Source organism: Oryza sativa, chromosome 2 (genome assembly GCF_034140825.1).
Source record: "Oryza sativa Japonica Group chromosome 2, ASM3414082v1".
NCBI classification, from domain to species: Eukaryota; Viridiplantae; Streptophyta; class Magnoliopsida; order Poales; family Poaceae; genus Oryza; species Oryza sativa.
Genome location: NC_089036.1, coordinates 4,797,289 through 4,935,173, shown reverse-complemented (window position 1 = coordinate 4,935,173; position 137,885 = coordinate 4,797,289). Strand labels below are relative to the sequence as shown.

The 137,885-nt window shown below is 45.1% G+C and overlaps 18 protein-coding genes, 1 long non-coding RNA gene and 2 pseudogenes across 24 annotated transcripts; 11 read left to right on the top strand and 10 right to left on the bottom strand.

Annotated features, from left to right (window-relative positions):
- The first annotated feature begins 12,038 nt into the window (after positions 1-12,038).
- On the top strand, positions 12,039-12,811 carry LOC112937966 (uncharacterized). The gene has a single exon (XM_026023453.2). The coding sequence runs from the start codon at positions 12,243-12,245 to the stop codon at positions 12,576-12,578; it is 336 nt and encodes a 111-aa protein (XP_025879238.1). The 5' UTR covers positions 12,039-12,242; the 3' UTR covers positions 12,579-12,811.
- A 1,468-nt stretch (positions 12,812-14,279) lies between these two features.
- On the top strand, positions 14,280-16,660 carry LOC4328555 (uncharacterized). Of its 2 annotated transcripts, none has more exons than XM_015768537.3 (6): positions 14,280-14,435; positions 14,537-14,913; positions 15,015-15,117; positions 15,341-15,440; positions 16,069-16,130; positions 16,250-16,660. In XM_015768537.3, coding segments are annotated over exons 1-6 (975 nt in total). In that variant the 5' UTR covers positions 14,280-14,433; the 3' UTR covers positions 16,581-16,660. The 2 variants fall into 2 exon arrangements, with proteins under 2 accessions (XP_015624023.1, XP_015624022.1); XM_015768536.3 differs by having other exon boundaries at positions 14,531-14,913.
- An 18,681-nt stretch (positions 16,661-35,341) lies between these two features.
- LOC4328553 (gallate 1-beta-glucosyltransferase 84A24) lies at positions 35,342-37,104 on the top strand. Its single transcript, XM_015772097.3, has one exon. It carries the CDS (start codon positions 35,455-35,457, stop codon positions 36,886-36,888), a length of 1,434 nt encoding a protein of 477 aa, XP_015627583.1. The 5' UTR covers positions 35,342-35,454; the 3' UTR covers positions 36,889-37,104.
- Positions 37,105-51,571: 14,467 nt separating this feature from the next.
- On the top strand, positions 51,572-55,472 carry LOC4328552 (cinnamyl alcohol dehydrogenase 2-like). The gene is made up of 4 exons (NM_001409368.1): positions 51,572-51,798; positions 52,624-52,737; positions 53,366-53,593; positions 54,636-55,472. The coding sequence occupies exons 1-4, from the start codon at positions 51,710-51,712 to the stop codon at positions 55,294-55,296; spliced, it is 1,092 nt and encodes a 363-aa protein (NP_001396297.1). The 5' UTR covers positions 51,572-51,709; the 3' UTR covers positions 55,297-55,472.
- A 761-nt stretch (positions 55,473-56,233) lies between these two features.
- On the bottom strand, positions 56,234-57,938 carry LOC4328551 (transcription factor MYB44). Its single transcript, NM_001409370.1, has one exon. The coding sequence runs from the start codon at positions 57,872-57,874 to the stop codon at positions 56,969-56,971; it is 906 nt and encodes a 301-aa protein (NP_001396299.1). The 5' UTR covers positions 57,875-57,938; the 3' UTR covers positions 56,234-56,968.
- Positions 57,939-62,843: 4,905 nt separating this feature from the next.
- Positions 62,844-65,868, bottom strand: LOC4328550 (protein TIC 21, chloroplastic). Its single transcript, XM_015767999.3, has 4 exons — positions 65,593-65,868; positions 64,448-64,705; positions 64,012-64,215; positions 62,844-63,106 (listed from the first exon to the last, which is right to left on the bottom strand). The coding sequence occupies exons 1-4, from the start codon at positions 65,845-65,847 to the stop codon at positions 63,005-63,007; spliced, it is 819 nt and encodes a 272-aa protein (XP_015623485.1). The 5' UTR covers positions 65,848-65,868; the 3' UTR covers positions 62,844-63,004.
- A 662-nt stretch (positions 65,869-66,530) lies between these two features.
- Positions 66,531-69,648, top strand: LOC112936001 (uncharacterized). Of its 2 annotated transcripts, XM_026023317.2 has the most exons (7): positions 66,531-66,751; positions 66,829-66,889; positions 67,526-67,620; positions 67,709-67,742; positions 67,948-68,002; positions 68,103-68,145; positions 69,341-69,648. In XM_026023317.2, the coding sequence occupies exons 1-7, from the start codon at positions 66,677-66,679 to the stop codon at positions 69,410-69,412; spliced, it is 435 nt and encodes a 144-aa protein (XP_025879102.1). In that variant the 5' UTR covers positions 66,531-66,676; the 3' UTR covers positions 69,413-69,648. The 2 variants fall into 2 exon arrangements, with proteins under 2 accessions (XP_025879102.1, XP_066163294.1); XM_066307197.1 differs by lacking the exon at positions 67,709-67,742 and having other exon boundaries at positions 67,526-67,624; positions 67,915-68,002.
- A 3,368-nt stretch (positions 69,649-73,016) lies between these two features.
- Positions 73,017-77,862, top strand: LOC4328548 (glycerophosphodiester phosphodiesterase GDPDL7). Its single transcript, XM_026023315.2, has 10 exons — positions 73,017-73,159; positions 73,467-73,584; positions 73,693-73,989; positions 74,283-74,392; positions 74,503-75,004; positions 75,104-75,151; positions 75,250-75,537; positions 75,654-75,793; positions 75,916-76,402; positions 77,415-77,862. The coding sequence occupies exons 2-10, from the start codon at positions 73,485-73,487 to the stop codon at positions 77,744-77,746; spliced, it is 2,304 nt and encodes a 767-aa protein (XP_025879100.1). The 5' UTR covers positions 73,017-73,159; positions 73,467-73,484; the 3' UTR covers positions 77,747-77,862.
- Positions 77,863-78,399: 537 nt separating this feature from the next.
- LOC112936071 (uncharacterized) lies at positions 78,400-81,741 on the top strand. 3 transcript variants are annotated; one of them, XR_003240835.2, is made up of 10 exons: positions 78,400-78,610; positions 78,702-79,100; positions 79,580-79,652; positions 79,787-79,899; positions 79,987-80,071; positions 80,197-80,311; positions 80,441-80,496; positions 80,583-80,648; positions 81,111-81,176; positions 81,263-81,741. XR_003240835.2 is itself a non-coding variant. In XM_026023316.2 (10 exons), exons 1-10 carry the CDS (start codon positions 78,492-78,494, stop codon positions 81,344-81,346), a joined length of 1,077 nt encoding a protein of 358 aa, XP_025879101.1. In that variant the 5' UTR covers positions 78,400-78,491; the 3' UTR covers positions 81,347-81,741. The 3 variants fall into 3 exon arrangements, 2 of the variants coding, with proteins under 2 accessions (XP_025879101.1, XP_066163293.1); XM_026023316.2 differs by having other exon boundaries at positions 78,759-79,100; positions 80,197-80,269; XM_066307196.1 differs by having other exon boundaries at positions 80,197-80,269.
- Positions 81,742-83,739: 1,998 nt separating this feature from the next.
- Positions 83,740-87,121, top strand: LOC4328546 (probable glycosyltransferase At5g03795). The gene is made up of 5 exons (XM_015771342.2): positions 83,740-84,218; positions 84,978-85,264; positions 85,714-85,946; positions 86,081-86,238; positions 86,531-87,121. The coding sequence occupies exons 1-5, from the start codon at positions 83,790-83,792 to the stop codon at positions 86,630-86,632; spliced, it is 1,209 nt and encodes a 402-aa protein (XP_015626828.1). The 5' UTR covers positions 83,740-83,789; the 3' UTR covers positions 86,633-87,121.
- A 3,335-nt stretch (positions 87,122-90,456) lies between these two features.
- LOC4328545 (cyclase-like protein 1) lies at positions 90,457-94,469 on the bottom strand. Its single transcript, XM_015771343.3, has 6 exons — positions 93,985-94,469; positions 92,205-92,249; positions 91,921-91,993; positions 91,631-91,728; positions 91,375-91,445; positions 90,457-90,775 (listed from the first exon to the last, which is right to left on the bottom strand). The coding sequence occupies exons 1-6, from the start codon at positions 94,394-94,396 to the stop codon at positions 90,650-90,652; spliced, it is 825 nt and encodes a 274-aa protein (XP_015626829.1). The 5' UTR covers positions 94,397-94,469; the 3' UTR covers positions 90,457-90,649.
- A 561-nt stretch (positions 94,470-95,030) lies between these two features.
- LOC4328544 (zealexin A1 synthase) lies at positions 95,031-97,169 on the bottom strand. Its single transcript, XM_015767318.3, has 2 exons — positions 96,020-97,169; positions 95,031-95,928 (listed from the first exon to the last, which is right to left on the bottom strand). The coding sequence occupies exons 1-2, from the start codon at positions 96,935-96,937 to the stop codon at positions 95,275-95,277; spliced, it is 1,572 nt and encodes a 523-aa protein (XP_015622804.1). The 5' UTR covers positions 96,938-97,169; the 3' UTR covers positions 95,031-95,274.
- A 225-nt stretch (positions 97,170-97,394) lies between these two features.
- LOC4328543 (desmethyl-deoxy-podophyllotoxin synthase) lies at positions 97,395-99,237 on the bottom strand. The gene is made up of 2 exons (XM_015767317.3): positions 98,262-99,237; positions 97,395-98,168 (listed from the first exon to the last, which is right to left on the bottom strand). Exons 1-2 carry the CDS (start codon positions 99,207-99,209, stop codon positions 97,545-97,547), a joined length of 1,572 nt encoding a protein of 523 aa, XP_015622803.1. The 5' UTR covers positions 99,210-99,237; the 3' UTR covers positions 97,395-97,544.
- Positions 99,238-99,576: 339 nt separating this feature from the next.
- On the bottom strand, positions 99,577-101,538 carry LOC4328542 (desmethyl-deoxy-podophyllotoxin synthase). Its single transcript, XM_015770444.3, has 2 exons — positions 100,466-101,538; positions 99,577-100,385 (listed from the first exon to the last, which is right to left on the bottom strand). The coding sequence occupies exons 1-2, from the start codon at positions 101,360-101,362 to the stop codon at positions 99,753-99,755; spliced, it is 1,530 nt and encodes a 509-aa protein (XP_015625930.1). The 5' UTR covers positions 101,363-101,538; the 3' UTR covers positions 99,577-99,752.
- Positions 101,539-103,038: 1,500 nt separating this feature from the next.
- LOC4328541 (protein pxr1) lies at positions 103,039-105,028 on the bottom strand. Its single transcript, XM_015770447.3, has 5 exons — positions 104,869-105,028; positions 104,519-104,571; positions 103,729-103,935; positions 103,550-103,630; positions 103,039-103,468 (listed from the first exon to the last, which is right to left on the bottom strand). The coding sequence occupies exons 1-5, from the start codon at positions 104,962-104,964 to the stop codon at positions 103,303-103,305; spliced, it is 603 nt and encodes a 200-aa protein (XP_015625933.2). The 5' UTR covers positions 104,965-105,028; the 3' UTR covers positions 103,039-103,302.
- Positions 105,029-108,513: 3,485 nt separating this feature from the next.
- On the top strand, positions 108,514-117,361 carry LOC4328540 (PTI1-like tyrosine-protein kinase At3g15890). Its single transcript, XM_015770446.3, has 4 exons — positions 108,514-108,778; positions 109,460-109,619; positions 116,054-116,316; positions 116,426-117,361. Exons 1-4 carry the CDS (start codon positions 108,744-108,746, stop codon positions 117,099-117,101), a joined length of 1,134 nt encoding a protein of 377 aa, XP_015625932.1. The 5' UTR covers positions 108,514-108,743; the 3' UTR covers positions 117,102-117,361.
- A 1,785-nt stretch (positions 117,362-119,146) lies between these two features.
- Positions 119,147-122,319, top strand: LOC4328539 (uncharacterized). Of its 2 annotated transcripts, none has more exons than XM_015772265.3 (2): positions 119,147-119,375; positions 119,941-122,319. In XM_015772265.3, exons 1-2 carry the CDS (start codon positions 119,286-119,288, stop codon positions 122,140-122,142), a joined length of 2,292 nt encoding a protein of 763 aa, XP_015627751.1. In that variant the 5' UTR covers positions 119,147-119,285; the 3' UTR covers positions 122,143-122,319. The 2 variants fall into 2 exon arrangements, with proteins under 2 accessions (XP_015627751.1, XP_066163292.1); XM_066307195.1 differs by having other exon boundaries at positions 119,861-122,319.
- A 733-nt stretch (positions 122,320-123,052) lies between these two features.
- LOC9272522 (ent-cassadiene hydroxylase-like) lies at positions 123,053-125,334 on the bottom strand (annotated as a pseudogene).
- A 2,277-nt stretch (positions 125,335-127,611) lies between these two features.
- On the bottom strand, positions 127,612-129,591 carry LOC107276444 (desmethyl-deoxy-podophyllotoxin synthase). Its single transcript, XM_015768741.3, has 2 exons — positions 128,574-129,591; positions 127,612-128,337 (listed from the first exon to the last, which is right to left on the bottom strand). Exons 1-2 carry the CDS (start codon positions 129,525-129,527, stop codon positions 127,672-127,674), a joined length of 1,620 nt encoding a protein of 539 aa, XP_015624227.1. The 5' UTR covers positions 129,528-129,591; the 3' UTR covers positions 127,612-127,671.
- Positions 129,592-132,249: 2,658 nt separating this feature from the next.
- Positions 132,250-134,199, bottom strand: LOC9270087 (desmethyl-deoxy-podophyllotoxin synthase-like; annotated as a pseudogene).
- Positions 134,200-135,215: 1,016 nt separating this feature from the next.
- LOC136355054 (uncharacterized) lies at positions 135,216-135,826 on the top strand. The gene is made up of 2 exons (XR_010739105.1): positions 135,216-135,346; positions 135,453-135,826. It is a non-coding gene; the product is annotated as an uncharacterized lncRNA (long non-coding RNA).
- The last annotated feature ends 2,059 nt before the right edge of the window (positions 135,827-137,885 follow it).

Sequence of the window (137,885 nt, the reverse complement as noted above, 5' to 3'; positions counted from 1 at the left end):
CGTTACATTACTTGAGTAGCGCGCGAATTGGGACGAGCCGGTTCGTTTCGCCTGGAGATGTGATGATGGTGCATCGGTCGGCGAGCGTAGTTAACGCGCGCACGATATGTCCCATCTCGACTGCCACGGCCGCACATCCGCCTTGTGCGCCGCAAACGGGCGAGCGGGATTAGTGGAGGAGTGGGCGCGAGAAACGAGGGGGCGAGATAGTGGGCGCGGGAAGCGAGGAGCCGGGCATAGCGTTTGGCAAGGGTATAAAGACGCCGAGGAAGAGATTCGTTTCCTTCCTCTCGCCATTATTCCCCTTGCCTTCGCCGCTTGCGCTCTAACTTCTCGTTTCCTGTGCCCTACCCTCGCCGCACTCACTCGCTCTCAAACCCCTCCTCCGCCGGCGTTATGGCACGGGGCTCCGCACCGCTCGACGGTAGCGTGCTGCCGCCTTCTCGCATCGTGAGCGAGAGGCAGGCCGGGCTGCCGCGCCGATTTATGCCGGAATCTGCCACCGGCCGGGAGGTGGTAGAGCTGGGCGAGGGACGCCCGGCGCCACACTACCCGGGGCGGTCCGTCTTCTTCCTTCCCTTCGCAATGGCAGGGCTGGTCCCGCCATTCTCTTCTTTCTTCATGGATGTTTTGGAGCTTTATGATCTCCAGATGGCGCACCTCACCCCCAACGCAGTAATGACGTTGGCCATCTTCGCGCACCTGTGTGAGATGTTCATCGGGGTGCGCCCATCTCTCCGGTTGTTCCGGTGGTTCTTCACCGTACAGCCGGTGTCGCCACCGTCGGTAGTCGGTGGCTGCTATTTCCAGCCGCGGGGGCCGGTGTTGAACCGCTACATTCCCTGCGTCCTTCGCAAGAAGTGGGATGAGTGGAAGAGCGACTGGTTCTACACCCCTCTCGCCGACGAAACGCGCCTCCGACTTCCGAGCCAGCCCCCGGCGCAGGCCTCCAGCTGGCGGGCGCCGGTAGATCTGGGAGACGGCTACGACGCTGTTCTTGACCGCCTGGCTGGTTTGCGATCCCAGGGGCTCACGGGGGCCATGGTGTTCGGCGACTACCTTCGTCGCCGGATCGCGCCGCTCCAGCGGCACGCCCGGGGCGCCTGGGAGTACACCGGGCCCGAGGACATCATGAGGACCCACCAGGGGCGCAAATGGGACTGGGACCCTGAGGACTTCAGGATAGTGGTCCAACGGGTGCTGAATCTCAGCTCCGTGGAGGCATCCCTCATCCCTCAAGGGGTCCTTCCCCTCTGCTGCGATCCAGAGCGCGCCAACATCCTGACCATCATGCAGGAGGTCGGGGCGTCGGGGGAGCGGGCCCCCCGAGGCCACGATGGCGCGGGCGGGAGCCGCAGGGGGGAACAATCTACCCCGGGAGGGGGTCGTGCTTCTGGGCCCCGTGACGGGGGCCCGGGGGGCAGCCGCCCTACCGACGCCCGGGGGAAGAGGAAACAGGAGGATACCCCCTCCCCATCTCCTCCCCGAGGGGGCGGGGCGGTGCGTGCCAGCAGCAGGCGCCTGGAGGGTGCTGTGCCGACGTCGCAGCCCGAGGGGGAGCGAAAAAAGAAGCGACTCCGCAAGATGGGGGGGACCGAACCATGCCGGGGAAACCTCATCTCCCCCCCAAGGTGGTCGTTTAGCCGACCTCCTCGCAGGTTCGTCCCTGCGCCCACTGCGGCCGTATTCATTCTCCTATCTCCCAAGGCAAGTTTTCACTCACCCGTTTTTCGTCTTCTGGTTTTTCTTCTGCATCAGCGAGATCCCGTCGCGCCCTTCCCGCCATTCCAAGTTCAGCCGGTCTGAGGCCGAGGAGACGGCGACCGCGGAGGCCCGGAGGCGGGAAGCTGACCGGCGAGAAGCCGCAAACCGTCTCCGGGAAGCCGAGGAAGCTGCCCAGGAGGTTGTCCGGGCTCGCCAGGCTGAGGAAACCGCTTGGGAGGAGGCCAGACTCCACCGGGCCGAGGAGTCCGTCCGGGAGACAGAGGCGGCGCGCGCACGCCGGGCGGGCTGCCAAGCCCCCGATCCGACTCCGCCCGAGGCGACGACGACTTCCGAAGCCACCCACGACGAGGCCGCGGGCGCACCGCTCGGGCCCGACCCCTCGGGCGACGCTCAGGACGAGCCAGCTTCGGGGGACGTCCCTGAGTCCGGCACGTCGATCGGCGGGCCGAGCAGTGCGGCATCCTTACCGAGGCGGCTCTTCCCCATGCCTTCCGCTGCACCACTGAGCGCAGAGCCCCTTCTGCAGGCCTTGGCCACCGCGAACACCACGGTGTTGGACGGGTTAAGTGCCCAGATGGAGATCCTGCAGGCAGAGCGGGCGGAGCTCGACGCGGCGTGGGCGCGTGTCGAAGAGGGGCGACGCTCGGTGGAGGCCATGGTGGAGGCGGGCCGCAAGGCACACCGCCGGCACGCCTCAGAGCTCGAGGCCCGTCGTAGGGACCTGGCGGAGATCGCCAGGGAGGTGGAGGAGGAGCGGGAGACTGCCCTCATTGCCACCGCCGTGTTTAACGCGACGCGGGACGACCTCTGCCTCCAATACGGGAGCCGGGGGGCGGAGCTAGAGAAGAAGCTCGACGCGTCCCGGCAGCGCGAAGAGGCCCTTGAGGCTCGCGCCACGGTGCTGGAGGAGCGCGCCTGCGCCCTGGACACGAAGGAGAGGGAACTGGCGGGTCGCGAGGCCGCCGTCGCCATCCGGGAGGCAACGCTGGCGGCGCACGAGGCCGCCTGCGCCGAAGAGGAGTCCGCACTCCGCCTCCGCGAGGACGCGCTCACTGAGCGGGAGCGAGCTCTCGAGGAGGCCGAGGCCGCGGCGCAGCGGCTGGCGGACAGCCTGTCCCTCCGCGAGGCAGCGCGGGAGGAGCAGGCGCGCCGTAATCTGGAAGGCGCCCGCGCCGAGAGGGCCGCACTGGATCAGCGGGCCGCTGAGCTCGAGGCGCGGGCGACGGCGATCTAGCCGCCCGCCTCGCAGCTGCCGAACACACCATCGCCGATCTGCAGGGCGCGCTGGACTCGTCCGCCGGGGAGGTCGAGGCCCTCCGCTTGGCGGGCGAGGTAGGGCCCGGCATGCTTCGGGACGCCGTCTCCCGTCTAGACCGCGCCGGGCGGCAAGCGGGCCTCTGGGGCGAGCGGACCGCGAAGTACGCCGCCAACCAGGGGGGCCTCGCCCAGCGCCTCTCAGAGATGGCCGGGACTCTCCAGCGGCTCCCCGAGGAGCTCGAGGAGACGATCAAGTCATCCTCGAGAGACCTCGCCCGGGGGGCAGTGGAGCTTGTTCTGGCAAGCTACCAGGCCAGGGACCCGGACTTCTCCCCGTGGGCAGCGCTGGACGAGTTCCCTCCCGGAACCGAGGACGACGCGCGCGCGCAGGTCCGGGACGCCGCCGACCACATCGTCCACTGCTTCGAGGGTACGGCCCCTCGGCTCGCGTTCGTCCTCGACTCCGACGAGGAGGGCGGCGACGGTGGTATGGACGACAGCGACGACGAGGCCGGCGACCCGGGAGCCTCGAAGTGAGCCCCCAGGCCCCCGCCAATCTTAAATAGTTTTTCCTTTCTTCTTCCGAGGCCTTCGGGCCCCCTTCTTGTATAAACTAATTCAATCTGCAATCAAATAAAGAGGAAATTTTTGTGTCAGCTCTGTTTGTTGTGTGTATGAGACGAGGATGGTTTGTGCCGCGGTCCTTCTGTGTCTTGGCTTGAACGAGGGCTCGTGCCCAGGTCCCAGCCTCAAATGGCGCGGGTCGGGGCTAGTGCCTGGGGAGATCCGCGTGTCGAGACTGGCCAAGCCGGGAACGTGGTGACCGAGGGTTATGGATTACCCGATTGTGGGCCTTTGCCGATTCCCCCCCCCAGAGTTCACCACGCCCCGGGGCACGGCTCGGTTCTGGGCCCCGTTTGGCGATTTTAGCCGGCCCGGGCCACCGAGGGCAGGATCGAGCACGAGCGTGCTAATTCAAGCCAAGATTCTTCGAAAGGAAACAATGACACAGACACAGTCCTTAGGAAATCGAAAATGCTTTTATTGAAATACGGAAGAGAAAAAATATAAGCTTATGCATGTGGTAGCCCCCGGCCAACCCTGCACACCCGGGGGGGTGCGGGGTTGGCCCGAGCCCGAGACCTGACACCCGACCCCTACTAGGGGTAGAAGCGACGAAGGTGTTCGATGTTCCACGGGTTAGGCAGCTCTGTGCCGTCGCCCGTGGCCAGCCGAACGGAGCCCGGCCGGGGGACGCCGATCACTCGATACGGACCCTCCCACATTGGTGAGAGCTTGCTCAGTCCAGCACGCGTTTGGACGCGGCGTAGGACGAGGTCGTCGACGCAGAGTGATCGGGCCCGGACGTGGCGCTGATGGTAGCGCCGCAGGTTCTGCTGGTAGCGCGCGGCTCGGAGGGCCGCGCGCCGCCTTCGCTCTTCAAAGTAGTCGAGGTCATCTCTGCGAAGCTGATCTTGATCAGCCTCACAGTACATGGTGGCCCGAGGGGACCTCAGGGTGAGCTCGGATGGGAGAACCGCCTCCGCGCCGTAGACGAGGAAGAAAGGCGTTTCCCCGGTTGCTCGGCTTGGCGTGGTTCGGTTCGCCCAGAGTACCGCTGGCAACTCCTCGATCCACGAGTCGCCGTGCTTCTTGAGGATATTGAAGGTTTTGGTTTTGAGGCCCTTGAGGATTTCCGCGTTGGCGCGCTCCACTTGGCCATTGCTTCTGGGGTGGGCGGGGGAGGCGAAGCAGAGCTTGATGCCCATGTCTTCGCAGTAGTCACCGAAGAGTTCACTAGTGAACTGGGTGCCGTTATCCGTAATGATACGGTTAGGCACCCCAAACCGAGCAGTAATGCCCCTGATGAATTTAAGTGCGGAGTGCTTATCGATCTTGATGACCGGATAAGCCTCGGGCCACTTAGTGAACTTGTCGATAGCGACATACAGATACTCGAACCCGCCCGGGGCCCGTCTAAACGGACCCAGGATATCGAGCCCCTAGACAGCAAACGGCCATGAAAGAGGTATGGTCTGCAGGGCCTGGGCCGGCTGATGGGTTTGCTTGGCGTGGAACTGGCACGCCCTGCACCGCCGGACCAGGTCGACCGCATCGTTGAGAGCCGTCGGCCAATAGAAACCCTGGCGAAAGGCCTTGCCAACCAAGGTGCGTGAGGCAGAGTGGGCTCCGCACTCGCCTTCATGGATATCGGCAAGAAGCTCGACGCCTTGTTCCCGAGGAATGCACTTCAGGAGGACTCCGTTAGTCGCGCGCCGATAGAGGGTCCCTTCCACCAGCACGTAGCGCTTGGAGATGCGCTGGACGCGTTCACTCCCTTCGCGGTCCTCGGGTAGAGTCTTATCTGCGAGGTACGCCTGGATCTCAGCGATCCAAGCAATCAATCTAAGGGAGCTGTGAGCGCTTACCTCGGGTCCCGAGGCCTGGACTCCGACGGGCCTCGGGGGCCGTTCAGGCGCGTCCGTCTCCCCTAGGGGGTCGGGTCGCGCCGATGGCTGGGCAAGCCTTTCTTCAAAGGCGCCCGGTGGGGTCTGGGCTCGCGAGGAAGTGAGCCTTGAGAGTTCGTCGGCGACCGCGTTATCCCGTCTGGGCACGTGCCGAAGCTCTATCCCGTCAAAATGGCGCTCCATACGCCGCACCTGGCGCACGTAAGCATCCATCTGCGGGTCAGAGCACTGGTACTCCTTGGAGACCTGGTTAACGACCAACTGAGAGTCGCCTAACACCAGGAGGCGGCGGATCCCCAGTCCAGTCGCCACTCTGAGTCCCGCAAGGAGTCCCTCGTACTCTGCCATATTGTTGGTTGCCCGAAAGTCGAGGCGGACCAGGTATTTGAGGACATCTCCGCTCGGCGAGGTCAACGTGACCCCCGCACCGGCGCCATGAAGAGACAGGGAGCCGTCGAACTGCATCACCCAATAGGCGGTGTGAGGCAGCTGCGAGGGGCCCGAGCTGGCCTCGGGGACGGAGATGGGCTCAGGGGCCGGGGTCCACTCTGCCACAAAGTCGGCGAGGGCCTGGCTCTTGACTGCGTGGCGTGGTTCAAAGTGCAAATCGAACTCAGAGAGTTCGATTGCCCATTTCACCACCCGTCCAGTACCCTCTCGGTTATGCAAGATTTGGCCGAGGGGGTAAGACGTAACCACCGTGACCCGATGCGCCTGAAAATAATGGCGCAACTTCCTCGAAGCCATCAGAATAGCGTAAAGCATCTTCTGGGCCTGAGGGTATCGGGTCTTAGCGTCCCGGAGGGCCTCGCTAACGAAGTAGACGGGCCGCTGCACCTTTCGGTGGGGCCGATCTTCTTCACTAGGGGCCGCATCTCCAGGGCGCTCTTCGTCCGAGAGGCCGCGCGGGGCGCACTCGGCTTCTGTGCCGACGACCTCGGGGTCGGAGGGCGACAGGCGCGGCCTTCCCGCAGTGGCCCCGGGGCCATCCTGGGGGTCGGGGGCGCCTGGCACCGTCGGACAAGCGGGCGGAGGGCCAGCTCCGGCCGTCGGGGGCCTTAGGCCACCGTTCGGCTCGGGGGCCTCTCCTCCCTGCTCTCTCCCGGGTCGAGTCGACACAGGGTGGGGATGCGCGGAGCGAGGGTCGTCCTCGTCGCGCTCCACGACCAACGCCGTGCTGACCACCTGCGGGGTTGCCGCCAGGTAGAGTAGCAACGGCTCATCTGGCTCCGGGGCGACCAGGACTGGGGGAAAACTGAGGTACGCCTTCACCTGAGTGAGGGCCCGTTCAGCCTCCTTCGTCCAGATAAACGGCACGGAGCGTTTGAGGAGCTTAAATAGGGGTAGCGCCTTCTCTCCCAGCCTCGATATGAACCGACTTAGGGCGGCCATACAACCAATGACGCATTGCACATCCCTAAGCTTGCTGGGGGGGCGCATCCGCTCTATAGCTCGTATCTTCTCGGGGTTGGCCTCAATGCCTCGGGCAGAGACCAAGAACCCGAGAAGCTTGCCCGCAGGCACGCCGAACACGCACTTGTCGGGGTTCAGCTTTATGCGGGCGGTGCGGAGACTTTCGAAAGTTTCCGCTAGATCCGAGAGTAAGGTCTCCTGGTTGCGTGTTTTCACAACCAAGTCATCAACATAGGCCTCAACATTACGTCCTATTTGGCTAACCAAAGAAATTCGAGTAGTACGTTGAAAAGTAGGACCTGCATTCTTTAACCCGAAAGGCATTGTCGTATAACAATAAGTTCCTATGGGGGTAATGAATGCAGTTTTTTCCTTATCCTCCCTAGCCATGCGAATCTGATGATAACCAGAGTATGCATCTAGAAAACACAAAAGGTCGCACCCCGCGGTGGAGTCGACAATCTGATCTATGCGTGGTAGGGGGTAAGGGTCCTTAGGACATGCCTTGTTAAGGTCGGTGTAGTCGATGCACATCCGAAGCTTGCCGTTCGCCTTGGGAACGATGACCGGGTTCGCCAGCCACTCCGGATGGATGACCTCTCGGATGAATCCGGCCTCCAGAAGTCGCGCCACCTCCTCGCGGATGAAGGCTTGACGTTCCGGGGCCTGCCGCCGCACTTTCTGCCGGACCGGCCTTGCGCCAGGCCGTACGGCGAGACGGTGCTCAATCACCTCCCTGGGGACCCCGGGCATGTCCGCCGGTCTCCAGGCGAAGACGTCGGCGTTTGCCCGCAGGAAGGAGACGAGCGTGTCTTCCTATTTGTCGTCCAGAAGACCACCGATTCGTGTGGTCTTGGACGGGCCGTCGCCCAGGGCAACCTGCTTGATCGGGACCTCGTCGCACGTGATCATCCGCTGCCTCGGGGCGGCTGGGACGGAGGTGCTGAGCCTCTCGTCGCCACCCGCGGGCTTGGATGCCGCGGCGAGGTGGTCCGCGTGCTGCTCCATGCAAGCAAGCGCGACTTTGAGGTCGCCATGGACGGTGATGGGGCCACCGGGGCCCAGCATCTTCATCTGGAGATAGGCGTAGTGGACCGCCACCATGAACTTCACCAACGCGGGCCTCCCCAGGACCGCGTTGTAGGGCAGACTGAGGTCCGCCACATCGAAGTTCACCCGCTCCGTGCGGAAGTTGGCGGAACCGCCGAAGGTGACCGGGAGGTCGATATGACCTAGCGGCCAAGTGTGCCCCGGCGTCACACCGATGATCGGCTGGGACGGCCGGAGCACCATCCCCGGGGCCTTGATGGCATCAAAGGCTACGGGGGAAAGGATGTTGAGGGCTGCACCCCCATCTATGAGGACACGCCCCAACTTCACGTTGCAAACGGTGCGGGAAACCACCATCGCGATCTGTCCTCCCCGGGCAACGCACGGCGGGTGGTCGGTCTGGTCGAAGGTGAGGGCAACCTCCGACCACCGCGCCCGCCGCATCGCCTCATGGGTAGGGGCCGCGGCCAGAAGCTCTCGCTTCATGGCCTTGAGGCTCCGACGAGAAGCGTGAGCGCATGCTCCCCCATCGACGGTGGCGATGGTGGCCCCAGGCTCCTGGAACCCTAGGTCATCGTCGCCATCGTCAATATCCTCGGCGGGGGCCTTCTGCTTGGCCTCACTTCGCCGGTTGCCGGAGGGAGCCGCCGGGGCCTTGCTCTCACGGCGCTCCTGCCTCCTCTCCTCCTCCCACTTCCTTGTCCGCTCAGCCAAACTTTTGACCGCACGGCAGTCCGCGAGGTCGTGGAGGGAGGTGTTGTGCACGGTGCACCACTTGCCGGTCGGGCGCTCCCTACTGGGAGCGCCGGCCTCCTTCTTTTTGTCGCTCGCAGGCCTCCCCTTTCGGGTGGCCCGCGAAGCGCCCTCGACGGCGAGGACGTGACCCTCGTCGTCGGAATGGGCCGATCTCTTCTTCCTCCTCCTGTCCCGTCGCCCTGACCGAGCAGCGGGCCCGGGGGCGGCCGGAGCTTCCACACCGGAACCGGAGGAGTTCCAGGTCCATGCCTCCTCCTTGCGAGCCACACGGTCCGCGAGCTGAAAAAGCTCCGCAGTGGTCTGGGGCTCCTTGGAGGCGATCTTCTCGAGCATGCGGTTGTGTCGCACGCCCCCCCTGAACGCGTAGATCACCGCGTGTGCAGGGATGCACGGTATGGTGTTGCGGACTTGACAAAACCGCTGAATGTACGAGCGAAGAGACTCATCGTCCCCTCGCTGTACCGCGTGTAAGTCCGCTTCTTTACCTGGGCGCGGATATGTGCCCTGGAAGTTCATGGTGAACTGCTGGCACAAATCCTCGCAAGAGTGGACCGACGCGGGTGGCAAGTTCATTAGCCAACCCCGCGCCTGTCCTTTCAGGGCTATGGGGAAGAAATTCGCCATGACCCTGTCGTCACCCCCGGCGGCCTCGATCCCAGTCGTGTAGATCTGGAGAAACTCGGCGGGGTTGACGCTTCCGTCGTATTTTTCGGTGATGGTGGGCCGGAACCTTGGGGGCCAACGGACGTTCCGAAGGCTCGCCACAAAGGCTCGACAGCCGGCACCGCCAACCGGGGACACGGGGGGCTGGCCCCCGCGCCCGGACCGAAGTGGCGCTCCGGACGAGGAAGCGCCCTCCGATGCGTGGGCAGCACGGCGATCATTGCGCCGGCGCTCGATATTGAGGCGGGCATCCGGCCCCTCACGCACATCTTCTTGGGTCGGAGGCATTGACAAGGGAATGGCGGACGAACGGTGGGTAACGGCCGCCGCTCGCCGCGCCCTCCGCCTCGACGACACGGAGCCGGCAGTAGCAGCGCTAGTGGCCTTGGTGGCGGAGGACCGCCCGCCGGCGCCTAGGCGCTGCTGCGCCGTCATGACCAAGTTGGCCACATCATCTAGCCAACGTCGGGTTGGAGTCTCTGGATCAGGGACGACGGGCGGGTGACGTAGGAGCGCGCCCGCAGCCTGGAGCGCGCCCTGGGGCGTGCTGCCATCGCCGTAGACGAGGAGGCGACGCTCCCCGTCTCGCCGTCCTTCTCCATCGCTCGTGGGCGGCGAAGTCGCGGATCTTTCGTCCCCCTCGAGCGCCTCCTCCCGCCTAAGACTTCGGCGAGAGGGGGGCGGTGGAGTACGAGCTCGACGACGCGGGTTCTGCTCGCTGTCGTCACCGCTAGCGCTCGGAGAGAGGTTGTGCGCCACTGCCCGTTCGGCCATTGGGCTGAGCGGGAGAAGCTTGGCGCACACGAAAGAGAACGAGGGCTTAGAAAAACACACGCGCCCCCTACCTGGCGCGCCAGATGACGGAGCGTGGGGCTCCTCACCGGGAGACCGCGCGGGCCCCCCTTTGCCGGTTCGGCCAGGGGCGCTGGGTGAGGTTCTAAGCCCTTGATCTGTGGAATGGTTCGCGAGAGAGCAAATGCGCAAGACACGGGCGATATAGACAGGTTCGGGCCGCTGAGAAACGTAATACCCTACTCCTGTGTTCTGGTGGATCTGTGTATGAAGGAGTTACAAAGAGCTGGAGAGCAAGAGAGTTCAAACTCTAGAGACCCTCTCCCTACTCTTTTTCCCCAGTCCCCTCTACGAGCTCAGGTCTTCTCCAGTCTTTTTTTCCGTCCCCTCTCTTGGTAGGCATGGTCCTCCTTTTATCTCTCAAGGGGATACCACATACACCATTTCTACCTACCCTTCTTTTGGGTGGGGACCCATCCTACTTTGACCAAAACTTGGCTCGTACTTTTGCCTGACACCGGGATAACCCTGTCCTCCCTCATTAATGGGCGGAGATTTGCAATGGCTGCTGTCCGAATGACCCTCCGATGGGATGGGTCATACCAACCTCCACTCCGCCGGAAGCAGGTACAACGTGGAAGCACGGTTGTTTGCCGATGACGCGACCGGCATCAGACCAGTCACAGACCGGTCATTCTTGTCCACCACGTGTCAGTTTAGCATGCTACACGTCTGCCCTTCTTCATACAATGATTTCCTTACAATGGTTGCGATGAAGCCTGGAATGTATCTGGCCGGGGCTGACGTGCCAACTCCAGGAGTTCCCACGCCGGCTCCGGCTAGGGACGAGTGCCTGGAGGCTCTCATCATTCCGATGGGACGGGGCGAGGCGTGTGTCAGGCCGCCTGTTGCCCCCTAACCCGCGATCTGACCGGTCTGTGACCGGTCACACACTGCGACCGATCACGGACCGGATGAGTGTGCTGCGCTACATTAAATGCGGTGTGGGGCGCTCGTCCAACCCGCAATAAACGCGGTTAGGTGAGCGCCGCTGTGCTCACCTAACCCACACACGTGGCGCCAAACCCTCAGGGGGTCGGGGCGCCCCAGCCCTCGGGGACGAAACGGGAGCGGCCCGACCCCTCAGGGAGATAGAGGGAGGGGCGGCCTCATCACCCTCGGGCCCGACCCCCCCGAGGGGGTCAGGCCACGTGGGTGACCGCGGCTGCCCCAAACCTCTAGTCAAGATATCCCCGGTCCCATGTCACCGACAAAGATGTTTTGACTTTGGTCAAAGTCAAACTACTTTAAATTTGACAAAGTTTATAAACAAATATATTAATATTTATAATACCAAATTAGTTTCATTAAATCAATAATTGAATATATTTTAATAATAAATTTATCTTGGATTGAAAATGTTATTATTTTTTCTACAAACTTAGTCAAACTGACTTAGTCAAATTTGAAGCAGTTTGACTTTGACAAAAGTCAAAAACATCTTATAACCTGAAACGGATGTAGCAGTTTATACTCCCCCATCTCAAAAAAAAAAAGACAAATCCTAACTATATATCTTGACATGATGAATGTCCAAATACATAGGAGTATGAATCTATTTGAGATAGCTAAACAGACGACATGTTCTGAGAATTTTCTTTTTCGCGAACGCATATTATGTGAATTGTCTAGGTATGAAGTGTGCCCTGTAAACTACTGTACTTAACTCTATACCTCCCTTGTATTTTTGACACAAGATTATTGAGCAATGAGTAAATCCTAGAGATTTTCACTATAGCAGAATCATTTGCTCATAATTATTTATTTTGAGAGGACATTATTGTTCTTGATTAACAATGTAAAGTATATATTCTCCTCAACACCCGGTCCCAATGTAACCGTGAAGACGGAGCTCAGCCACACACGCATGGCGCAACTGCCGCGACACCGACCAACCCTTCGCCATGCCTAAATCCGGCACCTCCATCGCCGCCTTTTATATCCTCCTCTCCCTCTCGCCGTCGTCGTCGTCGTCGTGCCGTGTTCGATCGCGCCGCGCATCGCATTGACATCTCCGAGGAAAGCTTTGGTATATATTGTTGCGAAGCTAGGGCCGCCATGGCAGCGTCGACGCGCGTGTGGGTGCTCGCCGCGGTGCTCGTGGCGTGCGCGATCGCCGTCCGCTCTGCCCGCGCCGGCCACGCCAGCGGCCACGCCGCCGCCGCCGACGAGGAGGACGCCGCCGCCGCGGCGCCGGCGCCGTCGAAGGGGCACGGGTGCAACCCGCTCAAGGACAAGACGTGCCGGCACGACGACCGCCACGATCCGGAGAACCAGGAGGAGGAAGGGGGGTTCGGCGTCCGGCTGCCGTCCTTCCCGTCCCTCACCGGAGACGACGGCGACGACGACGAGCTGCCGTCGTTCGACACCCACATGACCATCCTCGGCCACTGAAAACAAGGCTGCCATGGCTGCACCATCTTCATCGTCATCATCATCATCTTCTTAACTGACTACGTAGCTCTGTTGATTGGTTCTTGCATTTTGCATTGCTTGCTCTGTATCGAGAAGAGGGGAAAAAAAGGTTGAAAACAAGATGGAAAATGTCATGTAGAATTGTTGCTAGAGTGTGATTCTCCTAGCTGATATCTCCAAAATGTTGTTGTTAATATATCGGTATTGTTCAATCTTCAGTGTTCATCGATCTCCTTCATGAAAGCAGAGGATGCCTCTTCCTCTGTTCAGTTCATCTTCGATCACAAGCAAATCTATAGAAAATCTTTAACATACTTATATATTAACCACGTCATTCAAAATGGAACAAATTTCTACAAACATAATCGCCTGCCTTTCTGTGCCCGCGTCTCTCACAATTCAGCCATTGAAATCGCGATGCATATCCATGCTGGATTGAGCCCTTCCCGTTCTCATCCGATCTCGATCTCTGTATTTCCGGCGGCGGAGCGCCACGAATTCGCCGGAGGCCGTCGTCGGAGATGAACGTTGAAGGATCGGGCATAGACGTCGAAGCGTCTGTAATTCGAATCCTATGGAAGGCCGATTCGGCCATAAGCGGCGGCGGAGCAGCGCGAACGGCGAGAGGGGGGACGTGCGGCGGCGGCGCCGTTCGATTAAGATTGTGTGGATAAGATAAAACGAGGCGAAACAGTAGCCTCAGGCCATCGGCCCAGTCAATGTGAACAGCTACTAGCCCAACCTATGAAGGCCCACAAAACGTGGGCCGCTACCATTATTGGGAAAAAAGTCCACCGTTTTTTTTATTAACGAACAAGACAACCCCGATTTCATTGAATATAGCATGAGAAAAATCTAGGCAACATATACGGAATATTTAAAAAAAGAGAGAAAAAGCTCGAGTCATTAGGGACCAGGCCACAAAGGCTCTTTGCTCCCGTCAGGGTCTAAGTTCTTGCCTCCTCTTTGATCTCAACGACCAAATTTGTTAAAAAAAACGAGTAGGACAACTCCTCAAACTAACTTTCTTAAGTTCACTTTAACTTCCTTAAGCAGGCAGAATCTAATTTTTACCCATTGAGTTAAATAGACCGGGTAGGGCGACTGTTCGAACAATTGAAATAAGTGTAATTTGACCCCCCCCCCCGGCAGAGGTTTTAGAGGACAGTTTCGCTGACATGGTGCTTACGTGATTATGTTGACCTAGATTTTATTCCACACGGTGCTTATGTGACTTTAGAATTAAAAAAAATATGTGAGGTCTATTTATTGTTTACACACAAAAAAAATAATGGAACCCCTAACATGTAGGGCCCACATGTCATCCTCCCTCCAACCCTTATTCTTCTCTCCCTCCCTTATCTCTATCTTTCTCTCCTTAGCCCGTCTACAAGGAGCGGGGTCGGGAGGACGGACGCTCGAGCGACGGTGTGGGCGGCCGAGAGCTGAAGCGGTGGCAGCAGCAACCCAAATCCAGCCCACCAAGTTTGGACTGCCCAATCAGGCCCATATGGGAGCCCATACAACTGGGCCTCGGCCCATCACAACCAGAGCCAGGAGCCCAGAAACGGCCCAAAATCTCTCTCTCTCTCTCTCTCTCTCTCCGTGTCGTCGGGCCAGCTCACGCAACCCCAGAAACGGCACGACATTCATCCCCCTCCAACGGCTACCGCTGCTTCCAACGCAGCGCCGCCGCACGCGGCCTCCTCCTTCCCCTCCCCCCTCAACAACCCAACCGCCTCCTCCTCCAAACAAATCCACGGGGAACCATCTCTCTCTCCTCGCCCCCGCCGCCGCCGCTGCTCCTCCTCCGATCGGTGGAGCAGCAGCCTTCATGTACATACCATTTCTTTCTTTCTTTTTTATTCTTGTTTTTTTCAATTTCTTGATTTCTTGATCGGTGGATTTATTATTTGTTTGTGTTCTTGGAGGAGCAGGAAGGGCGAGGCGGGTCTCGATCGGTGGAGGGGGAAAGATTTCTCCTCCAGTTTTCCTCTAGTTTTGATCCTGGAGGAGGTGGCTGCTGCATCTTCTTCTTCACCGAAGATTGGAGGAGTGGATTTCGTGTGGTTGTTGCGGCCGACCGCTTTCTTGCTCTCTTGGCTCGTCGGCCTCCGCCGCCGATGCTGCGGGATGCCGTCCCCCGACGCCGCCGCCGGCGATATTGAGAGCGCCCTCGACGACTTCGCCCGCGCCGACGCCGACTGCATCGCCGCCGCCCTCGCCTGCGGCCGCACCAGCTTCTCCTACCGCCGCCTCCCCGAGCCGCGCCGCCTCCGCCTCACCGTCCGCAAGCTCGACGACTCCTACTTCGGTATACCAAATCGGCTCTCTTCCTTCTTGCCATGGAATCCCCTCCCATTGGATTTGGGGTGACGCGTTGCTGTGTTCGTTCGTTTCTTGCTGCTTGGGTAGATGTGCAAATCGCGAGGTCAGCCGCGGTGTGGGAGCTCAAGGCGGCCATCGAGGACGTGTTCGCCGCGCTCTACGATGAAACGGACAACAAGGCCATCTCTTGGTACGGCTGCATGCACATCAATCTTGATTTGCAAATGTACCAACAAATGCGGCGAAAAAAAAAAGTTTCCCCTCTTTGCATTACATTGTGAATTTCTAATATTCATTATAGTTTCCTATCTTGGTTTGTGAAAATGATTTCGGTGGTTCCTGAGATTTTTTTTAGTTTAGTCTGTGTGTTGGGTTGATATATTGGTAACTAAGCATTGTTTTGCTTGTTTTAGGCAGCACGTGTGGAGCCACTTTTGCTTATGTTTCAAGGACGAGAAATTGACAGATGACAAGGCAACATTGCGTGCATTTGGTATAAGAGATGGTGATGAGGTATATGCATGATCTCTATTTGTGATTGGCTCATGGATGAATCTTTAGTGCCGACTAATTCTCCTATTTTTCTTGAGTATGTGTCATGTTTATGCAATTGTGACACATTAGTACACGATAGATTGCTGTATTTGCAAATAAAAATAGGCATAATTTCTTTGTTCATGCACAAGATATGCCTATGATATTAGGCAATTTTCAGAATAGACACTATTGCGTGTGGGTAAGCTCTCTAGTCAAGTACTACCATTGATTTGTCTGAATTCCTGTTGACTTTTCATGATGCCATTTGTGGTCCTCTCACATCAAATTATTGTTTCAGTTTTCAGAAATAGGGTAAGAGCAAATCTAATTCAGCAAAATCTTGCACTACTTTTGATCTCTTCTATTTCTTGGTCTTAGAGATTTAGGTGGTTACCGAGATCTTGCATGGTCTGTTTTGTGTAAAGAACGACTAAACTAAGAAAAGGATCCACTCTTACAGCTCACATGGGTTTGACTGGATAAGCACATTCAAGCATGCATGTCCACTAATTACATCTGTTCGAGTCTTAAGAAATCCTTTGTAAATTGAGTCATGATTCTAAATAACTCTCCTTGTGTTTACCGCCTTCAATCTTTTGTGCAGGTTCATTTTGCCCAGCATCTTTCTGTTGAATACAGACCCTGCAAGTCCCTTTCCCTCAGAAGGTACCCTGAGCTTCAAACGCCCCTGAGGGCTTTTCGTCTATTTGATCTACATCTTCCATTTTGTACAACTTTATTGGATGTTCAGAATTGATGACATTCCTAATGATTTCTTATGTTAGGTCAAGGACTTCATTGGATGATTTCAGTGCTAGGTCAAGGAGTTTGTTGGACGATCTCGGCGAAGATGATGGTGATAAGTTTATCGACACGAGGCATTCTACTAGTGTTTTGGAGGAAGGGCTATATGTTTATCAGCACGATGAGGAGCGCATGGAAGAGAGTCGCAAGAAGGGAGGCTTCTTTAGCGGTTGGTTCTCCTATTCTAGATTGAGGGGCAACAGTAGGACACATTCAGAGGATGCCATCCAATCCTCCTGCGAAAAGAGAGATACTCGAACTCGGCCAAAGCTGGGGAGATGGTTGTCTTCCAAAAAAACTAAAGGCACATAGCAATCTAGATTGCCAACTGTATCTCACACGTGTTGCTTTGTTCTTCTGAAATGAAAATCAAAATTACATTCTTGTCAGCATGATATGAATGCTTCTTACTTCAACACGATGAGAAGTGGCTCCTGGCATAACTTGGAATATATACCTTTAACTTAGTCAATATCAGAGTTTTCTCTGTATGTATATATACGTATGTGTACTGTCTGACTCTTGTGCAGCTATGCTTGGTTGAAGAAAAACAATGACAAGTCCTACTATGTGGTGCAACCGTGCAATGAAATATTTCTCCTCTCTACTGAATCTTTCGTTGCATAAGAGATAAGAGACATGCTTGATGCCTAACAGATTTTCACGGAACATTTAGTGAGCCAACTCTCTCAAATTTTGATGCTTTACAACTTACAATTTATTGTCATCCTACACATAGAATGAACCCAAGACAACTTGGGCCAAAAAAAAAAAACTATCCATACTAAAATGAACAAATTAAACATTTAAACAGCAGCAGCAGTAGAAGATCAAAGTGTAGAAGCTAACTGAGAAGAAAGTGTAGAAGCTAACTGAGAAGATCTTGATTATCACACAGAGCTTGAGATCCCCAGGGCTATGTCTCCAGTTCTCCACAACACAAGACTACTAATGCCCAGGGCCTCGTGGACTCGGTCCGGCCCTGGCGACGGCGAACACCGGCAGCCTCCCCACCGAGAACCCGCCGCCGCCGCCAACGTGATCACGCAGAGGCCTCGAGCACTCCACCGCCGTGCAAAGCAGCAACACCACCACCACAAGAACAGCCAGCTGCATCAGCGACAACGACGACGACGACCGAAACCCCATCCCCAACTCCGCCGCGCTGCCAAGAACACTCGAACAAGCTAGCTATCTTGAAGATGAAGAAGATCGCGGTCGTAGGAGCAGGAGTAGTAAGGGTGTTTGATTGGCAGAGGTTGGCCATGGCTGGGAGGAAGAAGAAGATGTGTATATAAATGGAGGAGGCATAGCAGAAGTGCAGGACAAGAGACGTGCGTTGAATTGAACGCGCGGACTTTGGATGGATGAAAAGCGGAGAGGAGTTGACAAAATGGATGGAGGAAAAGTGGTGAAGTAGGCTTGATCCCGTTAACCTTCTTCGGATTCTGAACAAAATCTTCTTCCTTCCCCTCTCCTTTTCATCATCGTCTTTTTCTTTTTCTTGCTGACGTTGCATTTACACCTCCTGTTTGACCACCAGTGCAGTGCAGTGCAAATGCATGGCTAGTTTGGAGGTCTGGTGTTTTAATTTGATTTATTTAACATGATGCAAATCTGCATGCAGTTGGTGCTGGTCTGAATGTTTTGTGCTGGAATGACACATTCAGAGCTTTTGCTTGGTGCTTTGATAATTTAATAGAGGAATTCTAAATGTAGGGGAAACTGGTGTTGCGGTATGTTCAAAGTTTCTTTTTTGAGTCATTGTTACGGTACAGCGGTCGGTACCAGTACCGCCCGGTACCAAAATCCTAGCCGTTGGATCTGGCCCGATCCAACGGCTAGTAGAGTTTGGTACCAGGCGGTACCAATTCTATCCCTATCCAGTACCACACGAAGAACTGAGGTAGAAGGGCAAAAACGTAACTTCGTGTGCAATAACCAGATCGGGAGGGATGGACGGGCAGCTCGAACCCTAGAAGCGGCGGGATTCTCGATCGCCGCTGCCGCCTCGTGGATCGACGCCGCTGACTCCTGGAGGTGAACTCAGCCATCGCTGTCGCCGCCGCCGGGAAGGACGACATCGACGCCGCCGCCTCCGGGAAGGACGACATCGACGCTGCCGCCGTCGGGAAGGATGACATCGACGCCGCCGCCGCCGGGAAGGACGACATCGACGCCGCTGCCTCCGGGAAGGACGACATCGACGCCGCCACCGCCGGGAACGACGAGTTCGCTGTTGCCGCCGACGGGAAGGACGACTTGGACGCCGACGCCGCCGCGCGGGAAGGACGACATCGACGCCGCCGCCGCCGAGAACGACGAGTTCGCTACCGCCGCCGCTTGCTTCAACGCCGCCGCCATTGGGAAGGACGAGTTCGATGCCGCCGCCGTGACCTGCTTCAACACATGCCAAAATCCGCCGCTCGCCGCCACTTGATTGCTTCAACGCATGCCGGTGTCACTCTCTTCCGATCCTACCCATACCGGAACAAACGGCAGATTTGTACTGGTACTGAGCGGTACTAGTACCAAGCGGTATAATTTGCTGGACCATAAAAAAATCTCTTCTTTTTTTTCCCTACCTAATGTTATGCAGTCAATGGAATTCTGAGTGTTGCGTTGCTTCTAAATTGCGAAGGTAAATTAAATTGGAGTACCTCCTACTCAAAGTAAATTCAGCAGTGGTGTTTTCTTTGCCAGTTAGCAAAGCACGCACTAAATTCGTCGTCGGTAATAATCACCGGGAGGTGCACTTTCAAACGCTTTCTGTTACATATTTGAATGGAATCCAGTCCATTCATTCAAACTGTTGAATGCTGAATCTTTTACCAAAGGCGTCCATACTGGTTGTTGCTATCCCCGTTCGGTCATTTATACTACATATTTTTTTCAGCTCCTTTTCTTTTCCTATCCCTCCCGACAGATTTATCTTAGATCTCGTCACTCGTCAGACGATCAACTGTCATGCAACCTTTTGGAAAATTTTCCCGCATTGTTGTTCGTTTCTTGTGCCATGCAACCTTGTGTCGGTCGGGTGTGGCAGAAGCCATGTGTCGCCGATGTTTAGTTGGTGGTTTCGGATTAAGCGACAGACCATAGCGGTAGGCGGTTCCGAGCGAAAGCTTAGCCCAATCTTTAGGCCAACAGTGACTATGCTTTCGGGCGTGAGGGCATTGTTGAGGTACCCCTCCTCCCTCGGTAAGGAGCTCTGGGTGAAAACCTTGTCCCGTTTTTGGGACGGATGACGACGGCGTCTCTTGGAGTCGCGACCCTCGTGAGGGCGTCATTTTAGAGTCTTTACGCCGTTGTGGTGTTGTTGGCCCGGTGGCGATCGGTCTCACATAGCGACGGCCAGTTCGGTACTCGGCTTCCCTCTCTGTAGCGTGTGTTTGGGCGGTTGGTACATGGTTCGGGGTGTGTGCCTTGGTGCACTTCCTTCCTCGACAGCCAGCTGTCGATGTAAAACTTTTCTTCTAATCTTAATTATATTGAATGACCTCCTTCGGTCATTCCGGCAAAAAAAAAAAGTTGCCGCTGTTCAACAAAACCCCTCACAATGTGAGTCCTAAAAAAAATGTAAGTCTGATAATTTATCCTGTCAAACAAATTGATACCAGTGCCCCTATTCCTTGCATTTTGTTTGGAAGTTCCTACTATATTGGTCCCTTCGAACCTTAGTCAGATCAAGATTAAATAAGAGCATGTAAAATGAGAAAACCATTAACGTATGATAAATTGTGTTTTAATTATTATAAATTTAAAAATATATTTATTTGATATCTTAGAACAACTTATATATACAAAGTTTTCATATGAACTGTATCATTTAGCAATTAAAAAAAACATACTAATGAAAACTAAAATAAAGTCGATATCTTAATTAGAAGGATAATTTTACCATACCTAGAGGTACCATATTTTTTTATGTAGAATTTAACGAAACGAAAGAGGCATGTGTGTGGCAAAGCAGCTGGACGGCTCAGGTGCATGCTGGTGAAGAAAGCCTTGGAGCTAAGGTGGCGGCCGACCACCACCCGTCTGCGCTGCTTTGCAGGACTCCGCGGCGCGTATGCACTGTTTGCAGCTACGAAATGAGGGTGTTGCATTCGCACGCGGCGGGCGACGTACGACGACACCGACACGGCGACACCCGTGCACGACCGACCAATGCACCGGGAGGGAGAGCCAAATCTGCCAAAGAATATCGATCAGTAGAGATCAGATCACTGTGTGTGTTGACAGGGAAACAAATCTGTTCAGAGAGGTTTCATCCCGAAAAAAACAAATCTAGAACTGGATATTATATATTCTAGTACAATAAATCTGAACATAGGTATATCCAAATTCGTATTACTAGAATATGTTACATTTAGCATAGGTTAGTTTTTTATGGGACAAATGGATTACGAGTTACAACCGGACCGGGGATGTTGTCGTCTTGATGAAAGCATCTGTGCACTTTGCCGATGGAAAAAGAACGGGAAGAAAAGGCTCCTGTGGATTTTCTTTTCTTCTTTTTTTCATTTTTCTTGCATACCGCGCGCGCAGGTTAGGCAGGTTACAGCTTACAGCGCGTGGTTGTGCCGCTGGTGAGGAGGCGACGATTGTGCGTGTCGTCGCCGTGTCGCAAAAATTCCTTGCTTCGGCGTGTGCATGGCGTTTGACCCCCGGGGCGTCTTGACACCGCCGGCGACGTGGCTGACTTCCTCAATTCTCATGTTGCTTTCGTCCTTTCTCCTTGTGGGTTCGGTAGGTTTTACATCACTCCGATTTTTTTTCTTTTAACATTTTGATATTTTTAAAATTTGTTTTACAAATAAACACTTGAAAAAAATTATTTCAGAAATAAACATTTTTCGTGGCTAGAGTTATTGGCGTTATTCATGTTAAGTCATTAGCGTGAAGAGGGTCGACACCAAAGACCAATTTATTTTTTCCTGTTTGAAAATAACTTATTTGTAATAAAAATATATTTATAAATAGATTCTAGACATCAGTTTCATTGGCCGATAACCTATTTTAAAAAAAGATATATTTACATGTTTGTCCTTTTTATATTTTTTTACAAATATGTCATTTGCGCAGATCCCCTTCACATTGATGGCTTAGCTTTCTGGGGGATAAGGGGAACGGCGCTGGCGTTGTCATGTTAGGGTAAGACAAACTATAGAGATGTTCCACAAACATCTTACTTGAAGCTCTGTTTCGAGTGCACTAAGCGAAGAGGCAAGTGATGAGTACAAATCATGGAAAGGTCAGTATAGCTTGAATGAACTACGTAGTAAAGGTTTAGTACAGAGCATGATTAAGTCACGGTAACTAAGTACCCGTAACGTTTAATAGATAGAAGTAAGTAACAAGATCATGGCACCAATGATCTAATAAGTTTTTAAGAGTGTATTTGTAAAATAAGTTTTTAAAAAGGTATAAAATGTAAAAGTAATCAGTTTTACATCACCTCTTCATCTCTTCCTGGCCTGCGCCAGCGTGAGTGCGCGCCAAGAAGAGGAAGATCGTATGATTTGTGCCACGAAGGGAGGGGGACCTAGATTGATTTTACATATTCAGAAATTCTATTTCACTAACCTGAGCCTAACCTTTTCCAGGTTGTTTGCCTTCAGAATTCAGAAAAAGGTTGTCGATTTGCAATTTCACAGACAATCTTCAGCTAAATTTTCCGGTGATTATGAGTTTCTGGCTGCGTCTCTGAAACTTCTAGTGTATCTGATTTGAACAAGGTGAATACGGATGCACAGTCATCCTTCAGAATTTTATCATCTGAAGTTATCTTCAGGTTCTGGTCTTCTGAATAACTCTTGAGCTTGGCACTTCTGCACCTCTCATATATTCAGTTCTTCCTCCTCTTGTAAATGAGCACAAAACGTTGTTTATCTTCATCCGTGTAAGCGCACGCCGCGTCTTCATCAACATCTTCAATCTTCATCCGCATGAACAAATATGTTTTAGATTTTTTTTAGAACGAAATAAGTTTTAGATAAGTCTACTTCAAAATTCTGCCTCCAAACTGTGAAACGAGATTATAACAAGGAAAAACGAACTACTACTGAAGTACTGATTAACTCGATTTCGGGTGTGTTCTTTCCCGACTCACCGCTCTCATTTTGCACGCGCACGTTTTCCAAACTATTAAACGATGTTTTTTTCGAAAAAGTTTTCTATAGAAAAATTACTTTAGAAAATCATATTAATCTATTTTATTTTAAAAAATAACTAATATTTAATTAATCATATGCTAATGAGTTGTTTTGTTTCACGTGCGTAGAGATAGCTCCCAACAGCACAAAACGAAAGCAGCCTTCGGATTGGTCTAAGGCCCATTCTCCATGTTGTGAATGGGCTCTTGTATATCGTAGCCCACCTAAAACAAATCGCATGTAGGGATTTGGAGGATTTTACTAATTACTTATCGTAAATTCGCTAAGAAAATTAACTATCCGAACTATCCTGAAAAATCATGTATTTTAAATGAGCTACATACTATAACCCTATATACTATCGGATGAGATACAGCATTTTCTGCTTGAACAATATGTTTTTCTACTCTTTTTAATTTCTGGGTGGGCCTTCAACACCGGTTTCACCTTTCGTTGATAAATAAATAATGTTTTGTCTTCCTCGCTTGGTGCCCAAAGTGCCCAAGCCGAAAATCTTTCCTCGCCAATGGGCCAAAATAATACTGCAGTATGAAATGGACTATTAATATTAGCCGTGCTCTATGTATTACTACTAGCTATTAATATTTCAAAATTAGTATTAGCTCCCCCTACCCTAAAAAAACGAATACATCCACAATTATATATACATCTAGAACATCCAATAAAACCAGATCTAGCATTGAATATATTTTGATAATATATTTGTTTTGTATTGAAAATACTATTATATTTTTTAATAAACTCAATTAAACTTAAGTAAATTTGACTATGAAAAAGTCAAAACGATATATAATACGAAACATAGGTAGTATTATTTTTTTTCGAACGGCCAATCAGGTGATTGGCATTATATTAATAGAGAGGAGTTTAAATATAGTATTAATATTTCAAAATTAGTATTATCTCCTCCTACCCTAAAAAGGCCTTACACATATATCCACAATTATATCCTATGTTCCTCGTTTCTTCAAAATTCATTGTATTGTTTCGTGATGAAAAAAATTACATAGGATACAATGAAGGGATCACCTATACATTTGTTAAAAAATTTTCTCCTAAAAATTTGACAGATATAATTATAATACAATCGTGATGCAATTACACTGTAACTTACTCCCTCCGTCCCATAATATAAGGGATTTTGAGTTTTTACTTGCAACGTTTGACCACTCGTCTTATTCAAATTTTTTTAAAAATATTATTATTTTTATTTGTGACTTACTTTATTATCTACAGTACTTTAAGCACAACTTTTCGTTTTTTATATTTGTAAAAAAAATTGAATAAGACAAGTGGTCAAACGTTGCAAGCAAAAATTCAAAATCCCTTATATTGTGGGATGGAGGGAGTACATGCTACTTATATGTAACTTTTAAAAATCTCTCTATAACAGTCTATTTCGATGAAACGAAGGTCGTGGGAATGGATCCTCTCACATATGTGCACGCAGCGACTTTTTTCCTTCTTCACTTGTACAAATCTTGAAACAAATCTAACGGTTTAAAATTATGTGAAAGTTACATACAAGTTATAGTGTAATTACATACAAGTTAATTACACTACGATTGTATTGTAATTATATCTGTCAAATTTTCAGGAGAAAATTTGTCGACAGATATATAGCAAAAATGAATTGCTATGATGGGTACAGTTAACACTTTGTGGGAATACATCTATCCAACGAACGACCCAAGTCATCACGGCATAGCCGCATAGTAAAGCTCTGCCAGCTCTTGAATCCACGCAAGCATATACCAGATCAAACGAATGTAAAAGCAAAAGACAATCGAAATGGCGTAATCACAAGAGCAACAAAAATAAAAACTGGCCAGAATATATATAGTGTCTACGTCGACGCAGAAACTTCTTGCGTACTTGGTGTGTGTTCTTTCCTCTCTACCTCTCTCTCCATGGTCTCCAACAAATCGCGTGCCTTCTTCCCGAACATGGGAAAGCCAACAACGATTTGCCGTCCACACCGCCGCTGCCGTCGTCGTCGAATTCTCCTCCCACAAGTTGGCTGCAGGCCGCAGCAGCAACAAGTAATACTACTAGTATATATATCTCCATATTTTAATGTATAACACCGTAAACCTTTTTACCTAACTTTTGACCATTCGTCTTATTAAAAAAAATATATAATTATCATTTATTTTATTATAACTTGATTCATCATCAAATGTTCTTTAAGTATGATATAAATATTTTCATATCTGCACAAAAAATTTAAATAAAACGAATGATCAAACATTGGTTAAAAAGTTAACGGCGTCATACATTAAAATACGGAGGGAGTATTATTTAGAATTCGAGCATATTCCGTCAAATTTCATCTGCTACATACGCAACCGAAGAAGCAGGCGGTATATGTTTGTCGCGATCCAGATCAAAGTCTCCATTTGACGGAGTATAGTAGTAAAATTAATTAATCCAGATGGAGACCCAGGGATCCAATACAAGCCGTGTTTAGATTAATTTTTTTTTAACTTTCACATTTTCCGTCACATCAAATGTTTGAACATATGCATGGAGTATTAAATATGGAAAAAAAAAACCAATTGCACAGTTTGCATGTAAATCGCGAGACGAATCTTTTAAACCTAATTACACTATGATTTGACAATGTGATGCTATAATAAACATTTGCTAATAACGGATTAATTAGACTTAATAAATTCGTCTCGCAGTTTATAGACGGAATCTATAATTTGTTTTACTATTAGTCTATATTTAATATTTCAAACATGCATACGGACGCAAAAGAAATTTTGACCAAACAACTAAACACGGCCAAAAATACCAGAAGCCAAGCTAATTTAAGCTAAGCTAGTGAGGAGACAGTGAGACAGCGAGCTAGTAGGAGTAGATTGCTAGGCAATTGCTAGTCGTTGTCGTGGGCGGAACGGACGTGATGCGCGTGTCGCTACGCGGGTGTGCGTGGTGAAGAGGACGAGAGGTACTACGTACATGGTCGCATCGGTATCACCTTGGCGAGGTAGGAGGGGGAACAATGGCCGGGTTTACAAAGCCCACGACGCCAACCGGTTTTTCGGTAAACACAAATCACTCAAAAACTTTTTTATCAAGTTAGAAAAAAATTCAAGTTAAACTTTAATTTTTTTATTGGATTTTATCGATTTCTGTTAGTCTGTTGACGGTTTCCATAAAACCTAAAACGTTAACGGCGTTAACGATGGTGTATTTATTTGGAAAGACTCATCAAAATTAAGCTATTGACTTCCTAATATTTACTACTTTACTTCATTTAAGGAAGTAAGTTCTCTTTTTATACTCCCTCCGTGCTATAATACAAGAGATTTTAGGTGGATGTGACACATTATAATACAATAAATCTGAACTACATCTAATTAAAATTCTATATATTATTAAACGCAGGGATTATAACGCACTAGCCGTCCTAGCCGAGCTAGAGGAGTCGTGGAGTGGGGCAAGGAACGGCAGGGTTTTGGCGTCAAGTGCAGGCGGCGTCACGGCTGGGGTCACACACGTACTCACGCGCCGTGAAGACTGGTAAAACCCAGCTTCCAGCCGCAAGACGGATGGACGGACGGACGGAGGTTGACAGCGACTACCTAGTACGACGAGTGGTAGGGGCATAGGCATTGCTGGGTTCGATCCCTAAACATCACTGAGATCCGCAGCAGGGGATCACGAGTGCGCGCGAGCCAGGAAGAGACCATCATATATACGGGAGTAATTCCATTCTTTTTATTTAAAAATAAGGGGAATGCCACCAGACGATAAACGATGTCTCTTCTAAGGTATTGCCTGATACCTGATATCATCCCGGCTAATATCTACCAGGTATCACGTGATACCTCAAAGGTATCATCCCGTCCAAACAGGTATCAACCGATACCTACCTACCAGATATTAGGGGATACCTTAAAGATATCGTCCCGTCCGAATAGAATATCATTTTGTAGTATTTTACTTTCAATAATAGAATCATTAATTTATTTATAAAAGTTTTCAGATTATTTAAAACTTTTATGTAAACATTAAAAAATAAATCATGCTTAAAAGTATTTCATAATAAATAAATCCATAATAAATTAAATTAAATTTATTTTTTAAAAAAATATGACAAATGATTAAGCATATAAAAGGTCAACAATGTCTGATATACTACTTTCTTTTTTTAATATGTGATGTTTTAACTTTTTACATCATGTTTGATCATTTGTTTTATTAAAAAATGGAAGTACACATTTTTCTTTTGTTGTAGCTTGATTTATTATTAAATGAACTTAAAGCATATTTTTAAGATTTCCTCAAAATTTTAAATGAAACACACGATCAAAGCTTGTAATAAAATTTTATGGTGCTATATATATTAGAAATCTAAGGTGCATTTTGTCTACGTTTGATGTCGCGATTCCGGTATTTGCATGGTATGGGGATTATTGGTACTAGGATATATGCGAGATTGAGGTAAAAGAGATGGGAACGAGGATTTTTATACAGGTTCGGGCCCCTGAATTGTCAGGTAATAACCCTACTCCTGTTGACCGAAGCTGGTCATTGCTCTTATTCATCATAATCACACCAGTACAATATTTGGGGTAGCCTATCTAACTGTTGTCGACTTGGCGATCTGAAGTGCTGACTCGTAGTCGACAACAGGGTAGCCTTCCTCCTCGAATCCACATCCGGCGAGATCAATGACAGCGCTATGTCTCTCCTGACAGTATCCGTAGACACCGTAGGGGACTAGCTATGCTTGTCTCTGAAGTCGATATCCGGCGTCTTGTCTTGGCGTATGTTGGCTTGTATGTTGATCTTGTGTCTTGATCTATTGTTCCCTCTCCCCTCTCCTCCTAGGGGGTCTTGTATTTATACCCATAGGTGTCCTCTTGTCCAAGTAGAACTAAGGAGACCAATATGAATAAAATCCGAGTAGTCCTTTATCGTTTTCATGTAGAACTCTATTCATCATTCCTTATGCGGAACTCCTCCTATATCCGAAGGTTGTTTCCGTATGAGACATGGTATATGGTGGGTCCTGCCGAGATTTAGTCAACTACTATTAGGTATGTGGTATCCATAACCCTGACACATTTAAAAAATGAAAGAAAATAATCATGGAAAGGTATCATCTGACTATTAGCCCATGTTTAGATGGGACTAAAACTTTTAAGTCCCTATCATATCGGATGTTTGGACACTAATTATAAGTATTAAACGTAGACTATTAATAAAACACATCCATAATCTTGGACTAATTCGCGAGACGAATCTATTAAGCCTAATTAATCCATGATTAGCCTATATGATGCAACAGTAAACATTCTCTAATTATAAATTAATTAGGCTTAAAAAATTTATCTCGCAAATTAGCTTACATTTATATAATTAGTTTTGTAAATAGTTTATATTTAATACTCTAAATTGGTGTCTAAATATAAAGATTAAAGTTAAGTCAGAATCCAAACACCACACGACTAGTATGGAAGTAATGAGACACATATGTCAGTGATATGTGCGGTTACAGTGGCCAGGACCAATGGCCGGATTTGACATGGGCACCCCATCGACTGACAGTCACTAGAAACCACGTGACTTTGGATATGATTAAGTTTGGGAGACCAAGATGGTTTGACTTGGTTGCACATCATTATCCTGAAATAAAATAAGCTCACCCCGAGAACCTGTCGGTATACCATGAAATTAATTGAGTGTATACACTCTTAATTAACCTACTCCCCGAAAATATTATTCAGAAGTCTTGGCCATTGTTGCGTGGACGAGTAATGGCCTGTTTATTCCTAAACAAAAATTTTCACGTTGTTATATTAAATGTTTGGATACATGTATGTATATAGTATCAAATATAGAAAAAACTAATTATACAGTTCGCCAAAAAATTACAAGATAAATCTTTTAAATCTAATTGTGCCATGATTTAATAATGTGTTGCTATAGTAAACATTTGCTTATGATGGATTAATTAGGCTTAATAAATTCGTCTCACAGTTTCTTGGAGAAATCTGTAATTTATTTTGTTACTAGACTACATTTAATACTTCAAATGTGTGTTCGTATATCCGATGTGACATGCAGGGGCAAAATTTTTTGCCAACTAAACAAGCCCTAAAGATACAAATGTAGTACTCTATGTGTCCAAAATAAGTTAACCTAATACATGCTTATGTCCAGTTTCATAAATCATATCTCATACTAGATTAATTTGTTTTGGAATAGATGAAGTGTTACATAACCAGGCATATATCTAAGTGAAATTTTCATATTTACAAGCCACGTAGTCGTGCGTTGCGCGACTTTTTATTTTGTATAAGAACTATTTATTGGATATGATCTATTAGTTACAGAAGGTTTTAGCATGAGTTAATTTATTTACAAAGTATCTATTGGTCTAGCTAACTATAGATTTAACTAAACCATACTATATGAGAAATCACTAGAAGCTTCGTGGTTTTTGTTTTCTTCATTATCTTTGCCCCTCTCTCTCTTTGTACCATGTGTCTAAAAGGAGACACTAGAAACCTCCGAAAATTTCCATACATTAATCCAATTGTTGTTTTTTCAGTGCATATGTAACTTTTTTATCCAATGGCTATTATTTATCTAAACTCTTTATTTAACGGCTGATAAGTTTTCGATGATGTGACGTGTTCTCGTGTAAGAAATATGGTTGCTTTCACTATATAAGATAAGATTTCATGTTAATTATACTTGTACCACTATAAACATTTTGGTTTTAAAATATATCATTGTAACTTGCATATTTACAACTTTATATGTATTGGAGGCATGTAACTACTTACCATTTTAATGTATTATATTAAAATGTTGGACCAAATTGTCCTCCTCCTTATTTCTTCCTCTCCTGTCCTGTCCTACTAGATGCTGCCAAACAGATCAAGAGGAGCTCAGAGCATTCCTTCCCTTCCTCCTCTAGAGAGGAAAGTGGCCGTCGACGGTGATTGCTCGGAGTCGGAGAAGAGGAGCTTGGTGTCAGCTCGGAGCTGGGAGAATGTTTGTGTAGCATCGATTACACCGGCAGTGACCAGAGAGACTAGCAAGCGGGAGCAGCCATGGCGGCAGTGTTGGGGATGGCAGACTTTTTTTTTATGCTTATACTTATAAGTCAATTATTTGAATTTTCAATCTAAATAATTTTAAGGTTTTTTCATCGAAGTTTATTTTTCAGCATTTACTTTTAGATCAATAATAACACATATATAAAAATTCAGAATTGCTAAAAATATGTCGACAGTTTTTTGGGCTGATTTTAGTCGGTGTCGCTGGCCGTACGATTGCTCCACGAGTATTCGCTGGTCGTTGGATGTTTTCACGCCGGGCGACATTGCTGCCCAAATCTTCTTGGTTGATTAGCGTTAAAGTTTAACATTGCACTGGTACACCACACTTACACACCACTTACATATATAATTAGTATGTAATTTTAGTACATACTTGTAGATATACTAAAATTACATATGTAATTTAGGGACTTACAATGTAAATACATACCGACTATTTTTTTTTGAAAAATATAGCGCCATAAATATAACTACTCCCTAAAATTTTTATTCACAAATTAATTTTCTTTCGTAAATATGCCGTTTCGTGGCTCCGGGTGTTGTGGAGCCACCGGTCTAGTGGCCCCACTGTCCTCAATCACTGGACGGTGTAGCCTCTGCTCCATTACGAGCTTGATCTGGATCGATCGGAGATATCCTCCTCCGTCAGACTCTTCCTCGGTCCGCTTCCACCGGGGTGTGTTGGACTCGTCTCTTATCCTCTCGTCACACCAGAGTGGTGTTTCGATCAAGGACTTAAAATTAGTCTCTATATTTAGATACTAATTTAGAGTATTAAATATAGACTATTTATAAAACTAACTACATAAATAAAAGATAATTTGCGAGACAAATTTTTTAAGTCTAATTAATCTATAATTAGAGAATGTTTACTATAGCATCACATAGACTAATTATGGATTAATTAGGTTCAATAGATTCGTCTCGTGAATTAGTTTAAGATTATGGATGGGTTTTATTAATAGTCTTTAAAAGAAGTTTTAGTCCCATCTAACTAATCTGCCTCGCGCTGCATGCATAGCGACATTATCCATCACCGAAGAAGAGGTGGGCTGTTGATCGAGGAGGACGACGATCGACAAGATAGGGAGGTGAGGGTGCATTGCCAGGAGGTCTACCGGCGCGATCGATGATGGCGCCGCTGTCACCATATCCTCACCTCGCTCTGTTGTCCTGGAGCAGGGGCGTTGCTTTGCTTGGTAGCCGCCGGTTGCCGTTTGGGTTTGGAAGTGAGGACATCGTGACGTTGGGCGGCTGGGAAATTTTTCTCTTTTTTCGGTTCCTGAGGCGGTTGCGCTGGAGGAACATATCCAACGAAGAGGAAGAAGGAATAAAGAGGGTAGTTTGTTAAAAAAAAGTATTATAATGCTTTGAAGGGTATAAGTAGTGACATATCTAAAATTATGATAGCATCCTTTAAGTAATACTCTCTCTGTCCCTAAATATTTGACGCCGTCGATTTTTTAAAACATGTTTGACCATTCATCTTATAAAAAAAATTTAAGTAACTATTAATTCTTTTCCTATCATTTGATTCATTGTTAAATATATTTTTATGTATATATATATATATATAGTTTTATATTTTTTATAAAAGTTTTTGAATAAGACGAACGATCATATATATTTAAAAAAATCAACGGCATCAAATATTTAGGGACGGAGGGAGTATTTAAAACCATAGAATTTATAGTGACATGGATCGGGTTGATCCTTTATTGTGCTTAGCTGGACACATACAAGTCACATATTATTATGTTGTTGGCTATCAATGCTATTTTATACTCCCTCCGTACTCGTAAAGGAAGTCGTTTAGGACAATATTTAAGTCAAACCTTGGGAATATAAATCATGAATAACTCTCAAGTTGTTGAGTTTGAAAATATAAAAACTATATGAATAGATTTGTCTTGAAAAATAATTTCGTAAAAATATACATATATTACTTTTCAAATAATATTTTTATAGAAACAAGTCAAAGTTGTATTTTGGAGACCGTGTCGCTGTCCAAAACGACTTCCTTTACGAGTTCATGAATAACTCTCAAGTTGTTGAGTTTGAAAATATAAAAACTATATGAATAGATTTGTCTTGAAAAATAATTTCGTAAAAATATACATATATTACTTTTCAAATAATATTTTTATAGAAACAAGTCAAAGTTGTATTTTGGAGACCGTGTCGCTGTCCAAAACGACTTCCTTTACGAGTACGGAGGGAGTACACGATAGATGCACACTTAGACAGTATAGTACGAACAGATGATTACTAAAGCTAAACCGCATGATATGTCTCTACACAAAAATATACTCCCTCCGTTTAATAAAAAACCAAACCTAGTACCGGATATGATACATCCTATTACTACTAATCTTAACATACATATGTCCAGATTCGTAATACTAAAATATGTCACATCCGATCGTAGATTCGTTTTTTATAAGACGAAAGGAGTATCCCACAAACGCGAAGCGGAACACGCTCTTCATTACATGGTTTTAACAAAGTTGTACTAAGTTGACCATCTAGCAATATATTTCTTTTGTTCCAATAAAATTTAAATCTTAGCTACAAATTAGTTTGATCACATGTTTAAATTTATAGCTAAGATTTACTACCACCATTTTAAAATATAAGGATCTACAATCGGATGGAACATTTATGTCCAAATTCGAAGTCCTACGAAATATCTCATTTATGTCCAGACTTTTTATACTTTGAAATGGATGAAGTAATTTTTTTTAGAAAAATGCTATACACAAGACTACTTTGTCCGACTCTTGTACGACTGTAACGCACGCAAGTGCATGGCGTCGATGTCCGTATGACCAACCCATGCTCTTGCCTCACGCCATCACGCGCCGAGCTGTTCCGTTTAGTCGTACACTGGTCGAACAAATAAATCGGACGTATAGCAAGGTTCTTTTTTTAAGGTCTAGGGTGTACTCCCTGTGTACAGGAAAAAAAATAAAAAGAAGAGTAAATTTCACTTCGAGCCACCTTTTGTTACCTATGTTTCACTTTGGACTACCCTTTAAGCAATATTTTCACTTTGTACTGGATAAACTTACCTTTGTTTCACTTTGGACCACCCAACTCTCTTCTCAAGCATATGAACGATCTCGATTACGCCGTCTTCTACTCGTCAATGAACTACCACAGCTATATGTAAGACTATTTCTTCGACATATTACAAGTTGGATGTAGATGGATAAAAGAGTGAGGGTGGTCCAATGTGAAACAAAGGTAAAAATACCCGGTCCAAAATAAAAACATTAGTCCTAAGATGATCTAAAGCGAAACATCGGTAATAAAAGGTGGCCCAAACTAAAATTAACTCTAAAAAGAACACAAAAGAGGGCGTCTCGCATCCACGTATCCTTTATCCTCTTCCACAGCCAATCGAGTCGGCCCAAATTTTCAGTCAGCTCGTGAGGTCGCTCTTCATGCCGAAACTAGTGGATCCAATAGCAACTTTGCTAGCTTCTCCATCGCCCTTCTAGAAACCGGTTCCCCAAAGGATTCCCTCACACATGCCTGCAGTCTGCATGTAAAAAAAGGGTTATATTTACTTCTGACAGTTACTTAATTTTTAAAGCAATTAATACGTACTAGTAAGTTTGAAATAGTAGGGGATAAATATAAAAATATTAGAGTTTAAGAAAGTGTGTGACAAATCTATTGGAAATTTGGAATCTAACAGTGTGATGAGTAATTTTTTTTTTGTTTTTATTTGGTATGCGTCAGATGTGAAGAAAAAATCAAGTCTTTTTTGAACGAGATTTTTTTTTAACAGAAGGATAGGTTTCTATATCCAACTATATATATACAGCCTTTTGAATTGATAATTTAGCTATCAAACAATCTAATCAGCTGACATTCGTTTCTATAAGGATTTAAACTTAGGATTTAGGATTTAAAGGAGTTACTCAGGTCAATCTAACTATGTGCCCTTTCGCTTGACCGAGATAGCATGACCGCCGAAGTACCACTTGATTTGAATTTAATGAGGTCCTTCAAGTTGGGAAACAAGCACATGCTTCTTTCCGCTGTACTTAGGCCTGTTTAGATCCCATCTCGAAATTTTTCACCCTGTTACATCGAACGTTTGAACACCTGCATGAAGTATTAAATATAGACTAAAAAATAACTAATTGCATAGATTACGACTAATTTGCGAGATGAATCTTTTAAGTCTAATTGCTCTATGATTTGATAATGATGTGCTACAGTAAACATTTGCTAATGATAGATTAATTAGGCTTAATAATTTTGTCTCGCAGGTTACAAGTGAAATCTATAATTTATTTTGTTATTAGACCATATTTAATACTTCAAATATGTGTTCGTATATCTGATGTGACATGGTAAAACTTTTCGCCCCTGCATGTAAACACCCCCTTATACTCCAATAGTCTGCAGTCTCCTTCGAGTGAAAAGAAGAACGGCTTGCATTTACTTCTGACAGTTACTTAATTATAGAGTAGTACTTCCTTGGTCCCTAAAAAAAAACTTTATTTTTTTCTGTCCTCCATTTGTTCTATGAAGATCTTTTTTTAAAAGCAATTAATACATTAAGTTTGAGATAGTAGGAGATAATATTTTGGAGGTTGATCTGAGAAGGTAGAGGACAAATGTATTGGAGTTTAAGAAAGTTGAAGATATATTTTTTATTTTTATTAATATGTATAAGATATATATATATATATATATATATATATATATATATAGAGTATTTTTTACATAGGGAATAGTTAGGACGGTTATTAAAACTAAATTCAGTTTTTGTGAAGAAAGCAGATGCGTGTATCTGGCAGTATATTTATTTTGGATGGTGAAAATGTTTTTCTATTAAACAAATTAATTTTAAAACCCGATAAAATTTTAAGGATCCATTCTAAAATGTCTATCATAAACACCCAGCTCAATGTGACAGTAATATCAGCAAAACAGCATGGATGTCCTGACAGTTGCTGCAGTTGTGCATCTAATTAATTAGGGCCCGTTTGAATCAAAGGAATTATGAAGACATTTCATAGGATTGAAATTCTAAAGAAAATTTTCCTATATAGCTCTTTGATTTAAAGGATTGAAGTTTTCCAAATCCTACAAAATTCCTATGGAATGGCTTGTTGCATATAGGTTTTGGAGGAAACTTAGCAAGAGGTCCAACCTCTTGGTAAAAATCCTTTGAGTCTATCTCTCTTATCCGATTCCTGTGTTTTTCCTGTGGTCCAATCAAACGATCATTCCTGTGTTTTGCAATCCTCTGTTTTACACTTACATTCCTATCATAATCCTATATTTTTCTTATTCCTCCGTTTTTTCATTCCTACGATTCAAATGGGCCCTTAGCTATAGTAGTAGATTATTTTTTTGGTGCCATGTCCCTTTACCAAAACAATGAGACAGTGACTAGCCACTCGTAGTCTATTCCTGCAACTACAATAATCTAACATTGCACACATTAATGACAAATTGATACACAACCAAAAAAAAAAACCCACAATATCTTCTTTAATTTGAACTATTTGTTTTTAATAGGGTCATGACTATTGATACACAAAATGGCCTAAGCTTTAATTGTATGATAATTAACAATTATCTTTTTTTCCCCTACACTCACGTTTATCTTTGGATACAGCGGGACCAGATAGTATTCAATTTTAAATGTAAAGAAAATAAAATAGGTAGCCCATAAACCGCTGCCTTGTATTTACATGTGTGACGCCACGTCAGACGTCATCGTGTTCATCTGCAAGTCACAAATTTTTGGTATAAATTTGGTTGCCTCATCTCACTTGCCACAGTATCAAAGACCAAAGCTATCGAGAGATCGATCACTGCACGCCAGCTGCTCGGAGAAAAGGCGAGAAGAAAATAGTGAGCTCGCAGCTAGCTAAGTTAGCTTGCTTAGCCATGGGCGAGGAAGCCGCGGCGGCCACGGTGACGGCGGCGGCGGCGGCGGCGGCGAGCGGCGGCGCGCCGCACCTGCTCCTCATCTGCTTCCCCGGGCAGGGCCACGTCAACCCGATGCTCCGGCTCGCCAAGCGCATCGCGGCGAAGGGCCTCGTCGTGACGTTCTCGTCGACGTCCGCCATCGGCGCCAAGCTCGTGGAGTCGTCCGGCGTGTCGGTCGGCGGCGACGGCGTGCCGCTCGGCGGCGGCCGGATCAGGTTCGAGTTCTTGGAGGATGGCTTCGACGGGAGCGACCTCGACGAGCTGATGCGGCACCTCGGGACGGCCGGGCCGGCGGCGTTCGCCGAGCTGCTCGCGCGGCAGGAGGCGGCGGGGCGGCCGGTGGCGTGCGTCGTCGGGAACCCGTTCATCCCGTGGGCGGTCGACGTCGCCGCCGCCGCCGGCATCCTGTCGGCCGTGCTGTGGGTGCAGTCGTGCGCCGTGTTCTCGCTCTACTACCACCGCGTCCACGGCCTCGTCGAGTTCCCCCCCGAGGACGACCTCGACGCGCGGCTCACGCTGCCGGGGCTCCCGGCGATGTCGGTCGCCGACGTGCCGTCCTTCCTCCTCCCGTCGAACCCCTACATGAGCCTCACGGAGGCGATACAGCAGCAGATCCGCACCATCGACAAGGCGACGTGGGTGTTCGTCAACTCCTTCACCGAGCTGGAGCGCGACGTGGTGGACGCGCTCCGCGGCGTCGCGACGTCGCCGCCGCCGCCGCCGCTCATCCCCGTCGGCCCGCTGATCGAGCTGGAGGGCGACGCCGCGGTGCGCGGCGACATGATCAGGGCAGCGGACGACTGCGTCGGGTGGCTGGACGAACACCCTCCGCGCTCCGTCGTGTACGCGTCGCTCGGCAGCGTCGTGGTGCTGTCCGCCGGCGAGGTGGCGGAGATGGCGCACGGGCTCGCCTCCACCGGCCGGCCGTTCCTCTGGGTGGTGCGGCCGGACAGCCGCGCGCTGCTGCCGGAGGGGTTCCTCGACGCCGTCGCCGGCCGCGGCATGGTGGTGCCATGGAGCCCCCAGGAGCAAGTGCTCGTCCACCCCGCCGTGGCGTGCTTCCTCACGCACTGCGGCTGGAACTCGACGCTGGAGACGGTCGCCGCCGGCGTGCCGGTGGTGGCGTTCCCGCAGTGGGGGGACCAGTGCACCGACGCCATGTTCCTCGTCGACGAGCTCGGGATGGGCGTCCGCCTCCGCGCGCCGCTGCGGCGCGGCGCCGTGCGCGACGCCGTCGACGCCGCCGTGGCGGGGCCCGACGCCGGCGCGATGCGGTCCAGCGCCGCAGCGTGGAGCGCCGCCGCGCGGGCGGCCGTGGCGGCCGGCGGCTCGTCGGACCGCCACGTGGAGGCGTTCGTGGAGGAGGTGAAGGCGCGAGCGGCTAAGGCGTGACGTCACGCATGGAATCATAAATCGCAGCGTTTAGTTATTAAGTAAGCGGCAGGGACAGATTTAATTAATTGCTACTTCGTACAAGTATTTTGCCACCGGTTTGATTTTACCCAAGCGTCGTGGTAAATAAAAATAGTGGCGCTGTCATTTTCGTCAAAATTTTGTTTGATTTGTGTAGCTGTTTTGGCAAAATAAAATTTAACGTATACGGACACACATTTAAAGTATTAAACGTAAACTAATAACAAAACAAATTACAGATTTCGCCTGTAAACTGCGAGATAAATCTATTAGACCTAATTAATCCGTTATTAGCAAATGGTTACTGTAGCATCTTATTGTCAAATAATGACGTAATTAGGCTCAAAAGATTCGTCTCGCAATTTATATGCAAACTGTGCCATTGGCGTAATTAATTGCTACAAGTATTTTGCCACCGGTTTGATTTTACCTAAGCGTCGTAGTAAATAAAAATAGTGGCGCTGTCATTTTCGTCCAAATTTTGTTTGATTTAATTCGTCGTTTTGTAGTTAGGCATACACAATGCACGCTGACACGTAAGCAAAATGGTAAAAGAGAAAAAGATTGATGGTGTCCGCCGTGGTTTGCAAATTTCAACCACGAGTTAAAAATATATACGTGTTACCATTTTCATTGCATACTAGACGTACGGGCCACGAAGGTTTGATGGCTACGTGCTACGTGTATAGACAATTCAGTCCATTTCAAAACCTACCCAGCACACAAGAATTCAGTTTTGGAAGAAACACGGAAATGTGAGACTAGATTCAAACCGCATGAATTTTGGGATGCGTGTCCTCAAGATCATGTACATGAACTTTTCTTTTTGCAAATTCAAAATTAATAACCTTTTTTTCTTAACTATTTGATTCATGCAAATTCTTCTATATTAACGGACCTAGCGTCAATTCCGACGAAAACCGGTCGAATTCCGTGAAATTTCAACGTTTCGACACGGCTCGGAATTAACTTTCGATTGGAATTTCGAAGGTTAAACAGTAGATTCAGTTGAAATTTATCGAAAACCGATCGAAATTTATTGAAAACCGTGATACTAATGGGGCTCGAAATTTAGTGATCAACCGGTAATGTAAACCCTACCTGGCGACGCCGCCGAGCAAGCACAATAAGTAGCACTCCCTCCGTTTCATATTGTAATTTATAAGATTTTCTAGCATTGTCTATATTCATATAGATGTTAATGAATCTGGGCAATGCTATAAAGTATTACATCGTGAATCGGAGGAATTATTTCTTATTCATTAGCCATGTTTTACATACACTTTCGCCATAAATACCGGTAATGACATCGTGGTCTGATGGTGGGGAACTACAAGGTGCTCCAGTTGGCCAATCTTCTATTTCCTTTAGCACTAATTTTCTCACCATTTTTCCTCTTTTAATAATTGATATTAAATTCCTTCCTAAGTGTATATCTTTTTTTTAATATAAACGACACTAAATTCCTTCCCGAGTATATATCCTATCTTTTTAGGTTTAGAAATAGAGATACCAACAATAAAGCCTGAACGATTAACCTTTTTTCTCTTTACATAATTAATACTAAATTCCTTAGTAAGGCTGTGTTCGGCTCAAGGGGTTACCAACCCATGTCCTCGTTTTCCGCGCGCATGTTTTTTAAACGGCTAAACGATGCGTTTTTTATAAAAAGTTTCTATACGAAAGTTGCTTAAAAAATTATATTAATCCATTTTTGAAAATAAATTAACAAATACTTAATTAATCACGTGCTAATGAACTGCTCCGTTTTTCGTGCTTGGGGGTAATGTTCCCAACCCAATGTAAGGAACGCAGCCTAAGTATATATCCTATCTTTTTAGGAATAGAGATACCAATAATAAAGCCTGAACGATCAATTAACCGATCAGTCCGAGAGCTATCTTCACCATCGTTGTTCCACAGATATCTTTCTCACTTTTTTTTTCTGATATAAGACGAATAAATTAATTTTCCTGATGGCTGCCTACCGTATTGTTCATCACCATCTCTTCTTCTTGTCCACATGATTAAATTTGTCTGCTTGACAACAAGACAACGCTGATTGGATTGCTATTTTGCTAAAGGGACAATCTTCAGGACAACGGGACATCAACTTTGCCTCGACCTTCACAGTACTCAACTGCTGCACTTCGTAAGACACACGAGGAAGAAATGGTCTTTTTATATATCAAAGGCATGCACTCTCTCTATAGCTACAGATTAGTACATAGTTTGAAAATAAATATCTATACTGTTTTAGAAGAAGGTAGTAGTGTTATTAGTGAATTTGTCAACTCGATCACTCCTGTTATAGTTTTATAAATTATTCCTTTAAACTTCTTATTATTAAAGCAATTAAATTAGTGGCATATAAAATCAAATTAATGTGAACATTCACTACGATAAACTTATACAAACTTATAGACAATACATTTCATAAAAATATGTTTTATTTATTTTATATAATATTATAATATTTATTTTATCCATAGCAAAATACAATCATTCAATTAGTCCTCAATAATAACTATAACTGGGTGAAAATGTGCCAGGCAGCCGGCGAGTTTTGTGCACGCATTCACGACAAGAGGATCGAACAAGTGGCTTTTGTTTTTTATTACGTAAAACAAGTGGCTTATTGAACGGTTATAGGTCCACGCTAACATATGGAAATTTTATATAATCACGAGTTGTCCTATCTAGCTATCTAGCTATCAAGCTTAGCTCACAGATAATTAGAGAAAAGATTCACAACCATCTTATCGGTGCTGCTCAAATTTTTTTAGTGGAAACAGCGAGACCAAGTTGATACGAGTTGTAAAGTTGTAATATACATGTTCAATATAAACATTAATTATAAGTTAGTTAAATAACCTATAAATTGGTATTACATGTCAATCAATCACAAGGTAGCGGTCGCTAGCTTGGACGACCTCATGTATATATTAATTTTACTTCCTCCGTCCTATTTTAATTAAGTACAGTTATGATTTTCCGTACACAACTTTAACCGTCTGTCTTAATTAAAATTTTCTAAAAAAAATTAAAAACATAAGTCATGTATAAATTACTATTCATATTTTATCATCTCATAATAACAAAAATACTAATTATAAAAAAATTAAATAAAATAAACGATTAAAATTGAACACGGTAACTTATAATTACATTTAAAATAGGACGGAGAGAGCGGTAAACAGCTAGCCAAGCCAACCAAGAAAAAGAGCGATTATTTCCAAGAAACAATCAGGTCGTTGTTTCATCGTACGTTATTAAATACTAATTAGGAAGCTGTCGAATACTCTAATGTCAATGTATGGGTAGTTGCTGCTGGGTCCTACGGCGTGCTGCTACTCTCAAATGCATACTATATAGTAGTATATGACCCTGCTTGGGAGTTTAAGTTTGAATTGTTAGTTGGTAGTCTAAAAATCCAAAGAACTTGAGATTTTTAGCTTTTGATTCTAGTTTATTTTCTAAATTTTACAACCACAAATTCTTAAAATCTGAGTGATGATTTGTAGGAGTTAAAGATTTTGTGAGAAGTTGTAGTTGCTAGAAGCTAATCCAAACAAGCCCTACATACTGTTAGGAAAGTTTATCTCTCGGCATGGAAATCGAGAGGAAATCTCGGATGGCCGTTTTCCACCCAGTGCCTACGGGATTAATGCGATTCAATTTCCATAATTACGTGATTACGCGCATTGATCGGTAGCGCCAAATCTTTTCATATTTTGGATTGCCCCCGATCTCCCTCAGTGCCATACTAATAGGGGAGGCCGATGTCGTGGTGAGATGACGATCTCTTCACGACCTTCTTCTCCCCGAAAATCCCAAAAAAAACCCTATCCGATCAATTGAGCGCTGGAGGGAGAACGTGTGGTGGTTCAGGGACAGTGTAGGTGGCGACCGGAAGGCCACCACTACCTCGCAAGTGATCGCCGGCGACCCCTTCGGGATCAAGCCAGTGCTCACGCTGCTACTGCTACCACTACTACCTCTACACCGACAAGAACAGGGAGAACCGCATCAATGGCTTCAAACAACGGTCAGTAACCTAAGAATTCCGCATTAGGGTGATCATGTTAGGCTTAGCACTCATGTCAATAGATCGCATAATCTACATATACTACTCCCTCCTTCCTAGAATATAAACATTTTTAGAGTTAGACACGGTTATTAAGAAAGTAGGTAGAAGTGAATGGTGGAGGATTGTGATTGGTTGAGTAGTGGAGGTAGGTTGGAAAAGTGAATGGTGGAGAGTTGTATTGATTGGGAAGAAAATGTTGGTGGAGAAGATGTTATATTTTGAGACAAATCTTGAGGGCTAAAAATTGTTATATTTTGGGATGGAGGGAGTAGTATATACATATACATGTACTCTAGGTTTAAGCTGTACAAAGGGTGGTCCATTTTATGAGTACTATTGCTCAAGACGGCACTAGCCATTTTATTTTTTTGTCTTGAGAAAATGACACAATTAATCAGGGGCGGATTTAACGTACAAACCAATTGGGGCCTTAGACCCCAGTAAAAAGTTACACTCATTAGATATGTCCCTAATTGTATGACCTATGGGCCCCACTCTAATTGGAAAGAAGGACCCCACTCCCTTTTTTTCGCTCCTTCCGTGACGCAAATGTGTGCGCGTTTAAGCTTCGAACGTCCGTTCCCCTTCTATCGATCCCCCAACTAGCAAATCCACAAACTAGGGATTAGAAAACAGGAAGACAAGGGAGCCCATCATCTCGCCCCACCTGTAGTGCTTCCACAGGCCGCACTTCACCTTCGCCACTTCCTTGATCGCTCATCATCGTCGTTGTTGCGCACAGCGCACTCCATCCCATGAAGAAGTTGTGGCACGTCGGGCCTGCTGCTCTCTATCTCCCTCGGTACATAATGATATCTCCCTCTCGTGTAGTCAATAAGTGATGAGGATGACTCTCTAGGTTCAATGCTCTATCTAATCATCCTTGTCATGATCTGATAGGGGAGTTAGTGGACGATTTTTATCATGTAATATCTCAAAGTTTTTATAAGTTGTTATGAGGTGAAGTTTCACTTAGCTTTCTAGCTAACTTGTTATATGAGTTATGCATGCCTGTGAGTTTCACTTAGCTTTCTAATTAACTTGTAATATGAGTTATGCATGCCCCCAGTCAATTTTTATTCTATGTCCGACCCTGCAATTAATCACATTGATTGCAAAATGTACTTAAAAAGTGAGTCCCCACTATAATTATGAACATGTAAAATACAATGAACATAGTCGAACGCTGGGCTAGGGGTGGAGATCGGATCCCTGGATATTTCCATGCAAATCATTATTCTGCACATGAAAATTTGGCACATCCGCTTTATAAAAATTCCCTTGGTTCTCTCCATATTTTATTAAAGGGGGGCATTGGTGAATCAGTGATGTTGTAGAGTTCTGAGTAGAAGATTTCACCCATCAAGGTTTGTTTAAAATGCACTCCGAACTCTGAAACCGGATATCTAATATCATGCAACTTTCTACCGTTGAATTGACAAATTAACCCCCCCCCCCTCCACCCAACCCTAGCACCACGTTGGTTTTAACCTAGTTTTGGTATATTGGGTCACTTGTACAAAGATGTCACATAAGCGGGGGAGAGATAGAGAAGAATCTCATGTCATTACAACAAATTTGTTGTTCGTGGCAACAAAAAATAGTGAAACGTAACTTCACAACAATGTATTATGCAAATTGTCACAAAAATTAAAATTGTGGCGATAGAACATACCTTTGCAACAGTAATGTTATTTGTGGCGATAGCTCTTTTCTATTGCAACAAAAATATTGAATAAAACAATGAATGTAAATCGTTGCAATAAAATATAGTTATTTGCCACTGAAAAATTATCATTGCAATAGTATAATATATTGCCATGAATTATTTTTCGTTGTAATAATTTGGTGACGTTAGGTCAATTATCTTGTAGTGCACTTTAGCTATTTTCTCTTCCTATTCCTCTCTCACCTTACTCCCTCTAATCTACATGGTGTGGCCCCATGATCTCAGTGGAGGTGAGCTTGAGCTATAGCTCCTCCACTATTGTTGATCACCTCTCCTTCTCATCCACCTCTGCAATAGATTATCTTCTTCTAGATCTAGTGCTCAAGGCAGTGCGAGTAGGCAACGATGGAAGGAGGCGATGAACTGCCTCCATGTTGACTCTTCCAAGCCCCTCGAGCACTCCAGTCCATCAAGCTCTGCCTCCCTTGAGATCAAACTCTGCTACAGCGAGCTTATGAAGAACGAAGGTGGTAGAGCTCAAGCTTGAGCAATCATTGCACCGAGCTTGTGTGACAACGAGTCGGTGGAGCTCATTGAGATGGCGTCGATGTGGATTGCGGTGCGACATAGCTTGAGGAGGAGGCAGCGTGTGGAGAATAGGTGCACATAGGCAATGTGAAAGGAAGCTTGGAGAGAGGCGGTAGGGAGTAGGAGCTTGAAATGACGTCGGTGCAATCTAATGGAGATGTAGGCGCCTAGGAATGGAGAGCTTAAGCTCGAGCTCACTATCATGATCTTATGGAGGATCGAGAAGGCTCTTGAGGAGACAGAGTTGGAGGTTAAGCTTGCCAGTACTCAACGCGCCGAGAAGGGGGGTGGAGCTCAAGCTCATTGGTGCCAATCTCATTTGCTCGGGGAGGAGACAAGAAAGAAAGAGAGGGAGAAGAGAGATGAGGTGGTACCTAACATGCAGGGCCAACCTTTTTTATCTTATGTTTTGGCTTATTGAACCACCATATCAACAAAAAATATGCAACTTATTTGGACCAAAGAGGGTCGATTGAATAATTTTGAAAGTTGGAGGGTGTCAAATACCTGGCTTTTGAATTCGGATGTGTTTCAAACAAAGTGAAGAGTTCAAGGGTTGTCAAATGAACATGTTCATATTATATGGCTTATTGAATTGTTTGATGCATATGGTACTCCCTCTATTTTAAAATATTTGACAGTGTGGATTACTACACGTGTTTTGACTGCTAATTACAACATCTTTTCATCTATTTATAACTCTCTTGAAAAAAGGATGAGAATACAATGTTTGATGGTGAAGGGTTCCGGTGTCATTTATTTAAAAATGGCATACTCGACTACTCATTAACTCATACATGTATCTTTCTACCCACATGAATATTCACTCATCATAGTTGAGTTGATATTAACATTGGCACTGACGAGCTACATATAGATCGGATTCATATCAGGTGCAGTTATAATTGGAACATCTCGATTGAATCCATATCAAGTGCAGTTATAGTTGGAACTGCAAGTTAACCACCGCATATAATTTTGGCCGTTCGTTTTTCCTATCAACGGTCAAGATTCCACGTTACAGTAATGGTGCAAACAGTAGTTTTGCTTCAGTGTTATGAACAGTACAATGTGTAATGTAGACCTTCCGATTTACATCCAATGATGTGCACTGCTATCGCTTACTCCCTCCATAAAAAAATACAAATTCTGAATGTGATGTATCATAAAACAACGAATGTGGACAGTCACCTATCTAGATTTGTCATATTAGGATATATCACATTCAGTCCTACATTTGTTTTTTTTTATCGGAGAGAATAAGTTGTAGTCACAGTAGCGACTGTAGCGGATCCGGATCCATATAGATGATGCTGGCCTTATGGGCGCCACTGATTACATGTGCCTCACAAATAAACCCATACCTTACTCTGTCGCTAGGTGATCAGTATTGAACCACTAGCTGGAGTATTCCAGTTCAGTAACAGTAGAATTGGACCCATGTGTGTGTTAGTACGGACTACTACGGAGTACTCGTAACCAAACACATGTACTATTGTCTCTCCTACTCTACTACTACTACTGTTGCATCAGTGACCAGATCTTGGTTGCTCGTGGAGGGCCATGCTGCCTTCGTTTCGCCCGGCCATGTATGGGCCCGATCAGAGTTCATAATTTCGTTCGGATTTTGCTCTGTTTTCATTGGATTGCAATGTCCAAATTCTACACGCTGCTACAGGTGTTAGACTGCATTCGATATGGAGTTTATGATGAGCTTATGTTTTGCATGCAAAATAAGAAAAATGATTATGATATGATTAATCGAATATTAATTATTATAAAGTTAAGAGGGGGTTAGTTTGAATTTTCAAAGAAACTTTGATATAAAAGGTTTTCACGGTAGACAAACCGCCAAAAAAAACAACACGTCAGAACGCAACATTTAGTATAGTGGTAGTACTTGCTGTACTCTCATTTTAGTTTGGACATGTTTGTAGTTATATATATGGTCTAAATTTGGAATTTTGTATATAAATGATGCAACAGAATATGACTACTATGATTCAATGCATATATGGAGTGACACTGCTAGACTTTCTTTTTTTAAAAAAAAAAGAGAACAAAATGGCATTACCATGAAGGTCGTCAAAATAAAGGTTTTTCGCAATTAAGACGCATAAGCGAACACCACACATCGTAATCGTTAATTAGGACCGTACGTTTACTTGCGAAACAAAAGACAGGCGTGATTGTTGTCTTGACTGGGGAATGGAAGAGAGTTAGAGAGAGGGAAAAAAATATCGTGCGCATATGCAAAACGTTGACAATACATGCAGCCCATATATCGAAGATTGTGGGCTACATGAACCGAATCAGCACAGGTGCAAAGCTATTTCCATGGACCTAGAAATGCTGTAACTGGGCTTCTCTTTGTATGGTTCTAAATGGGCCTTGCTTATGGGCATTTGTATGGTTTAGGGTTTAGGGTTTAGCCTGGTTTGGCAGCGAATGGACCTTAAATCATGCGCTCTCGAACGAGGCGTTTATGGGTTGTTATTAGGAATAAGTTCACTTTAGGTCTCTCAATTTGTCGCGGAGTCTGAAATTCATACCTGAACCGAAATAGCAGGTATAATCCGTCTCCCAACTTAATACCGTGTTAACTTTGGTCTCTCGGCAGCATAGTGGTCGGTTTTAGTTGACACGGTGACTTGAGTCAAGCATGAGGCCCACATGACAGGACAACTCGGTCTAAATAAAAATATAAATATTGGGGGACCTCACCTGTGAGTGACAGGTCATCTCCTTCCCCTCTCTCTTTTTCTCTCAATCTTTTTTTCTTGGTAGCACAGATGGGAGCAAGGCGCTGGTGTGGCGACTGGGCGTCAATGGCACGGTCATGCCATGTGGTACCAAGTAGCCGTAGCAGTAGTAAGGGAGAAGGGAGACGGCGGAGGCAGCCACGCACTCGTTGGCAATGATGTTGGAGACGGCGAAGAAGTTCAAGGAGATCTTCTCAGAGACCACAACCAACTCACAGGAGATCACAGCGGAGGCCAACAAGCAGGCTGACCTCCTAGTCAACCAAATCAAGCACCTCACTACCGACCTCCCCGTCCCCTCCATCCCTGCGATCCCACATATCCCCTCCGCCGTCACGCCGAAGCCAGACGCCGCAAAGCTCGAGCACTATGGCATCATCGAAGACCTCCGCGAGTTCGTCAAGGGCATGACTACGCTACCGACACCCTCCTCCCGCGTCAACGCCGACAACCTTCTCCATGCTACCGCCAGTCGCCACCGCTTGCACTCTGTGGCCTCACGCGCCGTGGACACCCAATTGTCGTGATGACACCCTCCTCCCGCGTAGTTGGCGCAAAAGTAGGAGAGATTCTGCCACACCCATGCCTTGGCCTCGCCGTAGCTCTCCAGGCGCAAGAACATTGTCGCATCGAGCAACTCCCTCCATGCCCTCGGCCGCCCCCGCCCGTGCTCACGCGCACCTTCGCCTCACCGGCCCTGCCACTAATGTTGTCACCGACGATGAGGAGGAAAGGGAGAGAATAGGGGAAAAGGAGGGAGTGATGGCATGAGTCCATTGCAATTTTTGTTATTTTTAACCAAACACTCATTAACATGTGAATCTCTTTTTTTTCTGTTTTAAGTGCCACATCAACACCATGTATGTGCCACGTCAGTCGAGACCGTTGTCCAAACCGTCTTGGGATTTTATTTTCACTAGTTTTAGGAGTTGTTGGGATTTTATTTTCACTAGTTTTAGGAGTTGAGAGACACATCATATATGGTATTGCAATTCAGGGATGAATATCGGACTAGGCGACAAATTGAGGGATCTGAAGTGAACTTAATCCTTGTTATTATGATCTAAATTTGCTATTGAGCTATTGGCCTGCGATCCGACGCACTTGTCATTCTGAAAAAAAAAAGAAAATAAAAGAGACTATAATACATATGGATATCGTAATGTTAATGGATGGAGTCATATATACCTAGCATTCAATAACCGTACCAAGGTAAGACAAACTTTTTTTCTTCCGTGCTTACCAAGTGAATACTTTTTTATATGGTAAAAGAGGTTCCATAACTTCGTTAACTTTTGCCCTAGTCCAATTGATGCCCCACAAATGAAAGACAAAAACATTTTATATACGGAAACTCTTCAAACCGGATGAATTTACCCTAGTCCCTCCCCACTCAAACCTATCTTAAGGCGGTATCAGTCCTATATACGCACATTTGACGGTGGTTTGGCCTCATGCTAATCCAGTTAACAAGTTGAGAAAATAAATTTTCAAAAAACATACATGCTTCTTACTTGTCATGCTTCATTTACCATCTCCTCCCTCCCCAGCATGCGACCTGCCATGTGGCACTGCTTAAGAGAAGGGATGGACCTCCACGACCATGAGTGCTCAAGGCCATTATCAAGCTCTCCAACAAGCTCGCCGATCCACTAGTGTCCTTCGTGGGCTCGTCAACTACTCCGTCCGCTAAAAAAAATACTTAATTCTAAAATTAAACCTGGACACATATACACATGTATATCCAGATTTAAATCTAGGATTGGTTTTTTTTGAATGTATGGAGTACATCCTTTGTAGATGAGGACGCAGGGATTGGGGGATGGAGTCATGAAAGTTTTTGTTCATCACAACTCGAACTGATGCTAGAGCTCGATCGAGGAGGTGGCACAACGATGCCAATAATGATAGGTTATGTGATGAGGGTATAGTTGGGAGGAGGCTCACGCTGCCGTTGTCCTTTTTCACGAACGCGTAAAAGAATTGCACGCTACTATATTAGAAGAAGAAAAAATTGATTTTTACAACGCAACAGCCGAAGGCCATTGCCGGGGATAGGGAACAAAGAAAAAGGAAAAACAAAAGTAAAAAATGATTGCTATGAAAAAAACTCTCCTAAACCGAGGGAGGGGGAGAAGCCCCACTAAACTCCCAATAGGCTTTTATTGTTATCCTTTGGCTCGCCCTCTCTCTATTTGCGCCTAGGCCACCGTCCATCGGCATCTCCTACCCCTTCTCATTATTAGCAATGTCGAGTTGGTGGCATATATGGGCTCGGAGGTATAATTAGAGCGGATTTCTTAATATATTTATCGTTACTCCTACTTGATATGATTATGATAGTGATCACATCCTTGACTTAGCTAGCAACAAATCTCCATGAACCATGAACTACCTAAGATAAGCATCTTCTTCCATATCTACTTGGATAAGAGCGAAATGGCTCGTATGCAGCTAGCTGTGCGACTCAAATTGATCGATTAAACTAGCTGTGGTGTGCAAAGAATGGCCGAATTAGTTGGCGATATGATATATGTTACGATCTGAAATTGACCTTTCACCAGAACAGAGTTGTATGTTGCATCCAACGATCCCAAGCATCGACAATTAATCCATACCGGCACATATGTGTAGCTATCAGTTTTGGGTGCTTATGATTCTTTATTTTTTGAGATTTTGGTGTGGTTGCAACTTGCAAATTTGTAAGTCTAAATTTTTTTCTTGTAAGTACACAAGTAGCAACCACAAGCATACAAACAACGTGTCACCACTGAAAACCAGAAACCGAAATTGATGTTTTAATATCAAATGTGGAACACTATATGAAGTTGAAATCATATCGTATTTGCTGTCACAACTGATAGTCCCTCACAAAAGGCAACTTTTGTATGATTGTATCACTACGAAAACTGCTATACACGCGGCAACAAATTAAAACAAAAATGCTTGGTTTAGTAAATTGTTTCGTCACCAAGTGCCACAATTTGTGCCTATAAACCAATTCACTCGCCTCGTTTCAAAATATTTTTAAAAAAATCACTCGTCATTCATATGAAAATTTAGGGCATATTTACTTTGATGCCATTTTCAACCATACTATTTTTTAGCAAAGTTGTCAAAAAAAAACATACGTTTAAATTGTTGTCAAATTTGGTTAATACATAAGAAATCATGCCAAAATTTTAGCAATATTATCATCTGAACAACCCCTTAGCATTCATTCAAGAGGAAATTTTAACATTTATTTTTTGGGAACATACGCAAATGATAAGTACTAGTACTATAATAATAAAAATCAAAGCTTAATTTTATCCTCTCTTTTTCTATCATCCTCAGTTGACCATGAACCACTCGTGCTGTTGAAGGTTGGCATGTCCCAGTCTCTCTCTTCACAGACAGCCGTTCAGATGACGTATCCGTGACGTCACCAGACATGGCAAGTGGGCCCCACCCACCTACCGCGATGGGCCCGGCCACCAACCCCGGAGTCGTTCTCTGCAACTTTTCTCCCCTCCCGGTTAGTCCACTCAGCCACTGGCACAGTGCCACGTCACCTCGCTTCGCATGCGAAGCACGCGTGCCTTGCGTGCCTCCTCCTTTTCTCCAAACGAGATCTTCTACAAGGACATGATGGCTACTGTTTGTGAGGTAAAATTAATCACTGCAAAATCATCCATAAATCCACGACTAATCCACGATAGGTGTGACAGTTTAGAGGGGAAGTAGTCAAGCTACTAACTAAAGTCGCTTTTTCATGGTTATGTTTGTTCTGACTTTCGAGCATTTTGAATTTTCGATTTGTAGGTGTGAGCAAGAGAGAGATTTGTGACTCAATCTGTATTTTATTTTTGTCCTGTAGCTCACTATATAAGGTTGAGACTAATAGCACGGAGATAATATCAGGAGTAATAGTCAAGCATACAAATGGTGTAGGGCGACTTATTTGGTTACACCCTATTAATAAATATGATATTGTTTTTATTTTATAGGAGTTTACCCTATGGTAACAAGGTTATGTTCTTTTCTGCTTATTAATCAGATTATTAAATCGAATTATTTGCTCCGTGTTCTGAAAAATATGCTTTGTATACAACTTGTTTAAGCTATTTGTAAAGTTACTTTTACAAAATATAGTTTATTTTGTAGTCAAATTGATAATCTGCTCAAAAAATCTAAATTAAATTGCACCTCTATATAGAGTATATCCATGCTTTTGTATAAAGGGAATCTGTTAGGGTTATGGATACCACATACCTAATAGTAGTTGACTAAATCTCGGCATGACCCACCACATACCATGTCTTATACGGGAACTGACTTCGGATATGAAGGGAGTTCCGGATAAGAAAAAACAACCAAAGTTCTACATGGAAACGACAAGAACTACTCGGATTGTATCCATATTGGTTTCCCTAGTTCTACTTGGACAAGGGGACACCTATGGGTATAAATACAAGGCCTCCTAGGAGGAGAGGGGACACGGAACAATAGATCAAGACAGAAGATCAACATACAAGCCAATATACGCCAAGACAAGATGCCAGATATCGACTTCAGAGATAGGCATAGCTAGTCCCCTAGGTACCTATGGCTACTGTTAGGAGAGATATAGCGCTGTCTCTGATCTCGTTGGATGCGGATTCGAGGAGGAAGGCTACCCTGTTGTCGACTATGAGTAAGAACTTCAGACCGCCATGTCGACAACAGTTAGATAGGCTACCCCAATATTTGTACTGGTGTGATTATGGTGAATAAGAGCAACGACCGGCTTCGGCCAACAGGTTGTAGGGCTATTACCTGACAATTCAGGGGCCCGAACCTGTATAAAAATCTGTTTCCGTCTCTTTTACCTAAGTCTCGCGTATATCCTAGTATCAAAGATCCCCATACTATGCAAATACCGGAATCGCGACATCAAATGTCGACAGAATCCAAATATGAAAAGGATAGTGAACGTAATAACCGAGTACTCGATTAAATCTTATTCAGTACTACGAATCTAGATAAAGTCAATTAGACACCACTTAATAGACTACGAACCAGGACATGTTTCAGTACTACGAATTACGAATTTATGGTACTAAATGGTATCTAACCCAGTATGATAGCTTACTATATTTTGATACGGATAAAGTAGTTGAATAGGTAATTAATCATTTTAACATTAATAATGAGGGAATAAAACATTATGAAGGAGCTGATATAGCTACTCCATCCATACTCGTACGCACCAGCTAATTAACCACTTCCCAACCTTGGTAGGAAAACCTACGCGACCAAACATTTCCACTACTTGTCCTACTACTAACATTTTTGTTCCCATTTCGATACCCACTTTGGCACTTTCCCCTTCAATTTAAAAACTGTCTTGCACGAAAACAAAAAAAAAAACAAAAACGAATCAAATTGAGGCCGTGTGGCCACAGAAGATCCTGGCACGATCTCCGAGGCAGCCAGCCTTCACCAACCCCTCTTCCCCCTCTCAGTCACGACCCGTCCAACGCGATGTTTTCCTTTAATTATATATACTCGCTGCGGGACGCACCACCCCCTCTCCAGAATTCAGCGAGAGAGAGCGAATCAGCCACTGCACTTCTTGTTCTTGTTCTCTTCCTCCTCCCGAATCCGATCCATCCATTGGCCGCCGCCGCCGCCGCCGCCTCGTGCGTCGCGTGTTCGTGTCCAGAGACGATGGGCAGCCTCGCCGCCGAGAAGACCGTCACCGGGTGGGCCGCCAGGGACGCCTCCGGCCACCTCACCCCCTACAACTACACCCTCAGGTATGATATGATATGATCGATCACCCTCTCCTTCTCGATCTTGTTCTTGCAAGTTTTGCTTAAGGTCGGTAGAAACGGAGGGATTAGGTTTTAGTTTCTCTTTTGTCTCAATTCTGAAACTCTGGTACATGCGTTCTACTACAGTTTAGTTGTTCAGATGGTTCGTTTCTGAATTTCTGAAAACTGATGGCGTTCCAGTGCTTTAGTTGTTTAGATGCCCCCGTGTTTTAATTTGTTTGTGTTCATGTCATCTGCCTCGAGTACAACTCAGATTGTTTCTGCCTCTTGGCCAAAGTGTGAAGAGGTGAAGAGAGCAATTGGATTTCTTTTTTCTTTTTTGGGCTCCTCCATTCGATCCATTCCACACTTCCCACGTGAGTTTGACTCTATTTTGTATTCCTGCTCCTCTCCTAGTATAAGTCCAACATGAAGAGTATAGTGGTGTAGTACTAGTGTACTACCAAAACTGCTTCACCTACCGCCAATTGGCTATTGCAATCATCGTCACGTCTTGGTTTTGTTGGGTGAAAGGAACAGAATCCCTGAATCCGGAGCAGTTGTGGCAAACAGACAGAATGCATGGAGTTCTTTTTGGCTAGTTGCCTGGCTCCACATATATATATTTTCAGAAGCATTCTTTATAATTTTCTAATATATATATTTGCTATGCAATTCTCGTGCCATGCCTCCTTAAAGAAAAGGAGGATTATATATATATCAATAATTTCCTTGAGTTGTCTTCTTGTAGAATGGAATAACTGAAGAAGCATCTTATGCAACAGATCAACTAATGTTCTTTTTTTTTCCTGTATGTGGTGGTACCAGGAAGACTGGGCCTGAAGATGTGGTGGTGAAGGTTTTGTATTGTGGTATCTGCCATACTGACATCCACCAGGCCAAGAACCACCTTGGTGCTTCCAAGTACCCCATGGTCCCTGGGTAAGATTATTCACAGTTATCTAGATGGATCATGGCTCATGTCAATGGAGATCTTCTACTAGCAATTGATTTGATGGTGTATTCTATAGTAGACTGAAGATAAACTTATTAACTGATTGGGATAACAAACATATCAGAAAAGAGTAGGCACTAGTAACTAGCAAATCTGGTCAGTGCTTTTTTCAGATTTACAAAAGGCATAGATGCACATGCACCACTATATCACACTCCTTTGGAACAGAAAGATAAGTTAGTGCATCGCTTTTAGCATTTTTCTTTTTTGATCAACACCTTTCATGACAGGTATAGTACAGATTAGATGCACCATCAGTTTCAGAGACACGTGTAAAGAAAACCTCAGCGAGAACCTTCCCTGATCTGATGGGCTTTAAATAAGCACACGATAGATCCCCAACACCAGGCTGAAAAATGATGCCTAATTAGTAGTAATTTAGTACTACTACACCATCTGCATGTCGTACTAAGTATGCAACAATAATTGGTTGGATTAATTAGTTGGTGACCAAGAATTCCTTTTTCCAGTACACTTCCATTGTCGTACCAATATTCAGTCATGTGTTGGATTTTGTCGGTGACCAAGAAAATTCTCTCCTCTTCTCGTCTGCAGCCATGAGGTGGTCGGCGAGGTGGTGGAGGTCGGGCCGGAGGTGACCAAGTACAGCGCCGGCGACGTCGTCGGCGTCGGCGTCATCGTCGGCTGCTGCCGCGAGTGCCATCCGTGCAAGGCCAATGTGGAGCAGTACTGCAACAAGAGGATTTGGTCCTACAACGACGTCTACACCGACGGCCGGCCAACCCAGGGCGGCTTCGCCTCCGCCATGGTCGTCGACCAGAAGTGAGTGCTAAACACAGCTTTACTCCAACAAGTAATCACCAACCAACTGATCACGATATCATTATCATATTATCATATTGTCAGTGTTCTAGGTAGAGAAAACTAGACTGGACTTTTCCGAACATCCAAAGTAAAGTCCAGTCTGTTAGAAAATTTTGTGGAGAAAATGTCATCTGAGACTGAAAGAGATGTCGAGAAGTCGGTACTGTGTTGAGTGTAAAGTGAGAAGTCACCAAAGTTAGGTATAAAGTGTTGATTAACTGATAAGTCCTCACCTACCCCGGTCCATTAGTCCATTTGTTGTTGGAAGAATTGCTTCTTGAACAGAGCAAAAGTTGGATTGTTGCATAGCGTCGTTGTAGTCAGTTGGTAAACTAGCAGAGACAGTGAAATGTTGGGCTCATTTTGTTTGGTGCGCTACCAAATCATTGGTAGCGTCAAATCATGGTCAAGATTTGGCACTACCAATATTTTAGTATAGTTGGTTTATAAGAGCAAGTTCAATAGTAAAGTTAACTGCCGGCTCCAAAATTCACCACATTATTTAAGAGATAACTAAACAATGGTAGATACAGTAATTGGCTACACCCATGCTTTAACCAAGGCATCCTGTCAGGTGTTGGTAACTTCTGCATGTTCAAGTTCTAATTTTCGATTGGTTGTCCCGAGCTGCAGGGGGCCAGAGCGCCTAGGCGCTCGTGCTTGAGCCGGTGACTGGATTGTCGTCCGCTTTGCTCTCTCTGCTTTCCCTCTCTCTATCATATATGTTAAAATATTAGGTAAGCAGGCTATTAGCCTGCTATTGTACCTGCTCTAAGAGTTGTATTACCTTTGGTAAATTTTGACATCATTACAAACATATACATGGTACTATTTAAAGTGCCAACTATTTGATAGGGCAAATTCTGGCATCAAACCAAAACATCCCGTGATTTTTGATCCACCTGCCTAATCTGAAAGTTGTCACGTCTTAAAAAGATTAAAATATTTGGTTAGTGAGATGGTAAGAAACTAGTAAAAAAAGTAATGAATTTGTGTGCAGGTTTGTGGTGAAGATCCCGGCGGGGCTAGCGCCGGAGCAGGCGGCGCCGCTGCTGTGCGCCGGGCTGACGGTGTACAGCCCACTGAAGCACTTCGGGCTGATGTCGCCAGGTCTCCGCGGCGGCGTCCTGGGGCTCGGCGGCGTGGGGCACATGGGCGTGAAGGTGGCCAAGTCGATGGGGCACCACGTGACGGTGATCAGCTCGTCGGCGAGGAAGCGCGGCGAGGCCATGGACGACCTGGGCGCCGACGCCTACCTCGTCAGCTCCGACGCGGCGGCGATGGCGGCCGCCGGCGACTCGCTGGACTACATCATCGACACCGTGCCGGTGCACCACCCGCTGGAGCCGTACCTGGCGCTGCTGAAGCTGGACGGGAAGCTGATCCTGATGGGGGTGATCAACCAGCCGCTGAGCTTCATCTCGCCCATGGTGATGCTCGGCCGGAAGGCCATCACCGGCAGCTTCATCGGGAGCATGGCCGAGACGGAGGAGGTGCTCAACTTCTGCGTCGACAAGGGGCTCACCTCCCAGATCGAGGTCGTCAAGATGGACTACGTCAACCAGGCCCTCGAGCGCCTCGAGCGCAACGACGTCCGCTACCGCTTCGTCGTCGACGTCGCCGGCAGCAACATCGACGACGCCGACGCGCCGCCCGCCTGATCGCCGCCGTGCACCCTCATGGCAGCATCCGTATGATCCGTTCTTGAACTTGTTTGTGTGAGACTCTGACGACTTGTCCATGTAACGTCCGTGTGCCTTTCCGGTATAAATTCGGCCTCGCAATATATGGACCATTTTGCATTTCCGATCAAAATCATGCTTGCGTTTCACTTGCATTGGGCTTAAGATCAGTGGGCTCATCTGGCCAATTTGGGCCGGGCCTGAACTGTCGATGGGTGAGAATTACCGAGGCCTATGTTGCCTCCTGCAGAGACACCAGACTACCAACCATCACCGGCAAAAACGGCCTCAACAAACAAGCATCTGCTTTCAAGCTGCTGAACAAATTGCAGATTTGCAATTAACTTGCTAGTAGTACTACTACTAGTAGTGCTGCTGCTGCTGCTGCAGCAACAGTGTCAGGAATCCTTTAAGCTACTGTTCTGCACAGGAAAGGGATGTTTGGGGGGAGCAGCTGGTCAGGTCAGCTGTGTACAGCTAGCTTCATCACTTGCTGGTATAAATACCGCCAACCGTGAACTGTCACAGCTCACTCCTACTACTACTCGTCCTGCACTCGATTTACTACGAGCCAGCTCATATTGGCTCCCTGCTCCTCTGGCCGCTGCGGCCGAATTACTTCGTTGTACCGTGCGCTGCACCAACGATCGATTCGAATGGTCAACAGTACACAACCGTTTTGCTGGACAGTACAGCTCACTACAGTAGAAATCAATTTCCTTTGGGCATTGAATTGTCTCGTATTACTATGAGACTCATACGCCCATTTTCTTTGGGAATAGGAATGAATTAGCTTAGCAAAAGAGTTCTACTCGGAGTATAAATCAATTCATCATTCTCTACACACGTGACACATAGACTGATGGAAAGAGACAATGAGATCGGAATCCATCCATTCTATACGCACATAGAGTTGATAGAGACAAATGCCCAACGGTTAAACGACGCAAAGCGGCCAATAAGAAACAAGTTCTTACGGTTCTGAGGAATATAAGTACTTTCAGATTCTCAGAAAATTCCTATACATTCGAAACAAAGGCTTTTTTTTTTCCAAAAAGAAAAGATCATCGGTTATTTACAGCTCGAGTACGGCCATATAGCTCCAAAATAAAAATATTTAACTATTTAAAGTGGCAATTAAAGATTACCCATATGTTATAGATTGTGGTTGGTAAATCCTTAATTGCCACATTTAAAAGTTAGATGCTCTGAAATGTCCAATATGCGTACTGCTAGTACAGCATGCTGCTACTACTATCACTTTCAACTCGCACATCTGATCGATGCCCAAGTAGTCTTCGACTCTTCGTTGCACGGACGGTTCAAAGGGAAGGAGAAACCTGTCGCTACATCTCACCATCACCTCGTTCCTGTACAGAAAACGGCCAACCTGTCCGTGATGCTGCTGCTGTGCTGGTAGTAGCAATGCACTAGCATTTCGCTTCTGATTTTTTTTTTACCTCCCCTTCACCGCTGCTCTGTTTCAGAGCAGCAGAAGAATTTTACTCAAAGTAAAATACAAAGATGAACCAGGAAAATTCTAGTGCTAATAATACTACACAGATCTCATAATTAACAGGTGGTTTTTCACCGTGCATTTGTGGTGAATTTGAACCGGGATGGTTGATTTTTTTTTTATTTTTGGGGGGTTTTATTGGCGGGTCACGACGCCGACCCTCTCGGCGGCGGCGCGCATGACGCCGTCGACGAGCTGCGGCATGAAGGACTCGGCCACGGCGCCCGGGCCGCAGCCGGCGCGGAGCCCGACGCCGGCCATGTAGTTGCGGACTTCCGTGCGGATCATCTCCTGCATCGCGGAGACGAGATCGGCGTTGAACGGGTATGCGGATGGAGATGCTGCCGGCGGCGACGGCGGCGGCGAAGGGGAGCGGGAGGGGGAGGGGAGCTCCTGGAAGTGGCTCCGCGCGCTGTCGTGGTGGAACCCCGGGAGGGAGAGGGAGAGGGACAGCGAGGTGAGCGGGTCGTCGTCGCCGTCGTCGTCGTTGTCGTCCCGCCGCCGCGGCGGCCGCACGACGTCCGCCGCGCTGATGGCGTCGAAGCCGCCGGGGCGCGGCACGGGGCGGAACACCTGCCCGCCGCCGCTTCCGCTTCCGCAGCCGCCGTGGCTGAGCTCGCTGCGCTCCGATCCCGTCGGGCTCCCCGGCCCGGGGCTCACGCGCTTACACGGCCGGTCGATCTCGCCGCCGTCCGTGGCGGTGGCGAGCTTGCGCTTGAGGGAGGAGTTCCAGTGGTTCTTGACGGCGTTGTCGGTGCGGCCGGGGAGGAGGCGCGCGATGGCGGCCCAGCGGTTGCCGAGGCGGGCGTGCGCCCGGAGTATCGCGGCGTCCTCCTCCGCCGTGAACGGGCGGCGCTCCACCTGCGGCGACAGCTGGTTGCACCACCGCAGCCTGCACGACTTCCCCGACCTCCCCGGGATCCCCCTCCCGATCGCCGTCCAGTTCCTCGCCCCGTGCCGCTCCACCAGCCGCCGCAGCGCCTCGTCCTCCTCAGGGCTCCATGGCCCCTTTATCCTATCGCACTCCGCCTCCATCCCCATCGAATCAACCTCCTCCTCCTCCTTCCTCGAGCTGCTCTAATGGCGATGTGGACGTGTCGGACTCGATGGCGAGAGGAAGAGGGAGAGGGGATTATATAGGCGGTGGGGGGAAGGAGACGGTGGCATACAGCTGGCGAGGCGCGTCATTTTCGGTACCTGGATGGCGGGTGGGGACAAGAGGTTTGGTGGGTCCCACGTGTCAGGGAGCTCCACGCGGTCCTCCTCGAGCTGGAGTAGTGTGGACGAAGGCCGTTTTGGTTTGGTTTGTTACACGGGGGCCGGCGGGTCCCTGTGCCGTTTGAAATTTGAATAATCCTTCTCATTCCGTACAGTCAAACACACACAGAGAGGAAAAAAAATAAAATCCGTTGAAAACTCAATTATGAAAGTGTTGGAGCGGTTAACCCAAGACGAGAACGGTGTCTCCATCCATTTTATTTTTCAGTTTATAGTGCCAAAATAATTTTACTACTCATGAGCTGCCAACAAAATCTATTATATTATTAAAGTAATAGAAAAAGTAGCTCCCACGTTCGTTCTCATGGCCTAGAAATTCTTACATTAATCGGAGAAAAAGAAAAAACAGAGTCCATATAGAAATACAATTTAGAAATAGTTAAAATTCGGAATTAAAAAATAAGTAACATTAGAAGAGAAAACTAGAGTCCATATAGAAATACAATTTAGAAATAGCTCAAATTCGGAATTAAAAAAAATAAGGAATATTAGAAGAGGAGACTAAGTCCATATAGAAATATAATTAGGAAATAACTGAAATTCGGAATTAAAAATAAGGAATATTAGAAGTAGAGTATAGAGTCCATATAGAAATACAATTAGAAAATAACTGAAATTCGGAATTAAAAATAAGGAATATTAGAAATAGAGTATAGAGTACGTATAGGAATTTAAAACTAACTAAAATTTGGAATGAACATAATAAAATTAAAAGTAGAGTTTAGAGTCCGTATAAAAATACAATTTACAAATAACTAAAATTCGAAATTAAGAAAAACATGGGAAGAAGAGTTTAAAGTCAATATAGGAATACAATTTAGAAGTAACTGAAATTCGAAACTAAAAATTAAAGAATATTGAAAGATGAGTTTAGAGTCCACATATAAATACAATTAGAAATAATAAAAATTCAGAAATAAAATTAAATAATACTGGAAGAAAAGCATAGAGTCTATATAGAAATACAATTTACAGAAAATGCGAAATTAAAAAAATGAAATATTAAAAGACGAGTCTAAAGTCTATATAGGAATATATAATTTACAAATAACTAAAATTTGATATTAAAAATAATTAATAACTAACAGGTATATAAAATATAATATGAATATTACACATTAGTAGTTTTGTAAAGTTATTGCAAAAATTAAAATTATGTTATCATTTTAATATATTTGAATAATATAATGAGAAAACATATATGCTATTATATGAGAGAAAATATAATGATGCTAGCCGCGCAATCTGCGCGGGCCATCATACTAGTTTACATTTTAAAACCGGATTTCGTACATACTTCCTCCGTTTCATATTATAAGACTTTCTAACATTGATAACATTCACAGAAAGTGAATGTTATCAATGTTAGAAAGTCTTATAATCTGAAACGGAGAAAGTACTTCATATTTATATTTTCGTTATGCTAATTTTCTTTTTCATCACTGTCTTTAGATTCACAGCACTAAATGTATTACATCTCATACTAAATTATTGTATTTTAAAATAAAAACAGTATAGATATTTTGCAAAGAGAATGTGAAAAGAGAGCGGCGGTGGCGACAACGACGACGAGCTTATCCATCCGCTAGGTTGGGAAGGAGAAAACTCGGGTGGATGATAGATCGACCTATCATCCATCTATCCAGCCATGCATGCAAGCGTGCATGAGTGCATCCATCCATCCATCCATCCCCCTTGGTGTTGGAAGTGGGCATTTGGGAAGGCGACGGGGGTTGGGGTTTGTTTGGTTGCAATCGCGAAAGCCGAAGGCGTAGCCCGCGCCGGAGCCCATCCCCCCATCACCCCGCCGAATTCAATCGCAACCGTCCAACCCGCCGCCGGGCCCCGCCCGTACCGTGTGTGTACAAGCCGGACTGTACGACCGGCAGTTTGCTCGCCCACACACCCCCCGCGCCGACGGGAAGACCCAACGCCACTGACGCGTGGGCCCCAGCACGACACCGACCCCACCTGGCAGCGATAGGAGAAGGGTGTATCGTTAGCCCGTGCGGAAAACGACAGGGGCGCCAGGCTGGAGCGCAAAATCGTGGCTGGTAGATAAAAACCGGCGCGATTTCGTGGGGAGGGGAGGGACGCATGGCGCGGCAGTTTATGGGCACAGCTCAGCACTACCCGCAGCGCAGGTGTCTCCCCGTCGATCTATACGTTCTCTATTGCTCCTTCCCAAAATAAATTTATTTATAATCGTCTGTATTCAATATTTAATTATCGATATTATGTAAAACTTTTATATGATTAGTACCAGATGATAAAACATAAATAGTAATTATCGATATTAATGATCGAGCCCACAAATAAACCTACGTATTTTGGAAGAGAGGGTGTAGTGTACTGCTATCGTACACAACCACCTGTGGGCCCCACACCCAGGCACTCATACTGCTACTGCTGCTGTGCGTCGACGCGTATGCGGGGAGAGGAAAACGACGAAGGCGCAAGGAAAGCGAGAGTGTGTGAGTGTGGAGAAAGGAAGTCAGAGGAGGAGGGGGAATCATGGCAGGGCGAAAGGGGACGTGGATCTGGGAGGCAGGGACAGGCTGGCGATGGCTTTAACGGCCTCCCACCGCACCGACACCGGGCCGGTACTGTACTGCGCTGTACCCCCCATCCAATCCAACTCCACGCAAGAGAAGAAAAAAAACGAAATTAGTGTTTGATTGAGTTATACTGTAGCTTACCGATCTCGGTTGTGTATGGCTGTGTTTAGTTCCACGCTAAAATTGAAAGTTTGAAGAAATTGAAACGATGTGACGGAAAAATTAAAAGTTTATGTGTGTAGGAAAGTTCGATGTAACTGAAAAATTGGAAGTTTGAAGAAAAAAGTTGGAATCTAAACACGCACGTGTTTAGTTCCAAAATATTTCTTCAAACTTCCAACTTTTCCATCACATCAAAACTTTCATACACACATAAACTTTCAACTTTTCCGTCAAATCGTTTCAATTTCAAATAAATTTTCAATTTTAGTGTGAACTAAACACGCCCATAAATTTGTGCGTGAGATCCAGGGGAGTACTATACAACCAGAGCAGCCACCCGTTTCGCAGCTTCCTTGCAACTTCCGGAGACCGGTTTGTTTTGTGATTTTTGCAGTAGCTAACCAACCAACCAACCAACCAACCAAAGCCGCGAATCGAATCTCACCGTTTTTTTGCTTCTCACTACAAGACGGACAGCCACGATCTCTGCAGATTTTTTGAAAGAAATGATTATGAGGTGAGTCGACCCGGTCTGTCTGCCTCCAATCCGTACGTGCCGGCACTCCACTGACGACTAGTCGTACTAGTACCAGCTCAACCACCCGCTGCCGATCTGCCGACGCCGCGGGATATTCTCGTTTTCTCTCGGGATTTCTCTCTCTCCCCGGCCGGGCTGGTGGTGTACGGGCGCGTCAGCGCGTGCGTGCGTGAACTGAACTGAACTGAACTGCGGTTGTGGAGTCTGCGGGAGCGGACGTGTTGGGCGTGGTCGGGCGGAGGGAGGGGTGCCGTGTGTGTGTCTGCCTGTGGTGGAGAGCGGAGAGATTCCGGCGCCCCCGCGAGCGGACAAACGGACACAGTAGAGTGCAGTTAGTAATATATTTGTTTAACATTTTTCTGGGTTAAAGTTTTTAGGTTTAACTAGGTTTATAGAAAAATTAGCAGCATCTACAACATCAAATTAGTTTTATTGAATTTAGTATCGAATATATTTTGATAATATGTTTGTTTTGTATTGAAAATATTAGTATATTTTTCTATAAACTTAGTCAAATTTAAAGGGACTAGCACTCATCTTTCTCAATCAATCATAATCTTTTACTATATTAATTCTTTATTTATTTTATTTTCTCAACTAATTATAACATCCTCTTATACGGCCTCATCGGTTGGCCAAATACTTTGGCTGATCAGCCAAAGCTACCTCCAATTCAGCCAAACTTCAATACAAATTGGTTAGCTTATTTTGCTTAAATGGCTTATCAGCCAAAGCATTTGCCATCCAATGAGGGCGATAATCTCCTTATGTACCTTTCTCTAACACCTTATATTTAAGAGTAGTACGTGTAGTACAATGAAATTTTGAATTTTAATTTAAACAACTGTTTGGATTGTCAAGGTGCATAATTGGAAGTGCATGCTAACAATAGACGGAGTAGTGCTACTACTATATAACCACTGCAAAATCGTTGGAGGCACCAAACAAGCAACAGTGCAACACATTTATGTGTACAAAGAGCAAACCCACAACCACTAGTATGTGTACGGACTCTTCCAATTATTTTTGACACGACGGACTCTTCAAAATTAAGTACTCCTAGATAAACTGGGTCATTTAGCAACATGTCAAGTTTCCTGATTCCTCAACACATACTCCTAGTACTGTAGTGGTACTAATTTTCTTTCGCTTTGGGGGGGGGGGGGGGGGCATCATGGGTTTAATTGATTTCTACTCTAGTGCGTGAGCGCAACCGCCGCTCGTGCTGCGCTGGGGAGGACACAGTCGCACGGGCGGGAGCAGGGCCCAGCCCATTCCATGGTCCACCCGTGCCGTAGCCTGCAGCCTGGTGAGCAGTGCCACCACCCAACAACTCGGCCCAACCTTAGCGATTGTACGCTCACAAATTCAACTCGTAAAGCCTGTGTGCTTACCGTACGTGTACCACCACCAGCTCCCCGGTGTACTGCTGTTCATGTGAACCTGCTGCTACTCAGCATCAAGCAAGATGAAATTTACGCAGTGAAAGCTAGATTTTTTTTAAATTTTGTCTGGACAAGAAACATACAGGCGGACGAGCGGTGCTACTCCTAGCGAATACCAAAGCCCGAAGCAGCAAATGAAGAGCAAGATGATCAACGGGAGCCCTTGCCTTTGGCATATGCGCTGATATGCTCACGCCGCAGCAGCTTCTGCTGGAGGGATGGCCACGGAGCGCAGCAACTCCAGGGAGCTCGCCAGGCCAAGGAAATGCGACAGGATGATGTTCGCTGAAGCCTGCGTATCATGATTGTTCAACATGATTAATGGCACTACAACGGGTCAGATCATAAACTGGAGTGTGCAATGATGACCAAAAACAACAATTCAGTAGTTCATTTTCCATCATAGCAAATGATAACATGGTTATAATATAAGTTTCTACTCAACATGGAAGAAGGATTATATGATTAAAAGCAGGGAAAGTTTGGAAATATTTAGGGTAGTTATATTTTGTTGTTATTCAGAGTGAGGCATAGTACGCTGGATTTATCTCGTTGCTATTACACATACATGATCCTTAACGTTAATAAAAATATATAGAATCAGACAAATCATTTAAAGTAGATGATAGTATAGAATATCATGTAAACATGAACCTCTCAGTGAGCGTTCTTTACCAAGATAAACAAATATATGTCGTTTAGGTTCCCCCTTGAAAGGCAAGATAGGAAAATTGTAGGAATAGGGCAAACGCAGGAATTGAATTAGTATGTTTTTTCAATCCTACAGGAATTGAGAGCACAAGAAGCCCTTTGATTGCACCACAGAAAAAACTCAACCAAAGGAAAGTTTTACAAGAGGTCTAACCTCTTGCTTATTTTCCTATGGAATTGACCATAGGAAAGCTATTCTATGGAAGTTTTCCTATCTTATGGAAGTTTTCCTATGGATCAAAGGGCTCTATAGGAAAATTCGTTAGGCAAATGAATCTTTGCCAATCCTCCATTTCAAAGGGGCCCTTAAAAAAACTGCAAGTGTACAAACGTATTACTTCCTAGTAGAAATGAGTTAAGTACTTGAAAACCAGCACCAGAATGTTGAATGCAGAAAAATGAGAGTGAACCATGGTGCTTATTTTCAACTGAAAATTTGGAGAGAAAATGGTTCAAGGGGAGAAAGGATATGTGCAAATCAAATACCTGAACTAGGAAAACATCTAGAGCCAAAACAGGACTTTGACCAGGGGAAGTTGCTTGATAGTAAGGTACTGCAGAGGTAGTAAGAGCCTTCGCTACCAAAGCCCCAACAGTTGCTTGCATGCCGAGAACTGCAGCACCCATCCCGAGCATATTGAGCACAATGCCATTTTTCAGACTTCTAATTACATCAGCACGTGGAGGAGCCTGGAAAGCAATTCACAGTTTTATTTTATTACCAAAAAGGCAAATAAGAAGAATATCAAACTTGCCGTACAAAATAACCACCTAAAATATATAACTCCAAAAGCAGACATATAACACACTTATGTGAAAGCACCAGTTCAGCCGTCCAATAGAAGTCAGACAAGTACGAAAATGAGTTAAGGGCAGTGTTGAGACATTATAAAACAGGGAATGGGGTTGAGAAAGAGAGTACCTTAGCAGGTTCACTTGCTGTTTTTCTAAGTCTTTCAGAAAGGCGGATGTAACCAAATGACCAGAAGACTGAAATAAAACCCGCGGCAATACCAGCAGCAGTTGCATAGAATGTAAAAGGTGCTGTCACCTTCCCAGTAATAACTGTAGAAAATGACAAAATTCCAGCGGAAACAACTGTGGACACCAACTGGGACCAGAACCCAAGAGTACCCAAATTCTTGAAATACCTCGCTGTTTTCCCCAGTCTCTTGACAACCTGCCATTTACTCCACGGAAATGGGCAAAAAAAAATGTCAATTAGGCTAAAACAAGCATATACAGAAGTTAAAAGGTGTGGCGTATACATTATTATGTAAAATTCTCAAGCATGAAGAAATAGCAAATTCCCAATCTTAAAAAAAAATATCATGAAGGTTAACCAACAAGGTCCATCAAGAATATTAAATATCTTTACAAACCAAATTGAGTATGGCATATCAAACTAAAAGGCAAAAAGATGGCCTTGGCGTAGCTTCATAATCAGGAAGGTATTCTGTTATACAAGTAGGAAGAAGTGGTGGTATGCTGGTATCAAAATTCGAAGTATGCCAATGATGCCGTGTCTTTAGGATAATAGAGTAACCAAAAGGTATAAATCATATCCTAGCGAAGAATGACACATTATATATTTATATTGTTTAACCAGATGCTTCACAAAGACTTCAATCAGAAAGCAATAGATGTGACAGGACACACGATAAGGAAAACTTAATGCAGCAAGGTTGATAAACTAACAGAAGTGAATCCAACAATTATGCGCGATTAACGTCATCACAATATACAGAAAAGAGAACGAGTCGCTTACAGACGATATCTCTAAAAAAATCATTACCTTCGCTTAATTGTAACAATTCCCTGTCTTAGAGACATCAGATTACTAATCGCTCGATGCCTGAACCCTAAACCTCATGATACCCAAATGCACATCGGAAAACACGCGACCACTACATAATCCAACACTAGATACATCCCCAATCCCCAAGTGGTACAGCAACATGAGTTTTCTCGAGAATATCAGCGAACACACGATTAACCCTACTTCAAGCAGAGGCACCTCTACCAGGCACAGACAGATCAAAGGGGGGTGCGGCATTAGCGAAGCACCTGCTCGAACTTGGCCCGCTCGATGTCCTGCTCGGTGGGGGGAGGCGTCGGGTAGAGAGGGCCCGACGACGACGACGACGACCCCGCCGCCGCCACGGTAAGGCGCCGCACAGCGCTCAGCACGCCGCCGCTGAGGCGCCCCGCAGGGAGGGGAGTGGGAGCGCGCGCGGAGGACGCAGAAGCCGCCCCCCGCCGCAAGAGCGTAGGCGGCGCCGCCGCCGACGGCCGCGCTGGGAGTAGGAGCGCCGCCTGCATCTCGCTGATTGTGATGCTGCTGTCCGCTTCCGCTGCGGCTACTGCTATTTTTTTCCAAAAAATGCGTAAAACCCCCTCAATTTTACGAGATTTTTTTTTACTGTGACTGGGCCAAGATTGCGGCCCATCGTGCTCGGACATTATTTCTTTTGAGAAAGGTAAATTCCATAAAAACTACGTGTACTTTGGTTAAATTATTATAGAACTACGTATTTAATAGGATGTATCATAAAATTAAATTTATCATAGAACAACGAATTTAAAATGAAATATAGTAAATGATATCAATTTAGGTGGTGTTCTTTTCTTCTGTAAATAAGTGATTAATTAAGTTTTAATTATTATAAACTTTATAATAGATTAATATAATATTTTAGAGCAACTTTTTGTATGAAACACATCGTTTAGTAGTTTAAAAAACGTGTCATGAGTACTCAAATTTTCATCCACTTTTTCAGTAGAAACAAACGGGATCCTAATCACAAAATGTGAACATTTATAACTCAAATATAAAATTAGAGCTAAGGATTTAAACATACAGGAATCCCGTGAAATTTACTCATTTTAGTATTTTTCTTTTTCCGCACCTTTCTCCAGGAATTCTGTGAAGCGTTGATCATCCATCCGACGGCCTCGAATGCTAGTGCGTTGGCATTCACCCATCCGAAGCTTCCAGAGCGCGGGGCCCACCACCACCACCACCAGTCCATTACCGCTCGCTCGCTGCTCCCCGCCGGCGACTGCGAAACAACCCGCCGCCGCCGTTGCGCGCCGTCCGGTCGCATCCCCTGGCCTGGCCGTCGCCGGCCCGCCCGCGGCGCACTCCTCCATGGCCGCCAAGTGGGCGCAGAAGACAATCGTCATCCCCGCCCAGCGCCGGGGATGCCACCTCATCACCCCCAAGGTCTCTCCCTCCCTCCCCGTCGCCATGTCCGTACATCTCTTTGCTCCAGCGCTTTGCTTGACTGAGACCTTTTGCAGATTCTGAGGGAGATTGAGGGCGACCTGTCCGGGTTCAAGTGCGGCTTGGCGCATCTGTTCTGTATGTAGATGCACACACTCAACTCAACTCATGATCGGTTCATTCATTCATCATCGCTCTTGCTTAGATAGCTCGATTTTGTTGTTGATCGATTGCTGTGCTAGGCAATTTTCTGAAAGTACTTTATGGATAACCGCATACGGTGTAGGTAAATTCCCCTGAACATGCTGATGCTGATGTGATGCGTGCTTGTTCAGATCCGTCAGGCCTTGTTCGGTTTGAAGGGGATTGAGGGGGTGTGAAGTTATTCCCCTCCAATCCCTCCCTCTCTCTTAGGGATTAACCGAATATGGCCTAAGTGGGATTTAATTATTGCGAGGGTTTTAGCAAACTATTCTGATATGATGATATGTTAAAAACTTGTTTTTATCTTGTGCATGGGATTGACTTGAGAGAATAAATTTGTGGTTGACTGGAATCGTTTTGAATCCGTGTGAACCAATTTATACAAGGAAGTAATATAAGTTCAACATCAATTAATGGCATCATAAGAAAATAGACCATCCTCATTTTCTTTAAAGTAATGACAATGTCAATTATATGCATGTTCGTAAGCTGATAAGCATGTCCAAGTAAACACATGTTTTCAATGTACGAATGTACGATTGTAGTATTGATTTTTTTTTCACTATACAGTGCAGCACACAAGCGCTTCCCTAACCATCAATGAGAACTATGACTCCGATGTACAAGCTGACACCGAAACTTTCCTTAACCGAATTGTACCAGAGGTCAGTGGTTGCAATTTGTCTTGTCTTTGATCATGATCAAACAAGGGATCATGTAAGAGCCACTTCATTGTGTGTTCACTATTTTCAGGGCCGATCTGCTCCTTGGAAGCACACTCTAGAAGGTTATTTAAGTGGTTACTTCCTTTTTTTTTTTTTGAGAAACAAGAGGTTACTTTTGGTATCCAGTTAGGCTGTACTGAACTAGTAGCAGATGGTATTAAATTGCTCTAGCATACGGTTTTTTGATTTGTTAAGAGTCAAGACTGTACTATTCTTCAGATCAGGCCATATTAGTCAATAGTCATAACTGTGCTGTTCAAATTGCAGGACCTGATGACATGCCAGCACATATTAAATCATCAATGTTTGGTTGTGCCCTGACGTATGTGTTCCCTAATCCCTACATTCTTTTCCCCATGTCAATTTTCTCCCAAGTGAGCCAACAAAATATTAAATTAGATTCTTCTTTTGCATTGCTTCAGGATCCCTATAACTGATGGGCATCTCAATATGGGCACTTGGCAGGTAATAGAAACATATAGGATATCATTTTCACAATTGACTATCCTTTATTTTCTGGTTATTTTGTTGTCAACCTGCAGTACTAAATTTTTAGATAATGGGAATTTATAAAACTAAAAGAGCACAAAGACTCCAAAGCCTTTCAAAGTGAAAAGACTTCCCAAACAAACCAACGACCACATAACTCCTTTAACCGCTTTCTCATGTTCCATCCATCTTTACCAAAGAAATGCATGACAGATGTCTCTAACAGTTTGCATCCTTCATTCATCACATCACGCTCATCTTCTTTACACAATAAGAACCATTGTCGAGCCCAGTATGTCCCCCTGAAAATAACCTGCAAGTAAGAGTTAAAATTGGAGCCGTCGAAGACCACATCATTTCTGCAAATCCACATTGCCCACAACAACGCCGCAATCCCTATAAAGATTTGGTGCTTTAGCCTAGATTGTAAACCCTTTAGCCAAATCCCAAACATATTAGAAACATTGTTAGACGGATTTATCCCAAATGTTATAAAAAGGGTACTCCAAACAAATCTAGCCACATGAAAATCAAAGAAGAGATGTTGTATCGTCTCATTGTGGTTACAAAAACAACACTTAGTGCTGCCCTTCCAATTTCTTTTTGTTAGATTGTCCTTCGTGAGAATCACTCCCTTCTTTAAATACCAGAGGAAGATTTTGTTTTTCAAATGAATTCTAAGCTTCCAAATTAAATCCTTCCTTGGCACTACATCCTCATACATAATCATTTATACATGGAGCTAACCGAAAATATTCTGGTTTTGTTAACTTTCCAAATAAACTTGTCTCTATGGTTTGAGAGCCTAACAAGTACCACTTTAGCCACTAGGTTAAACCTGAAGTACTAAATGTTTCGTTGTTTTATATAGCGACCTTAAGTTCATCATGAAGTTCTCGAATCTATATACAGGAGATAAAAAGTTGTCATGAAGTTTTAGGAGACCATGCAATCGTGCATGTGAAATTTGTGTTGATTATGTTGCACGCGAGTTTAAACTTATCTTTTAAGGCAATGCGGTGCTTTGTATCCCATATTCAGGCATAGTTTCAGTGATAATATCCGGTGCAAAGCTGTAACCTAGCAAAATAACTAATTATAAAACCCGTCTAGATCATAGAGCACACTTCTTAAATTTTGAGCACTTATTTCATGGACTTATTTTGTGTAGGGTATATGGCTCTGTGAACATCGTGACAATGCTTCCTCCCGGAAAATTGTGATCACTCTCAATGGGGTCTAGATGAAGGTCTTCAAAGGCTGGGATGCAGGAAAGAGAGCGAATGTTGGACAGTTCGAAGCACGGGCATGTAAAATCATGACTCCTGCCGTATACTGAATTGTTGTTCTAAATATCGATTAATGCTGGGGAGCTCTATGAAATTTACTGGTACTGTTTCCTGTGTGATGTTTGACATGCTATGTTATCTTACAAACTTGTGAATTTTATGGCAGTGATGCTTAATGCTTTCTAGATCATTATTACTGGCACTTCCTACGAATTTCTTAACTATCAACGAAAAATGTGTTCAATCATTGTTACTGCCTTCCTGATATCGTATCTCGTGGCACTGATTTGGACAATGGGGTGCAGTGGTAAAGAAGTGGTAAAAAAATAGGTGAAACCTCGCGCATTGCTGCGGGAAATTTAGTATGATAACAATAAAAAAAAATAACCTGTTGTAAGATAGCTAGATAACATCAGATTAAGTAAGTTAATGTGGTTTATGATAATTTAAATTTAAATAGTATGTACAATGGTGATTCAAACGTAAAGAGTAAGGTGGTATGACTTTTTGGAAGAAGAAAAATAAGGAGATGGTTTGGAAAGTAGATTAATCATCTAAAGGCTAAAAACAATTGATGTGATATGACTTAATTAGAGGAAAAAATGATAAAGATAATTTGGACCATAGATTAATCATTTAAGCACTAACTAAATGAGGATGAACTATAAAACTATATAGGATATCATAAAACATAATAAAGATATATATTGAAACATTATGTAAATTATGTTGGATGATAATTTAACATGTTTGTATTTGAAAGCTCTTAAATTATAAAAACTATAAAGATATAACATGTTTGCATGATATTTAAATGTGATGATTGGTAGTGGATGATGATGTGGCATCTTGTTAATTAGTGGATGATGATGTGGCATCTTTGCATGTTAAGCTTAAGGAGTTAGTGGGGATAACTTTATAGTAAGATAGGATTAGGGCAAGGTGCAGTGCTAGCTTGTAAACCGCTAATCCTTTCTTCCTCGAGTATAAATATAGTTGAAACCCACTATAAGCATTACCTCCTATAAAGCAGCCTCCACATTAAGGCCCTGTTTGATTCAGCTTAAGATTATTATAATCTAGATTATTAGGAGTAAGCTGAAACAAATAAGTAGATTATTATACTAGATTATTATAATCTATAAGCCAGATTACTATAATCCAATAATCTCCTCTAGAGGAGCTTTTTCCAGATTATTGAGTGGCTAAAGACCCACTACCCTTAGATGTCTCTAATAATCCAGAGAAACAAACAACACATAGCTTATTTTATATCAGCTTATTATAATCCAGTTTAGAGTAATCTGATTTAATAATCTTAAGTTGAAACAAACAGGGCCTAAGCCTAATCATCAACTTTTTACACCTGTAGGATCAAAGTTGTCGTCTGGCTGGGTTTGTGCATAGCCAAGTGCAAACGTTTAATTAGAGTAGACTCAAAATGTAATATGAGATGGTCAATTTCTTATATGCCATGTTCATTTCACCTTCAGCGCAGTGCAACAACCATGCAAATTCAAATCACTTAGACTGTGTTCTTTTGGAGGGGTTCCTAAACCTCTCTGCACGTAAAACGAAGCGATAGATTAACGCATTATTAACTAAGTATTAGCTATAAAAACTTGAAAATGGATTAATATAATTTTTTAAAGAAATTTTCCTATAATTTTTTTTATAAAATATGTACCGTTTAGCAGTTTTAAAAACGTACACATGGAAAAGAGATGAGTCGAGAACTGAAAGAACAGCCTTATTGAGAAACTGCTACCATCAATAAGAATAGAATAGCAACCGTTCTTGTGTCATTAATTAACCCCATTAATTCTAGCTCTTTGTAACTATTGTAAGCGTGCTCTCTCAAACTATCTTAGTAGTATATGTAAAGCCACATTCCTCTTTTCTGATGAACTCCCTCTTCCTCGCATTGCTTCTCTTTCGTCCACACACATGTTGATTACAGCAAGATTACTCCTTCCTCTTCCTTATGGGTTCCCATCTAATTATCTCACCCCATGAAACTAAGTGCCAACCTGACTATCTTCAGCCACAGTTGCAGATTATAGTTAGTGGATCTCCTTCTGTTTAACACCAGCATGCACGCCGCTAATCTTATATTCTTATGTGTACCATGTGTTCAACAAAATAACTACATTGTTGTTGCTTGCAGGTTGCATTGTGTGGATATTTTTTTTTGTTGGATTCTGTACTCACTCCCCCAATACGATCATGGACATCTTCCCTGTTTTTTATCACCAATTGTCCGTGAAGCCTAGAGCATAAGCATCCCCAAAGGTAGCTTTGGCCTTAAAATTAGTTGATCATTTTTACCTTAAAGTTAGAATGAGGACATGCTATTTTGAATGAAACTTTTGTATACCAGTTCCTTCTTTTTGGATCAATTGTTTTTTTGTGATTATGTGCTTGAGTTGGACACAGGGATTCATATGCGGTATCTAATTCTTGCCCTTTTTATTAGTTTGTATCATGTACATTTTTCCATCATTATATCGTTCTCTCTCTCATCTCTGTTCATTGGTGCGTTTACTTTTACTGTTTAGCTCTCACATTATTTTCCTATGTGCCATGCTGCTGGTGGATTTTGGAGCAAATATATAAGTTACAACCTATTAACTATATTTATTGCTATAAAATAAACAAGCTTTCATGATTAGCCACGCCATCAAATTATGTTAGCTATTAGATCAAACTACGTACAATATACCAGCCATTCGAGCAATGTTAACTACGTACAATATACCAGCCATTCGAGCAATGTTCATAAGTAAATAAGTTCCAAAATCCCGTTGCAACGCGCACGGTATCCACTAGGTGAAAGCAACAAGCTATCGATCTCAAAGGAGAATGAGCCACATCACCTAAAATAGTAAGGACCGTTAGATGAAACTAATTAAGAACTGTACCATTGGATCATATATGAGGCATCTACATCGCTTCTACATGTCTTAGGGATGTGTTTGGCAAATGGGATATGGGAGGTGGGATTGGGAAAGGGGAATAGATGAATGGCTAGGATTAAATTAGAATTAAATGATGTGTGAATAATGGATGGCTAGGATGCAATATTGCACTTTGGAGGATGGGATATTATTTCCCAATCGCATTTGCCAAACAAAGCCTAGATGTACCATCATTGGCTGGCTCTCGGGATGCATCATCTAAAAACCAAGGAGACAACTTTAGGCTCTTTTTTTTTATAAAATATATATTCCGTCTCAATTTTCGTTAGTATTTTTTTCAGCTTTCCCATCTCGCATTCTATGCATCCATGGCGATGGCGGGAGATCTCCCATGAGGGCGGTTCTAACTCCATTCAAAGCCGCCACTGCTGTTACTGCAGCAGACAAGCAGTTACACTAATACAGTACAAATAAATTGGTCAGTTTTATTTCATGATCCCATAAAAAAAATTAAACTACCAAAAGTATGCAGTTTCTTTCATCTCTGCAAAAATGGTTCCAGTTTCTTGGGAAATCACACGAGCTGACGCTCTAAATTAAGACTGATGAAAGGTGGCCGTCGTTTAGGAGCGCCACCTAATTTTAGAAGCTCCGTTCGCACCCTTGCCGGGACACCTCCTCTTTTGCCTCCTCTCCACAATCTGATATAGACATCTTGTGGCCTCGGCTTGGTGGGGCTGGAGAACGTCTTTTCTCAATTGTGTTATTGCAGTTTCATGTGAGGTATGTATCTTTTTTTTTCTCGAGCATGTTGCTCTGCAAAATTAAATTTGAAGTTATCTGTTCTGAAAAAAAAGATAAGTTTGATGAGAAGTTATCTTTCGCCTTTGATTTGCATGAATTTAAATTTGAAGTTCTCTGCTCTGAAAAAGAAATAAGTTTGATGAGAGGTTATCTTTCACCTTTGATTTGCATGTATGATCCTTCAGCGGTTTCTTTGTACATTTGTTTTGGTATAGTTTTTTTTACTCCAATATTGTTTAATCTTCTCCGCTGTTTGATTAGTTCACAAAAATATTATGTGATGCAGGGTGCTCCTCCTGTCCAAATGGGAGAAAGATATCCTCACATGTTCTTGATCCTCCTACTTTTTCATGGAGCCCATGCGGCTTTGAAAGATCCAGTACAGAAATGGCAGACTCTTGGAGGTAAACATCTTCTTGTTCTCTTTGCTGTTTTTTTTTTCAATTGGAAAGATTGTTGTTTCACCTGATCAAGCATTTTGATTTGCTAATCTTTGTGGTGGTGTCCTACAGGTCAGCGTCCTCTTGTCATTGCTCGTGGAGGGTTCTCCGGCTTGTTTCCTGATTCAAGCCAGTTCTCGTACCAGTTTGCAATGTCGAGTAGCTTGCATGATGTGGTTCTGTACTGTGATCTGCAATTGTCCAGTGATGGTTTGGGCTTCTGCAAAACTGGATTGACATTAGAGAACTCGACGCTTATCGCCGAAGCCTTCCCTAAGAGGGCCAAGACATACAAGGTGAATGGAGAGGAAATCCATGGGTGGTTTGCTTTGGATTTCACCGCAGACGAGCTGTATCAGAATGTCACATGTAAGCAGAAAAAAAAACTGAGTAATTTCAGTCTTCAAAGTGAAACATTGCATACAGTCTTTAAATAAAAATTCATTTTTTTTATTTGTGCTCCATGAATGAAGTCAATTTCAAAATATAAAAATATATGAATGATTCATAATTTTCTTATGTATTTTGAATAGATAAGGTTGGAATGGAGCCTTGGAGGTGGTTCGCCACATAGCAGCTTGTAGCAAATTCTGAAGCTATAATTTTTTTTTTTGCTGCAACTTTTCTCTGACTTGTTATTCTGTGATTTGATCATCCCTCAGTGATCCAGGACATCTTTTCTCGCCCAAGCACATTTGATGGAGCCATGGGAATGTTTACCCTTGAAGATCTTGTCGGACTCAAGCCCCCACATTTATGGGTTAATGTAGAGGTAATTTTTATTTCACTATTACCCACAGACTTACTGAGGCACTTTTCTTAGTACGCTATATTGTCTCTCTAACACAAGTTCTTTTTTAACTTTTTTTTTTTTGCTTTCAGTATGCTTTATTTCTCCAGGAGCACAAATTAAGTGCCGAAGATTACATATTAGGATTACCAAAAGATTTTAGTGTCGCTTACATCTCCTCACCAGAAATTGGATTCTTGAAAAACGTGGGTGCTAAGCTCAAGAAAAGCAACACCAAGCTAATTTTCCGGTTTCTTAGAGAAGACGTCGCTGAGCATACCACCAAGAAAACGTATGGAGAGATCCTGAAAGACCTGAAATCCGTCAAGGCCTTTGCATCAGGGATTCTTGTCCCCAAGGAATACATTTGGCCATTGGGCAAGGACCAGTATCTGCGGCTGCCTACTAGTTTGGTCAAGGATGCACATGCCCTTGGGCTTGAAGTTTTTGCCTCTGGATTTGCCAATGATGTCTCCATGAGTTACAACTACAGCTTTGATCCCAGTGCAGAGTACTTGCAGTACATTGGCAATGCAAACTTCTCTGTCGACGGCGTGATAACGGATTTCCCTCCCACTGCATCAGGAGCTGTTGGTAAGAAGAACATATGCAGAAATTTTACTGATGAAAGAATGAAAATTGTCATACTGTATTATTCATCAATAACAGCATCATTTTGATGATCTTTTGCAGCGTGTTTGGCAAATACCAAGGGCAATCCTCTTCCTCCTCCTGGTGGTGGTAAGTTGCAAAATACTTTTACTGTTCACCGTCACATATTGTCAAGCTATAAGTTACCACCATTCCTACATTTGCACTGATTTCTCTAATTCGATCAGATGGAGGCAGGCCACTGATCATAACCCACAATGGCGCGAGCGGCGTCTACCCGGGCAGCACTGACCTCGCATATCAGCAGGCGGTGAAAGACGGCGCCGACATCATCGATTGCGCGGTCCGGATGTCGAAAGACGGCGTGGCCTTCTGCCAGCCATCTGCAGACCTCAGCACCAGCACGACGGCGTCCACCAGTTTCATGACCAAAATCTCCACTGTCAGTGAAATTCAGAACAAGTCGGGCATCTTCTCCTTTGATCTCACATGGAGCGAAATCCAAACATTAAAACGTAATAATGAGCACCTGAAATCTTCTTTTTCATGCGTTATTTCATCCAAGATGATCACATATTCATTCACTAAACATCTTGCTCTTTTGTTTTGTTTGTCCGATCAATTTCGTCAGCCGATCTTCTTGGTCCGTACACCCAGGCAGGCCTGAAGAGGAACCCCGCCGCGAAGAACGCCGGCAAGTTCGTGACATTGCCTGAATTCCTAGACTTGGCCAAGGCCACCAATGTCTCTGGCATCATGGTCGAGATGGAGGTACACAAACAATCACCATGCTTCTCTTCTCAACCTGAATCCATCTCATCATCATGGTTGAGCTGAGGCTGAGCAATTTTTTTTTTTTTTTTGTGATTGATGAATTGTGATATTGAACGCAGCACGCATCGTTCCTCGCGAAGCGAGGCCTCGGGCTGGTGGATGCCGTGTCGGGGGCGCTGGCGAACGCGAGCTACGACAAGGAGGGCGGGCACCTGCCGGAGCTGATGGTGGTGTCGGACGACACGTCGGTGCTGGCGGCGTTCAAGAAGTTCCCGGCGTTCAGGCGGGTGCTGATGGTGGACGAGACGATCAGCGACGCGTCGGCGCCGTCGGTGGAGGAGATCAAGCAGTTCGCGACGGCGGTGACCGTCGGCCGCGGGTCGATCGCGCAGGTGAACGGCTTCTTCCTCACGCGGTTCACCGACGTCGCCGACCGGATGCACGCCGCCAACCTCACCGTCTACGTCGGCGTGCTCCGGAACGAGTTCATGAACCTCGGATTCGACTACTGGGCCGACCCCATCATCGAGATCGCCACCTACGCCTTCCACGTCATGGCCGACGGCCTCATCACCGAGTACCCCGCCACCGCCGCCACCTACTTCCGTAAGCAACAATCTCCTACTCCCCGTTTCGTTTCAGATTATAAGGGCACGAATGAAAAAACTAATTTCATAACTCACCTGGAAATCGTGAGACGAATTTTTTTAGCCTAATTAATCCATTATTAGTATATGTGGGTTACTGTAGCACTTATGGCTAATCATGACCTAATTAGGCTCAAAAGATTCGTCTCGCGATTTACATGCAAACTGTACAATTAGTTTTTCTTTTTATCTATATTTAATGCTTTATATATACGTCCAAAGATTCGATGTGATGTTTTTAGGAAAAAATTTTGGGGAACTAAACAGGCCCTAAGTCGTTTTAATTTGGTTAAAGTCAAATTACTTCAAGTACATTTTCATCCAAAAATAAATATATATGAAAATATATCTAATTATAGATTTAATGAAACTAATTTAGTATTGTAAATATTAGTATATTTGTCTACAAACTTAGTCAAAGCTTGAAGTAGTTTAATTTTGGCCAAAGTCAAAACGGCTTATAATCTGAAATGGAAGGGGTACCTCCCACAAAGCCATAGACACCAACTAGAACTAGTTTTTCAGCTCAAGAAATTAATATAAATTAATCATCTTAAAAGTAAATTTTATAAAGCCTCACGTTTTATGATCAAAGTTACAGAAAATCGTAGGTATTATGACTTGTAAAACATAAGAGATTTTATGGTCTAATGTTTTAAAAATTCCCACCTTGATTCGAATTTCAATTGATTTCAATACATCTGAAATAATACTTTTCAAAGTAGTGAAGAGTTAAACCGACAAACTTAATGAAGAAATAAAAAACTAAAAGTTTCATATGCATTACATGTTTTGAAACGGTAAGTAAATATTTACCAAATATGTATAGGCGTGGGATTTTGTCAAAATAAATAGATGAGGCTATGTGCCACTGGCCATAATGCTCAGGATTTTATGCAACTTCGATATTATAAAAATATGGGGTTTGATGAAATTTGCTCTAAATTTTAACTTCTCTGTGTGAATTGCAGGGAGTCCGTGCAGCGATCTGAGCCTGAACCTGAGCTACGCGATCCTGCCGGCGGACGCCGGCGCGCTGGTGCACCTGGCAGCGCCGGGGGCGCTGCCGCCGGCGCTGCCGCCGGCGCCGGTGCTGGAGCCGGGCGACGTGCTGGACCCGCCGTTGCCGCCTGTCGCCATTGCCAGCCCACCGGAAGAGGCGGCGACGGCGGCGAAGCCCACCGACAGCAGCAGCTCGGCGGCGGCGGCGAGATCCAGCGCCGGCGCCGGTGGCTGCCGTGTGCTGGCCGCCGCCGTCGCTTCCCTGTTTCTGATACTGCTGCCATCTCATGGCTTCCATTGACGACGATCTTGATGGATGGCATTGTACTAACAGATGTTTTCTCTGCGTTTTTCTCTCCTCGTATCCTACTTTGTACTGTGTAACATAATGTTCTCTAAATAGATTATATGTGTATATGAACCTGCACATAGATAGATAGAGATATATATCAAAAAATGCACCAAAACTTGATCGTTTGCAATTAACAAAATATTTAAATTCTTCAGAAAAAAATGGAAGAAAACAGTAAAATTCACTCATCAGTGCACCAACCTGTCTCTAGCATTATCGGTTACCCATATCCCCTAATAAACCAAAACAACTTATTAAGACATAATAATTAATGCATAAGTAAAACCTTTAAAAATTGTGTTATTAGTAACTAAAAATACAATTCTGAAAAAGAAAGTGCCTTAAAATATCTTCAACTTAAAATTTAAATTTTAGCTTTGGTTTTAGCTTATTAGTGCAACTGATGGGGCATGATTCACCTTTTTTAAATTCTATTTTTTTATTAAATTTCGACCACTAATCGTATATTTAAATGATTTAAATATGGTATTCTTAAATTCATAAACCGATAATTAAATTTTTAAAAAAATACAAAAATGAAATTCGAATTGGATGGCATCTTGGCATATTCCATTTCTAGCCCATCATCCTCTCGTGCGGTCGTGCCAACGAAGCAACCCGCTTGGCGCCACACAAACATACGGCGGCGACACCGAGACACTCTCGCCGGCCGTCGCCGCCGCCGTCTCCTCCCATGGCGACGGTCGCCGGCCGCTTCGGCTCCCCGCCACCGCTCCCTCTCCCTCGCCTCCGCCGCCGCGCCACCTTCTCCGCCGGCGCACGCCGTTCCGCCGCTCGCGGTCGCATTACGAGGTTGGGTTTTTTTTTCTCTCTCTCTCTCTCCGTGGAACCGCTTCTGATAGGATCAGGATTAAATTGTTGAATTGCCTGGTGGAATTTTCAGTAATTATCTGCGCAATTGCGAAATTCCTCATCTGATAATTCTCGCAAATACAAACAGTTCGCGTAATTTCTCCCGTATGGATTCCTGCGCTGCAAGGGCATCGGCCTCCGGGGCTGAATCTTCTTCTGGTGGTGGGGAAGATGAGAGCGAGATAATCGATGCAATGGAAGTGAAATCAAGCAGCACTGCTGCTTCTTTCCTTGCTAAAGTGGCACTTGCTCTGGGTGTGGCAGCTACTGCTACTGTGATTTCACTCTTCATGAGGCAGCCTTCTTCAGGTCCATCTTTCAGTTTGCCACAGATTGTTGATGCTTCGGCGCCGCCGGATGCGGCAGCGACCATCGGATATACTTTTTCGCTGTTTGGGAAGAAAGTTATTGTTCCGGAATATACTCCAGGGTATGTGCATTTCACAATTTTATGGGTTATCTTTCTGTTTCACTCACAGTTAAAACATTGTGTTGTTGCATATTACTCCTGAAATGCATATGTGCTAACCCGGCAAAAAAAAAAAAATGCATATGTGCTGCTGAAGTAAGACAAAGACAAATACATTGTTGATTCCTGGATTTTAATATTCCATTCTCCATGAGCATCCATAATTTTGGCTGTTATATCAGATTGTGAATTTATTTGTGAGTGGAAACTACATGCTAGATACATATGCTTTTGGGGATAATTTCCAACTACCAAGGATTTTTTTTTTGTCCTAACTACCTAAGATTACCACCTTGCACCATTGCAACATATATGATGATTAATGGTGGATGGTGAAAAATATGTAAAATGAATCATTTATATACACATGTACCATAGTCACACTAAAAGAGTTTCCAAAACTTTTTAAAATATAACGAATTGCTAATAAATTTCTTCAGGTGGGTTTACTTTTGGTTGCTCATGGCTGCTGGATTTGGACTATTTATTAGTGAAGAAGCTTTAAATGTTTGGGTCTGTCCTCTGTACTGGCATCTTCACTGTGACCATGCCCAACTAAGTTTCAATAACTTACTGCAAACTTTTATGTTCACTGCGTAATTGATTGTTGCATGTTAAGAACATGATTACTTTTTTTCTTGATGTAGGTTGGGATTTCTTTAGCACGCAGCCTTTGTTTGGATGGAACCTGGCAGTCTCTTGCTAATTCATTCTCAATGAATGCATCTTATATAATTTCCACAGTGTTATGGGTTTACTGGTGCGTGCACAGTTCCTTTTTGTCAGTCAATCGATCATCAATTAATCATGGACCATCTTTTGTTACCTGACCCATCCTTCCATTCAGGGGCGTTTGTATTAGTGATATGGTTCCATTCTATCTAGGTAAACTTTTTAGGCAAACAAGAGCATCTGAAGACATAAGCAGCAAGGTATAAAGCAGGGATTTATTTGCCATTTTTACTTATATCATAGTTTCATAATTTTGGTAAAGAATAACAGACTGAAAGAGTATTCTTCACTCTGAATGAGATATAATTTGCACATCTGTTTTTAGATTGGAATTGGGAAGGAGAAAGCACTAAGCATATCGCGTGCGGTGCAAAAGTATGGCAACCTAATTGGATTTGGTATATATCTGAGATTATAATTTCTCAAGAGTTTATATCTGAGTAAGGAGCATTTTCCTGAAATGCCAGATTATAGTGCTGCACTTAGTGCATCCAGAAACAACACCAGTGGGTTACATTCATTAATCACTGACAGTGAGAAGTCACTAATATCTGTGATGTTTGGTGCAGTTGAGCGATTTTCAGTTGGGGTTCGCAATCCTACAGGATTTCTAGCTGGCGCATTGGTTAGTCATTTTCCCAGGCTTCACTCACAGTGATTCTGTCAGAAATTTCTGATAAACCCGATATTTTAACTGACGATTACAAACAGGGCATACCAGCAGACTGTTATTTTGCTGGAGTTTGCTGTGGTTGTCTATTTACTCTTCCTATCCAGGTAATTTGGATTTTAATTTTCTGTTACTTCTGAAGTTACTGAGTTGTCACTTGCTCAGGACGTTTGATCTAACTTTATAGAGACTTACTACTTGGCGTGATGGCTATAATTTTAGGATATACTCCTATGTAGTTGTTTTTTTTTTGTTACCTTTTATGTTCAATTCTGTCCTGGCCTCCTGGGTGGTAATTGCTGGCAGGGAACTTTGGCCATATTGTTGCTGATTTTATCTTCACCTTTACTAGATAGAATCAATCTGCAAATTATTTCTATGTTCCTCCAATGCAGTTGTGGCAACTAAAAAAATGTTTTGTCTTACAATACAATGTTTATCCTTGTTAATCTGTAGGCTGACACCATTGTTATATTCAAACATCTTACAGATCAATCGAATTAAATACATGAATAAGAATTCTTCAATCTGTATTTACGACAGCTGACACTAATGATGTCTCATTGCAGCTAGCTGTTGGGTTTTTCCTGAGAGAACGGCCTGTTGTTGCACTCGCAAGTGTTGCGGCAGCTGTGGTAAATCTCCTCCCCTCTCCTGAAAAATTGAGAGTAAAATCTTTGTTTACCTTTTCTAATCAAATTATGCTTTGCTTTGAAACCAGGGCATGTGGACCGTGTTCCCTTATGCAGCAGCCGCATGTACTGCATTGTTCTTCTACCTCAGTCGTCGCAACTCCAGTAACTGAATGTGGTGATACTTCATTTGCAATATTGCATGTTGCGACGCATGCCAACTCAGTCCTCTTCTGAGTTCAGACACATCCATGAATCTTATATCTGAACATAGGCTTGCATGCACACTAACATACCCTTTTCCCCTAATGTACAATTTTATATATTATTTTCCTTATTTGTATGCTAGCTTCTGAAGAGCTATGAAATGTAGAAGTATATTGGTTCAGAAAGCTTGTATAGAAGTATAGAACTGCCATTCTTCTGAAACTGTTTTACTCGATCTTTTCCCAGCTTCTGGCTCCTTTGGATACAGTGGTCAAATTATTTACTGAAACATGGATACATCATGCATTGTACTACTAGTAGTATAGGAGCAATATATATTGATGGCTATAATTTTAGGATATACTCCTATGTAGTTGTTTTTTTTTGTTACCTTTTATGTTCAATTCTGTCCTGGCCTCCTGGGTGGTAATTGCTGGCAGGGAACTTTGGCCATATTGTTACTGATTTTATCTTCGCCTTTACTAGATAGAATCAATCTGCAAATTTATTTCTTCCCCAGTGCTCCACGGTTCTCCAAATGAGAAAAAGAAGAGGGGGTGGTGAATGCACGTGGTTTTAAAACTAATCTGTTCCAGCCTGAAGCAAACCATCTGCACGACACATGTCAGTCTTATCTTTCCAGCTAATTACAAATATAACATATTTTAATTGTATCACTACCTTAGGCCTGATAATACTTGTCGTTTTTAACAAGGCCGATTGTAAACTATAAAATCTTTGAATATGAATAATTTCTAAAATATTTATCTTAGAATTACGGAGATTATATACATAGATTACTCTTAAAAGGTACTCCACTTCAATAGCATTATATATTTATTGATATTTTTGGAGATCATGTTCTTGTCCAAAACGATGGCTCGATGAGTATTATCAGTCCAATGAAAGTAAGTATTAATTGCTTATATGGATATATAAATGGAGCTTACAGTGCAATTAATTGGGATAACGTATTGTTAGCTCACCTTGCTTGCATGGCTCACTGCTTAGTGCTCACTATTATGTTCGCTTGTAGCTGCTCACTATTCTTCGGACTTGAGCTCAAGGCCATCCGGCATCCGCCACATATAGCAATCATCTACCTTAAATCACGTGACTTTAGGATTACTGAAATGTAGATCCATATCAAAAAAGTTCCACATGTCAATGACTCAAAATCATGTGACTTAAGATAGAGGATCTCCATCCTAGCTCAATACCCTACTACTATTGGAGTTGGTGTTTATATCAAAGTTGTTGAATGATCAGAGCACAACACCGTATGGCAATGTCATCCATGATAACGTGGGTTACTTCGTTGATGCAAGCTACAACCATCTCGAATGAAGAAATATAGGAGACGAGCAAAGAGAAATGATCGTCGTCACACGTAGTTGGATAGTGAATCTGTGAATGTGCCAAATAGTAAACATTGTTGTTCCTTTTCCCAAATACTATATGGATCCTCACGAGCATATATGTATGAGTTTTGAAACATGATTGAACCATCTTTAATTCATGTTTTCAAATCCTGGAATAATTAACGTTTTGCCACTTTTACGAGTGGTTCTAAAGAATTTGCCACTAGACCCACATATCATAGATATCGATATCGAGTGGCAAATCATTAATTGGCACGTGACAAATAATTATGCCCTATTTGTTTAGGCTTAGGCTTATTGGCTTAGATTTTTAAGTCAGCTTATTTGCTTATATGATTTATATATTATAAGCTGGTGGATTTAATGTCTTAAGTTTAATGGTGGAGTCATGCATCTACCTCACGTAAGCCAAAAAAAGCTTCTCCAACCTAGCTTTTGGCTTAATAGTGTTAGAGTGGCTTATGGCTTCAAAAAAGACAAACGAAAAAACTATTTGTTTGTTCAGGCTTAGGCCCTGTTTCTTTCAGCTTGAGATTATTATAATCCAGATTATTGGGAGTAAGCTGAAAGAAACATACAACTTATTGAAGCAGCTTATTATAATCTGGAGTCCAGCTTATTATAATCTGATAAGCTCATTTAGGTGAGCTTTTTCCAGATTATTGGGTGAAAAATTACTCACCATGCCACTCCACTCCCTCTTTAGACTTGCAAACCCAATAATCTAGGCTCTAATAATCTAGAAAAGAAACAACTAACCGCTTATTCTACTACAGATTATAACAATCTAGCTTATAGTAATCTGACTCAATAATCTAGATTATAATAATCTTAAGCTGAAAGAAAAAGGGTCTTAGACTTTTCGGCTTATAAGTTGGCTTATAACCCTAAACAAAGAGGGCCTAATGTCCCTTCAATCTCATGTCATTCTTAACGCTGATTTTACACTTAACACCCTCAACTTCCCACACCCTTCCGATCCACCCTCGCATCACTCTTCCAGCCTCCCCTCCCCCCAACTCCGGCGATGGCCGGCCGCCTCCCCGGCGCCGCCTCCGCCGCCGCGGCGCCCCTCCCCCGAGCGCTCCTGCTACTCGCCGCCCTCGCCCTATTCTCCCTCACCTTCCTCTCCCTCCGCTCGCTCCGCCCCGCCGCGGCCCCACCCTCCCTCGCCATCGGCGGCTCCCGCCCTTCCTCCTTCGCGCGGCCGTCGGTGTACCACTCCGCCGAGGCCTTCGCGGCGGGGTACGCGGAGATGGAGCGGAGCTTCAAGGTGTACATGTACCCGGACGGCGACCCCAAGACGTTCTACCAGACGCCGCGGAAGCTCACGGGGAAGTACGCCAGCGAGGGCTACTTCTTCCAGAACATCCGCGAGAGCCGCTTCCGCACCGGCGACCCCGACAAGGCGCACCTCTTCTTCGTCCCCATCTCCCCCCACAAGATGCGCGGCAAGGTCCATTCTCCGCTCTACTTCTATTTACACTTCCATAGCATTGTAAGGCCATGTTCTTTTCAGCTCGTTCATCGGATTATTGAAACAGATTGTTTGCTCCATGCTTCGAGAAATACGTTTTCTCAAAAAAAAAATATCGTCTACTGTATTGTATGGTTTAGAACTTTAGATCACTTGTTTCAAGCTATTTTGTTAAGTTTATTTCTTAATATAATATTCGATTTACTCCTATAATCAAGTAGATAATCCGTGACAACATTCCACTCAATAATCTAAATCAAACAGGGCCTAATTGTCGTGTTAGGATGGCATCACCGTTTTGGTGCATTGAGTATTGCTCGGTTGCTGTGTGGTTGGGGCAATCGGCAAATGAATTTATTAATAGTAGAATGCGCTTTATGATGTAAAATTCCTTTCTTCAGCCTATAGCTGGAACATTGCACTGTGAATTTGGGATAGTAACGGTTCTCAAAGTAGTATTAGTTAATGTGTTGTTTATACCTGCATGTCATTATTGAAGCGAAAGTAGAACGATATTGTAGATGTGCCGATAGGTTTCTAGTCAGCAGTATAGTCTGGTGCAAGATCTTTGGTTTCGGAAATTTGTCGGCTTACAAACATTGAAATGCATTTTTCTTTTCATCTGATACAGGAACGAATTTCCTGTTATTAGATGTGACTGAAATTGTATGTTGGTTGTCCATATCTTTTGTAATTGATCTTTTATAATTGTTGACGTGCATATGTCTGTCTTTGCAGGGTACTTCATATGAGAACATGACAATAATAGTTAAGGATTATGTGGAAGGCTTGATAAACAAGTATCCTTACTGGAACAGGACACTTGGAGCGGACCATTTCTTTGTCACCTGCCATGATGTAGGTGTTAGGGCTTTTGAAGGACTTCCATTCATGGTGAAGAATTCTATTAGAGTTGTCTGTTCTCCAAGCTATAATGTTGACTTTATACCGCATAAGGATATCGCTCTTCCTCAAGTATTGCAGCCATTTGCTCTGCCTGAAGGAGGAAATGATGTTGAGAACAGGTTGGAATGACACTTACTGCTTCTTATGCTATATATGTGATCTTATATTCTTCTATGGTTGTCTTCATAAAAAAATTGTTCATTTGGGACTTCTGAATGATTCTTTTTCCTAGACTGACTATATATGTGTGCCTCCATGTATGATTCTAGACTTTTCTAGTAATAGTGCCTTCAAGTGAAAAATATCTGTTTACTTGAGAAATTCTGTAAAACACTCACACTTACTCACGTGGTTATCTTGTTGATCATGCCTTGAATCTTACAACCTATGATTAATTCAGAAGACTACATGGTTTTACATTTAGTTCAGCACTTTGTTCATGTGCAACGAATCACCTTGTAGCAAAATGAAAGTTGTCATGACCATAAATTTGTGACGATGCTATGGTTTGAACATCTATTTGCACTCCTACAAAATTTGTCTTTTGTTGCTTTTGCCATGGCAACAGGACAATCCTTGGATTTTGGGCTGGCCATCGCAATTCTAAAATAAGAGTCATTTTGGCACAAGTCTGGGAGAATGATACAGAGCTTGCTATCAGTAACAATCGGATCAGTAGAGCTATTGGAGAGCTGGTTTACCAGAAGCAGTTCTACCACACAAAGTTCTGTATTTGTCCTGGTGGCTCTCAAGTTAATAGTGCCCGTATATCTGATTCAATACACTACGGTTGTGTTCCTGGTTAGTATTTCTACCCAGTGACATTCATAATACATGCCACTCTACTTATGCTGTTTTTCCTATTTCACGGGAACTGATATTTTCAGTACCCTTCTGATTATTGAGTTCTAATCCATTTTGTTTCATCCTTTTAGTTATTTTGTCAGACTACTACGATTTGCCTTTCAATGATATCCTAGACTGGAGAAAATTTGCTGTTGTACTTAAGGAGCGTGATGTATATCAACTAAAAAGTATACTTAAATCTATATCACAGGAAGAGTTTGTTGAATTGCACAAATCTCTTGTTCAGGTTTGCAACTCTTGACCCTCCTTTTTTTCTATGAAGCCGCCGAATTATTTACAAAAGGAAGCATGTAATTCAGCGTTGTACTTAACTGTAATGGAAAATAAATATAGTAGATCACATTCATAGTACAAATAAGCTACTTGGTCAAGATTGTAATGTGTCACTTGTCTTGTTCAGAACATTAGCTGCCCTCAGGTCTGTTTGCGTGTAAATAATTTGATTCAGCCATTGTTTAGAGGCACTGAAGTTTCAGCAGTGCGGTACTATACTGTAACATGTTTAATTGGGATTGCAGGTACAGAAACACTTTGTGTGGCATTCACCTCCTCTTCCTTACGACGCGTTCCACATGGTTATGTATGAACTATGGTTGCGACATCATGTGATCAAGTACTAAATTCAACCATCCAAGTCTGGGCAGATACAAACATGAAAGCCTTATCCGTATGAATATGATGCGGAGTCTGACAACTATCCGGTGCTCTACTGAACATGCATTCATTCTTATGCTCATATATCAGCAACTGGATGGATCATTGTGCGTAGGTGTCATCTTGAGCATCTGCATCAGAGAAGTTGGCGACCATCGACCATAAATCATCAAAATGGAGTTGCTAGGTAATAGACTGATTAGTTCATTCTTTCAAGAATAGTTTTGTTTTTCCGCCATATTGCACTCTTTGTAAGCTGCGTTTTCTAGTTTGCCTGTGATACGGTATCCTTTACGGATCTGCCCATTTCTTACTCATGTAAAGTAATGTACGATGTTACTAACAAGACAGAGAACTGAACCAAGTAGGAGTAGAATATTGTTGTGATCAGCAAACTTTCAGGGGTTAATTTCACCATGCACCATGCGATCTATGGACTTCTATTTTCCCCGGCACTTCATTTCTTTATATCTGTGGCTGACCCTTGCTAGTACTCCGTAGAACTTGATGAAACAAGGATGAAACATTTATTACTACATCTTTGATCCCTTGGATCAGATCTTGAGAGTGGCAACCTCGAAACTTAATTTATCAGCTGAAACTTAAGTTTAGAGTTGATTTTGTTTTTTTTTTCATCGTGCTCTATTTCCAGCATTTGGCTTTTAAACTGCTAATAACATATAAAAGTTTTATCCACATTTTTTTTTCATTCATACGATTAAAGAAGCAACTACATCGATCAATTGATCTTTTTATTCCTATACTAATTGGGAACCCTCTAAGAAAGCTCTCATATTTAGAAATGTCTAGTCGTGAATTAAGGCTATGTTCTGTTTAGCTACTTCGCTAGATTATTGTTGCGGATTATTTGCTTTATGTCTCTAAAAATTAATTTCCTTAAAAAACTTTCTTCTACAGTATTTCTTGGATCTCTCAAATGTATTTATCAAAACAAGAAAGTTTGGGTGGTTAAAGTAAAATAAAAAACCAAAAATACCTAGCGAAAAGTGAAAAAAAAATAAAAGATGGTCTAGAATGAAACTTTGGTAATAAAAGATAGTTCACAGTGTAATTTATTCTTCATTTTATTTTATTTTTTAGCAGAAACACTGTACGGTTCAATATATTAAAAATTAAAAGAACAATTTACAGCATGTCTATCCAATCACATAAAGCTGATCTCTCGTAATGATTTACACGATGTAGTAAGAGAGGAGTATTCACTTTTAAGAGGACTTCCAAGAAAACAAAGAGGGTCTTCTATTCCAAAATAGGAATAATATGGCCATTCCTTTGCTTCCATTCCATATGTTCCATGTTGCATATAGGACCTTTTCAACAGAGTGAGAAGAAGCATGTGACATCTTGGCTGCCTTGATGTAGAATTTCTTCAAAGCTTAAAGACGAATCCCAATTTATTACAGGTTTCAACCAACAATCATTGACTGAAGGGGCACTGAATTCCTATAGATGCAAGTAATTCAGAACATTTGGATATATTCCTGATAAGCATGTTCTTATAAAGTGGAGAATGAAGGTTTGAGATATGTCTTTTAAACTTGCGATGCAAACTGAATCATTTTCGTTGGAAACAAAAGAATATGCTCTTGGGAAAGAGATTGATCTGACTATGCTATTCCATACATCACCCCCAAAAGGAGGTTTCTTCATCCTTTACCTCACATTTTGCTATGACTGTGAAGATATCCATAAATTGTATAACATCTCTCCACACAAACAAACCTTTTGCTATGACTCTGAAGAAGGCCGCTAAGGATTGTAAGTGTCTAACCCGCGAAACCTACTTATATGCTAAAATAAGCGCCGCGAGTCCACTTATTTTGACCTATAAATGGGTTACACCCTGAGCCGCCAACTCATTCCGCAGCAGCTACTACTAGAGTGTTATTACTAGTTCTTTTACCACTCCTCGTATCTGCTGCATTTTTCATTGTAGATGAAAAATTGAAAAGACTTTTGCTTTATTGGAATTTTGCTGACCGACAACATATATAAGTTTACATTTACTCCATCCGTCCCACAATATAAGCATTTTGGACTGTGACACGGTTTTTGTGATACTACTTTGACCAACAATATCTATAAAAGTAAGATGTTTTAAATAAAAAGAGTTACATATTATTATAGTTTGTCTAATGATAAATCTAATAATATCAATTTTACGTGATTAATATTTTTTTTCTATTAATAGATAAAGTTAAAAACGTTTGACTCGTCACTATAGTAAAAATGCTTATATTTTAGGATGGAGGGAGTATATTATTATGACCAAATTTCACTCTGGGTCATGTTTTATTATCTAAGTAGCATATTAGACTAGTTTTTAGAAAACCATTTGCGTTGAATCATGGTTTGTTACCAAACTTGACACTTTGAACCCGTGGCTCGAGATGATCGTTGTCGGCCGGCCTATCCGTCAGCCCTATACCTTATGCCCATTCTCCTAAGGTGAATGTGGTGTTACGCAAAGTCCTGTAGGATGCCACCAAGAGACTCAATTGCATATGGTCATGGTCAAGCTTCGAGTTGTGGATGGACAGCATCGATGAGAAAAAAAGATCCAAGTCTAAACTAGTCCAATGAGAATAAAGTGTGAGAAAACCTAGTCCTAAGTGAAAACATGAAGTAAATATATGGCCCATTATTCAACTGTGGTAAAGAAAAAAAAAGCCTAGTCCATTGTGCAATTCCTCTTATTAATATTAATCTGTATGTTCCACTCTCGTCAGTAATAATGTGTGTGTATTTGTAGAGTTGAAGAGGAATTTGACGCTGCAAATGCATGTGCACTTACATCCTGAGTCATTTTGTATGTTTTTATTAAGATTCGAGCTGTATTGAAAAGAGAAATACAGTAGTAAAGTTGTTTGATATATCAAGCAGTTTTCATTACTAGACCTCGACAATAAGTCCCGTACCATGCCGTAACCAATGATAACACTAATCTTTGACTCTTATACTTAACTAGAAAAAAATACCCGTGCGTTGCAACGGGTGAAAACTATTTTAATCTTATTATTATTATATGGTTTAGTTAAGACGAAATTTACTGTAGGAGTTCGTTTGGATATATATATATATATATATATATATATATATATATATATATATATATATATATATATATAGAAAATCATGAGCTGTGGTTAGGAATCCGATCATCTCAAGTTAGCATGCGAGTTTTTTAAACAGATTTATTATATGATTCCTTCTGTATTACCAAAAGTGAACGATCTTAGAAACCGACTCAAATACGGATATGTATTTCCAAAAGCAAACGAACTTAAAAACCAACTCATATACGGATGACGTACCAAAATACCGGTAAAAACATTTTCAATTTTTATAATAGTAGAGAAGAAATATAGATTAAAACTAAAACATAAAATTAAAACCGACTCAAACATGATGACGGACCGCGGAAACATCTTCAATTTTTATAATAGTAGAGATAGGTACTAAACCAGCTCAATAACTGTTACACCATCAGTTATAAAATACTCTTATTTTTTGGAAAGTTTAACATTGAATTTTTTTACTAATAATTAAATTAGTAACATAGGTTTGACGTCATACATGTAGCGTTATTAGATCCGTATTTAAAAAATATTTTTATATGATGTTAATTCCGCATTAGTTGATAATATATTATGATATAAATAAACGGTCAAATTGTAGACCATGTAAAAAGCTAATACGCCTCGTATTTGAGAACAAAGGGATTACTAGTCTGTCAGTTTCTTTCACCACATTCCTAATATCTGCTGCATTTTTACATGAAAAATTACTTTAAGTGCTTTATTGAATTATTACTGATCAAACAAACGATATATATACGTTTACACTTATTATTGTTTTTCTACTGAGCTGGCCTTGGCACTCTCAAGGCCTCAGCCAGGATGTAGCAGCATCAGATGGCATGATCTGCAGTGTCGCCATTATCAGGAGCAGTGATGAAGCAATCACTTGATCAGGATGCACCTGATTGGTGAGCCCTCGGATCCAACCAGCCTCAGAGGTAAGCAATGCAGCATGTAGATTCCAGCCTTGACATCGTCTAGCTTCAGGCCTTCGACTAGGATGATATTCTGAAAGAACAAATTCAGCAAATCAACCAATGGTTACAGCCAGTAATATAATCTTGCATGCTAGATTCATCGTGCTCTAAATCACCCATTCATGAAGGTGTAAACATTCTTTGCAGCAACATCAAAACAGAGTAAAGCAAGCACTGTCCCAAAACTTGTCAGTAAGTAATGCAGCAATGGCATGCTTTCAAAGTTACTCCCTCCGTTTTATAATGTACTTTCTCCGTTTCACGATGTAAGTCATTCTACCATTTCTCATATTCATATTGATGTTAATGAATCTAGGCATATACATCAATTTGAATGTGGGAAATGCTAGAATGACTTACATTGTGAAATAGAGGGAGTAAAACTTTCTAGTATTACCTACATTCATGTCTATGCTAATGAATTTAGGTATATATGTGTGTCTAGATTCATTAGCATTTATATGAATGTGCACAATGTTAGAAAGTCTTACATTATGAAACGGAGGAAGTAACTATTTAGTCAGTACTCAGCTCTGTAATGTTTGTCAAGGATTTGTTTTGAAGTAGATTAAAGAAGTGAGAATGACCAATTTACAGATGTACTGAAATAGAACAAGGATAGCGTCGTACCGGGAATTTGAAAAAGACCACATGGGCAGTGATCAAGTGATCATATGCTGCAACTGATAGATAGTCAATACCTGCAGAGTAGCCAATCGGCCAATAGCATAGCATTAAATTCTCATCAAACAAAAAAAAATGATAAATGCATACATATCTTTATCACCGACAAAAAGGCCATAAATGTAACTTAATACTAGCTTGATCAAGGAAAAAGAAGTTATCAATACCACTGTTAAGTGTAAGATATCTCAGAATTACATACCAACTAGCTTGATGTCAGTGTTGTCAACTAACCACTGTGCGCCATCTTCTGTGAATCCGACATAACTCAGATCACCTCCCTTCTTCCACATGAGCTTCCTGCAAATCATTTGCTTACAGTTTAATTGGTTATATAGATGAACTAATGATATCTGTATTGTAAAGATGCAAAAGAGAAATGCTGAAAATGAGCATATGGACAACGGACCACTTGTTCTAAAAACTGAGCCTGCACTATGGGAAAAGGTGTGAATATTATGCATGAATATATGTCCAGAAAAGAGTACATACCTATCTGTGTTCAATGTCCTGAAAAGAACTCGACGAACACCTTTTGGTATATTTAACGACTCCATTGCTTTAGCTGTATAAAGAAAGTGCATGCAAACAGTGATGCATTTTATATACAAGACATAGAAGTGATATTCATGTTTTTGTCATATCTGTGGGACCATGGGGGCATGGGCAGCACTGCTGAATGTGGTAAATTCATCAGATATATCATATAATTATTAATTATATTCGTGATAGAGCAGGTAGCTCCTTGGAAAAAAGAAAAGTATACATAATAGTACCTGTTATATTTGTGTTTCTTGGAGTATCAACCAATAATGTAGGACCTGTCCAGCAAAGAGGAAATCGATCAACTTCTTTTTTTTTTTGCGGGGAACTTCAAATATCTATAACTACCTGACAAATTTTCACTCAAGTTTCATTTGCAATTTCCTTAGGAATGCATTACATTACAGAGAGTGCACTTCGAAAGAATTGTTGAATAGGCATTTCACAGCTACTATTAAGTATTTCACAACATTTCTTCAGCTAAACTGTTAATTTTGTTGATCAAATCATATCAGGTGAATCTTCAATGCTGGAACAAAGCCAACGAAAAATTGATCTTTGCAAGCAGCAGGACAAGAAGCTGTGCTCTGCAACTCTGCATGAGAGAAGCAACTGGAACAATGGCAGACTAATACTAGCACCTAACACTGAAATGGAGCTGTCTAATTCACTTGATCCTGTCAGCTGTCAGTATGCAAAGGGAGATCGTGCAAAATCAGAAAGACAGGTTTGGCTTCTATGCTCATCTTAATGATTGGTAGGAGAAAGGACAGACACAGAGCACCAACTAGGTTTCAAATTATTTTAAAAAATTGTAGGCATGTAGCACACACCCGATTTGGTTGCAATAACAAAATGACTAAATGAGTAGGGTGTGATGAGAACTTTTGATGTAGTTAGGTGGGGTCCAATTCCAAACAAACGTCTAGACGCCAAACCAAACAGAATTGGTTTTCCACTCAGGCAAAACTGTAATCAGAGAGCGATAGACGTATACAGGAGAAGCACAGGAGACAATTAACTTAGATTCATATCGATGTAAAGAACTTGCGTCAAAAAAAAAAGTAAAGAACTGCTCCCAAACTGGACAATTCACTATTGTAAGTTTGTAACTAAAAACATCTTACATAACTCTTATAAACAAAGCTCTCAACTGTTTGATTTTACTATATGGGAGTTACAAGAAATCTTGGTTTACTCGTGGCATGCCACATCAGCATCTGTATGAGTTCTGTACCCATAGCCTTTTTCTTTCTGGATCTAGGAATAGCTACACCCATTTAAAAATTTTATAATGTGTGAACTTTACAAAATTCTGAGAAAAATGTACACGTAGATACGTAAAACATGTTAATGTATTAGCACATACTAAAGTTGAGAAGTACTCCCTCTGTTTCACAATGTAAGTCATTCTAGCATTTCCCACATTTATATTGATGTTAATGAATCTAGACAGGGAAATGCTAGAATGACTTAGATTGTGAAACGGAGGAAGTATTTGATATTTTGAGCGATATATGTACTATAAGTACCATTTATCCTATTTGTGAACTATACAAATCGTAGTATTTCTCCACACCTTTTGTGGAAACATATTTTAGCAAGTTTGCCTCTCTTTTTTAAAAAAAAACATATATATGTAAGTGCAAATTACGTATTGGGTACGGACTGAGATCATCTACCTTTAAAGTCGTCACCGTGCCTTTGTCACTAACAATTACCTATTGGACACACATGTCACTATGTTAGTAATAAATTCATGTGACTTAAGGTAGAGGATCTGATCTAGCGCTGCAGGTAGCAGAACAAAATAGTTATCTATAGTTCCCCATCTCGTCTTCGAGTTCATCTCCAAATTTATCCCAAATTCCCCCTGTACTAATCTCCTTTACGGATACCGCAGCCGGCATCGGTGGCATCACGTGCACCACACAAAACCTCGACCATGTCGCCGCGCGAGCAGGAAGGGGAACAAGTAAAGTGGCGGCGGCGGCGGCGGCGGCGAGGGCGTACCGTTGAGGAGGTCGAGGTCGAGCTTGTCGACGTCGAGGCCGGCGGCGAAGTGGCCCTGGTTCATGTGGCCCGGCGCGTCGACGTGGGTGCCCATGTGGCACTCCATCTTGAGCTCCGACAGGTTGTAGAGCGTCCCGTTCGCCATGGAGTCCCTGAGCCGCACCACCGGCCCCGTCACCGCCCCCGGCGCGAACGCCGGCAGGTCCGCCCGGTACGCGTGGGTGATGTCCAGGATCCGCCCGCCGCCGTACTCCTCCATCCTCCCCGCCGCCGCCGCCGCCGCCGGGACCCCGCAGGTGTCCTCCGCGCCGTCGTACCCCGGGTGCGCGTCGCTCCCCGCCGCCGGGAGCGCGTGGCGCGCCGCGGCGACGGCGAGGACGAGGAGGAGGAGCGCAAGCCGAGATGCCGCCATGGCGCGCCGCTGAGCTCTCACCTCTCACTCTAAACTTGAGCTGAGCTGCCTTTGCTAGTTGCTACTACTGTTTGGTCTTAACTTGGCTACCAATCTATTTATAAGTGAATTTTTTTAAATAAAAAAATGTAAGAACTCACTTGAGCAATCTGTTTTTTTAAAAAAAAAACACTAGGGTTTCTATTTGTAAGAGTTTCTTTCAGCTTGGAAATTTCAAGCAAGAAAAGTTAAAAGTATTCATGTGACAGCAACTGTGACGTACTCCATGGTCAAGCAGTAGATAAGCTATTAAGAGCAAGTTTAATAATATAGCCCAATACTAACTCCAAATCATTTATAGCTAATGTAATAACCAATTCATACAATTGTTTACTATACTATTAATACCTAATCTTACCTGTCATACACACATTACGTCTTGGAGTCCGTGCTGCAGCTGGCTACAGATCTATAGCCCGCTACTTTTCTCTATTTTTCTTTATCTTTTTAAAATATGTTTATAGCTGGTTTATAGCCTGCTATTGTACCTGCTCTACCATTGTTGAGATAAGGGATTAGTATTCGCCGTCCAGTGCAGCTTACTGTAAAGCATCAGGTTTAGTCTTCTTCAGATAGAAAATATCGATGCCATCCATGAACAACAAGTCAAAAGTGTAGTTATTTCAACAGCAAAAAATGTCTACAAAAAGATTCAGAATCTCATCCAAGTAGTCAACAAAAGGAAATATGTATCAAATATGAACCATTCATCAACTTACAGTTACTGATGCCAATGTTCATGGGCATGATGATAAATTAATCTTTTGGTTAAGGTTTGCTTTCATCTTAACTCTTAAGATATTTTGGTTTAGATTCTGATGATTTGATGGTGGTGATAATTAATTACAGTACTTAGTGGGGAGAGCGGCATGAGGCCGTGCAACCACGAGGAGGGGAAGCCGGCGTCGCGTGGTGAGCCCGGAGCTCTCCGCCATGTCGAGCTCGTCGGCGGCCATGCCGCCGGGGAGGCTCCAGTCGAAGTGGAACAGCAGCGCGGCGAGCGCGAGCTCGACGTGCACCAGCCCGAACGCCATGCCGGGGCACATCCGCCGGCCGGCGCCGAACGGGATGAGCTCGAAGTCCGCCCCCCTGAAGTCCCTCTCGCACCGCTCGAACCTCTCCGGCGAGAACTCCTCCGCCGCGCCGCCCCACGCCGCCGTGTCCCGGCCGATCGCCCACGCGTTCACGAGCACCGTGGCGCCCGCCGGCACGTCGTGGCCGAGCACCAGCACCTCGCGCGGGCTGTCGCACCGGCGCGGCGCCAGCAGCGGCGCCGGCGGGTGCAGCCGGAGCGTCTCCTTGACGACGAGCTTGAGGTAGCTGAGGTTGGGTAGGATGTCCTCGGTCACCGTGTCGTGGCCGGCGGCGCCGGCGGCGAGGGCTCGCCGGACCTCGTCCTGCGCCTTACGCATGGCGCTCGGGCTCCGCATCAGCTCCGCCATCACCCACTCCAGCGTAGTCGACGACGTCTCGCTGGCGGCGCCAAATATGTCCTGTGAAAGAAGCGAGGGAGAAAAATGGTGGAGACATCTTTGGCGCGCGCGTCGAGCTTTCGGTGTTCGGCCATGGCGGCGTCGAGCTTACCATCATGACGGTTTTGATGTTCTCGGTGGTGAGAGGATACTGCGCGCCCACTTCCTTCTGCAGCCTGAGGAGGACGTCGACCAAGTCCTCGTCGTCGTCGTCGTCGTCGTCACCGGCGGCGTCGGCGGCGGCTCTCCTCTCCTGGTGCTCGTGGATGATGCTGTCCATGATCCGGCGCATGCGGCGGCGGTAGCGCATGATCCGGCCGGGAGCGCGGCTGACGAGCATGGCGAGGCGCGACGACGGGAAGAGGTCCGGGAGGCTCATCCCGGGCATGATGGTGAACAGCTCGTCGAGCATCCGGAGGAACGCGTCGCGGTCCTTGAGCCGGCGGCTGCCGATGATGGCGCGCACCGTGGAGTCGGCGACGTAGGTGGACATCATCGCCGTGAGGTTCACCGCCGTCCCGGCCGCCGCCGCCGCGTCGACGGCGCGGAGGAGGCGGCCGAGCTCGTCCTCGCGGACGGGGCGGAACGACTGGACGCGGCGGTGGCTGAGGAGCTCCTGGGTGCAGACGCGCCGCAGCCGGCGCCACGCCTCGCCGTAGGGCGCGAACACGAGGCCGTCGGCGCCCTGGAACCAGAGCCGCGACATGGGCCCGACCGGCCGCGACGCGAACGCAACGTCGTGCGTCCTCATGATCTCCCGCGCCGCGTCCGGCGACGACGCCACGACGGCCTCCACCTCGCCGAGCCGGAGCAGCATGAGCGGGCCGTGCCGCCGCGCCAGGTCGCGCATGGCGCGGTGCGGCGGGAGCCCGCCGGCGAGGTGGTGCAGGTGGCCGACCACCGGCAGCGCCCACGGCCCCGGCGGCAGCCGCGTCCTCGCCGCCGTGCGCCGCTCGGAGCCGAGCAAGATGAGCAATGGCACGGCAACGAGACCTACGAGGAGCAGATAGAACGCGAGTTCGCCGGCCATGGCAGCTCACGCGATCGACACGGCTCGGATGTCTGGGAGAACGCGACATGGACGAACAGGTTTGCGTTCTACAAGTACGAAGCCCTGCACGGATGTGCACATGTTCTGCGTGCGCTGTGTCCGTGCATCTCACGTCAAAACCACACTGGACACAACTTATTCATGCCTCTTTCAAAATGCGGAAACCGAACTGATTATACTTGATTACTGATTAGTGCAAAACGTTTTATAGGTTTCAGAGAGAACATTAACATTGGAGAATATACTGATGCACCACCCAAGAGGAAAATTAGAGGATAATGAGCCCAAATGAACCAAGTTATCTGCCCCCTAGTTATAGAAGATTGAACAAGTAATGACATACATAGAAATTGTATATCTGGAGAGAGATTTTCATCACTTGAGGATACATCTTCTTATATCTTTTTTCATGTCACCTAAATAATTATAAAAAAAATAAAAATAAATTAATATGATATATATATCACTCCACAAACATATAATGTCAAACTCGACTTTTACCAATTATAAAAAAACAAAATTAAACTGAAACTAATATACGTACATTGGCAATTACATTTATTATAAATATATCTTACAAGTATGTTTACTCTACTGGAACCGATACACGATGGATTGGACGCACCAAGAGGTTAGACCGCCGTTGTGTTGTGACTCCAAAATCCTCTGTCATGTCTAGATCCTTTGCCGCCATCCCTTGTGGAAGCTCCCAGTCAAAGTGGTACAGAAGTGCAGAGAGAACAAGCTCAACATGCGCCATCCCGAATGTGATGCCAGGGCATATCCTTCGTCCAGCTCCAAACGGTATGAACTCGAAGTCCATTCCCTTGAAATCCCTCCCGTTGTGTTCAAACCTCTCAGGCACGAACTCCTCAGGCTTATCCCAATACGTCAGGTCCCTACCAATCGCCCACGCGTTCACGATCACCATGACCCCCTCAGGTACGTCAAATCCAAGTATCTTGCACGTGCTTCCGCATTTGCGTGGCAGTAGCAATGGCGCGGGTGGGTGTAGCCGGAGTGTCTCCTTGATGACTAGTCGTAGGTAGGGTAGGTTGGTCAAGTTTGGCTCTGTCACCTTGTCATGCCCGGCGAGTGCTCGCCGGACCTCATCTTGTGCCTTCTGCATGACCCTTGGGTTTCGCATCAGCTCCGCCATCGTCCACTGCAGCACCGTCGCCGACGACTCGCTGCCGGCGCCGAACATGTCCTAGGATCATGAAACATGGGAAGTGATCCATGATCAGGGACTCTGCAAGTAACACGAAGGTTTTTGAGATAGAGAGAGGGAGAGCTTGATTACCAGCATGACGGTTTTGATGTTAGCCGTGGTGAGCGGGTGTTGGGAGCCCATCTCCTTTTGGAGCTTCAAGAGCACGTCGAGGAAGTCTTCGTCTTCGTCGTCGTCGTCGTTGGCGGCGGCGGCGGCGCGCTTCTCCTGGTGCTCGACGATGATGGCGTCGATGAACCGTTGCATCCCTTGGCGGTGGTGCTCGATCCGGCCGGGAACGCGGCTGAGGAACAGCGCGAGGCGGGAGGACGGGAAGAGGTCCGGCAGCGTCATCCCGGGGACGATCTTGAGCCCGTCCTGGAGCATCCGCAGGTATGCGTCGCGGTGCTCGAACCGGCTGCCGATGATGGCGCGCACCGTGGAGTCGGCGACGAAGGCGGAGATCAGCTCGGTGAGGTTGACCAGCGAGGCGGAGGAGGAAGACGAGGTGGCTTCGGCCACGGAGCGGAGGAGGCGGCCGAGCTCGGCCTCGCGGACGGGGCGGAAGGACTGGACGCGGCGGGCGCTGAGGAGCTCGGCGGTGCAGATCTTGCGGAGGTGGCGCCACCCGTCGCCGTAGGGCGCGAAGATGACGCCCTCGGCGTCCCGGCCGTACGCGAGCTGCTGCATCGGGCTCAGCGGCCGCGACGCGAACGCGGCGTCGTGGGTCCTCATGATATCGCGGGCGGCGTCCGGGGAGGAGGCGACCACGGCCTGGACCTCGCCGAGGCGGAGCAGCATGAGCGCGCCGTGGCGCCGCGCCAGGGCGCTCAGGGCGCGGTGCGGGAGGTCGCCGGCGAGGTGGTGCAGGTGGCCGATGACAGGCAGCGCCCACGGCCCCGGCGGGAGCCTCCCCTCGCCGCCGCCGCCGCCGCCACGACGCTGCGCCGAGCGCTTGATGGTGAAGAACAGGAGCGGGATGGTGGCAAGGAGCAGCACGACCAGCGGCATGGCGCCGCCGGCCATGGCTGCCTCAATCATTGTTTGGCTTTGAGGGGGGAAAGTGTTTGGGGGTTTGGTAATTGGTAGCGTGTCGTAATCTTTCGCGCCATGTGAATATGTGATGATGTGAACTGCGATTTTGACTAATGACGGTAATCAAGGAGACCATTTGACTACTGCTCACATGAAATTGGCTGTGTTTAGTTGCTGGGCCAAATCTTTTTAAGTATTCGTACACACATTTAAAATATTAAATATAGTTTAATAACAAAACAAAATACAGATTTCGCTTGTAAACTGCAGGACGAATTTATTAAGTTTAATTAATCTGTTATTATTAAATGTTTACTGTATCATCACATTGTCAAATCATGGTATATTTAGGCTCAAAAGATTCGTCTCACAATTTACATGCAAACTATGCAATTGATTTTTTTCTTCTATGTTTAATGCTCCATACATGTGTCCAACATTCGATGTGACCTTTTTAGAAAAAAAATAATCTAAAGACGGCCATTATCGGTAAATTCTGCCATTAATTGCGATTACTCATATTGGCTTAGATAAGATAACACCAGCTGTCTACTGCGCTGGCACGGGGACACGGGGCACGGCGAACACCAGTAGGTCCGAACGGCGGCGCACCGTGATCCCGGCCGCCTCCGTCATGTCCATCTCGCCGGCGGCCATCCCTCCCGGCAGCCTCCAGTCGAAGTGGAACAGCAGCGCGGCGAGCGCGAGCTCGACGTGCGCCAGCCCGAACGCCATGCCGGGGCAGATCCTCCTCCCGGCGCCGAACGGGATGAGCTCGAAGTCCGCCCCCCTGAAGTCCCTCTCGCACCGCTCGAACCTCTCCGGCGAGAACTCCTCCGCCGCGGCGCCCCACGCCGCCGCGTCCCGGCCGATCGCCCACGCGTTCACGAGCACCATCGTGCCGGCCGGCACGTCGTAGCCGAACACCTTGCACGCGCCGCCGCACTCCCGCGGCAGGAGCAGCGGCGCCGGCGGGTGGAGCCGGAGCGTCTCCTTGATGACCAGCCGGAGGTAGTGGAGGCTCGGGAGGGTGTCCTCGGTTACCCTGTCGTTGCCGGCGACGGCGAGCTCTCGCCGCACCTCGTCCTGCGCCCGGCGCATCACCGCCGGGTTACGCATCAGCTCCGCCATCGCCCACTGCAGCGTCGTCGCTGACGTCTCGCTGCCCGCGCCGAACATGTCCTGGATTCGAGCGAATTACATGAAGAGGATTTCGTTTTTGACGAGGGGGAAGTAGCCGGAGTTCGGGGAGGAGAGCTTACGATCAAGATGGATTTGATGTTCATGGTGGTGAGGGGATACTGGGAGTCCATGTCTTTCTGGAGCCTCAAGAGCACGTCGAGAAGGTCCTCGTCTTCGGCGGCGGCTCTGCTCTCCTGGTGTTCCTGGATGATGGTGTCGATGAAGCCCATCATGCCGCGGCGGCGGCGCTCGATCTTGGCGGGCACGCGGCTGAGGAGCATGGCGAGGCGCGACGAGGGGAACAGGTCCGGCAAGCTCATCCCCGGCATGATCTTGAGCCCGTCCTCCACTAGCCGCAGGAACGTGTCGCGGTGCCTGCTCCGGCTGCCGATGATGGCGCGCACCGTGGAGTCCGCGACGAAGGCGGAGATCATCCCGGTGAGGTTCACCGGCGAGGACGACGACGACGCGGCCTGATCCGCCACGGCGCGGAGGAGGCGGCCGAGCTCGTCCGCGCGGACGGGGCGGAAGGAGTGGACGCGGCGGTGGCTGAGGAGCTCGACGGTGCAGATCTTGCGGAGCTGCCTCCACCCGTCGCCGTAGGGCGCGAAGATCACGCCCTCGGCGCCCTGGAACACGAGCCGCAGCATCGGCCCGATCGGCCGCGACGCGAACGCGACGTCGTGCGTCCTCATGATCTCGCGGGCGGCGTCCGGCGAGGAGGCCACCACCACGGGGAGCTCGCAGAAGCGGAGCAGCATGAGCGGGCCGTGGCGCCGCGCCATGTCGCGCATGGCGCGGTGCGTGGGCGCGCCGGCGAGGGCGAGGTGGTGCAGGTGGCCGATCACCGGCAGCGCCCACGGCCCCGGCGGCAGCCGCAGCCTCCCCGACCTCCGCGACGACGACGCCGCGAGGTAGAGGAGCGGTACGACGAGAAGCGGCAGGAGCAGCAAGTACTCAGTGAGCTCGGTGGCCATGGCCGAATCGAACAGCTAGTCAACTGTTGACTGACTCCTCGTCATCTTCCTCGGGAGATTTTATAGTGGCAGAGCCGGGTGGTGGCTCACCCAACGACTAACCCACAAATTCACTTATATATCGGATTATCAATTTATTCGATGTATAAAAAGATTATTCACTGATGAACATAAGTGGCTAACCCGCAAATCCACTTATGTATGAGGTTATCAATTTATACGACCTATAAAAAGATTATTCGCTGGTGTAGTAAAACCTTAATGTTTAAAAAAAAACTGAAAATGGATAATAAACATTCAAACTTGTTAGGCTGCCTTCGGCAGCCGGAGAGAGAGAGTTTGTTTCGTTTTCCGCACACACGTTTCCTGAACTACTAAACGGTGTGTTTTTTTAAAAAAAATGAATTTTGCTTTAAAAAATCTTATTAACCTATTTTTAAAGTTTAAAATAATTAATACTCAATTAATCATGTGCTAATGGCTCACCTCATTTTGCGTATTTTCTCAATCTTCTCTTTTCCCCTCCTGTGGTTTTAAAAATACTCTCTTCGTTTCAGGTTATAAGACGTTTTAACTTTAGTCAAAGTCAAACTGTTTTAAGTTTGGCTAAGTTTATAGATAAATATAGTAATATTTACGATACTAACTTAGTTTCATCAAATCAATAATTGAATATATTTTTATAATAAATTTATCTTGGGTTTAAAATGTTACTACTTTTTGCTATAAATTTAGTTAAACTTAAAGTAGTTTGATTGTGAGCCAAGTCAAAAACCTCTTTTAAACTGAAATGGAGCGAGTACATAGCTATGCTACTGTTGGAGGATAGCATATGTCTCTGTCGCTCGGCCCGCGCTTGTTGGTGAACACACAGCATAACTAAATATCCAATCTAGTTAAATTTGTGGGGGCTTTGCTCTAGTATCTGTTTGCTGTTGTCGCTGTTCGTGTGTTTCGGTCGGTGCAATGGCGCCTGCCTCACACTGACCTTCACCGCATCAGATAAAACCTGTGGGTGGTTGCGGCCGGCACATGCAACCCTACGGTGTAGACATCATCTAGCCGCCGCCGGCATAATATATCCTGATGCTGTATAATACAAATGGAAATTGAGCTGAAGATTTTGGTAGCTAATTACGGGTTTTTCAGATATGATTTTCATCTTAGCAAATTTTGCTCAACGGCAAACAAGGTAAGTGACACACTGATGCTGGTTTGCAACTCCTGCGCCCACATACCAGGCGAACACCGCTCAACAATAATATTACTCCATCTGTCCCTAAATATTTGATGCCGTTGACTTTTTTAAATATATTTGACTATTCGTCTTATTCAAAAACTTTTGTGAAATATGTAAAACTATATGTATATATAAAAGTATATTTAACAATAAATCAAATGATAGGAAAAGAATTAATAATTACCTAAACTTTTTAATAAAACTAACAGTTAAACATCTTTAAAAAAGTCAACGGCATCAAATATTTAGGGACAGATGGAGTACAAATTAATATTACACGAGTTGAAAAATAATTGAAGTCAGAAGTAAAATTAACATCATGTGGATGCAAACCTCCGGATGTCCATGCCATCCTCATTTGATTGGTTGCTAAGTTTCCAAATAATTCATGTCAACGGGTTTAACTGAACAATTCCCATTTTCTTTAGCAAAGAAGTAATGAACAATAATATTCCATATAAGAAATTACTCATGCCCAAAGAATTGTCAAATACTGACGCACCATACATATTACATTTGCAAACATTCGTATTGTACAGTTTCATGCTCATCGATATGCCCGTTGTGCGCCTGGGATGTGAAAGCCAATTCATCTCAAATAAAAGCACAAAAAAGACCATCCCTCTGAAACATAAATGTCTTCCGAAGCACATACCTAACAGCAAATTGAGAAAATCCTTTGCTCTCGCAATTACCATATTCAACTCAAAAAATTGCCCTTCGATGAAAGGAGGCGCAAAGCTTTGTTCGCGTTCTTTAAAACTGCATTGGATCTTGGCACCTGGTTTTTCCTTTGCTCCAGGAAAGCAAGGGCATTCTTCACATGCTGTGTCGAGCGAACGTCTTTCAACAGAATTGTTTCAGGCCTGACAAACATTGGCAAAAGAACTAGCATAAGTAACATTTCCACATAATTCATATGAGACTGCAAGACATGAAAAAAGTACCCGGAAGATTTCAACCGCTTCTTCCTTTTCTGAACCTTCTGATTTGTTATCTCTTCCTCGGAGTCAGATGAGAAGGTTTGCCTGAAGGAGAAAAGGACGACAGTAACCAATTAAGTCCGCAAAATTGAAAAAAAAAAAACAAAAAAAAACTGAATACGGTGCAAGGGAAGTACACATACTTCTCACGTGCTGCAAGCATTTCGATAACATTGGTAGGGAGCATGCCAGGCATAGTATGGGTCTCCTCGCTCTCCTCATCTTCTTCATTCTCTGCCTTCTGTTTGATGTCTTTATCTTCTACCTCCAGAGGCTCCTTTTTATCTGGTTTTGAGGATGTTCTTCGTTGGGCCCACCTTCTCCTCCGCTCTTTCTCCTGCTGCGATACTCTGAGATTACATGACTATGTTAGGTCAGAGAAGCTACAGCTTACAATTAGCAGAAACAGTGACACCACCGTGATGCTCACAAAATCATTTGGGATCCAGATAGGCAGTTCCCATGGATCATGGATGTTACAACGGGAAAGCAAAACATCAATTATAATGCTCATATTTTCAGGTTGCTGCAGAGAACAGTATGTGCTATGTACATGTGGAACCACAAACATTGAAAGACCACCTAGAAGCATGTATGGACAGTTTACATCTAGGCATAAGTGGTGTATAATCATCGAGAATAACATACTTTTAGTTTTAGTTCTAAAACAAAACAAAACCTCAGTTGTAGTACCATCTTCTGAGACTGACAAGCAAACAAGCAGAAATTAAGACAAGATACAAATTGATATATATCACAAACACAAACACAGATCATCTCCATAGAATAGAAGTATCAATCACCTAAATAATCATGTAGCTAACTAAAACAACACAAATCAAAATAAGGGAAGCACAATCAGCAGAGTGCTTATCCATCCAATCATCAAGCCTAGCATACACGCAAGGAACAAAGGGATAAAGGGGCACACACCTGATGGCACTGTCCTTCTCAACTTTACTGATCTCGTCGTGCTTCTCAACCCCCTACGAAGCATCAACAGCGAGCAACGGTCAGCACGAACTCCAAGATCTCCAAGACGAGGCATCGCGAAGGTGAGATCGAAGTAAACATCCAACAACCCTAGCTCTAGCTCACTACTAAACTAGTACTTGTGCTTCTCAGCTCTCGCGGGCGCAGCAAACGAGGTGCTATCCATGATCCATCCAGCGCATGGCAGCACGACGCACACGAAGCCTCGCTCGGATACAGGGGTTAGCTGAGCTCTAGCTCGCGCGACGGCCGTCGTCCTCGGCTTCCTCTCGTAGGCAGGAGGGGCGTACCTGGACGGCGGTGAGCTCCTCGGGGGCGCTGTCAGATTCGCTCCCGCTGTCCATGTTCGACGGCGTGGTGCCACTCGCCGCAGGGGAGCTCCTCATTGTGCGGTGGTGTCCGCCGCCGCCGTGGAGGAGAGGGGATGCAGGTGGGGAGAGGGTTTGAGGCGGCGAGGCGGGGTGAGGACGAGACGAGGCAGATGAAGTTGGGCTTTGCTGCTTCTCTCCTCCTCCTTGGACACGCAGATTTGGGCCTCGTGATGGGCCAGTATTTGCGTGGGCCATTTCCTTCTAAACAAGCCCAAGAGTCCTATCTGGAGAGTGAAACCAAATTTGAAAAATAAATATGGACAAATAGGAGTGCACATATACTATGTATACGTCTAAGAAAAATATGTTACTCCGAGAAGTGAGAGTAGCTTCCTAGACTTGAACGTTGACAGCGAAACACCCGTGATGACTTCGTCAATCTCAATATATACTGTCCTAGTTTTTCGGAGGTGCTCATATGTGTAGGGACGTAGGGTGTGTTGTAAAAGCTTGCATTTTAATTGTGTTTTGAAAAAAAAAAGTTAGGCCATAAGGTATGACATTTATATGTTTTTTTTTCAACCATGAACTTGCGCCATTTTAAGTGATTTAGGTTTAAAATTGTGGTGTTCTGGTCGTTGGGCTTTTCTTTGGTTCATTCATATACGTGGAGCCCAACTCTTTTCCATGCCAACCGGTCCAAAATCTCTACTTTAATTCATGATTCACAATGAAGTTGCCCAACTCAAATAGTTTAGAGCGGTTCGAATTTTCGATTACATAAACAGTGTTTGAATTGGACCAGATCGAGCGAAGCACCGGTTCAGTTTTCTTTTTCGGGTTAAAGCAATGGTCCAATTTGGCTTTCTTTTTCAACTATAATTGATGGTAGTGGATTAAATTAGTTTGATGATCATCTTTTAAAAAAATTAGTGTGATGAGGGCAGGCAGAGGTGAGAACAGGTCAATTGGGGCCAAAGCCATGGCCATTGGATGATGACATTACAAAATTCCTGCAGAACATCTTACCATCTGCTTTGCTTTGGGATTGCTTGAGACTTTTGCAAGCACAAAGATACAAAGCCATGATTGAAGCGTGCCAATCACCGGTGCTTATTAAAGTGATGGGTCACTATGCTCCATAATACACTACTCCACTCCATAGTGGCTGGCTAGCTAACCTCAATGAGACCAACAGGAGTCCTGTTCTGGCCTTCTGGGGCTACCAGCTGTGATGGCATTCACTTGTGGATTTTGTGAGGGGCATTTGTCTCTTTCCATTCTTATCTTATTGTTTGGTATTGCATCTTTGTCTTCCCTTCTCTGGGTATGTATATATGGGCAAATCCCATAATAAAATAGTAGGCAATAATTAGTCCCTTGGTACGTTGAAATTTTCACAATTTGACCCTTTGCAAAAACTTTTTTTACATATGAACTGCTGTCAAAACTTATTTCAAATTTGACTCTTTTGGTCAGCGCTAAATCACCTGGCGCTGAACTTAGACACCTCAGCGCCATGTCAACTGGCGTTGAATACCGTGCCACCGCGGATGGGTGACTAAGTCGGCTTGCCAACGCATATTCAGCGCCACGCTATTTAGCACTGAGATGTCTTAGTTCAACGCCAAGGGTTATTTTTGAAATAAGTTTTGGTGACGGTTTATTTGTAAAATAGTTTTTGCAAAGGGTCAAATTGTGAAAATTTTTGCTTGGTACGCATGGATGGTTTTTATACAGTATGATAACACAAAGTAAAATGCCTTCATTGAGCAGTCTCTCTAACTTTTGCGCCCTTGTTTGAGATCAAATTATAAATGCTCCTTCGAAACGTATGAATTTTACAGCAAACGGTTCAATTCTTCTAAAATTTTGGCCCACAAAATTCCTCAAATCTGAATAGGTCCTAAATATCAACGCACATTCTGCATACGCCATAGCTGGATATGCCACTGTCCTTTTACTAGCATTGGCTTGTTTGACTTGTTGAAAACAACACGTCGGTCTAAATTTGCAAAGCCAAAGTGTCCTATATATTTTACCCCGCCGGCCTCCATCCCCTCAAAATAAGTTCATTTTTCACCCATATCCCACGCTTAGCAATACAAAAGCAAAAAGAATAAATTATACCAACTTTATTAAATTCCATTGTAATTGTCTCCTACTTTATTTAGTTCGAATGCAATTATTCTCTATTTTTATAAACTTCGATACCATGATTGTTAAAAGTTAATTTTTTAAGGAAAAAAGAGGACAAAATGTTCTTATTTTAAAACGGAGCAAGTAATACCAAATCGGTCGTGGTATAAACACCAACATATAATCATCGAGTGTGTGATAGTGATACCAAATCGGTCGTGGTCATCAAGTTGTGGCGCACTAAAAATTCACGTACTAAATGAGACAAACCAAGACAACAGGAGTACTAACAGTAGAACGCCTGAAATATTCAAAGTACTCAAATGAATTGGTCAAAAACTACGGCCCTGTTTAGATCCCACCCTAAAATTTTTCACTCCGTCACATCGAACGTTTGAATACCTATATAAAGTATTAAATATAAGCTAAAAATTTAACTAATTGCACATATTGTGACTAATTTGCAAGACGAATCTTTTGAGTCTAATTGCTCTATGATTTGACAATGTGGTGCTACAGTAAACATTTGGTAATGACGGATTAATTAGGCTTAATAAATTATGTACTGACGGATTCTATAATTAGTTTTTTTATTAGTGCCGAACACTCTATGAAACAACCTATATAATACCCAATGTGACACGTCAAATCTTTACACCCTGATATAAACACCCCTATAGCTCTTTAATAGTCTCATTAGTGCATTAGTTTAGTAATTTAGTAAAATCTATTCCCTGTACTACAAAACGCATTAAAAAACCACAAGAAAAACCACATTAACTTGCACACTCCTACTTCGTACTCCCTCCGTCTAAAAAAGACAAACTCTGGTTTCCGTGTCCAACGTTTGACCGTTCGTCTTATTTGAAAAAATTAGAAAAAAAATTAAAAAGACAAGTCACGCATAAAATATTAATCATGTTTTATTATCTAACAACAATGAAAATATGAATTATAAAAAAAATTCATATAAGATAGATAGTCAAAGTTGGACACAGAAATCTAAAGTTTGCCTTTTTTTTTTTTTCGAGACGGAGAGAGTAATGCAGAAGCAGCAGAACGACATGTTTACTGGGACGATGGGACGATCGCCAGAACGACGCGTTTCCTGGGACAGAGGAAGTACTACAAACCTCAGCAAAAGTCTCACCCACAGGCCACAGGAATCTTCCTTTGGTCAAACGTAGCCATCCCACCAACAGCCGAGGGCCCCACCCCTTCAAGCTGCCAGGTCATCATCGCCCCCGGTGGTGGCCCCCGCACGTCAGCCACTCCAGTACCCCACCCCGACCCCGACCCCTCACCCGCCGCGTGACGTTACCGCCCACACCCCAAACCCGACCGTTACCTCACCGGGTTCAAAACGGCCCACTCGCCGCCCGCCACGTGTCCGACCCGCACCCCGCCCGGTCGGTCCCCACGTGGGTGAGCTGACCGCGCCCCCGAGCTTGCCTTTGCGTGCGCCGCGCGGTGACGAGACGACGCGAGTAGTGCGAGGTGGAGAAGACGAGCCGACACCACCACCACCACCACCACCACGAGAGGAGGAAGCCGCGGGTCTCCTCGTCTTCTCCTCTCTCTCTCTCCTCAACCAGCTGTCTCGCGGTCGCCGGCGGCGGTGAGGGGAGGAAGCGGGGCTGCCTCGCGCGGCGGGAGGTCTCCGGAGAGGGAGGGGTGTCGTGCTGATTTGGGGGGCTGCGGCGGTGTCGGCGGCGATGGGGTGGGCTTCCTGCTGCAAGGGGGTGGACGGGTGAGTGCATATCTGGCGATTTGAGGATTGATTCGTGTGTGCTGTTTGCCTGTTTGGTGTGTTTTTTTTTTTTTTTGGGGGGGGGGGGGGGGGGGAGAGGGGAGATTTGCTCATTTGGGTGGGTTATGACTTACGAGGGTGGGGGTGGTTTTGACTTGTTGGGTGGAATCGTCGGTAAACATTTGCAATTTTGTTTGTGATTAGTTCTGTTGGTGGATTCGATGGGTTTGCTCAAAACAGATTACTCGATTGATTAGCTAAGAAGAACTTTTTTTTTCTGGGGAGAATTTTTTCTGCTGGGAGCTGAGAAGTGTCTTGAAGCAGAAAATGGTTTTTGTTTGGGGAAATGGTGAGTTGCTGATCAAGTTTTGTGGTTTTGTGTGTGATTTGCTGATTAATCATGCGAGCATACAACACCGCAACATTCACCTGTTTTCATTGGATGGATGAACCAAATGATGCGTGGAATTTTCTCTGCTTGTATTGGGGAATTTTTCTGTTCGCTCTCGGATTGCAGTTGTTGGTCAGCAAGCTGAAATAGAATGACATAGTGGAAACTTATATCTAATTAATCCGTTAAAAATGTGCCAATTCTTTTTTTTGGGAAGAAGAGTCCGTACTTGAGAGTTTGAAGAGGAAATGAAGCTCGTTTGTTGATCTGTTTGCTTGTTCTATACTCAGGGTTCTACCTGGCCGGAGGAAGAAGAAGAAGGAGACGACATGGCGGATCTTCTCGCTGAAGGAGCTACAGTCAGCGACGAACAATTTCAACTATGACAACAAGCTTGGTGAGGGTGGGTTTGGCAGCGTCTACTGGGGCCAGCTCTGGGATGGATCACAGGTGAGGTGTTCCTCTTTCAATCTTGAAAAAGAAAAAAAGAACAGGAAGAAATCTGAGAATCATGCAGTCCACACTGCACAAACTTTAGTTTGTTGTCTTCTTTTTTTTTTCTAATTGATTAGAAAAATGGCAAAGCATTGGAGGGACCCAGTGATGTTGATGATTGTTGTTTAACTGACATCCACTTCTAGCGTTGTTCATGGTCTAGTGGTAACCTTGTAATTTTTTCCTGCTATATCAATAGAAACTTTTTTGTCTTGTGTAGGTCGTCTTGAAAAAAAAAAGTCTAGTGGTATTAATTAGCAGTATAAAATGGTTGCCGTTTTTTAAAAGCTACCTTCAGATATTCTTTGAACATGATGGCCATCCAAACTGGACCTGCGTGCGGTTTAAGGCCGTGTCTAATGGGGATTTGGTCTGAGTAGACAACTGACTTATTCTTAGCTTCAGTTATCAATTTTTTTCGCTTATACCAATAGTCTTGTCAAGGATTGCATGATTACAAGCTAGAAAAAATCATAATTGGAAGGTATGAACACAAAAGAAAGCATACAGCCGGAATATGAGGCTATTGAAAATCACATTGTCTTCACAAAGACAGATGACTATTGTGCTTCTCTTCAGTGTATTTGTCCCACCTAGTCTACTAGGAGCCAGAAAAAATAAGTAGCATGCTGATAGTGATATTTGGGTGAAAGATGAGGCAAGATTTTGTCCTGTAACGTGTAAAATACTTGATAGCTATAGTCTTTTTTATGGATTAATCTTGTTTACGTGATTAAACACATGAAAGAAAAATATACTAAATACTATTATAATGATAGTGTTAGTAACAGAATCCTTACTCTTATCGAGAGGATGGCGCTAAGAGAGTTGGGACAATTTTCTGTTTATTTCTCACAAATGCCATACCATCCGGGGGGTTGGGATACATATTTACAGCTGGCTTGCTAATCTAAAAAGTGAAAGGAGATGCTGTCCTAACAGGCATCCCAAACTGAAAGATGCTAGTCCTGTCCTAAAAGCTGAAAAGCAAAAAGAACACAAAACCAATCAGCACAAGAAGACCAACAACGCAAGACTTATTTCATCATTCTCCTCCTAAGTCTTGTGCGTCGTCTTGTGGGAAAGTTGGGCCATCCCGATCCTAGAACAAAGCTCAAGGAACTTGATCCTCCTAAGGGGCTTGGTGAGCAGGTCCGCAAGCTAGTCCTTGGTGTGGTGTTGATGTAGCTCGCCTTGATGCTTCCTTCCTCCAAACAGCCTCGGATGAAGTGGTACCTCACCCGGATGTGCTTGCTCCGTTCGTGAAAAATGGGGTTCTTTGCTAGGGCCAGAGCGAACTTGCTGTCCACCCTAAGCTCCACCGCTCCAGTGTCTCTGCCGAAGAGATCACCAAGCAGTCGCGCAAGCCAGAGCGGGTCGAAGCGCTGGAGGCCGCTATGTACTCGCTTCGTAGCTGGACAGGGTCACCACCTGCTGCTTGACCGAATGCCAGTTAACGAGGCACTTGCCGAGGAAGAGGAGAATCTCGCTTGTGCTCTTGCTGGTGTCGATGTCGCCGGCGTGGTCGCTGTCGATGTCACCGGCATGGTCGCTGTTGCTATACCCGACGAAGTGTGCCTTTCTAGGACACCTCGGGTAGTAGAGACCGTGGTCGAGAGTCCCCGCAACGTAGCGGATGATCCTCTTCACAGCCTGCTAGTGCTCCATCGTCGGTCGCTGCATGAACCGACTAACGTAGCCGATGGAGAATGCCAAGTTCGGCCGTGTGTGGGGAGCCTAGCGAAGGCTCCCCACAAGACACCCATACTGCATAGAGTCCACCTCCTCTGTCCTGCTGTCGCGGCTCAGCTTCAGTCTCTCCTCCATCGGAGTAAGAGCTGGGTTGCAATCGGTGAGCCCAGCCAGCTCAACGATGCGCTTGGCGTAGGCGGTCTATCGAAACGTGATCCCGGAGTCGTCCTGGTGCACCTCGATCCCTAGGTAGAAGAAGAGAGGCCCTAGGTCACTCATCTGGAAGGTGGCCTTCATCTCTTCCTTGAACGCCGCCACCTCCGCATCCTTGGTGCCGGTAATTACCAAGTTGTCGACGTAGACACCCACCAGCAGGACATTTCCTCCATTGCCCAGCCGGTTGATGGCTACCTCGTGCGGGCTTTGCTCGAAGCCCATCCCCTTGAGCGTGGAATCCAACTTGGTATTCCACGCCCTCGGTGCCTGCCACAAGCCATAGAGAGCCATGTGCAGGAGTAGCACCTTGCCCTCCTTGTCGGGGATCGCAAATCCTGGCGGCTGGTGTACGTAGACCTCCTCCTTCAAGTCGTCGTTCAGAAACGCTGACTTGACGTTCATGTGATGAACGCACCAGCTTTCCTGAGCAGCCAGCGCAAGGAGGAGCACCTTGCCCTCCTTGCCGGGGATCGCACCACGGGGGCGAAGGCATCCCCTCCTGCTGCACGAAACCGCGTGCCACCAAGCGAGCCTTGTGCTTGACGATGGCTCCGGCTTCATCCCTCTTCAGCTTGAACACCCACTTAAGGGTGATCGCGCGGTGACCACGAGGGAGGTTAACAAGCTCCCAGGTGCGGTTTTCCTCAACCGCGTCCATCTCCGACTACATCACGGCACGCCATGCTGCGTGTCTCTCGGCCTCTGCGAAAGACTGAGGCTCCCGTCGTACGGTACCGCAGCGGCTCACTGTCGTGGTATGCGTCGATGCGCTCCTCGTCGTGAGAGAGCGGAGTAGCGAACTCCACCGGGCTGTGCTTGACACAACCTGGCGTCGGAGTGGATGTGCCCGGAGGGGTGGCTGTTGGTGCTGGAGTGCGTGGGGTCGCCGGTTGTGATGGTGTCAGCGAAGAACTCATTGCAGCCGAAGTCGTAGCTCGAGAGCGTGTCGCTGCTGGAGTCGGTGGAGGCTCGGGGGCTAGGTAGGCACACTCAGTGAATAAGAGCTACCTACTCCCCCAGCTCCCTCGAAGTGGACGTACTCAACAGTGAAGTCGTACGTTGGAGTCGAGCCGTCGTCCACCGCCTTGTCCTATGCCCACCCTCGTCTTTCGTCGAACACTACGTCGCACGCCGTGTGCATACGCTGTGTCTCTGGGTCGAGAATACGGTAGGCCTTCGAGCCCTCTGCTTAGCCGATGAACACCCCTGGGGTGCTCCTGTCGTCGAGCTTGCCGATGTGGCCGATCTCCTTGGTGAACGTGAGGCAGCCGAAAAACTGCAGGTGGGAGACCGCCGGCTTGCGCCCATGCCAAGCCTCGTACGGGCCTTGGTAGTCGAGCGGTTGAGGATGTAGACAGCCGTCACCACCGCCTCTCCCCAGAAAACGGCCGGCATCCCCCTCTGCTTGAGGAGTGCTCGAGCCATCCCTACAACCGTCTGGTTGTGCCGCTCGACGACGCCGTACTGCTGCGGGCTGTACGGCGCGAAGTAGTGGTGCTGAATGCACTCATCAGCGCAGTACGATGCGAATTCAGCCGCCGTGAATTCGCCGCCGCAGTCCGCCTCCGCAGCAGCCTGCGCGCGCCTAATGGCGTCCGCAACCTCTCCCTTGCTGCCGAGAACCATTACCCACATGAAGCGGGAGAGGTCGTCGACGAGCAGCATGAAGTAACGTCGTCCTCCTGGTGTGGCCGGTGTCACTGGGCCACACAAGTCCCCGTGCACGAGCTCGAGCCGCTCCTTGGCTCGGAAGCTTATCTGCTGGGGAAAGGGGAGCCGCCTCTGCTTTGTTAACACGCAGACGTCGCAGAGCTGCTTCACGTGGTCAAGGCACGGCAGGCCTCGCACCATCTCCTTGGCACTGAGCCGCTTCAGGGCCTCGAAGTGGAGGCAGGCCGGTTGTGCCACTTGCACGTTGAAGACGTAGAGTCGATTGGTGCCTTAGGTTACCTTGGCAAGAAGGCAACGACGGCAATCCCAAATCCTCATGACTTCGTGCTCGACCAACAAGCATGAATCTTTCTCATCCAGCTGTCCCACGCTGATGATAGAGTTCCTCAAAGCGGGGATGTAGTAGACTCCGGTGAGCACAGGGATTTGGCGGTGAAGGTGATGGAGCCGACCCCCAAACTTGACGGAACCTCAGACGCTGGAGTCAAGCTCGGTGAAGAACTCCCGTCGGTCAGTCATGTGATGGGTGGCGCCGGTATCGAGGTACCACTCATCAGTCTTGTCGTTGCTGGAGCCATCTCCGAGGAAGGCGCGTACCTTCGGCTCATCAAGTTGGAGGAAAGCCGCTGCGGCCGGTGCCGCTGGAGATAGCTCGATGCTTGCGTGTGCCAGGAGCAGAGCCGACTCTTCCTCCTCCTCCACCTGTGCGACGTTGGCCTGGCCGTGTCGTGGCTGTCGGCAGTCTTTGGCCCAATGGCCAAACTTGCCATAGTTGCGGCAGGCGTCATCTCGCGCCGGCTTAGGCGCCTCCGCGGGCGCCACCCTGGGTGCGTCCTCGCAGGACGTGTCCCTTGCCGCGCTTGCGGCCTGTCGAGGAAGAGGACTCCCTCTTCTTCCCGTCACCCTGGCAGGCCTCCCACTGCTCTCGAGTGAGATGAAGCTTCCTGCCAATGGTGATAAGCCTCGAGAGAGGCTGTGGCTCGTCGCTGTCGACGACCTTGAGGCGACCTATCGCCTCCTCGATCGACATCGTGGAGAGGTCCAACAGAGACTCGATCGAGCGAGCAATCTGCTTGTACTTCTCTGGGATGCAGCGGAAGAGCTTCTTGACGGCTCTCTCCTCATCGTAGGTGTCGTCGCCATACGACACCAACTTCTACAGCAGAGTGTTGAGACGGAGGGCAAAGTCATCAACATCCTCACCTGGCTTGAAGGCCAGGTTCTCCCACTCCTTGCGAAGTGCCTGCAATGTGGACTTGCGAGCGCGGTCGCTTCCGATGCGTGCCGCAGCGATGGCGTCCCAGGCCTCCTTGGCAGTCCGCTTCTGGGCGCCCGTTGATCCTCGTCGTAGTTGACGTCGCCGTGCCGAACTGGCTCCCACATGTGTCGCACCTGGAGCCTTATCCTCATCACCACGGCCCACTCGACGTAGTTGGTCTTGGTGAGGGTAGGGTTTAGGCCACACACCGCCAGGGCCGACTTCCCTGATGACGGCCTAAATCCTGTGGTGACCATGGTACCGGTCCGGTGAGGGAGAGCCATGCCACTTGCAACGGCTGCGATCTCCGTCGACCCAACCGGGCCGCCGCGTCCACGCCCGTCTGGGCCGCCGCCGCCACATGCATCCCCGCCAATCTAAGCTGCCGCCATTGCGCGCGTGGGGTTGCGCAGCTGCCCACTGCTCCGCCCGCTCACGAGCTGCCTCCCTCGTCAGCTCATCATCGGAGCTGCCGTAGGCGGAGATAGAGCTGTTGGTGCTACTGTCGTGCCGCCGCCGCCGCCGCTTCCACTTCCGCCCTTACCGTTGCCAATTTTGCTGCCGCCAGCCTTGACGCCCTCGCTGCCGTCGCAGCGGTCTCTACCACCACTCGCTCGCGTTCCTCTGCCGCGGTGAACTCGGCCTCCTGCCGGAGCCGCGCGCTCGAGGCGACCAAGCGCTGAGACTGTCCTGCGGACATGGCACGCCACTAGGGGCTGCTGCGTGGGGAAGAGACTGCCTTTGAGGAGCTGCTGCTCGTCAGCGCAGGGGAAGAGGGATAAGTAGGAACAGCCGGTGTTCCTGCTGCCGACTGAGGACAGAGGGGAGCTCAAGAAGGAGAGTTGGGGCAATTTTCTGTTTATTTCTCACAAGTGCCATACCATCACGCAGGGGAGGGGGGTTGGGATATATATTTATAGCTGGCTTGCTACTCTAAAAAGTAAAAGTGAAAGGAGATGCTGTCATAAAAGAAAGATGCACTGAAAAGCAAAAAGAACACAAAGACCAATTAGCACAAGAAGACCAACAGCGTAAGACTTATTCCATCAGACAGTTGCACATTTATTATGAAGATGATGAAACTGTTCTACATTGGTACTTGTTAGTTTGTTGCATGGTGATATAACCCCCAAACTGCTACATCCCGGTGAGTTGTGTTTCATTTTGGGTTGAAAAAAAAATACGGGCCTATTCAGATTGTAGCCAAAATTTTAGCAAGATGGCAATGTTGCCAAAATTTAAGATGACAATATTGCTAAAATTTTGGCAGGATTTCTTATGTATTTACCAAATTTGACAACAAACTAAACATAGACATTTTTTTGGCAGCTTTACCAAAAAATGGTATGGTTGAAAATAGCATCAATCTGAACAGCCCCTACAATATCAAATTCAAACTATCGTTTTGACAAGTATGTTTTTGAACATCATTTCATAAATCATAAGTATTATGTTGGAACTATTTACCTTCTATCTGTTTAATCCAAAATCAGGAAAAAGTAGTTCACTTTAACCAGAACCTAACGCTTCTTCTGTTAACTACATGGGACAGATTGCGGTGAAAAGGCTCAAGAGTTGGAGCAACAAAGCTGAAACTGAATTTGCAATTGAGGTGGAGGTTTTGGCGACAGTGAGACACAAGAGCCTGTTGAGCTTACGTGGCTATTGTGCCGAAGGCCAAGAACGCCTGATAGTCTACGATTATATGCCAAACCTGAGCTTGCACTCCCACCTTCATGGACAGCATGCAGCTGAATGCCATCTTGGTTGGGAACGAAGAATGAAGATCGCTATTGATTCTGCAGAAGGGATTGCGTAAGCATGTTTTACATCCTTATGAAATATTCATTATGCTGTAACAGTATGACAACTTTCAGTACATGCAGAAGTAATCTTACATCTGAAATCTCTCTCTACCATGCAGATATCTTCATCACCAAGCGACACCACATATCATTCATCGGGATATCAAGTCAAGCAATGTTCTGTTGGACAAGAATTTCCAAGCACGGGTTGCCGATTTTGGTTTTGCAAAGCTCATTCCAGATGGTGCAACCCATGTCACTACAAAGGTGAAGGGTACACTCGGTTATCTTGCACCGGAATACGCCATGCTTGGGAAGGCCTCTGAAAGCTGTGATGTCTTCAGCTTTGGAGTACTGCTGCTAGAGCTTGCCAGTGGAAAGAGGCCAGTTGAGAAGCTAAACCCCACTACGAAGCTAACTATCACGGAGTGGGCACTTCCACTTGCCCGTGACAAAAAGTTCAAGGAAATTGCTGATCCAAAGCTCAAGGATGTCTTCGTCGAGGCTGAACTGAAGCGAATGGTGCTTGTTGGGCTTGCATGCAGTCAGAACAAACAGGAACAGAGGCCGATAATGTCTGAAGTCGTTGAGCTGCTCAAGGGAGAATCTGCTGAGAAGCTTTCCAACTTGGAGAATGATGAGATGTTCAAGCCTGATCTGACCAGCTCCTTCCAGGACTCATCTCATTCGTCTCATCCTGATAGTTCAGACTGCATCACAGAAGAGAAGAACTCAAAAGCAGATACAATAGACGAGGCAGTTGATTCAAGTGAGACAGTACCTTCAGCTAGGTAGTTTGATGCATAGAATTATAAGTTATCTGTCATTCATCAGCAGGAGTTATTGGTTTCCTTCCGTGGAGCATTGTGTGTTTACCTCTGCATGCGTGTTTATGCCTTGTTTACCGGCAGGTTTGGGTGCTTCCCTTGTCATCTCACAGATATACTTATCTGTGTGTATGGTTAATTGTTACAATCTGTTTTCGGTATGGTTGTACCATGGCTTGTAAAATTCTGCATATCTGGTGCTGATCCAAAGTTAACATGTTGTTCCCAGTGTTGTGATTCTCAGTATTTCATCGGTTACTTAGAGCTTCTCCAACAGCCTCTCCATCCCACTCTTCAAACCAAATTTTAGCAATTCTAGCCAAAAAAACGTGCTCCAACAGCCTCTTCAACTGGATGGCTAAGCTATCGGCTGGCCAAAACCCTCCCTCCACTAGCCAAATTTGGTCACTTTATTTGGCTGGCCAATGGTGGGCCCCACAGAGCCCATCTTCCTCATCCCCACACGGCAGCCAAGCACAGGAGCCCGACGAGGCATGGGGAGAAACTCGAGCACGGCAGCCGCCGGCCTCCGCTCGCCGCGACTGCCGTCCTCCGCTTGCCGCGGCCGCTCGTCGCGGCCGCCGGCCCCCGCGCGGCGCAACCCGCCGCCCCCGCTCGCCGTGGCTGCTGGCCTCCGCGCGGCACAAGCTCGCCGCGCCCGCCGTCCTCCGCGCAGCGCCGCCCGCTGCCTCCGCACGGCGCCCGCCTCCCGCCGCGCAGCCCGCCGGTCCCCACGCAGCGCCGCCTCCCGCCGACGCTGCCTTCACCGCCGTCCCCTCCCCGCTTGCTGCCGCCGCCTGCTTCTTGTCAACGCTAGAAAAGAAAAGAGGAAGAGGGGAAGGAAGGGGAGAAAGAATAAGGGAGTGGCTCACATATGGGTCCCGGTGTCATAGTCAAAATAGAGAGGGTAGAATAGAGAGGCTGTTGGAGTATACAGTTAATTTGACTAGCTAAATCAGATGGAGAGTTGGCTATATGGGTGTTTTAGGAGTTCGATTTGGAGAGGCTGTTAGAGATACTCTTATGTGCAAAATATGTGCAGTTACCATGCATGTTGGTACTGAAGAGCCAGAGCCATTCCAAGAAAGGAAGGATCTTTTCACCACGTAGAACTCCATTTTTCTGACATTTTTTAAAAGAAAGAATGAAGGTGACTAAGGGACAATATTTTAATATAGCAGGATGATATAGAGATTCTCGAGGGACAATAAGGTTTTACACTTTTACAAAGGATTCTCAAGATATACATATTTCATTCTTGCTAGGGTTAGTGTAGGATGGTGCAGTGCACACCATGAGAATCGGAGAATCTGTATGTGGTGCGAAGAAAAACTAAGAACACCAGAAACAGAAAAAAAATGAAGAACAGAAACAAATCCATGCAAAACTTGTCATTCAGAGAGCAAATTATGTCTCAGATATCTCTATTTACCTGCTACTCCTGAAGAGACTGGACTTGTTACTTCCTTTGACAGAAATAGCAGAACAAAAATATGTCACCTTTTTGCAACTTTCATAAGATTTTCTTTTCTTTTTGCAAAGAATTTATGCATGCTAAAAACAAGGGGGTGAGTTAGGAACTCACTGAAAAGAGCACAGCCTAGATGAGTAGGTGCGCTCCCGTTTTTGGGCCCAGATGAAGGACAAGGCCCACCTAGAACTCCTACGGTGGACCGCGGGCGGTTTTGATCCAACGGCCAGGGTTCTTCATCACCCATCCAACGGTGACAATCCCACTAAAATCCTTCCAAATTTTCGGTTTCTTTAAACATCTTCGAATTCAAATTTCTCTCATCACGTAGTACAGCCCAGCATTTCCTGTCCTCACGTACCCCCGAATAAAAACGAAACGGCACCAGAACCCAGAACAGCAAGCAACACAAACCCATCAAAACAAACAAAACAAAAAGAAAAGAAAAAGAAAAAAAAAGAGCAAGCGACACGAGCGTCACGTGTCACGCTTACTCGAGTCATCAATCATCTACTACACCCCACCCCACTCCACTGCACTGCACTGCAGTCCACACGCGTCCGGTTCGGCCTCCACATCATCATCTCCTCTCCTCTCTCGTCTCCGCGCGCCGTGAGCCGTCCGATCTCGCGCGGGCGGCCGTGATCCGCTCCCTCCCCCCCACCCACGTGCTAGGCCGCCATGCCACCCCTCTCCCCTTCCTCCTCGCCGCCGGCGACGGCGGCGGCGGTTCTCCGCTGCGGCTCCCCGTCGTGCCGCCCCGTCACACATGTGAGCATCCCTTCCCATCTCCTCGTATCTCCTCTCTCGTTGCTCGTTGTTCGTTGTTGGTGGTGTGTGTTCTCGTTCGGTTTCCGATTCCGAGCTCGTCTACTAGCGGTTTGAAGGGGACGGAGGATCGGATTTTTTTTGGTTTTCTAGTTCAAGTTGTGCTGCCTGGTAGTGGTAGTTTTTTAATTAGGAGTTTTTTGGCTGAAATTGGTTTGACGGTGGTCAATTCCGGTACATCTTTAAACTAATCTTGATAACGGAGAACCTAACGAGAACTATTAGCGATTGTAGTTTGTGTGTGGCGATAGATTTGGGATCAAAATTCATCCGCTGCGCTATGTCGCTTTGCTGAAGATTGAAACTATGTGTGAATAAATATAGTTCTGAATTTTTAGTTCAGAGTTAACTTTGGCATACTATATCATTTCAGTCCTTTGGTTCACCGGGAGAATTTTCATGTACAAATAAAATCCCCATTTTTGCAGATAGGTTCACTAGGAGGTGTCCTGTTGCAACTTTTTTCTAGCAGTCTACTGATGCACACTGTTTTCTGCAATCCCGACAGGAGCTGTTCAGGCAGAAGTTGAGTTTCATGGTGTCATTTCAAGCTCAACATATGAGATGTGCTCCTCATTTGATCAAATCAGTTGTTAAAGGTATTAGAGCAAATATCACTGATGGCGAGAATGGAGCAACTGAACCAGCTAGGGAGCTATTGGAGCGGCTGTTTGCGAAGACGCAAAGGTTGGATACCAGTGCTTCCCAGGATAGTGAGCTGAGTATGAGCATTGATGTACTGAAGTCTGAATTTGAGGCCGCCTTGTCTACCTTGAGGAAGAAAGAGAGGGATCTCCGAGATGCGGAGAATCGGGTTTCAGTTGATCAGGTACGCCTGAACCGGGCGAAGAAGGATCTTGATCAGAGAGAGCGTGGGATCAATAGAGCATATGCAAGGCAACAGGAAATGGAGAGATCACTGGGTAAGGCAAGTAGAGATCTGGTTTTACAAGTGAGGCAGATCGATAACCTGAAGCTTCTTGTTGATGAGCAAGACAAGAAAATTGCCAGCTCACAAGATTTGCTTTCTCAGAAGGTAACTGAAGTGGAAAAGCTTAAGCAAGATATGTTGAAGAAGAATGAAGAAGTAACCTTGATGCGTTCAGAGATCAAGTCCAAGGAACAGCTGCTTCTTGAAGCTAATCAGGCTGCTGAGCAGCAAGAAGCAACAATTAAGGAGCTCCGGAGTGAAATTAAAAGAAAAGAAATTGATTTTTCCAGATCGAATGAATTGAGAAAGGCCAATGAACAGAAACTAAAAATCGCCGAGCAAGAACTTGAGAGGCAGAATATGGGATGGTTAGCAGCACAGAAAGAGTTAAAGGAAGTGGCGCAACTAGCATGCAAGGATATGGATGGTATCAAGGATACAGTCAGTGACTTCAAACGTGTGAGGTCTCTGCTGGATGCTGTACGGTCTGAACTAATCGCTTCAAAAGAGGCTTTCTCCTCCTCTCGAAAACAGATAGAAGATCAAGCAGTGCAGATGCAGAAACAAGTTCAAGAACTCTCTGGTCAAAGGCTATTGCTTTCATCTTTCAACCAGAACTTGGAAGCTGCTCGGTTGGAGATTCAAGGCAAGGCAAAGGAGCTCAATGCTGCACAGTCTCGCTGTCATGAACTTGAATCACTGTTACTTCAGGAAAAGGAGAAGGTTGAGTCTCTGGAAGCAGTGTTAACAAAAGAAAGAGAGAGCTTAGAAGAGAAAACCAAAGAAGTTGAGTTGCTTCAAAAGGCGCTCGTTCAGAAGGAAAATGAGCACAGCAATTCATTAAAGCTTGTTGAAATAAAAGAATCTGAGCTGTTAGAAGCCCGAAATGAAGTCCAAGATATGAAATCAAAGGTGGAATCTATCCAAATAGCTGTTCAGGAGAAGGATTCAGAGCTTTCTGAAACACAACGCAGACTTGCTGAAGTGAACAGTGAAGTTGTTGAACTAAAGCAGCTGCTAGATAGCAAGGAAGATCAACTTGTTCAGGTTAGAACCGAATTACAGGATAAAGAACAACACATACAGACACTACAGAATAAATTGGATAGCATGAAATTCAGTTGCTCACAAGCTGAATCTGTGGTGCAAAAGATAGCTGAACTCACTGGCAATCTTGCTAGTTCAGTAGAAGGCGAAGAGATGGACATTTATGCATTGCTGGATGATGAGATTTCGAGCACAGGTACAGCCCTCAAGTCCAATTTGCACAAGCATAATCAACTGGAGGCTGACATAGAGATGTTAAAAGAATCCTTGCATCAGAAGGACATGGATTTAAGAGCTGCCCATGAAGCACTTGACGCGAAAGATCAAGAGCTGAAGGCGGTAATGAGAAGGTGGGATGTGAAGGAGGAGGTAGACAAGTTGGAAGGGTTCCTGAAAGATCCTAGTGACATCAAGAGACCTTCTGATTTTTCCGTTCATATGGGGCTCCAAAATCTTCAAACTGAAGCTGCGGAGGTGGAGGCACTTGCTGCTACTACTACATTGAAGAAACTTGCAGATATGGCTAAGGGATTCCTGAGAAGTGGCAAAACTGATTCTGGCATCAATCTGGTTGCATCGCCAAGTGTAAACAGTACTAGAATTGTTTCCAAGACCAAACCAAACAAGGAAATGGATATGATTCTTGATGCTGAAAAGGAAATTGCCGGGCTCTTTTCGTTGACAGAACAGCTCATTACCGAGGCTGGAATAGATGTTGCTCACCAAGCATAGCTTCAGAACCCAGAAATGTATATCATATTGCAGTTTTGCAACATTTAGATAGTTGCTGTGAAGATTCAGCTGAAATTGTTAGCGTTTTCATTTCTTTTGCTTTGGGTCTCATCGCCCTGTTTGCTGTTGGATTGCTCTGCTCCAAGTGCGAAAGGGAGACATCGATGTTGATATGCCTCTTACTGTTTACATGATATATTGCATCTGCTGAAATCCTAGAAAAAAAATGATAAATTTGTGATCCAAAACCCCTTCTCTAGTCAGCCAGTGGCGGATTTGCTGACAACCTAGGCAGCTGCCTGTAATTCATATTCTCCAAAACTCCTTCAGACCGGAGTTAATGAAGATATCCAAAGCCTGTAAAATTGTTGCTGATTTTGGAGAGGTGAGAAATAGTGAAGGATTTTACTTTCTGGACGGATACCAGGTTGCCCTTGATTTTGGTCAGCTTTCGACATGTAGATTTGCTGAATTATATCTGTTTTTCTCTTCTCTGTAGTTTCCCATCGGAGAGCTGTTGATTCTCATCATGTTATCCATATGTTAACCTGGAAAAATTGTACAGAATTTGCTGCTCAGCTTTAGTGTATTTATTTATTTTTTGACTGAAAAAGGTAGAGGGGCTCTACCTTATAACTATTTTATTAATGGTAGTCAAGGTGTTACAACAGGAGTACAAAGATTTAGTGTATTTATCGTGCAAAAAACTGTAAGCATTTCTCGAAGTGCATAATCTAGCTTCCTATTTTTAAAACATAAATCTAACATCCCTGTTTCAGAACATAAATCTATTGTTCCAATAATCTGTATCGCCTTAGTGAGTCAGAGCGCATGTCCCAGAAATGGATCTTGCAGATGCACCAACTTTTTTTTTGACTTGTAGAATTTCACACTGAAGTTTATAGCCTTATTTCTTTTCTGATGAAACCACGTCGTGATTCATTTTATTTACCGAAATAAAGTGCGCATTCCCCCTCTCAAAACAAAAGTGCAAACGAAGTTTGAGCGCGCGCGCTCTCTCTCTCTCTCAAAACAAAATAAACAAAAGTACTCTCTCAAAACAAACAGAAGTTTGAACTCTCTTTCAAAACAGAAATACAGAAGAAGTTTGAGCTCTCTCACAAAATAGAAGTGCAGAAGAAGTTTGAGTTTGCGGCACACGGAGGATGGGGCGGAGGTGAAGGTCGTTCTTCCTCCGAACAGTAAGGGCCATCTCCTCTATCATGTCCAGCTCACTTGCTGTCATTCCGCAAGGGAGCTCCCAGTCGAAGTGGAAGAGCAGGGTAGAAAACAGTAGATCTATAATAGCTTCCGCAAAGGCTAGACCAGAGCACATCCTCCTTCCCGCCCCGAATGGTATGAACTCCATGTCCATGCCTTTGAAGTCTATGGTACTATTTGCGAACCGCTCTAGCCTAAACACCTCAGCATCATCCCAATAATTAGGATCCCTGCCAATAGCCACGCATTAACAAATACGGTGGTACCTTTTGGAATATCATATCCCATGATCTTGCACGGCTCACGGCATTGTCTCGGGACAAGCAAGGGCGCTGCAGGGTGAAGCCTTAAGGTCTCCTTAATAACGAGCTTTAAGTACTTTAGGTCGGACAAATCATCCTCTGTCACCCTTGGCTTCCCTGCTAGTTTGTCACGCAACTCAGCCTGTACCTTTCGCATAACCCTTGGATTCTTCATGAGCTCCGACATGGCCCATTGGATCACGGTTGCAGATGTCTCACTCCCTCCACTAAAGAGATCCTAGGAGAAAAAAACAAGAAAAAAATTGAGATTAACATCAGATGTACCATCTACTAACTACTACTCCCTTAGTTCCATACTGTAAATCGTTGGACTTTTTTTTTCTAGCCAAACTTCTTTAACTTTGATCAAGTTTATAGAAAAATATAATAGTATTTTTAACACAAAATAAACATATTATCAAAATATATTCAATGTTAGATTTAATGAAACTAATCTAGTATTTTAGATGTTGTTAAATTTTTCTATAAATTTAGTCAAACATAACAAAGTTTGGCTAGAAAAAAAATCAAACGACTTATAATATAAAACAGAGGGAGTAGTAGAGTAGCTAAGCATGTATAATCTACCATGGTAGCACATGGATTTTAATTTGTACTTAATTTGATGATGTTTATAGAAAAATATAATAGTATTTTTAACACAAAATAAACATATTATCAAAATATATTCAATGTTAGATTTAATGAAACTAATCTAGTATTTTAGATGTTGTTAAATTTTTCTATAAATTTAGTCAAACATAACAAAGTTTGGCTGGAAAAAAAATCAAACGACTTATAATATAAAACAGAGGGAGTAGTAGAGTAACTAAGCATGTATAATCTACCATGGTAGCACATGGATTTTAATTTGTACTTAATTTGAATTTGAATTTTCATCAGGCTTTTTCCCGGTTGGGCCAACAACACTTCACCTGCTCGGCGAGCCCCCTCCAAGAACTCGTCGCGCCTCTCGAACCTGGCCCCAATCATGGCGCAGCACCAAGGCTTATAAGCAGATCCTAACCCACCTAAACTTTCAAGGTGGTACTAAACCACCACTATACAACCACTTCTGGGCCACATGGGCCAAACACACGAGCGCGCCCACGAGGCGGGCCACCTCCTCCTCCCTGACGCGGCGGAACGTCCGGACGCGGCGCGCGCTGAGCAGCTCGACGACGCAGATCTTGCGGAGCTGCCGTCGCCGGGGGGGGGGGGGGCGCATCCGCCGCACGGTGGGGCTCAGCGGCCGGCTCGCGAACGCGACGTCGTGCGCCCGCATGATCTCGCGGGCGGCGCACGGCGACGAGGCCAACACGACGGGGACCTCCCCGAGCTTGAGGTACATGAGCGGCGCGTCGAGCCGGCGCGCGAGGTCGGCCATGGCGCGGTGGACGAGGCTCTCGCCCATCAGGTGGTGCATGCTCCCGATCACCGGCAGCCGCCACGGGCCAGGCGGCAGCTTCACCCCGTCGCCGCCGTTCGTCAGCTTGAGCGGGAGCACGGCAAGGAGGAACAGCGGCGTGAAGGCGACGAGGATGCCGACGCAGGCGAGGACGTGATCCATGGCGATCAGATCGCGGCGAGGCGAGTGCAGTGCAAGTGCAACATTGCAGCTTCGCAAGGTTAACACATACGTAGTATATATGAGGCTTCGGCGCCAATTAAGTGACAAAGACTACCGTTTAATTCTGCGAGTATTTGGAGTGGCATATAGTAGTAGTAGATAGGTAGGTACGGGCTCACTGCTTCAATTCCCGGTGCTAGTCATCTCGAGGTGGCCCATGCTTTGCTCCATGTAAGGTTGTCACTATCGGATACTACGTAGTACTCTCTCCATTCCAAATTGATTTATATATAGATTCTTTTGATGTTATTTCTAAATGATCTACATATTTATATTCGTTTATTAAGTCTATTCGTTATTTGTGCATTGGAGTAAATGGACATTGATGCATGTATTCACACAAGTATTTATATCCCACATGCAATATCTTGATTTGCTATTGGCTTAGAAAATATTGGGGATGGTGTATGCATCGAGTTTGTTGCTAAAGTAAATATAGTATGAGAGAGTTATTAGTTTTTCTTGGTCTTGGTGTACCTATAAAATATGTAGATCAATTTAGAATGGAGAGAGTAACGTTTTGCTCAAAGTAATATCGTATCGTAGAATCGTAACGTAGTATCGGGATACTATGAGATTTTCTTTTTTTAAGCTTAATTAATATTTACATTAATTATATATAGCCATTCTATATAAAGAAAATATAGTAATGATATATGTCATACAAATAGAGACATTTATTAAGAGAAACCACGTTGATTTTGATATATTGAACTGATTTTTATATAAATTTGAGCATATTTATTTACATTATTTTCAAACCATGCTATTTTAAATAATATTTTGTAGTATCGTAGGAATCGTAGAATCAGAATACCACCTAAGATTTCGTAGGATCGTATAGTAATGAATAGTAGGATCGCGATAGTATAAAAATAGGATACTAGGTGGGATCGGTATCGTTTCGGCTTGGTAGGATCGTAGTATCGTAAGATACTAGGATACGAATCGAGATACTGACAACCTTGGCTCCATGTCCACGTCTTAAAAAAAAACTCAACCTAGAAGAGAATTTGACCACTCCTAATACAATGAATTTGGGCTACGCTTTATCCAAATTCGTTGTCCTAGGAAGAGCCACATCCCCTCATAGGTTGAGTTGTTTTTTTGGGACGGAGGGATCGTAGTACATGCTACTCCAAACAAGGTGAGGCACTACTTGTCTACTTTGGTTCGGGGTTCAAATTACTCCCTCTATTTTATATTATGACTTCTTCTAAGTTAAAGTTTGATAAGTTTATAGAAAAATATAGTACTATTTTCAACACAAAACAAACATATTATTAAAATATATTCAATGTTATAATTAATGAAAATAATTTGATATTTTAGGTGTTGCTGTTTTTTTTAACTTATCAAACTTAATAAAGTTTAACTAGAAAAAAAGTCAAACAACTTATAATATAAAACGGAGAGATTTTCGGTATTTGTATCGGATACTGAAGTTTCTCAATTTTTAGTTATTCTATCCGAAATAATTTGAAATTTTAACAACATTTGCCAAATACATAAAACCATGAAATATCCAAAAAAAAATCGGCCGAAATAATTTCCAGAGGGGGTTTTGGGTGGGGTGTGGGTGGGTGGGTTTCCGAAATTTTGACCCTAGTTCGGTTGCTTTGTTAAAATCAAAGTATAAATGGGGAAGCATACAAACATACTACAGTGTTTTATGGTTTCAGTCCTATGTCGACGAGTATTACGTATACCATTATAGAGCTATTAATTTTAATCATATGGGGGATTTTATCTTTTTTACCATAAGATACTTTATATTCGTTATAAATAAATTTTGGTCCATACTAATACCTGAGATACTAAGACTACTAAGGCTGTGTTCGGATGTGAAGTTGGAAACTCACCTCCCACGCACGCAAAACGGAGTACCATATTTTCTTATAATTAATTAAATATTTACTTTTAAAAAGATAGATTAATATGATTTTTTAAAGCAACTTTCGTATATAAACCTTTTGCAGCACACCGTTTAGCATTTTAAAAAGCGTGCACGTGAAACACGAGGAAGGTGAGTTGCGAAAGTTGGGGAAGAACACAGCCTAAATGGCTGTCGATGACAGCAAAATTACTCTAACCGTATGTAATAGTGTGTAAAACAGATTTTGCTGCTCAGATTTAATGTATTTATCGTGGAAAATTGTATGCATTTCTCGAACAGCATAATCCAGCTAGCTTCCAGTTTCAAAACACAAATCTCTATGGTAGTATGGTTCCATCGAGGTCATCACAGAGCTAGAATGTCTTAAGAATGAAACTTGTCGATGCACCAACTTTTTTCTGACTCATTTAATACTGAAGTTTCTAGTCTTAAAACTTTCCCCTATTATATGAAATCATATTGTAACCCATTTTATTTATCTACACGAAGTGCCTCTCTCTCTCTCTCTCAACAAAACTACGGAAGTTTGACCTTACAACACACGGAGGATGGGGGCGGAGGTGAAGGTCATTCTTCCTCCGGACGGTGATGCCCATCTCCTCTGTCATATCCAGCTCGCTCGCTGCCATTCCATTAGGGAGTTCCCAGTCAAAGTGGTAGAGCAGCGCAGCAAGCAGAAGTTCCATGATTGCTTCTGCGAATGCCATACCAGGACATATTCTTCGTCCTGCGCCAAACGGTATGAACTCGAGGTCTATGCCCTTGAAGTCAACAGTACTGTGTTCAAACCGTTCTGGTCTAAACTCCTCAGCGTCATCCCAGTACTTTGGGTCTCTGCCGATAGCCCACGCGTTAACAAATACAGTGGTGCCTTTTGGAACATCATACCCCATGACTTTACATGATTCACGACACTCTCTTGCGACAAGCAGTGGTACCACAGGGTGAAGCCTTAGGGTCTCCTTAATAATGAGCTTTACATACTTTAAGCCAGACAAATCATCCTCTGTCACAGTTGGCTTTCTCCTAAGTTTGTCACGTAGCTCGGCTTGTGTCTTTTGCATAACCATTGGGTTCTTTATTAGCTCCGACATCGCCCATTGAAGCGTAGTCGCCGATGTCTCGCTACCTCCACTAAAGAGATCCTATAAAAAGTTAAAAGATCGAATGAAAAATACTACAAAGATTTGAGAGCTGTACCATCTAATTGAGCAAATATAATCCACCATGATAGCACATACTCTCTCCGTCCTAAAATAAATCAATCTCATACGAGATATGATATATTATAGTACACTTAATCTGAACCTGTTACTCTGGGATGAAGAGAGTAGATATATTTTACTTTGCTTTTAATACGACAGGTGTCAATTTTACTTACAAGGATAACAGCTTTGATTTGTTCCATGGTGAGAGGCGTCTCGAGCTCCCCTTGTTTCTGTATGTTCAGGAGCACGTCTATGAGGTCTTGGTTCTTGTCGTCCTCGACGCCGGCGCCGCCGTCTACCACGGCGGCCTCCGCCCGCTGCTGCTGGTGCTGCCGGATGGCGCAGTCCATGAGCTCGTAGAGCTTCCTGCTGTTCGCCTCCGCTCGCCGCGCCCTGCCGCCGATGGCGCTCGCCAGCCACGACGACGGGAACAGGTCGTCGAGGCTGAACCCGCCGAGGAGCTTCATCTGCTCGGTGAGCTCCTGCAAGAACTCGTCGCGCCGCTCGAACCTGTCCCCGATCATGGCGCGCAGCGCCGCGTCCGAGACGGCCTCCGCGATCCGCTCGGTGAAGTTGACGGCCGCCTCCTCGCCGGGCGACGCGGCGGCGGCGGCGAGCGCGCCCACGAGGCGGCCGGCCTCCTCCTCCCGGACGCGGCGGAACGACCGGACGCGGCGCGCGCTGAGGAGCTCGACGACGCAGATCTTGCGGAGCTGACGCCACAGCGCGCCGTACGGCGCGAGCGCCACCCCGGCGCCGCCGGGCCGCAGCCGCCGCGCGGTCGGGTTGAGCGCCCGGTCGGCGAACGCGAGGTCGTGCGTCCGCGTGACCTCGCGCGCGGCGCCGGGCGACGAGGCCACCACGACGGGGACCTCCCCGAGCTGCAGGTACACGAGCGGCGCGTCGCCGAGCCGGCGCGCGATGCGCGCCATGGAGCGGTGGAGGAGCCGGTCGCCCACCACGTGGTGCAGGCTCCCGATGACCGGCAGCCGCCACGGCCCAGGCGGCAGCCTCACGCCACCACTACCACCACCACCACCATCACCACTCCTCGCCAGCTTCACCCAAAGCATGGCGAAGACGACGACGACGACGACGGCGACGACGCAGGCGACGGCGTCGTACATGGTGATCAGATGATCGACGACGACAACGTAAGTACGCGAACGCGAGTGCAATGCAATGCAGGATAGCTAGCTAGCTAGGCTAGGGAACAGATATATACGAGGCGATGGAGATGAGATGACAAAGAGAGCCGTTTCATCTGCAAGATCGATGCACGGCGCACGGCGGCGCCGTCTTGGCGCGGGGCGCCATTGCAGATGAGCTCGAGGCTGGCTGCTGCTGCTGCCTGCTGCTACACGCCACGGAAACCGCGTTGTCTCGTCATGCGGTGGCGCCGCGAGCGGTGCCCACTGAATTGAGATGGCAACGGCAGATATCATAAGAGGCTAAGATTTTTGCAACGGCCCGGACACTGTACTTATCCTTGTGTTTTCTTGCTGCTTTTGAGGCCATGTATTTACATCTCATAATTTGGGGAATTTGAAATATCTCGTTTTCATGTGGGGGAATTGAACTGTAAACATAGTACCGCTCGAAAATCTAATTCTCAATCCCATGTAATGTGCCACAAATGGATGCTATATATATCTCCATCTCAATTAATCAAACAGAGAGAAAAACATACAAATTGCTTACTTCATATATCTAAAGAAGAAAAAAATGAACAAAAGGAGAGAGCAGTAATGCTTGAGTTGCCTTGCTAAAGTCCCCATAAAATACATTTTATTTGATGTCGTTTTGAGGTGGAGGTGCCACATAGACCATCTCTTATCTATCTTTTTTTTTTTGTGTATATCCACTTATAAATATAGAGAACGGATCTCTACCCATTATCAAAATTAAATCCATCCATATCTATCTATCTAACTTTAGTGTATATTCACTTGTGAACACAGAGACAATATCTCTATCCATTATCAAAATTAAATCTATCTATCTATACCTATCTTTTTTTTTTGCGAGGGCTATATCTACCTATCTTGACTGTATATAGAGACTGGTTCTCTGTGCATTATGATAAATAAATAAATCAATCAATCAATCTATCTATCTATCTATTAACTGTGTATATCCATTTTTTGTTACGGAGGTTGGATCTATATCCATTATTAAAAAATAAACCTACTTGTTTATATCTATCGATATATCTATTATATTAAAAAATAGAAAAAAAATGGAGGCAACACGTTTCTTTTGGAGGCTAAAAATTCTCATATTAATCGAAGAATAAAAGAAAGATCCTGGCCATTAAATTATATTGTTCAAATTATACCTCTGTATAGATTGTTCAATATAGTTGTGTACAAAATACAATTTTATTTATAAAAATAGAAGCTAAGAGTCGTATATCGAATCTATTTGTATTTATAAAATGCCTCTATATACAAATTACAATTGAGTAAGAAATTCAAATTTGTTTTTATTTTCATGTAGATATTATAATTGCATACTTCTATTTATAAAAATAGAAGATAAGAGTTGTATTTCAAATCTAATTATACCTTTACCTACCTTTGTGTGAAATTATACACGAGAATCCTCTAGTTATTATATTTCAAATTTTTCTGCTTGATCTGGGCATTTTTCTCTTTGAAATTATGTAGCTTTCACTTCTATATTGTTAACAGTAGCAACATGTGTGTATATTCCAACATGCCTCCCCCCCCAAAAAAAAGAAAAAAATAGCCCATACAACATGTGGATTGAACATACTAGCGTAGTATCGTTCAACTTTCCATCTCCAAGTTCATCCTCTGAGGCTTTGAACTCTGTGAAGAATTAACAAGAGAAACGAACAAACCTATTAACCATGTAGCCTAGTGGTTACAGTGATCTGAGTAGTACTCAAGGTCCTGAGTTCAAATCTCCTATGGAGTGAATTTCAGATTGGGTTGTTTGCGGGGCTAAGTTCCCTATTTCAATGGCCGTATATATCCGGTTGGATGTAGATGCCGGGTAGAAAATACCCTTCTCTAAAAGAAAAACATAGCAAGGTGCAGACGTGCAGTGCAGATGGCAACATAGAAAACAAATTTGCAATTCAGGCTGTGTTTAGTTCCTGAAAAAAGTTGGAAGTTTAGGAAAAGTTAGAAGTTTATGTGTGTAGAAAAGTTTTGGATGTGATGTGGTGTGATGTGATGTGATGGAAAGTCGGAAGTTTGGAGTAGTTAGGGGTGAACTAAACAAGGCCTCAATTGGCGATGGCAACGTTGGTGGTGTTGCTGTTGCCTGCTGCTCTCACCTCTTCTTGATCGTTAGGATTCAGGCCTCAGTGCAGTTTAGCAGCTGCAGTTTCAGGCTTGCAACAGTTAGCACTCGCGCGGACGCTCGGCGACAGCGCTACGCTACACGGCCGACGGAACTCGGCAAGGCACTCGGATGCGCGGATGCGGCAGCAGATGGAACTGATCGGCTGCCTGAAACGAGCTAGACAGGATGAACGACTGACGGGCGACGTACGGCGGCGGATGCTATCCTGCGTAGTGTTTTTTTTTAACGCACACAAGAATTGCACGTTAATATATTAGAAGAATAGAGGTTTTATCCTGCGCAGTGTTGATCCTGAGGACACGTTATGCGCGGCGAGCGGTTGCAAAGCCGGCAATCTCGCGACTCGCGTTCGTGTATACGTTGTCGGCTCTTCGGAATCACTTACACTACAATAGTTAGCTGCCAACCATTGGAGACATTTAACTATTTAATTCCTTTGATTCTTCGATAAATAAATCGTAGTGCCACAAATCACAACAAAGAAACACATAACCTTATTAAGAAAATCAAACATTGAAAAACAAGGAGAGTTTATTAAGGCAGCCACGAGTGGCGAGGTACATTTTGTAAGATCTTATGTAGAGGCATCACAAGCATAGATACTGATTGCGCACATTGAGGAAGGTAGGTGCTATGCGGTAAGAGGCACACGAAGAGTTGGGAGCAGGTAGAGATCATTCTTCCTTCGGATGGTGAGGCCCATGTCCTCAGTCATGTCCAACTCCTCCGGTGCTGCCCCGTTAGGGAGTTCCCAGTTAAAGTGGTAGAGCAGCATGGTGAGGATGAACTCTATGCTGACCTGGGCTAATGCCAAGCCAGGGCAGATCCTGCGTCCGGCCCCATATGGAGTGAACTCATAGTTTGTGCCCTTGAGATCGATCTCACTATCCTCAAACCGCTCTGGTTTGAATGTCTCGGCGTCATCCCAATGTTTGGGGTCCCTCATTATTGCCCACGACTTTATGAATATGACACTGCCTTGGGGCACGTCATACCCCATGATCTGGCAAGTTTGCTGGCACACCCTTGGGGTGAGCAATGGCAATACCGGATGCAGCCTATGAGTCTCCTTGACAATCATCTTCACATACGTTAGGTCTACCATGTCGGCCTCAGTCACTGTGGGCTTCCCTTTGAGGATGCTTCGCACCTCGTTCTGTGCTTTCTCCATCACTTTTGGGTTCCTCACCAGCTCTGACATTGCCCATTGGATCGCATTCGAGGATGTCTCACTTCCCGCACAAAAGAGCTCCTATAAAATGACAAAATGCAACATATGTGAAACTTTGACCTGATAAAAAACTAAGGAAAATAGATATGCTACATCAAGTTAAAGACAATATGCAAGTGTGTGTGTATATATTACCCATCTGAAATTTAATTTGTGATCTGAACTGTTTTTCTTCAACAAATTCAGAGTAGCAGAAAATTCTTATCTGAACAATCATAATAGTAGAAAACTTATCTATGAACATTAAGAGCAGTAGCAAAGTTACTTACTAGGATGACAGCTTTCAAGTTGCCGGCAGTAAGAGGCACCTCGAGGCTACCTTCCTTGTGTATCCTGATGAGCTCATCCATCAAGTCATCCTCCTCCTCCTTGGCGATGTCAGGCGGCGGCGCGGCCATGGCCTCCTTTTGCTGCTGCCGCTGGCGGAAGGCGCTGTCCACCAGCTCGTAGGACGCCCGGTTGACCGCCTCGCCGCGAGCCGCCGATGGCGCCGGCGAGCCACGACGACGGGAACAGGTCGTCGAGGCTGAACCCGGAGGCGAGCTTGACGATCTCCGGGAGGACCTCGAGGAAGTCCTCCCGCCTCTCGAACCTCTCACCGATCATGGGGCGCATCGTGGTGTCCGCGATGGCCACCTTGATCCGCTCGGTGAGGTTCACGGCCTGTCCCGGCGGCGTCGCGGCGACGGCGGCGACGAGGCGGCCGGCCTCCTCCTCGCGGACGCCGTGGAACGAGCTGACGCGGCGGACGCTGAGCAGCTTGACGATGCAGATCTTGCGGAGCTGGCGCCACAGCGCGCCGTAGGGCTCGAAGAAGATGCCCTTCCCCTGCGCGCGCAGCTTCTGGACAGTCGGCGGCCACGGCCGCGACGCGAAGTTGATGTCGTGCGTCTTCATGATCTCGCGCGCCGCGTCGGCGCACGACACGACGATGGCCGGGACCTCACCGATCTCCATGTACATGAGCGGCGGCGCGCCGAGCTGCCGCACGACGTCGGCCAGCGCGCGGTGGACGAGCGGGCTGCGGCGGAGGAGGTGGAAGCTGCCGATGAACGGCAGCCGCGACGGGCTGGGCGGCAGGTTCAGCCCGTCCCACTCCCTGCGCGGCGCGAGGAGCATGCGAGCGAGCGAGAGAACAACGAGGACGGCGGCGGCGGCGGCGGCGAAGCACGAGACCTGCTCCATGGCGGCGGGTGGTGGCTGTGAGTGATGGTGGAGTGGTGTGTGGTGAGGTGAGTGCCATGGAGGAGATGCACCCGGCTATTTATACACTGGAGAGGGTTAGTGACAGCAGAGACTTCCAACCTGGACTCTTGGAGAACATTGGCACATAGTTAATACACCACTATATGGTTGGACAGGTGTCTAGCTAGTGAAGAAGAGGGAGAAGATAAATATGTATTAATATTTTATTAATATAGAGTGTATAAGTATTTTATTAACTACACGAGAAGATATATATGTATTTATGATGGCTATATATATGATTGGGCAAGTGTCTATTAAATAGAGTTCGCTTAAAAATAAGTCGAATGTATTAATATTTTTTTATTACACGAGAATATATATATATATATTTGAAGAAGGAAAAAAAACAAACGGAGAGCACTGTTTGAGTTGTCTTGTTAAAGTCTCCATAAAAATACATTTTATTTGACGTCATCTTGAGGTGGAGGCGCCACATAGATCATCTCTTATCTTTCTATTTATTATTGTGTATATTCACTTATAAATATAGAGACCATATCTCTATCCATTATCAAAATTAAATCCATCCATATCTATCTATCTCTTATGTGTATATCCACTTGTAAATGCAGAGGCAATATCTCTATGCATTATCAAAATTAAATCTATCTATCTATATCTACCTATCTTGGCGGTGTATAGAGATTGTACTCCGTTCACTATCTATCTATCTATCTATCTATCTATCTATCTATCTATGTGTATATCTACTTGTGAACGCAGAGGCAATATCTCTATCCATTATCAAAATTAAATCTATCTATCTATATCTACCTATCTTGGCTGTGTATAGAGACTGGTTCTCTATCCATTATCTATCTATCTTTTATGTGTATATCCACTTGTGAACGTAGGGGCAATATCTCTATCCATTATCAAAACTAAATCTATCTATTTATATCTACCTATCTTGGCTGTGTATAGAGATTGGTTCTCTATCCACTATCTATCTATCTATCTATTACCTGTGTATATCAATTTATGGATACAATGATCGGATCTTGTCAATGTTTTAGATCACGACTACTGTATTTATATAGTAAGGTGATCATTGGTACCAGGGTATATGCGAGATTGAGGTAAAAGAGACGGAGTATATACAGGTTCGGACCCCTTATTCATCAGAATCAGGTAATAACCCTACTCCTGTTGGCCAAAGCCGATGTTGCTCTTATTCATCAGAATTACACAAGTACAATATTTGAGATAACCTATCTACTTGTCGTCAACTTGGCAGCATGGAACACCAACACGTTGTCGACGACAGGGTAGTCTTCCTCCTTGAATAAGTACCCGGCAAGATTAGAGATAGCGCCAGATCCCTCTTGTCATCCTCCGTAGGCGCCAGATTGGGTATGTCTAGGCTTATTTCTGATGTTGATGTCCGGCGGCGTGTATTGGTGTCTATTCTGACAGATGTTGTCTTCGTCTCTCTCCCTCTCCCTCTCCTCCTAATGGGTCTTGTATTTATACCCATAGATGTCCCATTGTCCAAGTAGAACTAGGAGACCAATATGCATACAATCCGAGTAGTTCTTACAGTTTCCATGTAGAACTCTACTTGTTCTTCCTTATCCGGAACTCCTTCTATATACGTGGTATGATTCCATATAGGACTTGGTATATGATGAGCCCCGCCAAGCTTAGTTGATTACTATTAGGTATATGTTATCCATAACCTTACAAATCTATATCCATATATTGTTAAAAAAATAAACCTATCTACTTATATCTACCGATATATCTACTATAGTAAAAAATAGATAAAAGATGAAGGCAACACATTTCTTCTAGAGGCTAAAAATTCTCACTTAATTGAAGAATAAAAAGAAAGATCTTGGCCATTAAATTATAGTATTCAAAATATAGCGGTGTAGATTGTTCAATATAGTTGTGTAAAAAAACAATTTTATTTATAAAAACAGAAGCTAAGAGCCATATATTGAATCTAATTGTTATACAAATTATAGTTGAGTATGAAAGTCAATTATGTTTTTTTTTTCATGTAGATATTACAATTGCATACTTGTACTTATAAAAATGGAAGATAAGAGTTGTAATTCAAATCTAATTATACCTTTGTTAACGACCAAATTTGGTAATCCAAGTAACGGAGATGAAGATGGGATCGAAGCGGAGTACGAGATGGAGATCACTCCGGAAACAGAGTAAGTATCTGAAGTCCGAGTCGGTTGCGATCAGGATCGACAGAGTCCAAGTTGGACAGGGTTAGCCGATTGAGCCGAATCCGACAATATGACACGGCATGCATTGTCGGGTTGAGTTAATGTGCTTCATAATGATTGCCACATATGGATAGAGTCCTGAAAAGGCAATTGTATCTATTAATTATGACATTTCATGTAATTTCCTTAGAGATATGTTTTGGGCAAAAGTCTGCCGCAAAGACTTATGGTATCTTAGAGTTTGTTAGAGATAAGAGTCATGTACGATATGGACATATTTTGTAATCTCGGGTATAAATAGACCCCGAACCCTATGTAATCAATCTAACACACGTTCAATACAATCTTGGCGCATCGCCACCCTTTTACTTTCGTTTTGTTTCGATGAGTTCTTACTTTCGGGTTGAGCTGCATCGGTTTCGATCTTCAACTATTGTTATGGCGTCTTGCGTTCTCGGGATTAGTGCTTCCATCTTTATGATACTCTAATCTTGTTTATATAATTCGTCGAGTTATCATATATCCCATATAATCTCCGGCAATATCGTTATCTAACCTCCAATCGGCTAACGTCTGTTATTAGAAGGCAGCCGATTAGGTTAAATACCGACGTTGACTTAGATTATATAGGATATTCACCACTCTATGAAACATCCAACGGTTTGATTGTCTAGATATTGTCCTTCTTTTCATACTTATAGCTGCATCAGTTGGGTTTGACCTTATAAGTCGTGATTAGAATCTCAATCTCTAGCCTGCTTTTGGTTGCCGATTAGGGTAGCATCGGAGTTTCAGCCGATCTTACCTGATTTAACTACATTTATCTTATATGCTTGATTGACATGTTAAATCTGTCCTTTATGATTAAGATATTGTTGCATTTATGTATATTAGGCTTTTGTTTGGTATATTTTACTTGCTTTGATATCTTAATATAGAGTACTAGTATCGGAGTATTAGCCGATACATGCTAGATCTATCTGATCGGCTATGCTATGAACATATATAGTCTTGTTGTTAATATATATTTCGATCTAAGTGATTTATACTGTCTCGGCATGGCGACCGATATATCCCAATCACTTGATTTAAGTATATATCGACATAGAGACTATATATTGTTAATATCTATAGCCGATCGAATAGATTTAGTTCTTTCTTACTTATTCATGACTGCCGATCGATTCACATATGACATCGGCTCAAAGATAAATGATATGTCATCGGCAACTAGCCGATCGGCTATCGTTTATGAATTTAACCGTGGTTTCTTTGTCTTTATTTCTTGTTGATTGCAGGATCAAATCAACTGGCACGCTCATACACCTAAAAGCAAGCTTTTGAACCTGCACTTGAGTTAAGCAGATCTCCCAGGCCTCGTGTTTTCACATCAACATCCTTTACCTCGTGAAATTATACGTGAAAATTCTCTAGTTATTATATTCCAAAATTTTCTGCTCGATTTGGACAATTTTTCTTTGGAA

Bases quoted from the DNA above. Each gene is read 5' to 3' on its own strand.
- LOC112937966 (XM_026023453.2), top strand. From the start codon at position 12,243: ATGGCAGCGTCGACGCGCGTGTGGGTGCTCGCCGCGGTGCTCGTGGCG.
- LOC4328555 (XM_015768536.3), top strand. The intron at 15,118-15,340 runs GTACGGCTGCAT...TGCTTGTTTTAG, and splicing joins GACAACAAGGCCATCTCTTG to GCAGCACGTGTGGAGCCACT. The intron at 16,131-16,249 runs GTACCCTGAGCT...TTCTTATGTTAG, and splicing joins AAGTCCCTTTCCCTCAGAAG to GTCAAGGACTTCATTGGATG.
- LOC4328553 (XM_015772097.3), top strand. From the start codon at position 35,455: ATGGGCGAGGAAGCCGCGGCGGCCACGGTGACGGCGGCGGCGGCGGCG.
- LOC4328552 (NM_001409368.1), top strand. From the start codon at position 51,710: ATGGGCAGCCTCGCCGCCGAGAAGACCGTCACCGGGTGGGCCGCCAGG. The intron at 51,799-52,623 runs GTATGATATGAT...TGGTGGTACCAG, and splicing joins CCCTACAACTACACCCTCAG to GAAGACTGGGCCTGAAGATG. The intron at 52,738-53,365 runs GTAAGATTATTC...TCTCGTCTGCAG, and splicing joins AAGTACCCCATGGTCCCTGG to CCATGAGGTGGTCGGCGAGG.
- LOC4328551 (NM_001409370.1), bottom strand. From the start codon at position 57,874: ATGGGGATGGAGGCGGAGTGCGATAGGATAAAGGGGCCATGGAGCCCT.
- LOC4328550 (XM_015767999.3), bottom strand. From the start codon at position 65,847: ATGCAGGCGGCGCTCCTACTCCCAGCGCGGCCGTCGGCGGCGGCGCCG. The intron at 64,216-64,447 runs GTACTCTCTTTC...ATTGCTTTCCAG, and splicing joins CAGCAAGTGAACCTGCTAAG to GCTCCTCCACGTGCTGATGT. The intron at 63,107-64,011 runs GTATTTGATTTG...CATGATACGCAG, and splicing joins TAGATGTTTTCCTAGTTCAG to GCTTCAGCGAACATCATCCT.
- LOC112936001 (XM_066307197.1), top strand. From the start codon at position 66,677: ATGGCCGCCAAGTGGGCGCAGAAGACAATCGTCATCCCCGCCCAGCGC. The intron at 66,752-66,828 runs GTCTCTCCCTCC...GACCTTTTGCAG, and splicing joins GCCACCTCATCACCCCCAAG to ATTCTGAGGGAGATTGAGGG. The intron at 66,890-67,525 runs GTATGTAGATGC...TTCACTATACAG, and splicing joins CGGCTTGGCGCATCTGTTCT to TGCAGCACACAAGCGCTTCC.
- LOC4328548 (XM_026023315.2), top strand. From the start codon at position 73,485: ATGGGAGAAAGATATCCTCACATGTTCTTGATCCTCCTACTTTTTCAT. The intron at 74,393-74,502 runs GTAATTTTTATT...TTTTGCTTTCAG, and splicing joins ATTTATGGGTTAATGTAGAG to TATGCTTTATTTCTCCAGGA. The intron at 75,794-75,915 runs GTACACAAACAA...TATTGAACGCAG, and splicing joins GCATCATGGTCGAGATGGAG to CACGCATCGTTCCTCGCGAA.
- LOC112936071 (XM_066307196.1), top strand. From the start codon at position 78,492: ATGGCGACGGTCGCCGGCCGCTTCGGCTCCCCGCCACCGCTCCCTCTC. The intron at 78,611-78,701 runs GTTGGGTTTTTT...TGGAATTTTCAG, and splicing joins GCTCGCGGTCGCATTACGAG to TAATTATCTGCGCAATTGCG. The intron at 80,649-81,110 runs GTAATTTGGATT...GTCTCATTGCAG, and splicing joins TATTTACTCTTCCTATCCAG to CTAGCTGTTGGGTTTTTCCT.
- LOC4328546 (XM_015771342.2), top strand. From the start codon at position 83,790: ATGGCCGGCCGCCTCCCCGGCGCCGCCTCCGCCGCCGCGGCGCCCCTC. The intron at 84,219-84,977 runs GTCCATTCTCCG...CTGTCTTTGCAG, and splicing joins CCCACAAGATGCGCGGCAAG to GGTACTTCATATGAGAACAT. The intron at 85,947-86,080 runs GTTAGTATTTCT...TCATCCTTTTAG, and splicing joins ACACTACGGTTGTGTTCCTG to TTATTTTGTCAGACTACTAC.
- LOC4328545 (XM_015771343.3), bottom strand. From the start codon at position 94,396: ATGGCGGCATCTCGGCTTGCGCTCCTCCTCCTCGTCCTCGCCGTCGCC. The intron at 92,250-93,984 runs GTACGCCCTCGC...TTTGCTGGACAG, and splicing joins CGACCTCGACCTCCTCAACG to GTCCTACATTATTGGTTGAT. The intron at 91,994-92,204 runs GTACTATTATGT...TTCTTTATACAG, and splicing joins AAGAAACACAAATATAACAG to CTAAAGCAATGGAGTCGTTA.
- LOC4328544 (XM_015767318.3), bottom strand. From the start codon at position 96,937: ATGGCCGGCGAACTCGCGTTCTATCTGCTCCTCGTAGGTCTCGTTGCC. The intron at 95,929-96,019 runs GTAAGCTCGACG...CTTCTTTCACAG, and splicing joins ACATCAAAACCGTCATGATG to GACATATTTGGCGCCGCCAG.
- LOC4328543 (XM_015767317.3), bottom strand. From the start codon at position 99,209: ATGATTGAGGCAGCCATGGCCGGCGGCGCCATGCCGCTGGTCGTGCTG. The intron at 98,169-98,261 runs GTAATCAAGCTC...TCATGATCCTAG, and splicing joins ACATCAAAACCGTCATGCTG to GACATGTTCGGCGCCGGCAG.
- LOC4328542 (XM_015770444.3), bottom strand. From the start codon at position 101,362: ATGGCCACCGAGCTCACTGAGTACTTGCTGCTCCTGCCGCTTCTCGTC. The intron at 100,386-100,465 runs GTAAGCTCTCCT...GCTCGAATCCAG, and splicing joins ACATCAAATCCATCTTGATC to GACATGTTCGGCGCGGGCAG.
- LOC4328541 (XM_015770447.3), bottom strand. From the start codon at position 104,964: ATGAGGAGCTCCCCTGCGGCGAGTGGCACCACGCCGTCGAACATGGAC. The intron at 104,572-104,868 runs GTACGCCCCTCC...GATGCTTCGTAG, and splicing joins AGGAGCTCACCGCCGTCCAG to GGGGTTGAGAAGCACGACGA. The intron at 103,631-103,728 runs GTATGTGTACTT...TTTCTCCTTCAG, and splicing joins ATGCTTGCAGCACGTGAGAA to GCAAACCTTCTCATCTGACT.
- LOC4328540 (XM_015770446.3), top strand. From the start codon at position 108,744: ATGGGGTGGGCTTCCTGCTGCAAGGGGGTGGACGG. The intron at 109,620-116,053 runs GTGAGGTGTTCC...TACATGGGACAG, and splicing joins AGCTCTGGGATGGATCACAG to ATTGCGGTGAAAAGGCTCAA. The intron at 116,317-116,425 runs GTAAGCATGTTT...TCTACCATGCAG, and splicing joins GATTCTGCAGAAGGGATTGC to ATATCTTCATCACCAAGCGA.
- LOC4328539 (XM_015772265.3), top strand. From the start codon at position 119,286: ATGCCACCCCTCTCCCCTTCCTCCTCGCCGCCGGCGACGGCGGCGGCG. The intron at 119,376-119,940 runs GTGAGCATCCCT...CAATCCCGACAG, and splicing joins CGTGCCGCCCCGTCACACAT to GAGCTGTTCAGGCAGAAGTT.
- LOC107276444 (XM_015768741.3), bottom strand. From the start codon at position 129,527: ATGTACGACGCCGTCGCCTGCGTCGTCGCCGTCGTCGTCGTCGTCGTC. The intron at 128,338-128,573 runs GTAAGTAAAATT...AACTTTTTATAG, and splicing joins AAATCAAAGCTGTTATCCTT to GATCTCTTTAGTGGAGGTAG.